The 124,415-nt window shown below is 38.7% G+C and overlaps 10 protein-coding genes, 2 long non-coding RNA genes and 1 other non-coding gene across 18 annotated transcripts; 6 read left to right on the top strand and 7 right to left on the bottom strand.

Annotated features, from left to right (window-relative positions):
* Positions 1–2,488: 2,488 nt before the first annotated feature.
* Positions 2,489–11,845, bottom strand: LOC122985374 (gamma-crystallin M2-like). 3 transcript variants are annotated; one of them, XM_044355973.1, is made up of 3 exons: positions 11,770–11,845; positions 3,509–3,751; positions 2,489–2,813 (listed from the first exon to the last, which is right to left on the bottom strand). In XM_044355973.1, exons 1-3 carry the CDS (start codon positions 11,800–11,802, stop codon positions 2,535–2,537), a joined length of 555 nt encoding a protein of 184 aa, XP_044211908.1. In that variant the 5' UTR covers positions 11,803–11,845; the 3' UTR covers positions 2,489–2,534. The 3 variants fall into 3 exon arrangements, with proteins under 3 accessions (XP_044211908.1, XP_044211909.1, XP_044211910.1); XM_044355974.1 differs by lacking the exon at positions 11,770–11,845 and adding an exon at positions 4,451–4,514; XM_044355975.1 differs by lacking the exons at positions 2,489–2,813; positions 3,509–3,751 and adding exons at positions 9,553–9,874; positions 10,570–10,812 and having other exon boundaries at positions 11,770–11,832.
* Positions 11,846–16,830: 4,985 nt separating this feature from the next.
* LOC122985376 (gamma-crystallin M2-like) lies at positions 16,831–18,955 on the bottom strand. The gene is made up of 3 exons (XM_044355976.1): positions 18,880–18,955; positions 17,856–18,098; positions 16,831–17,155 (listed from the first exon to the last, which is right to left on the bottom strand). Exons 1-3 carry the CDS (start codon positions 18,910–18,912, stop codon positions 16,877–16,879), a joined length of 555 nt encoding a protein of 184 aa, XP_044211911.1. The 5' UTR covers positions 18,913–18,955; the 3' UTR covers positions 16,831–16,876.
* A 3,531-nt stretch (positions 18,956–22,486) lies between these two features.
* LOC122985373 (gamma-crystallin M2-like) lies at positions 22,487–24,840 on the bottom strand. The gene is made up of 3 exons (XM_044355972.1): positions 24,765–24,840; positions 23,514–23,756; positions 22,487–22,787 (listed from the first exon to the last, which is right to left on the bottom strand). The coding sequence occupies exons 1-3, from the start codon at positions 24,795–24,797 to the stop codon at positions 22,509–22,511; spliced, it is 555 nt and encodes a 184-aa protein (XP_044211907.1). The 5' UTR covers positions 24,798–24,840; the 3' UTR covers positions 22,487–22,508.
* Positions 24,841–29,610: 4,770 nt separating this feature from the next.
* Positions 29,611–32,195, bottom strand: LOC122985372 (gamma-crystallin M2-like). Its single transcript, XM_044355971.1, has 3 exons — positions 32,101–32,195; positions 30,864–31,106; positions 29,611–29,932 (listed from the first exon to the last, which is right to left on the bottom strand). Exons 1-3 carry the CDS (start codon positions 32,131–32,133, stop codon positions 29,654–29,656), a joined length of 555 nt encoding a protein of 184 aa, XP_044211906.1. The 5' UTR covers positions 32,134–32,195; the 3' UTR covers positions 29,611–29,653.
* Positions 32,196–36,023: 3,828 nt separating this feature from the next.
* Positions 36,024–38,507, bottom strand: LOC122985371 (gamma-crystallin M2-like). The gene is made up of 3 exons (XM_044355970.1): positions 38,431–38,507; positions 37,450–37,692; positions 36,024–36,345 (listed from the first exon to the last, which is right to left on the bottom strand). Exons 1-3 carry the CDS (start codon positions 38,467–38,469, stop codon positions 36,067–36,069), a joined length of 561 nt encoding a protein of 186 aa, XP_044211905.1. The 5' UTR covers positions 38,470–38,507; the 3' UTR covers positions 36,024–36,066.
* Positions 38,508–42,537: 4,030 nt separating this feature from the next.
* Positions 42,538–44,330, top strand: LOC122985398. The gene is made up of 2 exons (XR_006404103.1): positions 42,538–43,052; positions 43,330–44,330. It is a non-coding gene; the product is annotated as an uncharacterized LOC122985398 (long non-coding RNA).
* Positions 44,331–45,667: 1,337 nt separating this feature from the next.
* On the top strand, positions 45,668–53,661 carry LOC122985343 (protein ALP1-like). Its single transcript, XM_044355922.1, has 3 exons — positions 45,668–46,640; positions 51,353–51,470; positions 52,393–53,661. The coding sequence occupies exons 1-3, from the start codon at positions 45,862–45,864 to the stop codon at positions 52,837–52,839; spliced, it is 1,344 nt and encodes a 447-aa protein (XP_044211857.1). The 5' UTR covers positions 45,668–45,861; the 3' UTR covers positions 52,840–53,661.
* Positions 53,662–55,382: 1,721 nt separating this feature from the next.
* Positions 55,383–81,514, top strand: rbl2 (retinoblastoma-like 2 (p130)). 2 transcript variants are annotated; one of them, XM_044355890.1, is made up of 22 exons: positions 55,383–55,723; positions 58,807–58,937; positions 61,423–61,623; positions 62,064–62,128; positions 63,873–64,001; positions 67,168–67,328; positions 67,894–67,958; positions 68,803–68,974; positions 69,127–69,290; positions 69,392–69,504; positions 69,583–69,686; positions 70,987–71,124; positions 71,490–71,654; positions 71,830–71,938; positions 72,522–72,794; positions 73,942–74,141; positions 75,435–75,611; positions 75,708–75,779; positions 77,808–77,907; positions 78,894–79,120; positions 79,701–79,874; positions 80,886–81,514. In XM_044355890.1, exons 1-22 carry the CDS (start codon positions 55,586–55,588, stop codon positions 81,051–81,053), a joined length of 3,246 nt encoding a protein of 1,081 aa, XP_044211825.1. In that variant the 5' UTR covers positions 55,383–55,585; the 3' UTR covers positions 81,054–81,514. The 2 variants fall into 2 exon arrangements, with proteins under 2 accessions (XP_044211825.1, XP_044211824.1); XM_044355889.1 differs by having other exon boundaries at positions 78,891–79,120.
* Positions 81,515–82,283: 769 nt separating this feature from the next.
* LOC122985400 lies at positions 82,284–96,620 on the bottom strand. Its single transcript, XR_006404105.1, has 3 exons — positions 96,532–96,620; positions 83,793–83,838; positions 82,284–82,429 (listed from the first exon to the last, which is right to left on the bottom strand). It is a non-coding gene; the product is annotated as an uncharacterized LOC122985400 (long non-coding RNA).
* Positions 88,942–97,147, top strand: sall1b (spalt-like transcription factor 1b). Its single transcript, XM_044355880.1, has 3 exons — positions 88,942–89,014; positions 89,839–93,047; positions 96,514–97,147. The coding sequence occupies exons 1-3, from the start codon at positions 88,945–88,947 to the stop codon at positions 96,847–96,849; spliced, it is 3,615 nt and encodes a 1,204-aa protein (XP_044211815.1). The 5' UTR covers positions 88,942–88,944; the 3' UTR covers positions 96,850–97,147.
* trnae-uuc lies at positions 96,272–96,343 on the bottom strand. The gene has a single exon. It is a non-coding gene; the product is annotated as a tRNA-Glu (tRNA).
* Positions 97,148–108,719: 11,572 nt separating the features above from the next.
* On the top strand, positions 108,720–113,272 carry snx20 (sorting nexin 20). Of its 3 annotated transcripts, none has more exons than XM_044355951.1 (4): positions 108,720–108,742; positions 109,475–109,530; positions 110,929–111,071; positions 112,427–113,272. In XM_044355951.1, exons 2-4 carry the CDS (start codon positions 109,488–109,490, stop codon positions 113,096–113,098), a joined length of 858 nt encoding a protein of 285 aa, XP_044211886.1. In that variant the 5' UTR covers positions 108,720–108,742; positions 109,475–109,487; the 3' UTR covers positions 113,099–113,272. The 3 variants fall into 3 exon arrangements, with proteins under 3 accessions (XP_044211886.1, XP_044211885.1, XP_044211884.1); XM_044355950.1 differs by lacking the exon at positions 108,720–108,742 and adding an exon at positions 109,032–109,335; XM_044355949.1 differs by lacking the exon at positions 108,720–108,742 and adding an exon at positions 109,032–109,335 and having other exon boundaries at positions 109,472–109,530.
* Positions 113,273–117,259: 3,987 nt separating this feature from the next.
* Positions 117,260–122,457, top strand: mphosph6 (M-phase phosphoprotein 6). Its single transcript, XM_044356000.1, has 5 exons — positions 117,260–117,455; positions 119,285–119,397; positions 120,389–120,479; positions 121,663–121,766; positions 122,026–122,457. The coding sequence occupies exons 1-5, from the start codon at positions 117,408–117,410 to the stop codon at positions 122,162–122,164; spliced, it is 495 nt and encodes a 164-aa protein (XP_044211935.1). The 5' UTR covers positions 117,260–117,407; the 3' UTR covers positions 122,165–122,457.
* Positions 122,458–124,415: the final 1,958 nt, after the last annotated feature.

Below are 124,415 nucleotides of genomic sequence, written 5' to 3'. Positions count from 1 at the left end.
GACAGTTGTTGTGTTTGTTCTCTTTATTAAATCTACCGCAAATCATACAACAGTATAAGAAGATGTAGAAACAGTAGGAATAATATCCACACATTAAAAATAGGTAGGCTTAAAATACATATAGGAATTATTATATCTGACTTAACTCTAGATTGAGTGTTTTTTGCTATTTAGTTGATGATGAAGAAACCATTCTGAATATGTCACATAAAAAGACTTAAAAGTAATACCAGACTGTCTCTGTTACTGAAACAAAGAGTGGAAAAGTAATTAATGACTGATGAGTAGTATCTGACCCAAATGTTGCATTTATAATCATGGGAGTCAATTAACAGTGAGTGGATTATTTGTCTAATAAAAGACAATCTTTGGTTTTTATTTCCAGTTATCATCACACAGGTGTCTCATGTTATTCTGAGCTGCAGTGATGGAATCAAAGTGTAAAATCATCCACACTGTCAGCTGTCACTACGGGGATAAAATCAACTTTGTACAATTAAAATGCAGTTAAAATCATCGTTATGTGTTTAGTGTCGTAAATGATCTCTCCGTTTGTTAGAAGCTCTGTTTTAAAACCAGAGTGGAAATAGAAAGCCTGGAAGAGTAAAATGTTTCCACTGACCTATAAAGATATTGTTGCTCTTTTTTACTTGTCACTTTATTGTAAACTCAGGACTTTTGTCCATATCGGGATCCTGTAGGAATGATGACTCTTTATTCCCAGTGATCTGATTGGTGATGTACCCTGGTAAGAGCTGAATCATTGTTGTAACCCTGAAAACCCAGAGTTAAACTTGAAGTCACCTCGCTAACCCCAAATCCTGCGTCATATTACAGGCCTCAGGACTCAAAGGAAAAACAATGCCAAGCTCAAGAACTACACAAAGAAACACAAATGGCAAATGCAGTTATCACAAACAATTTGTAACCCAGAGGACATTTAAAACACACACAGAGCAATATCAAAAAATCCCAAAACACAGAAAGTCCAGAAACAGAGTCCATGACAATCATAGGAAACAATATTTTCTAAATGCAGAGGTATTTTGCTGTAAAACATATGAAGAGGTGTTTTAACACAATGTGTGCTGGAAGCTGTATAATGAAGGAAAATTGGAATCAAAATAAATATTAGATCATAAAACGGTGTAAGGACAGTAATGAATTTAGGCACAAATACTCAGACTTCCAGGCTGCTCAACAACTTCTTCCCCCAGGCTGACAGGATCATCAACACTGTGAATCCCCCCACAATCACGCCCACCCCCCTTACTCTCCCTTGATCGATCCCTCAGGGGTGCCAGTGGACGTTTTGCCTGTGAGCGAAAAGCACCAACTTCAGACTGCTCTGAACACTCAGTTTCCAACAGTTTTTTTCTACTTTCAGACCAAGACGACATCGACTCGTGATGGAGTTTTATATTGTCATCTGCTCCACTCACAGTGTGTGAGTTCACTGCTCCGCTCTGCCAACTTTATGGCATTTTTCCATTGTTTTGGGGGTAGTCACGCTGAGCTATGATTCCATTACACATCTCCCTGTTGAAGGTGTGCTGGTCAACTGCAGCTCTTCATCAAACATCATCATTACATTGGCTGTTTCTGCTTGTACTATTCCTCCCTGCATTATTTCAAACTGATCTGCTGAACAAAGAGCTTCAAATATCTCCATATGTTGCATCAGGTTTTTAGTGCTGCTAACAGAGCTCTGCTAATTCAGTGAGGAACACGTTTCATTTCCTTTAAATTCTTCACAATAAAAGTCGCCCGTTATTTAGTCATGTGTAATATGAGGCAGTAAAGCAGAAAATGTTGGGTTTGCATCAGTGGTAACTTAACATGCCTCTGACACATAAAGCTGGCCAATCAGAACAGAGTTGGCTCATCGGGAGGGGGGCCTTAAAGAGACAGGAGTTAAGACTGCCTGTTAGAGACAGAGGCTGAACTAAGAGGCTGCATAAAGGGCCAGTATAAGATAAATAATGAGTTTATTGAACTGTGAATCATGCAAAGCTACTCTAGTGGAGTCCTGGAATAAAGCTGCTGCTTCGTTCACAGATGTGGAATAATACTTTTACATTAAAGATAACGTAGAAAAATCAATAAGTAGATTCAGTTTTAGTTCAGACGTTACTTTTAGTTCTTGGAAACATTTTGATTTCATTTTCTTTTTGTTGTCTTTTATTTTGACACTTTTGTTTTTGTTTTTACTGCTAGTTTCTATTGTCTTCATTATTATATGTCAAATTATTTTCACTTCTTTTGTGATCTATGTTTGTTTTGTCCTTTCTTGTTTTATTGAGATTGTCATTGTTGTTGTCGTGGGCTCAGGAAGTCCAGCAAACACTTTGTGGAAGCTAATGGGGATCCAAATACAAAAGAAAGAATAGGTTTAGCTTTCTTTGGTTAGTATTTACATAGCGTTTTTAATTGGATCATTTCTGTTCTTTACTCTTTGTGTTGTGGTTCATGAAACAGACAGTAAACCTTATTTACACAAACAGCACTTTATTATTTCTCAGTGTTAACAGTGTCTAGTAGCAGGAGTCCAGGATGCGCCTCATGCTCATGAACCTCATGCTGCCCATGCCCAGGTTCATGAAGGTCCTGTGCTCTCCAGGCCTCATGTACACCATCCTGCCTCTGAACTGGGTCTGCTCGAACATCAGCCAGTGTCCCTCCATCACGTTACAGGACATGCAGTTGGACATGCGGAAACGCTCCATGATGTCCTCGCAGTCGTCCATCAGCTCGGACATCTGGCCTCCGAAGTTCTCCCTCTCGTAGATCTTCATCCTGAAAGATCCACGGTGCTGCAACACATGGAGCCACTCATCAGTAATCAATAATCAGTCAGTGTCAGTCGAACGCATGAAGAGTTCTTGGGAGTTAATTTGGATCAGTCCTTATTTGTACCTAAATATATTACATAGCCAGAAGTATGTGGACACCTGATCAAAGTACACGATATAGAGTTGATGTTAAAGGAAAGGTTCAAAATCTGGTTTCTTCATTATTCTATGACAGTAAACTGAATATCTTTCGGTTGTGGACTGTTCATTGGGACAATACAAGATATTTGAGGATGCCATCTTGGGTTTTAGAAACAGACATTTTATAGACCAAACAACTAATCGATTAATCGAGAAAATAATCGACAGATTAATTTATAATGAGAATAGAGTTGCAGCTCTAAACTCTGGTCACTGTGTATGAAAGTCAGACGGGCTACTCGTCCTTCCACCACTCCGACCTCCACGTCCTTACATTGTGAAAGTCTTACTTTAAAAGACATAAATCATGAGCTGCAGAATCGTCCAATGTTGCTGTAATTCCTCTGACACTGAATTAGTCACAGAGGAGTGAGAAACAAGACTGTCAGTCATCAAACAGTGACGTTATAAAAACTACAAGATGAAGGACTGCAGTCCGATTGGTCAGATGGGGTCTGAACTGATTCAGACTGATGAAGATGTTAGGGCTGTAATGTGATTGGCTGTGTGGTTACCATGGGGATCATGCGGCAGGACCTGATGCAGTCGCTCATTCCCATCATGCTCATGTAGTCGGAGTACTCGCCCCTATTCAGGAAGAACTGGTTGCCCATGAAGTTGGTGCGGTCATAGACCATGAAACAGCCTCTCTCCACCCTGCAGGACTGACACCTGCTCAGGAAGGAGGACATGTCGGGGCAGTCACTGTTGCACTCATAGGAACGACCCTGGAAGTTCCTCTCCTCGTAGAAGACGATCTGAGACAGAGACAGAAGAGTTGTTGTCTATACTGTATATATGAAAATAATCACTGGTCACAGCTTTACTCCATTACAAGTACATTACAAGCTAGTTTGAAATAAATATTGGAAATATTGGATCATTTGAACATTTATTGAAATGAAACCATGTGAGAAGTTTAGAGGGTAAAATCACTATTTGGTGGAGCTGTTAACAACTCATAGACATGTGAAATGTGACCCCGACTACACACTGCTTTTTGTAAGACGTCAAAAGCCCAAAAGGTTGGAAACCACTGGTTTCATCTTTAACAATGTGTTGTATTTTAAAAGCTTGTTAGATTATCCATTGTGTCAAATCTTCATCTGAAAAGTAACTAAAGCTGTCAAATAAATGTAGTGGAGTAGAAAGTACAATATCTCCCTCTGAAATGTAGTGGAGTGGAAGTATAAAGTAACATCAAATGGAAATACTGAAGTATTTCATAATTGTACTTAAGTACAGTTCTTGAGTAAATGTACTTAACTACTGTGTAATAATCAATACATTGTCAGCCTGATCAGGTGATCAGTCTCTACTGTTATCTAGCTTCAAAGGTTGGAAAGTCATGTGACTTTCCGACTTACAAGATATGCGTTTTCCAGCTGATCTCACTCCTATGTGTGTGTTTGTTTTTCAAAATAAAATGTAGAGAAGCAATGCATTCTGGGACTTACCTTGCTCCTCATGTTCATGTCGGTGGTGGACATGTTCGTGTATTGTCTACGTGCTGTTGGTGTGCTTCATACCTGTCTGAGCTCACAGCTTTTATACACCTGAACATCAAGCTGCTTTGTGTTTCAGAGCGCTGAGTCCGCAGAGACACACAAAGCACCATAGTACCAGTACAACACTGGGTTGACTTTGACCAGTAAAACGATGTGCATATGACATTCAGAAGATACACAAGTCATTCATCAGTGGTGGAATGTAACTAAGTACATTTACTCAATTAATGTACAATTTTTAGGTGCTTGTACTTTACTTGAATATCTCAGTGCTTTACATAAAACACAAAAGGCATTAAGACAGAATACAAAAGCAACACAAGGCAATGTAAAAAGACATTTAAATACAATCAAAAAGTCTTAAATTGGAAATAAAAATAAGCTAAAATAAAATAAGACAGATAAAACAGTAGAATAAAAGTTACAGTGCAGTGTCAGATATTAACCTTCAAATTTGGTTTAATAATAGGCAGTGGCAAACAGAAGTGGATGGAATAACTGAATTTAGCTGATAATACTTTTGTACTTTTACTTAAGTAAAGGATCTGAGTAATTCTTCCACCACTGTTAACAATCAACAACAAACTGTGACATGTCAATTTGAAAAGAATAGGGTTGATTTCGTTTGGGTAAATAACCCGGCAGTAAAATAAAACTAAAATTGGGTCAATACAACCTCTTAAGTGGATTTCTGGGTAACATTAACCCAGTTTTGTGTTGCTGCTATATGGACCTGATATTGAGTAATTTTTAGTGATTGATTTGAACATGAATCTGTTGTCTAAATGTCATCCAGCATTAGAAAAAAAAGAATATCCTCTGTGGTTTGTATGTGTGATAATATTTTAAATGTAAAAATGTGAACTTTGTAAAGCAGAACCAGAATGGGTTCATGTCACACTTTGTGGCTTTTACAGGAGGATTTCATGCTAATCATTGGACTGAATATCCAGTCATTCTCCTGCGTTCCTTTACCCTCCGTCACCACCTCAATCTGCATATACACACCTTGCCATCTGTTTGGAACACATTATGACACCTCCTACGTTTTTCTGTCTGAATTAAATGAACCTGATTTACACAGTTGCTTGTGTTAAACATATATTTAAAGACATGTTCTACTGTCAGAAATGATGTTATAATGACAACCACATGGGACTGTTGTTGGGCCTCACAATCTATGTGTATGAGACAAAGGCAGGCCTTCATGCAGTCACAAAGCCTGATAACAAGGAAGGGCGCCCAATCAAACAAAGGGAGTCCAAAACAGACTCCATTTCCCAACACGCTTCGTTCAGTTCGCACCTTGGTGTGAAATCGTTTCTCATTGGCAGAGACGCACCAACACCACCAGGAGTCATGGCAATGCAGCCGTGATGTCACCGCCCCTTTACGTACTGGCTGAATGAATTCAACATCGCCTATCCATTGTAACTGTAACCTAGAAATAACGTCATCTATCACTGGAGGCTCAAGCTGTTCCACTAACGCAGCTTAGCCGTATCTAGTCAACGCTAACTCTAGCCAGGTTTGAATAAGCTTGCAGTGTGCGTGTGCACGGAGGACACAAGCAGCTCAGAACAATCAATTGTCAAAAAGATACTGTGTTGGAAAAAGAAAAGAAAACTAGAGCGGTGTTTACCTCAGCAGCGGAACAAACCCTGCTGATGAAAGTATATGAAGAATATAAAGGAGTCATCACCAAAAAGGGCAATACTGCTGCAATTAACAAGGTGAGGGAGATGGCCTTGCACAAAATTTCGGACAGATTAAAATCCTAAATTATACAGTCCTATGTAGGTTGCTAGTGATGGCTTAAAGGTTAGAGGAGTGAGTTTATAATTAGAAGGTTGACAGTATGATCCCCTGGACGGGCAGGATCAATCTAGTCAGAAAAGTGAAGAGCAGCGCTTGTCCATATTTATGGTTTTGTCTTTATTTGTTAACGAATGAACATTCAGATCACAGACTATGGCTATAGTAGTTATTATAGTAGGCTGGATAATATCAGATGCATGTTTAAAAACATGGTATAGACAACTTAAGAGAACCAACTTACCAACTGTATAATCAGCTACTCTTTGACACATTTTCTCTTTCACAGGAGTTTCAATTCAATTCAGTTCAATTAACAACCATCATTGAAAGTTAAAAATTAGGAAGTTGCATTTGGAGATGAAGAAACTGGAGAAGGATATAAGTACAGTGGAAACCACTTATAGTGATCACGTCTGTCCAGGTCAAATATCACTACAAGTGGATGATTACTATAACCAGTTTTTTCATGCAGAATACCATCTAATTGACATTTGTATGCTTATTAGCCTACATGAATATAAAGTAATAAAATGGACAGTTTCACTATTTACTGAATTTTATCGACTGTTTCAAAATACAGTACAGCTGTTTCAAACGCAACGTGCACACATTTCTGAAGCAGTGGGGTTCTGACTTTCTGCCAATGACAAGTTCCTTCTTTTCTTTGGTGGAAGAACAGGTGAAGAAAGCAGTGATCCTTTCCTTAGATTTCTTTTCCCCCTTTTTATTGTCATAAACTTGGAGGAGACTATGTTTTTCCTTTCACTAACCACCTGATTTGCTGCCAAGTCCATTTAACTCTCCTGGTACTGTAGCTATTAGAACACCGATTAGAAAACTGATTAGTCTTTTATCATACTTACCATTGTTTTGATATGTCATTGTAAATTTATAACTGTGCAATGGGTTAGGGATTTTGTTGAATTATATCAAACTGTAAATGAAAAAGAAAATTGATTACTCTATTGGTATTTATCACAGATAATATTCAATCTATAAAATTAATTTCACTTTAATTTGGCCAAAAGCTAAAGTTATTTCCACCTATCCTTCATTATGGGACACAGTCTAATGTTTAAGAGTATAATGTTTAAATCTGCTGCATCAAATTAAAAGTTTAAGAGCTCTGAATATGGGCAGCAAAGAAAGTTGATAACCTCTGTCATGATACCACTTATCTCTCAGTGAGAGGTTAGGGTTTATTGAGCCAGCTCACACAAAGACAGCCTGGATATGTTGAACTTCCTTCGTAGTACACCCCTCTGGACTCAAAGGAAAAACAATACCAAGCTCAAGCACTACACAAAGAAACACAAATGGCAAATGCAACTATCACAAACAATTTGTAACCCAGAGCACATTCAAAACACACACAGCAACACCAAAAAACCCCAAAACACAAAAAGTCCAGAAACAGATTCCATAACATTCATAGGAAACAATATTTTCTAAATGCAGAGGTATTCTGCTGTAAAACATGTGAAGAGGTTTAACATTTTAACACAATGTGCCCTGCAAGTTGTATAATGAAGGAAAATTAGAGTCAAAATAAATATTAGATCATAAAACGGGGTCAGGACAGGAATGAATTTAGGCACAAATACCAAGACTTCTAGACTGCTCAACAGCTTCTTCCCCCAGGCTGATCATCATCAACACTATGGATCCCCCCATGATCACACCCACCCCCCTTACTCTCCCTTTATTGATTCCCCTAGGGCTGCCAGTGGACGTTTCGCCTAGGGCACCAAACAGCCCTTTGTTAACAATTATATGTCTTGTATACATAATCGGTTATATAATAACTAACATATTTCATATTCTTGTATTGTAAATTATGTTATACAACATATATATACATATCTAAAAACACTTTCTCTCCCTGCTTATTACATTATAGTGTTTATGAACTGTTTCTATGCTGCTTATTGATGTTGAATGATGCACAGAATCACATGAATTTCACTCAAATGAGACAGCAGCTACTGAAAACTGCTAAGATAGTTAGCATTAGCATGAGTTTAGCATGACTGGACCTAAAGAGGATCTATTATGTGTTTTCTTATTTTCAGTCATATATATAATGTTACATTGCCAGATGTTCATATTAAATGTGGCCAAAGTGTCAAATAATGTGGTAAAAAGTACCAACTTCAGACTGCTCTGAACACTGGGTTTCCAACAGTTTTTTTCTACTTTCAGCCCAAGCCAATGTCGGCTGGTGACAGATTTCTTTATATAGTCATCTGCTCCACACCGAGCACACCAGTTCGCTGCTCTGCTCCACTAACATTATGGCATTTTTCCATTGTTTTGGGGGTAGTCACGCCGAGGCATGACTCCATTACACATCAGGGCAAAGTAAAATAAGTAGTTTAGTTGTTGGAGGTGGGCTGGTTATCTGTGGCTCTTCATCAAACATCATCATCACTGTGGATGTTTCTGCTTGTACTATTCCTCCCTGCATTATTTCAAACTGATCCGCTCAACAAAGAGCTTCAAATATCTCCATATATTGTGTCAAATGGTTTTTAGTGCCATTAATTGCTAATTCAGTGAGGGACACGTTTCATTTCCTGTAAATTCTTCACAATAAAAGTCGTCTGTTATTTAGTCATGTGTAATATGAAGCAGTAAAGCAGGAAATGTTGGGTTTGCATCAGCGGTAACTTAACATGCCTCTGATACAGAAAGCTGGCCAATCAGAACAGAATAAATAAGGAGTTTTTTGAACTGTGAATCATGCAAAGTTACTCTAGTGGAGTCCCAGAATAAAAATTTAGAGCTGCTGGTTCATTCACAGATGTGGAATAATACTTTTACATTAAAGATAATGTAGAAAAATCAATAAGTAGATTCAGTTTTAGTTCAGATGTTACTTTTAGTTATTGGAAGCATTTTGATTTTATTCTCTTTTCCTTGGCTTTTATATTGACACTTTTGTTTTTGTTTATATTGCTAGTTTCTATTGACTTCATTATTATACATCAAGTTATTTTCACTTCTTTTGTGATCTATGTTTGTTTTGTCCTTTCTTGTTTTATTGAGATTGTTGTTGTTGTCGTGGGCTCAGGAAGCCCAGCAAATACTTTGTGGAAGCTAATGGGGATCCAAATACAAAAGAAAGAATAGGTTTAGCTTTCTTTGGTTATTATTTACATAGCGTTTTTAATTGGATCATTTCTGTTCTTTACTCTTTGTGTTGCGGTTCATGAAACAGACAGTAAACCTTATTTACACAAACAGCACTTTATTATTTGTCAGTGTTAACAGTGTCTAGTAGCAGGAGTCCAGGATGCGCCTCATGCTCATGAACCTCATGCTGCCCATGCCCAGGTTCATGAAGGTCCTGTGCTCTCCAGGCCTCATGTACACCATCCTGCCTCTGAACTGGGGCTGCTCGAACATCAGCCAGTGTCCCTCCATCACGTTACAGGACATGCAGTTGGACATGCGGAAACGCTCCATGATGTCCTCGCAGTCATCCATCAGCTCAGACATCTGGCCTCCGAAGTTCTCCCTCTCATAGATCTTCATCCTGAAAGCTCCACGGTGCTGCAACACATGGAGCCACTCATCAGTAATCAATAATCAGTCAGTGTCAGTAGAACGCATGAGGAGTTCTTGGGAGTTAATTTGGATCGGTCCTTATTTGTACCTAAATACATTACATGGCCAGAAGTATGTGGACACCTGATCAAAGTACACAATATAGGGTTGACGTTAAAGGAAAGGTTCAAAATCTGGTTTCTTCATTATTCTATGACAGTAAACTGAATGTCTTTTGGTTGTGGACTGTTCATTGGGACAATACAAGATATTTGAGGATGCCATCTTGGGTTTTAGAAACAGACATTTTATAGATCAAACAACTAATCAATTAATCGAGAAAATAATCAACAGATTAATTGATAATGAGAATAGAGTTGCAGCTCTAAACTCTGGTCATTGTGTATGAAAGTCAGACGGGCTACTCGTCCTTCCACCACTCCGACCTCCACGTCCTTACATTGTGAAAGTCTTACTTTAAAAGACATAGATCATGAGCTGCAGAATCGTCCAATGTTGCTGTAATTCCTCTGACACTGAATTAGTCACAGAGGAGTGAGAAACAAGACTGTCAGTCATCAAACAGTGACGTTATAAAAACTACAAGATGAAGGACTGTAGTCTGATTGGTCAGATGGGGTCTGAACTGATTCAGACTGATGAGGATGTCATGGCTGTAATGTGATTGGTTGTGTGGTTACCATGGGGATCATGCGGCAGGACCTGATGCAGTCGCTCATTCCCATCATGCTCATGTAGTCAGAGTACTCGCCCCTCCTCAGGAAGTACTGGTTGCCCATGAAGTTGGTGCGGTCATAGACCATGAAGCAGCCTCTCTCCACCCTGCAGGACTGACACCTGCTCAGGAAGACGGACAGGTCGGGGCAGTCACTGTTGCACTCATAGGAACGACCCTGGAAGTTCCTCTCCTCGAAGAAGACGATCTGAGACAGAGACAGAAGAGTTGTTGTCTATACTGTATATATGAAAATAATCACTGGTCACAGCTTTACTCCATTACAAGTAAAAGTCCTGCATGAAAAATCCTACTTAAGTAAAAGAACATAAGTATTATCAGCTTGATGTAGTTAAAGTATTGCAGTAAAAGTATTGGTTTGGTTCCTCTGACTGATATATTATTATATATGACATCATTAGATTATTAATAGTGAAGCATCAGTGTTAGAGCAGCATGTTACTGTTGTAGCTGCTGGAGGTGGAGCTAGTTTACACTACTTTATATACAGTTAGCTGATACAAAGATCTGTTTTCAGTTTTTGGACTTTTTCTCTAATCTTTGATTTTTGCTGAAATATTGGATCATTTGAACATTTATTGAAATGAAAGCATGTGAGAAGTTTAGAGGGAAAAATCACTATTTGGTGGAGCTGTTAACAACTCATAGACATGTGAAATGTGACCCCGACTACACACTGCTTTTTGTAAGACATCAAAAGCCAAAAAGGTTGGAAACCACTGGTTTCATCTTTAACAATGTGTTGTATTTTAAAAGCTTGTTATATTATCTATTGTGTCAAATCTTCATCTGAAAAGTAACTTAAGCTGTCAAATAAATGTAGTGGAGTAGGAAGTACAATATTTCCTTCTGAAATGTAGTGGAGTGGAAGTATAAAGTAACATCAAATGGAAATACTCAAGTACTTCATAATTGTACTTAAGCACAGTACTTGAGTAAATGTACTTAATTACTTTCCTCCACTGTATAATAATCAATTGGGTGAGTATCAATACTGATTAGTCTCTCCTGTTATCTAGCTTCAGAGGTTGGAAAGTCATGTGACTCTCAGACTCAGAGATGTGTTTTCCAGCTGATCTCACTCCTGTGTGTGTGTTTGTTTTTCAAAATAAAATGTAGAAAAGCAATGCATTCTGGGACTTACCTTGCTCCTCATGTTCATGTCGGTGGTGGACATGTTCGTGTACTGCCTGCCTGCTGTTGGTGTGCTTCATACCTGTCTGAGCTCACAGCTTTTATACACCTGAACATGGAGCTGCTTTGTGTTTCAGAGCACTGAGTCAGCAGAGACACACAAAGCACCATAGTACCAGTACAACACTGGGTTGACTTTGACCAGTAAAACGATGTGCATATGACATTCAGAAGATACACAAGTCATTCATCAGTGGTGGAATGTAAATAAGCACATTTACTCAAGTACTGTATTTATGTACAATATGTAGGTACTTGTACTTTATTTGAGTATCTTCATTTATGTTAATTTAAACTTCCACTCCACTACATTTCAGACGGAAATATTGTACTTTCTACTCCACTACCTTAATTTGACAGCTTTAGTTTCTTTTCAGATGAAGATTTTACGTTAAATAATATATGATAAGCTTATAACATTAAACAAATGTTTAAAAAATTAAACCATTTGTTTTTGTTTTGGCTTTGGTAAACCTTTTTGGCTCATAACCCCTGTGTGTACTATTGACTTATTGTCATGTTACAGATGTTTGAGTTGTTAGCAGTTCTACCAAATGAATAATTGTCTGAGTCCCAAAGAGGTAAAACTTTCCAATGTTTGACAAAAACCAAAATTTAGAGAAAAGTGAAAAATGAATCAAACTTTTTGTGGCAGAACTGTGTTTTTTCTTCTGTCCTTTACCCAGCTGATTTAACAGTTATCAGTCACAGCCACTGATTTCCTACAAAATGAGCACTTTTACTTACTTTTAATACTTTAAGTGAATTTAGCTGATAATAATTCTATACTTTTACTTAAGTAAAGGATCTGAGTACTCCTTCCACCACTGTTAACAATCAATAACAAACTGTGACATTTCAGTTTGAAAAGAATATAGTTGATTTAGTTTATTCAACAGTAAAATATAACTAAAACAACCTCTTGTCTTGAATGGATTTCTGGATAACATTAACCCAGTATTTTGTTGCTGCTATATTGACCTGATGTTGAGTGAGCGATTTGAACATAAATTTGTTGTCTAAATGTCATCAAGTGTTAGAAAAAAAAAACAATCAAACATCCTCTGTGGTTTGTATGTGTGATAACACTTTAAATGTAAAAACATCAGTTTTGTAAAGCAGAACCAGCATGGGCTCATGTCACTCTTTGTGGCTTTTAGAGGAGGATTTCATGCTAATCATTGGACTGACTATCCAGTCATTCTCCTGCAAACAATAGCCTGTAATCTCATGTGGAAAAATACAAGTTTACTTTTATTTTGCTTCTTTGTTGCAGAAAATAAATAGTGGATTGACCCTTTGTGACCTTAGTGGCTACACGCTGCATTCCAGTGATGGAACATGCACATAGGTTAAGTTCCTCTCAGACTAACCACAGACCTGGTTTGTTTTTTTCTCTTAGATATAGTGACGTTTGATCTCTGTAAGCTTCTCTTCCACTACTTTAATTTGACAACTTTAGTTACTTTTCAGATGAAGATTTTACATTAAATAATATATGATAAGCTTATAACAATAAAAAAAGATGTTAAAAAAGTAAACCATTTGTTTTTGTTTTGGCTTTGGTAAAGAGGTAAAACTTTCCAATGTTTGACAAAAACTAAAATTTAGAGAAAAGTCTGAAAAATTAACTAAACTTTTTGTGGCAGAAATTTGTTTTTTCTTCTTTCCTTTACCCAGCTGATTTAACATATCAGTCATAGTGGCCAATTTTCTGCAAAATGAGCACTTTTACTTTTAATACTTTAAGGCAAGGCAAATTTATTTGTATAGCACATTTGAACAACAAGGCAATTCAAAGTGCTTTACATAAAACACAACAGGCATCAAGACAGAATACAAAAGCAACACAAGGCAATATAAAGAGACATTTAAATACGATTAAAATGTTTTAAATTGGGAAAAAAATAAACTAAAATTGAATAAGACAGATAAAACAGTAGAATAAAAGTTACAGTGCAATGTAAGATATTAACCCTCAAATTTGGTTTAATAAAAGGCAGTGGCAAATAGAAGTGGATGGAATAAGTGAATTTAGCTGATAATATTTCTATACTTTTACTTAAGTAAAGGATCTGACTAATTCTTCCACCACTGTTAACAATCAACAACAAACTGTGATATGTCAATTTGAAAAGAATAGGGTTGATTTAGTTTGGGTAAATAACCCGACAGTAAAATAAAACTAAAGTTGGGTCAAAACAACCTCTTAAGTGGATTTCTGGGTAACATTAACCCAGTTTTGCATTGCTGCTATATTGACCTGATATTGAGTAATTTTTAGTGATTGATTTTAACATGAATCTGTTGTCTAAATGTCGTCCAGTGTTAGAAAAAAATCAAACATACTATGTGGTTTGTACATGTGATAATACTTTAAGTGTGAAAACATGAACTTTCTAAAGCAGAACCAGCATGAGCTTGTGTCACTCTTTGTGGCTTATAGAGGAGGATTTCATGCTAATCATGGGACTGAATATCCAGTCATTCTCCTGCGTTCCTTTACCCTCTATCACCACCTCAATCTGCATATACACTCACACCTTGCCATCTGTTTGGAACACATTATTACACCTCCTACATTTTTCTGTCTGAATTAAATGAACCTGATTTGCACAGTTGCTTGTGTTAAACTTATATTTAAAGGCCTGTTTTACTGTCAGAAATGATGTTATCATGACAACCACATGAGACTGTGTAGTATCTTTGTGCTGTATGTGTCGGGCTGCTCTGGATTAAACTCCAGAGCTGCTTTTATGTCTCAGTCTGTTACTGACTACAGGTGAGTTTCACCTTAGGGGTATTCCATCAACGCAGCAAAAGAAAGCTCTGCTTACTTGAAAAAGCCTGGCTAGAATTAACATCAACCTTCACTTGAGGCTCAAGCTATTCTTCTAACGCAGCTTAGCTGTGTCTAGTCAACGCTAACTCTAGCCAGGCTTGAATAAGCTTGCAGTGTGCGTGTGCATGGAGGACACATCGGCCCAGAACAATCGATTGTCGAAAAGAAGATACTATGTTGGAAAAAGAAGGGAAAACCAGAGTGGTGTTCTTCTCAGCAGCGGAACAAACCCTACTGATGGAAATATATGAAGAATATAGAGGAGTCATCACCAAAAAGGGCAATAGGGGCGGCTGTGGCTCAGGAGTTAGAGCGGGTTTTCTATTAATCAGAAGATCAGCAGTTCGATTCCCGGATCCCCCAGTCCGCATGTCGAAGTGTCCTTGGGCAAGATACTGAACCCCAAAATTGCTTCTGATGGCTGTGCCATTAGTGTGTGAATGTGTGTGAATGGTTAGTTCCCTCTGATGGGCAGGTTGGGACCTTGCATGGTAGCCCCTCTACCCATTCAGCATATGAATGTGTGTGAATGAGTGAATGTGACTCGTAGTATAAAAGCGCTTTGAGTGGTGAGAAGACTAGAAAGGCGCTATACAAGTACAGTCCATTTGCCATTTACTGCCACAATTAACAAGGCAAGGGAGATGGCCTGGCATAAAATTTTGGACAGGTTAAAATCCTAAATTATACAGTCTTATGTGTGTGGTGACACTATGGATCCCCCCATGATTGCGATCACCCCTCTTAATCTCCCTTAATTGGTTCCCTCAGGGCCACCGACGGACGTTTCACCTAGGGCACCAAACAGTACTTTGCTAACAGTTATATGTCTTGTGTAAAACATCTGTTACATAAATACATATTTCATATTCTTGTGCTGTAAATTATTTTACACAGCATATATACAAACACTTTCTCTCCCTGCTTATTACATTATACTGATTATCAACTGTTTCTATGCTGCTTACTGATCTTGAATGATACACAGAATCACATGAATTTCACTCAAATGAGACAGCAGCTACTGAACATTTGCTAAGATAGTTAGCATTAGCATGAGTTTAGCATGACTGGACTTAAAGAGGACCTATGATGCATTACCTTATTTTCATTCATATATATAATGTTACATTGTCAGATGTTCATATTAAACGTGACCAAAGTGTCACATAATGAGGTAAACATATGTAGCAGTAATCCCTGTGATTAAAAAACACCAACTTCAGACTGCTCTGAACACTCAGTTCCAACAGGTTTTTACTACTTCCAGCCAAAACTGACGCCAACTGATGATGGATTTTTTTATATGGTCATCTGCTCTACGCAAAGCATGCCAGTTTGCTGCTCCACTCCCCTGACATTATGGCATTTTTCCATTGTTTTGGGGGTAGTCATGTCAAGCCATGAGTCCATTACACAGCAGGGCAAAGAAAAATTAGTAGTTTACTTGTTGGAGGTGTGCTGGGCGTCTGCAGCCCTTCATCAAAGATCATCATCACTGTTGCTGTTTCTGCCTGTACTATTCCTCCCTGCATTATTTCTAACTGATCCACTCAGCAAAGAGCTCCAAATATCTCCATATTTTGTAATTCAGTGAGGAACACATTTTATTCCCTGTATATTCTTCACAATAAAATTCTCACAGGATTTAGTCATTTCAAAGCTTTCAATATGAAGGAGTAAAGCAGGAAATGTTTGGTTTGCATCAGCGGTAACTTAACACAACTTTGATACAGAAAACTGGCCATTCAGAACAGAGTGGGCTCATTGGGAGGGGGGCCTTAAAGAAACAGGAGCTAAGACTGCCTGTTAGAGACACAGGCTGAACTGAGGGGCTGCATAAACGGCCAGTATAAGATAAATAAGGAGTGTTTTTGAACTGTGAATCATGAAAATCTACTCTAGTGGAGCCCTGGAATAAAAATTTAGAGCTGGAAATGAGAAGTTATTGTCACTTTTTTCCTGATCTTTGTTATGTCCTTTCTTGTTTTCTTGAGATTGTTGTTGTTGTGTTGAACTCAGTAAGCCCAGCAAACACTTTGTGGAAGTTGATGGGGATCCGAATAAAAAAGAAAGAATAGGTTCAGCTTTCTTTGGTTACATTTACATTTACATGGCATCTGTCATCTTTACTCTTTGTGTTGTGTCTCATGAAACAGACAGTAAACCTTATTTAAACAAAAAGCACTTTATTATTTGTCAGTGTTAACAGTGTCTAGTAGCAGGAGTCCAGGATGCGCCTCATGCTCATGAACCTCATGCTGCCCATGCCCAGGTTCATGAAGGTCCTGTGCTCTCCAGGCCTCATGTACACCATCCTGCCTCTGAACTGGGGCTGCTCAAACATCAGCCAGTGTCCCTCCATCACGTTACAGGACATGCAGTTGGACATGCGGAAACGCTCCATGATGTCCTCGCAGTCGTCCATCAGCTCAGACATCTGGCCTCCGAAGTTCTCCCTCTCGTAGATCTTCATCCTGAAAGATCCACGGTGCTGCAACACATGGAGCCACTCATCAGTAATCAATAATCAGTGAGTGTCAGTCGAATGCATGAAGAGTTCTTGGGAGTTAATTTGGATCAGTCCTTATTTGTACCTAAATACATTACATAGCCAGAAGTATGTGGACACCTGATCAAAGTACACAATATAGGGTTGACATTAAAGGAAAGGTTCAAAATCTGGTTTCTTCATTATTCTATGACAGTAAACTGAATATCTTTCGATTATGGTCTGTTCATTGGGACAATACAAGATATATGAGGATGCCATCTTGGGTTTTGGAAACAGACATTTTATAGACCAAACAACTAATCGATTAATCGAGAAAATAATCGACAGATTAATTGATAATGAAAATAGTTGTTAGTTGCAGCTCTAAACTCTGGTCACCATGTATGAAAGTCAGACGTGCTACTTGTCCATCCACCACTTCGACCTCCACATCCTTACATTGTGAAAGTCTTACTTTAAAAGACATAAATCATGAGCTGCAGAATCGTCCAATGTGGCTGTAATTCCTCTGACACTGATTCAGTCACAGAAGAGTGAGAAACAAGACTGTCAGTCATCAAACAGTGACGTTATAAAAACTACAAGATCAATGGCTGCAGTCTGATTGGTCAGAGGGGGTCTGAACTGATTCAGACTGATGAAGATGTCAGGGCTGTAATGTGATTGGTTGTGTGATTACCATGGGGATCATGCGGCAGGACCTGATGCAGTCGCTCATTCCCATCATGCTCATGTAGTCGGAGTACTCGCCCCTCCTCAGGAAGTACTGGTTGCCCATGAAGTTGGTGCGGTCATAGACCATGAAGCAGCCTCTCTCCACCCTGCAGGACTGACACCTGCTCAGGAAGGTGGACAGGTCGGGGCAGTCACTGTTGCACTCATAGGAACGACCCTGGAAGTTCCTCTCCTCGTAGAAGACGATCTGAGACAGAGACAGAAGAGTTGTTGTCTATACTGTATATATGAAAATAATCACTGGTCACAGCTTTACTCCATTACAAGTAAAAGTCCTGCATTAAAAATCCTATTTCAGTAAAAGTACATAAGTATTGTCAGCTTGATGTAGTTAAAATATTGCAGTAAAAGTATTGGTTTGGTCCGTCTGACTGATATATTATTATATATGACATCATTAGACTATTAGTACTGAAGCATCAGTGTTAGAGCAGCATGTTACTGTTGTAGTTGCTGGAGGTCGAGCTACTTTGAACTACTTTATATGTGCCCGTGACTACACACTGCTTTCTGTAAGACATCAACAGCCAAAAAGGTTGGAAACCACTGGTTTCATCTTTAACAATGTGTTGTATTTTAAAAGCTTGTTATATTATCCATCGTGTCAAATCTTCATCTGAAAAGTAACTAAAGGTGTAAAATAAATGTAGTGGAGTAGAAAGTACAATATTTCCCTCTGAAATGTAGTGGAGTGGAAGTAGCATCACATGGAAATACTCAAGTACTTCATAATTGTACTTTAGTACAGTACTTGAGTAAATGTACTTAATTACTTTCCTCCACTGTGAAACAATCAATACATTGTCAGCCTGATCAGGTGATCAGTTATCTACTGTTATCTAGCTTCAGAGGTTGGTAAGTCATGTGACTTTCAGACTCAGAGATGTGTTTTCCAACTGATCTCACTCCTATTGGAGGGTTTGTTTTTCAAAATAAAATGTAGAAAAGCAATGCATTCTGGGACTTACCTTGCTCCTCATGTTCATGTCGGTGGTGGACATGTTCGTGTACTGCCTGCCTGCTGTTGGTGTGCTTCATACCTGTCTGAGCTCACAGCTTTTATACACCTGAACATGGAGCTGCTTTGTGTTTCAGAGCACTGAGTCAGCAGAGACACACAAAGCACCATAGTACCAGTACAACACTGGGTTGACTTTGACCAGTAAAACGATGTGCATATGACATTCAGAAGATACACAAGTCATTCATCAGTGGTGGAATGTAAATAAGCACATTTACTCAAGTACTGTATTTATGTAAAATATGTAGGTACTTGTACTTTATTTGAGTATCTTCATTTATGTTAATTTTTACTTCCACTCCACTACATTTCAGAGGGAAATATTGTATTTTCTCTTCCACTACTTTAATTTGACAGCTTTAGTTACTTTTCAGAGGAAGATTTTACATTAAATAATATATGATAAGCTTATAAAATTTTTAAAAAATGTTAAAGATGAAACCATTCATTTTTGGTTTGGCTTTGGTAAACCATTTGGCTCGTAACCTCTGTGTGTACTATTGACTCATTGTCATGTTACAGATGTTTGACTTGTTAGCAGTTCTACCAAATAAACAATTGTTTGAGGCCCAAAGAGGTAAAACTTTCCAATGTTTGACAAAAACCAACGTTTAGAGAAAAGTCTGAAAAATTAATTAAACTTTGTGTGGCAGAACTTTGTTTTTTCTTCTTTCCTTTACCCAGCTGATTTAAAAACATAGTGGCCAATTTTCTGCAAAACAAACACTTTTACTCTTAATACTTTAAGGCAAGGCAAATTTATTTGTATAGCACATTTGAACAACAAGGCAATTTAAAGTGCTTTACATAAAACACAAAAGGGATCAAGCAAGAATATGAAAGCAACACAAGGCAATATAAAAAGATGTTTAAAAACAATTGAAAAGTGTTAAATTCGGGGGGCGGGGGGGGGGGGGGGGGTAATATTGAATAAAACAGATAAAACAGTAGAACAAAAGTTACAGTGCAGTGTAAGATATTAACGCTCAAATTTGGTTTAAGAAAAGGCAGTGGCAAATACAAGTGGATGGAATAAATGAATTTAGCTGATAATATTTTTGTACTTTTACTTAAGTAAAGGATCTGACTAATTCTTCCACCACTGTAATTTTTAGTGATTGATTTGAACATGAATCTGTTGTCTAAATGTCGTCCAGTCTTAGAAAAAAAATCAAACATACTATGTGGTTTGTATGTGTGATAATACTTTAAATGTAAAAACATGAACTTTCTAAAGCAGAACCAGCATGAGCTTGTGTAACCTTTTGTTGTTTTTAGAGGAGGATTTCATACTAATCATTGGACTGAATATCCAGTCATTCTCCTGCGTTTCTTTACCCTCCATCAACACCTCAATCTGCATATACACTCACACCTTGCCATCTGTTTGGAACGCATTATTACACCTCCTATATTTTTCTGTCTGAATTAAATGAACCTGATTTACACAGTTGCTTGTGTTAAACTTATATTTAAAGGCATGCTCTACTGTCAGAAATGATGTTATTATGACAATCACATGAGACTGTGCAGTATCTGTGTGCTGTATGTGTTGGGCTGCTATGGGTCAAACCCCAGAGCTGTTTTTGTTTCCCAGTCTGTTACTGATTACAGGTGAGTCTCACCTGAAGGGTATTCCATCAATGCAGCTAGAAAAAGAAAGCTCTGCTTACTTGAAAAAGCCTGGCTAGAATTAACATCAACCTTCACTTGAGGCTCAAGCCATTCCACCAACGCAGCTTAGCTGTGTCTAGTCAATGCTAACTCTAGCCAGGCTTGAATAAGCTTGCGGTGTGCGTGTGCATGGAGGACATAAGCAGCCCAGAACAATCGATTGTCAAAAAGAAGATACTATGTTGGAAAAAAGAAGGGAAAACTAAAGCAGTGTTCTTCTCAGCAGCGAAACAAACCCTGCTGATGGAACTATATGAAGAATATAGAGGAGTCATCATCAAAAAGGGCAATACTGCCGCAATTAAGAAGGCGAAGGAGATGGTCTGGCACTAAATTTTGGACAGATTAAAATCCTAAATTATACAGTCCTATGTAAGATTGTGGTATCCCCCCAAAATCATACCCACACCCCTTACTCTCCCTTGATTGATTCCCTCAGGGGCGCAGTGAATGTTTCGACTAGGGCACCAAACAGCCTTTTGTTAACAGTTATATGTCTTGTGTAAATCATCTTTTACATAAATGCTAATATATTTCATATTCTTATACTGTAAATTATTTTATACAGCATATATACAAACACTTTCTCTCCCTGCTTATTACATTATACTGATTATCAACTGTTTCTATGCTGCTTACTGATCTTAAATGATAAACAGAATCACATGAATCTCACTAAAATGAGACGGCAGCCACTGAACATCTGCTAAGATAGTTAGCATTAGCATAAGTTTAGCATGACTGGACTTAAAGAGGACCTATTATGCTTTTCCTTATTTTCAGTCATATATATAATGCTACATTGTCAGATGTTCATATTAAACGTGGCCAAAGTGTCAAATAATGAGGTAAACATATGTAGCAGTAATCCCTGTGATTAAAAAACACCAACTTCAGACTGCTCTGAAAACTTGGTTCCAACAGGTTTTTTCTACTTTCAGCCCAAACGGACGCCGACTGATAACAGATTGCTTTACATGGTCATCTGCTCCACGCACAGCATGCCAATTTGCTGCTCCGATCTGCTAACATTATGGCATTTTTCCATTGTTTTGAGGGTAGTCACGCCCATTCATGACTCCATTACACAGCAGGGAAAAGCAAAATTAGTAGTTTACTTGTTGGAGGTGTGCTGGGCATCTGCAGCTTTTCATCAAAGATCATTATCACTGTTGCCGTTTCTGCCTGTACCATTCCTCCCTGCATTATTTCTAACTGATCCGCTGAACATAGAGCTCCAAATATTTCCATATGTTAATGCTAATGAAGCTCCACTAATTCAGTGAGGAACACATTTCTTTTCCTGTAAATTCTTCATAATAAAGTTCTCAGATTATTTAGTCATTTCAAAGCTTTTAATATGAAGGAGTAAAGCAGGAAATGTTTGGTTTGCATCGGCGGTAGCTTAACACAACTCTGATGCGGAAAGCTGGCCAATCAGAACAGAGTGGGCTCACCGGGGGGGGGGCCTTAAAGAAACAGGAGCTAAGACTACCTGTTAGAGACAGAGGCTGAACTGAGGGGCTGCATAAAGGGCCAGTATAAGATAAATAAGGAATTTTTTGAACTGTGAATCATGAAAATCTACTCTAGTGGAGCCCTGGAATAAAAATTTAGAGCTGGAAATGAGAAGTTATTTTCACTTTTTTCCTTATCTTTGTTTGTTTTGTCCTTTCTTGTTTTATTGAGATTGTTGTTGTTGTGTTGAACTCAGTAAACCCAGCAAACACTTTGTGAAAGTTGATGGGGATCCAAATAAAAAAGAAAGAACAGGTTTAACTTTCTTTGATTATCATTTACATGGCGTCTAAGTTCTTTACTCTTTGTGTTGTGGTTCAGGAAACAGACAGTAAACCTTATTTACACAAACAGTACTTTATTATTTGTCAGTGTTAACAGTGTCTAGTAGCAGGAGTCCAGGATGCGCCTCATGCTCATGAACCTCATGCTGCCCATGCCCAGGTTCATGAAGGTCCTGTGCTCTCCAGGCCTCATGTACACCATCCTGCCTCTGAACTGGGGCTGCTCAAACATCAGCCAGTGTCCCTCCATCACATTACAGGACATGCAGTTGGACATGCGGAAACGCTCCATGATGTCCTCGCAGTCGTCCATCAGCTCGGACATCTGGCCTGCGAAGTTCTCCCTCTCGTAGATCTTCATCCTGAAAGATCCACGGTGCTGCAACACATGGAGCCACTCATCAGTAATCAATAATCAGTCAGTGTCAGTGGAATGTATGAAGAGTTCTTGGGAGTTAATTTGGATCAGTCCTTATTTGTACCTAAATACAGTATGTGGTGCTCTATATCGAGCTGAGACTGATCCATTTGAATATCTGACACTCAGAAAGAAAGACAGTGTTTCCCAAAATGTTGAGCTCTTTGTGAAGGTCATAGCATAAGTGGACATTAAGTGCAGCTCTGTGACGGGATGTGAACTGCTAAGTTGTCAACTATTTAATCAGTCTCCAAGTATTTTGATTAATGATTAATCATAATTTTTTAAGAAAAATATCAGAATTCTCTGAGTCCAGCTTCTCAAATATGAATATTTTCTGGTTTCTTTATTATTCTATGACAGTAACTGACTATACTTCAGTGGTGGGCTGTTCATCGGGACAATACAAGATATTTGAGGACGCGCCTTGGACTTTGGAAACAGTGACCAACATTTTTCACCATTCTCTGACATTTTATAGACCAAAAAACTAACCGATTAATCGAGAAAATAATCGATAGATTAATTGATTAATTGTTAATGAGAATAGTTGTTAGTTGCAGCTCTAAACTCTGGTCACTAAAAACTACAAGATGAAGGACTGCAGTCTGATTGGTCAGATGGGGTCTGAACTGATTCAGACTGATGAAGATGTCATGGCTGTAATGTGATTGGTTGTGTGGTTACCATGGGGATCATGCGGCAGGACCTGATGCAGTCGCTCATTCCCATCATGCTCATGTAGTCGGAGTACTCGCCCCTCCTCAGGAAGTACTGGTTGCCCATGAAGTTGGTGCGGTCATAGACCATGAAGCAGCCTCTCTCCACCCTGCAGGACTGACACCTGCTCAGGAAGACGGACAGGTCGGGGCAGTCACTGTTGCACTCATAGGAACGACCCTGGAAGTTCCTCTCCTCGTAGAAGACGATCTGAGACAGAGACAGAAGAGTTGTTGTCTATACTATATATATGAAAATAATCACTGGTCACAGCTTTACTCCATTACAAGTAAAAGTCCTGCATTAAAAATCCTACTTAAGTAAAAGTACATAAGTATTATCAGCTTGATGTAGTTAAAATATTGCGGTAAAAGTATTGGTTTTGTCCCTCTGACTGATATATTATTATATATGACATCATTAGACTATTAGTACTGAAGCATCAGTGTTAGAGCAGCATGTTACTGTTGTAGTTGCTGGAGGTCAAGCTAGTTTCAACTACTTTATATACAGTTAGCTAGTTTAGTCCAGTGGTTCCCAAAAGAAAAGAAAGAAGAAAAAACAAAGTTCTGATACACAAATCTGTTTTCAGTTTTAGGACATTTTCTCTGATCTTTGATTTTTGGTGAAATATTGGATCATTTGAACATTTATTGAAATTAAAGTATGTGAGAAGTTTAGAGGGAAAAATCACTATTTGGTGGAGCTGTTAACAACTCATAGACATGTGAAATGTGACCCCGACTACACACTGCTTTTTGTAAGACGTCAAAAGCCAAAAAGGTTGGAAACCACTGGTTTCATCTTTAACAATGTGTTATATTTTAAAAGCTTGTTATATTATTCATTGTGTCAAATCTTCATCTGAAAAGTAAAGCTGTCAAAAAAACGTAGTGGAGTAGAAAGTACAAAATTTCCCTCTGAAATGTAGTGGAGTGAAAGTATAAAGTAGCATCAAATAGAAATACTCAAGTACTTCATAATTGTACTTTAGTACAGTACTTGAGTAAATGTACTTAATTACTTTCCTCCACTGTGAAACAATCAATACATTGTCAGCCTGATCAGGTGATCAGTCTCTACTGTTATCTAGCTTCAGAGGTTGGAAAGTCATGTGACTTTCAGACTCAGAGATGTGTTTTCCAACTGATCTCACTCCTATTGGAGGGTTTGTTTTTCAAAATAAAATGTAGAAAAGCAATGCATTCTGGGACTTACCTTGCTCCTCATGTTCATGTCGGTGGTGGACATGTTCGTGTACTGCCTGCCTGCTGTTGGTGTGCTTCATACCTGTCTGAGCTCACAGCTTTTATACACCTGAACATGGAGCTGCTTTGTGTTTCAGAGCACTGAGTCAGCAGAGACACACAAAGCACCATAGTACCAGTACAACACTGGGTTGACTTTGACCAATAAAACGATGTGCATATGACATTCAGAAGATACACAAGTCATTCATCAGTGGTGGAATGTAAATAAGCACATTTACTCAAGTACTGTATTTATGTACAATATGTAGGTACTTGTACTTTATTTGAGTATCTTCATTTATGTTAATTTTTACTTCCACTCCACTACATTTCAGACGGAAATATTGTATTTTCTCTTCCACTACTTTAATTTGATAGCTTTAGTTACTTTTCAGATGAAGATTTTACATTAAATAATATATGATAAGCTTATAACATTAAACAAATGTTTAAAAAATTAAACCATTTGTTTTTGTTTTGGCTTTGGTAAACCTTTTGGCTCATAACCCCTGTGTGTACTATTGGCTCATTGTCATGTTACAGATGTTTGACTTGTTAGCAGTTCTACCAAATGAATAATTGTCTGAGGCCTAAAGAGGTAAAACTTTCCAATGTTTGACAAAAACCAAAATTTAGAAAAAAGTCTGAAAAATTAATTAAACTTTGTGTGGCAGAACTTTGTTTTTTCTTCTTTCCTTTACCCAGCTGATTTAAGATATCAGTCATTGCGGCCAATTTTCTGTAAAACAAGCACTTTTACTTTTAATACTTTACAGCAAGGCAAATTTAATTGTATCGCAGTGTAGGAATTTGGGCACCCAAATATCTTTATGATTTTATGGGGGAATTATGAATTATTATTGTGCACAATTCCAACATGAAATTATTCGTCCGGTGACATAACTCATATTAGACTAGATATAATAATAGGGAAATAATCCTCCTTGTTGGACACACAAGAGAGGTCAATTGGAATTATGATTGTTATTAATCTTAATTATGATTTTGCAAGGGTCTTATAGGTCTTTTAAGGTTAAGTGACTGAGATGCAAGCACAAGAAAACACAAACAAGTTCACCTTAGTTACATGCACATTTATTACTAATACTACAGCTACAAGTACTAAACACTACAACATTTCACAAACAAGACACAAGAGAGAAAGGGAAATTGGCAAGGCTATGGCAAGTGAAAGTTCGAAATGCATGATGCAGAGTTATGTATTGTGTAGTTGGTATGAGAAACCTGATAAACAGATGAGATAACTGTTACCTGAGAAGCAGTGAGTCAAATCAACGGTACCACAGCTTAGTTCAGAATTGCCAACTGAAATTACAAATCATGAAAGCACCAGGGTTTAACCAAGTTGATGGAGGTTTTGTACGAATACTTGCTTGCTCCCTGGGGTAGCTTCTTGTAGAGAATGGAGTCCGTTGTGCTGGGGTGAGGAGCTGGAGTCTGGTAGTGATGAGTGAGTCGGCTGGTCTGGACTTGAGAAGTTCCCATTGGGAGAGAGCTCCTGGTTCATGCTCTCATGCTCTCCTAGGCTTGATCCTCAACTCATGACTCCAGATTCAGAAGATGCTCTGAGTCACATCTTCAGACGAGCAAACTGCAAGCTTTCCACCGGCATGGCAGAAAGCAAGAAGAACCAGCAAGCAGCATCAAGCAGCCTTAAAGAGCTGCTTAAAAACAGCAAAACAGCAAAACAGAAGACAGCCCAAAAACAGCACAGAGTCTCAGATAAGACACTGTTTTAAAGTTTCAGTCTGCCCGCCCAGAAGGTGCCTCCCGGCCAATCTCAGGGTGTGGAAGAAAGAGCTGGTCTGTTGTTTGAGGCTTGTGCTGTCTGCCTTTGAATCATGCAGGGACTTTATCCTACAGCACATTTCAACAACAAGACAATTCAAAGTGCTTCACATAAAACATGAAAGACATCAAGGGAGAATACAAAAGCAACACAAGGCAATGTAAAGAGACATTTAAATACAATTAAAATGTTTTAAATTGGGAAAAAATAAGCTAACATCGAATAAGAGATAAAACAGGAGAATAAAAGTTACAGTGCAGTGTAAGATATTAACCCTCAAATTTGGTTTAATAATAAGCAGTGGCAAACAGAAGTGGATGGAATAAGTGAATTTAGCTGATAATATTTCTATACTTTTACTTAAATAAAGGATCTGACTAATTCTCCCACCACTGTTAACAATCAAGAACAAACTGTGACATGTCAATTTGAAAAGAATAGGATTGATTTAGTTTGGGTAAATAACCCAACAGTAAAATAAAAATAAAATTGGGTCAAAACAAACTCTTGAGTGGATTTCTGGGTAACATTAACCCAGTTTTGTGTTGCTGCTATATTGACCTGATATTGAGTAATTTTTGGTGATTGATTTGAACATGAATCTGTTGTCTAAATGTCGTCCAGTGTTAGAAAAAAAAATCAAACATACTGTGTGGTTTGTATGTGTGATAATATTTTAAATGTAAAAACATGAACTTTCTAAAGCAGAACCAGCATGAGCTTGTGTCACTCTTTGTTGTTTTTAGAGGGGGATTTCATGCTAATCATTGGACTGAATATCCAGTCATTCTCCTGCGTTCCTTTACCCTCCATCAACACCTCAATCTGCATATACACTCACACCTTGCCATCTGTTTGGAACGCATTATTACACCTCCTATATTTTTCTGTCTGAATTAAATGAACCTGATTTACACAGTTGCTTGTGTTAAACTTATATTTAAAGGCCTGTTTTACTGTCAGAAATGATGTTATCATGACAACCACATGAGACTGTGTAGTATCTGTGTGCTGTATGTGTTGGGCTGCTATGGGTCAAACCCCAGAGCTGTTTTTGTTTCCCAGTCTGTTACTGATTACAGGTGAGTCTCACCTGAAGGGTATTCCATCAATGCGGCTAGAAAAAGCTGCGCTTACTTGAAAAAGCCTGGCTAGAATTAACATCAACCTTCACTTGAGGCTCAAGCCATTCCACCAACGCAGCTTAGCTGTGTCTAGTCAACGCTAACTCTAGCCAGGCTTGAATAAGCTTGCAGTGTGCGTGTGCATGGAGGACATAAGCAGCCCAGAACAATCGATTGTCAAAAAGAAGATACTATGTTGGAAAAAGAAGGGAAAAATGAAGTAGTGTTCTTCTCAGCAGTGGAACAAACCCTGCTGATGGAACTATATGAAGAATATAAAGGAGTCATCACCAAAAAGGAATTAACAAGGCAAAGGAGATGGCCTGGCACAAAACTTTGGACAGATTAAAATCCTAAATTATGCAGTCCTATATAGGTGGTAACACTATGGATCCCACCACCCCCCTTACTCTCCCTTAATTGATTCCCTCAGGGCCACCAGTGGATGTTTCACCTAGGGCACCAAATGGCACATTGCTAATAGTTATATGTCTTGTGTAAATCATCTGTTACATAAATACATATTTCATATTCTTGTACTGTAAATTATATTATACAGCATATATACATACATACAAACACTTTTCTCTCTGCTTATTACATTATAGTGTTTATTAACTGTTTCTGTGCTGCTTATTGATCTTGAATGATAAACAGAATCACATGAATTTCACTCAAATAAGATGGCAGTCATTGAAAACTGCTAAGATAGTTATCATTAGCATGAGTTTAGCATGACTGGACTTAAATAGGACCTATGATGCGTTTCCTTATTTTCAGTCATATATATAATGCTACATTGTCAGATGTTCATATTAAACGTGGCCAAAGTGTCAAATAATGAGGTAAACGTAGGTAGCAGTAATCCCTGTGAGCAAAAAACACCAACTTCAGACTGCTCTGAACGATCGGTTCCAACAGGTTTTTACTACTTTCAGCTCAAGCCGACATTGACTGATGACAGATTTCTTTATACGGTCATCTGCTCCACGCACAGCAGACCAGTTTGATGCTCCAATCCACTAACATTATGCCATTTTTCCATTGTTTTGGGGGTAGTCACGCCAAGCCATGACTCCATTATACAGCAGGGTAAAGCAAAATAAGTAGTTTACTTGTTGGAGGTGTGCTGGGCATCTGCAGCACTTCATCAAACATCATCATCACTGTTGCTGTTTCTGCCTGTACTATTCTTCCCTGCATTATTGCTAAGTGATCCGCTCAACAAGGAGCTCCAAAAATCTCCATATGTTGTTGTGTCGACCATTTTTTAGCACCGCTAACGAAGCACCGCTAATTCAGTGAGGAACACATTTCATTCCCTGTAAATTCTTCACAATAAAATTCTCACATTATTTATCCATTTCAAAGCTTTTAATATGAACGAGTAAAGCAGGAAATGTTGGGTTTGCATCGGCGGTAGCTTAACACAACTCTGATACAGAAAGCTGGCCAATCAGAACAGAGTGCGCTCAATTGGGGGGGGGGGGGGGGCTTAAAGAAAGAGGAGCTAAGACTACCTGTTAGAGACAGAGGCTGAACTGAGGGGCTGCATAAAGGGCCAGTATAAGATAAATAAGGAATTTTTTGAACTGTGAATCATGAAAATCTACTCTAGTGGAGCCCTGGAATAAAAATTTAGAGCTGGAAATGAGAAGTTATTTTCACTTTTTTTCTGATCTTTGTTTGTTATGTCCTTTCTTGTTTTATTGAGTTGTTGTTGTGTTGATGATCAGTAAGCCCAGTGAACTCTTTGTGGAAGCCGCTGGGGATCCAAATAGAAAAAGAAAGAATAGGTTTAGCTTTCTTTGATTATTATTAACATGGTCTGTGTTCTTTACTCTTTGTGTTGTAGCTCAGGAAACAGACAGTAAACCTTATTTACACAAACAACACTTTATTATTTGTCAGTGTTAACAGTGTCTAGTAGCAGGAGTCCACGATGCGCCTCATGCTCATGAACCTCATGCTGCCCATGCCCAGGTTCATGAAGGTCCTGTGCTCTCCAGGCCTCATGTACACCATCCTGCCTCTGAACTGGGGCTGCTCAAACATCAGCCAGTGTCCCTCCATCACGTTACAGGACATGCAGTTGGACATGCGGAAACGCTCCATGATGTCCTCACAGTCGTCCATCAGCTCGGACATCTGGCCTCCGAAGTTCTCCCTCTCGTAGATCTTCATCCTGAAAGATCCACGGTGCTGCAACACATGGAGCCACTCATCAGTAATCAATAATCAGTCAGTGTCAGTAGAATGTATGAAGAGTTCTTGGGAGTTAATTTGGATCAGTCCTTATTTGTACCTAAATACATTACATAGCCAGAAGTATGTGGTGCTCTATATTGAGCTGAGACTGATCCATCTTAATATCTGACACTCAGAAAGGAAGACCGTGTTTCCCAAAATGTTGAGCTCTTTGTGAAGGTCAAAGCATAAGTGGACATTAAGTGCAGCTCTGTGACGGGATGTGAACTGATAAGTTGTCAACTATTTAATTAATCTCCAAGTATTTTGATTATCAATTAATTGCTTGGAGTAATTTTTTAAGAAAAATATCCAATTTCTCTGATTCCACTTTCTCAAATATGAATATTTTCTGGTTTCTTTATTATTCTATGGTAGTAAACTGAATATCTTTCAGTTGTGGGCTGTTCATCGGGACAGTACAAGTAATTTGATGACTCAACCTTGGGCTTTGGAAACAGCAATTGACATTTTTCACCATTCTCTGACATTTTATAGACCAAACAACTAATAGATTAATCGAGAAAATAATCAACAGATTAATTGATAATGAGAATAGTTGTTAGTTGCAGCTCTAAACTCTGGTCACCATGTATGAAAGTCAGACGTGCTACTCGTCCTTCCACCACTCCGACCTCCACATCCTTACATTGTGAAAGTCTTACTTTAAAAGACATAAATCATGAGCTGCAGAATCGTCCAATGTGGCTGTAATTCCTCTGACACTGATTCAGTCACAGAGGAGTGAGAAACAAGACTGCCATTCGTCAGTGACGTTATAAAAACTACAAGATCAAGGACTCCAGTCTGATTGGTCAGAGGGGGTCTGAACTAATTCAGATTCATGAAGATGTCAGGGCTGTAATGTGGTTGGTTGTGTGGTTACCATGGGGATCATGCGGCAGGACCTGATGCAGTCGCTCATTCCCATCATGCTCATGTAGTCGGAGTACTCGCCCCTCCTCAGGAAGAACTGGTTGCCCATGAAGTTGGTGCGGTCATAGACCATGAAGCAACCTCTCTCCACCCTGCAGGACTGACACCTGCTCAGGAAGGCGGACAGGTCGGGGCAGTCACTGTTGCACTCATAGGAACGACCCTGGAAGTTCCTCTCCTCGTAGAAGACGATCTGAGACAGAGACAGAAGAGTTGTTGTCTATACTATATATATGAAAATAATCACTGGTCACAGCTTTACTCCATTACAAGTAAAAGTCCTGCATGAAAAATCCTACTTAAGTAAAAGTACAAAAGTATTATCAGCTTCATGTAGTTAAAATATTGCAGTAAAAGTATTGGTTTGGTCCCTCTGACTGATATATTATATATGACATCATTAGACTATTAGTACTGAAGCATCAGTGTTAGAGCAGCATGTTACTGTTGTAGTTGCTGGAGGTCGAGCTAGTTTCAACTACTTTATATACAGTTAGCTAGTTTAGTCCAGTGGTTCCCAAAAGAAAAGAAAGAAGAAAAAACAAAGTTCTGATACACAAATCTGTTTTCAGTTTTAGGACATTTTCTCTGATCTTTGATTTTTGGTGAAATATCGGATCATTTGAACATTTATTGAAATTAAAGTATGTGAGAAGTTTAGAGGGAAAAATCACTATTTGGTGGAGCTGTTAACAACTCATAGACATGTGAAATGTGACCCCGACTACACACTGCTTTTTGTAAGACGTCAAAAGCCAAAAAGGTTGGAAACCACTGGTTTCATCTTTAACAATGTGTTGTATTTTAAAAGCTTGTTATATTATTCATTGTGTCAAATCTTCATCTGAAAAGTAAAGCTGTCAAAAAAACGTAGTGGAGTAGAAAGTACAAAATTTCCCTCTGAAATGTAGTGGAGTGAAAGTATAAAGTAGCATCAAATAGAAATACTCAAGTACTTCATAATTGTACTTTAGTACAGTACTTGAGTAAATGTACTTAATTACTTTCCTCCACTGTGAAACAATCAATACATTGTCAGCCTGATCAGGTGATCAGTCTCTACTCAGTCATGATCAGTCATGTGACTCTCAGACTCAGAGATGTGTTTTTTCCAGCTGATCTCACTCCTGTGTGAGTGTTTGTTTTTCAAAATAAAATGTAGAAAAGCAATGCATTCTGGGACTTACCTTGCTCCTCATGTTCATGTCGGTGGTGGACATGTTCGTGTACTGCCTGCCTGCTGTTGGTGTGCTTCATACCTGTCTGAGCTCACAGCTTTTATACACCTGAACATCGAGCTGCTTTGTGTTTCAGAGCACTGAGTCAGCAGAGACACACAAAGCACCATAGTACCAGTACAACACTGGGTTGACTTTGACCAGTAAAACGATGTGCATATTACATTCAGAAGATACACAAGTCATTCATCAGTGGTGGAATGTAAATAAGCACATTTACTCAAGTACTGTATTTATGTACAATATGTAGGTACTTGTACTTTACTTGAGTATCTTCATTTATGTTGATTTTTACTTCCACTCCACTACATTTCAGACAGAAATATTGTATTTTCTCTTCCACTACTTTAATTTGACAGCTTTAGTTATTTTTCAGATGAAGATTTTACATTAAATAATATATGATAAGCTTATAACATTAAAAAAGATGTTAAAAAAGTAAACCATTTGTTTTTGTTTTGTCTTTGGTAAACTTTTTGGCTCATAACCCCTGTGTGTACTATTGGCTCATTGTCATGTTACAGATGTTTGACTTGTTAGCAGTTCTACCAAATGAGTAATTGTCTGAGGCCCAAAGAGGTAAAACTTTCCAATGTTTGACAAAAACCAAAATTTAGAGAAAAGTCTGAAAAATTAATTAAACTTTGTGTGGCAGAACTTTGTTTTTTCTTCTTTCCTTTACCCAGCTGATTTAAGATATCAGTCATAGTGGCCAATTTTCTGCAAAATGAGCACTTTTACTTTTAATACTTTAAGGCAAGGCAAATTTATTTGTATAGCACATTTGAACAACAAGGCAATTCAAAGTGCTTTACATAAAACACAAAAGGCACCAATCAAGAATATAAAAGCAACACAAGGCAATGTAAAAAAGACATTTAAATACAATTAAAATGTTTTAAATTGGGAAAAAATAAGCTAAAATCGAATAAGACAGATAAAACAGGAGAATAAAAGTTACAGTGCAGTGTAAGATATTAACCCTCAAATTTGGTTTAATAATAAGCAGTGGCAAACAGAAGTGGATGGAATAAGTGAATTTAGCTGATAATATTTCTATACTTTTACTTAAATAAAATAGTTTGGGTAAATAACTCGACAGTAAAATAAAAATAAAACTGGGTCAAAACAACCTCTTGCGTGGATTTCTGGGTAACATTAACCCAGTTTTGTGTTGCCGCTATATGGACCTGATATTGAGTAATTTTTGGTGATTGATTTGAACATGACTCTGTTGTCTAAATGTCGTCCAGTGTTAGAAAAAAAAATCAAACATACTGTGTGGTTTGTATGTGTGATAATATTTTAAATGTAAAAACATGAACTTTCTAAAGCAGAACCAGCATGAGCTTGTGTCATTCTTTGTTGTTTTTAGAGGGGGATTTCATGCTAATCATTGGACTGAATATCCAGTCATTCTCCTGCGTTCCTTTACCCTCCATCAACACCTCAATCTGCATATACACTCACACCTTGCCATCTGTTTGGAACACATTATTACACCTCCTACATTTTTCTGTCTGAATTAAATGAACCTGATTTGCACAGTTGCTTGTGTTAAAATTATATTTAAAGGCCTGTTTTACTGTCAGAAATGATGTTATCATGACAACCACATGAGACTGTGTAGTATCTGTGTGCTGTATGTGTCAGGCTGCTCTTGATTAAACTCCAGAGCTGCTTTTGTGTCCCAGTCTGTTACTGACTACAGGTGAGTCTCACCTTATGGGTATTTCATCAACACAGCTAAAGGAGGCTGGAGGCTCAAGCCGTTCCATTAACGCAACTTAGCCATGTCTAGTCAACGCTAACTCCAGCCTGGCTTGAATAAGCTTGCACTGTGCGTGTGCACAGAGGATATAAGCAGCTCAGAACAATCGATTGTCGAAAATAAGATACTATGTCGGATAAAGAAGGGAAAACTAGAGTGGTGTTCTTCTCAGCAGCGTAACAAACCCTGCTGATGGAACTATATGAAGAAAATAATGGAGTCATCACCAAAAAGTTCAATACTGCCGCAATTAACAAGGTGAGGGAGATGGCCTGGCTCAAAATTTTGAACAGATTAAAATCTTAAATTATTCAGTCTCATATGTGTGTTGACACTATTGATCCTCCCACCACCACCCCCTTACTCTTCCTTGATTGATTCCCTCAGGGGCACAGTGGACGTTTCGCCTAGGGCACCAAACAGCACTTTGCTAACAGTTATATGTCTTGTGTAAATCATCTTTTACATAAATACTAATATATTTCATATTCTTGTACTATAAATTATTTTATACAGCATATATACAAACACTTTCTCTCCCTGCTTATTACATTATAGTGTTTATAAACTGTTTCTATGCTGCTTATTGATGTTGAATGATAAACAGAATCACATGAATTTCACTCAAACAAGACAGCAGCTACTGAACATCTGCTAAGATAGTTAGCATTAGCATGAGTTTAGCATGACTGGACTTAAAGGGGACCAATTATGCTTTTCCTTATTATTAGTAATATATGTAATGTTAAAATGTCAAATGTTTATGTTAAACATGGCCAAAGTGTCAAATAATGAGGTAAACGTATGTAGAAATAATCCCTGTGAGTAAAAAGCACCAACTTCAGACTGCTCTGAACACTCAGTTCCAACAGTTTTTTCTACTTTCAGCCCAAATGGACACCGACTGATGACAGATTTCTTTACATGGTCATCTGCTCCATGCACAGCTTGCCAGTTCGCTGCTCCACTCCACAAACATCATGGTGTTTTTCCATTGTTTTGGGGGTAGTCACACCGAGGCATGACTCCATTACACATCAGGGCAAAGTAAAATAAGTAATTTACTTGTTGGAGGTGTGCTGGGCATCTGCAGCTCTTCATCAAACATCATCATCACTGCGGCTGTTTCTGCCTGTACTATTCCTCCCTGCATTATTTCTAACTGATCCACTCAACAAAGAGCTTTGAATATCTCCACATGTTGTTGTGTCAACTGGTTTTTAGCTCCACTAACAAAGCTCTGCTAATTCAGTGAGGAACATGTTTAATTTCCTGTAAATTCTTTACAATAAAAGTCTCATATTATTTAGTCATTTAAAAGCTTTTAATATGAGGCAGTACAGCAGGAAACATGGGGTTTGCATCAGCGGTAACTTAACACAACTCTGATACAGAAAGCTGGCCAATCAGAGCAGAGTGGGCTCATTGGAAAGGGGGTCTTAAAGAGACAAGAGCTAAGACTACCTGTTAGAGACAGAGGCTGAACTGAGGGGCTGCATAAAGGGCCAGTATAAGATAAATAAGGAGTATTTTTGATCTGTGAATCATGAAAATCCACAATAGTCGAGTCCCTGAATAAAAATTTAGAGCTGGAAATCAACACATTAGGTACCCTTTAAAGCTGCTGCTTCATTCGGGGATGTGGAATAACACTTTTACATTAAAGATAATGTAGAAAAATCAATAAGTAGATTCAAATTTAGTTCAGATGTTACTTTTACTTCTTGGAAACCTTTTAATTTTATTTTCTTTTTTTTGGCTTTTATATTGACACTTTTGTTTTTGTTTTTATTGTTTGTGTCTATTGTCTTCATTATTATATGTCCAGTTATTTTCATTTCTTTTCTGATCTTTGTTTTGTCGTTTCTTGTTTTATTGAGATTGTTTTTATTCTCAAGTCATTGTTCTTTGTTTGGAACTCAAGAAGCCCAGTGATCACTTTGTGGAAGCTAATGGGGATCCAAATAAAAAAGAAAGAATAGGTTTAGCTTTCTTTGGTTAGTATTTACATAATTTAATTAACTTAAATAACTTTAATTTGATCATTTCTGTTCTTTACTCTTTGTGTTGTGGCTCAAGAAACAGACAGTAAACATTATTATTTACACAAACAGCACTTTATTATTTGTCAGTGTTAACAGTGTCTAGTAGCAGGAGTCCAGGATGCGCCTCATGCTCATGAACCTCATGCTGCCCATGCCCAGGTTCATGAAGGTCCTGTGCTCTCCAGGCCTCATGTACACCATCCTGCCTCTGAACTGGGGCTGCTCAAACATCAGCCAGTGTCCCTCCATCACGTTACAGGACATGCAGTTGGACATGCGGAAACGCTCCATGATGTCCTCGCAGTCGTCCATCAGCTCGGACATCTGGCCTGCGAAGTTCTCCCTCTCGTAGATCTTCATCCTGAAAGATCCACGGTGCTGCAACACATGGAGCCACTCATCAGTAATCAACAAACAGTCAGTGTCAGTTGAACATATGAGGAGTTCTTTGGAGGTTATTTAGATCAGTCCTTATTTGTACCTAAATACATTACATGGCCAGAAGTATGTGGACACCTGATCAATGTACACACTATGGGTTTAGGTTAAAGGACAGGTTCAAAATTAGAAGATCCCTTCATAATGCAATTACAATGTAAGAGATGGGGGACAAAATCCACAGTCCTCCTTCTGTATTTAAAAGTTTATATGAAGCTAATGTGAAGCTTCAGTCATTCAAATGACATATTTATAACATATTTCCTGACAAACTTCAGAACTCACAATCACATAAGCAAAACATGTTTTTCCTCCGAATGCTGAAGAATAAACTTTACTGTTACACCTGGTTGAACTTACCCTGCCAGCCTTTTTAAAATCCTCTCTTTTTACATTATCCGCTCATGGTCACTTAATTACAGGATGATTGGACATTTTTTATTGAGTAAACTTGTCCGCTTTCTTATTTGTTTGTGGTTTTAGGCGCAGAACGATCAGTTTTTACATTTTAGTTTTTGTACGGATTAAACAATTGACATATAACATGTTAATCAGTGAACTTCACAGGTACTGGATTTTGTTACCTTTGGACAGAGCCAGGCTAGCTGTTCCCCCATTTCCAGTCTTTATGCTAAGCTTGGAGTAATTTTATAAGAAAAATATCCATTTTCTGATTCCATCTTCTCAAATATGAATATTTTCTGGTTTCTTTATTATTCTTTGATAGTAAACTGAATATACTTCAGTTGTGGATTGTTCATCAGGACAATACAAGGTATTTGAGGACGCCACCTTGGGCTTTGGAAACAGCGATTGACATTTTTCACCATTCTCTGACATTTTATAGACTAATTGATTAATCAAGAAAATAATTGACAGATTAATTGATAATGAGAATAGTTGTTAGTTGCAGCTCTAAACTCTTGTCACTGTGTATGAAAGTCAGACGTGTTACTTGTCCTTCCACCACTCTGACCTCCACGTCCTTACATTGTGAAAGTCTTACTGTCAGTCAGTCTGTAATGTGATTGGTTGTGTGGTTACCATGGGGATCATGCGGCAGGACCTGATGCAGTCACTCATTCCCATCATGCTCATGTAGTCGGAGTACTCGCCCCTCCTCAGGAAGTACTGGTTGCCCATGAAGTTGGTGCGGTCATAGACCATGAAGCAGCCTCTCTCCACCCTGCAGGACTGACACCTGCTCAGGAAGGTGGACAGGTCGGGGCAGTCACTGTTGCACTCATAGGAACGACCCTGGAAGTTCCTCTCCTCGTAGAAGACGATCTGAGACAGAGACAGAAGAGTTGTTGTCTATACTGTATATATGAAAATAATCACTGGTCACAGCTTTACTCCATTACAAGTAAAAGTCCTGCATGAAAAATCCTACTTAAGTAAAAGTACATAAGTATTATCAGCTTGATGTAGTTAAAGTATTGCAGTAAAAGTATTGGTTTGGTCCCTCTGACTGATATATTATTATATATGACATCATTAGATTATTAACACTGAAGCATCAGTGTGAAAGCAGCATGTTACTGTAGTTGCTGGAGGTCGAGCTAGTTTGAACTACTTTATATGTGACCCCGACTACACACTGCTTTTTGTAAGACATCAACAGCCCAAAAGGTTGGAAACCACTGGTTTCATCTTTAACAATGTGTTGTGTTTTAAAAGCTTGTTATATTATCCATTGTGTCAAATCTTCATCTGAAAAGTAACTAAAGCTGTTAAATAAATGTAGTGGAGTAGAAAGTATAATATTTCCCTCTGAAATGTTGTGGAGTGGAAGTATAAAGTAGCATCACATGGAAATAGTCAAGTACTTCATAATTGTACTGAAGTACACTACTTGAGTAAATGTACTTAATTACTTTCCACCACTGTGTAATAATCAATACATTATCAGTCTGATCAGGACTCTCAGAATCAGAGATGTGTGTTTTCCAGCTGATCTCACTCCTGTGTGTGTGTTTGTTTTTCAAAATAAAATGTAGAGAAACGATGCATTCTGGGACTTACCTTGCTCTTCATGTTCATATCGGTGGTGGACATGTTCATGTGCTGTTGGTGTGTCGTTGGTGTGCTTCATACCTGTTTGAGCTCACAGCTTTTATACACCTGAGCAACGAGCTGCTTTGTGTTTCAGAGCACTGAGTCAGCAGAGACACACAAAGCCTCTTTGAAAGGGTTAACAATGACTGTGTGAGGCCTTCAGCATCAGCAGCATTTTGTTCACCTGTTTAGCCCCCGCTGACATCATCACTGACAAACAGCACACCTGTCTGACCCTTTAAATTACCAGTGATATTCTGTATCATGCTGCTCTTCATTAAAACCCCTCTGACAAAACAATCTCACAATAAAGGTCCATGTAGCTTTCAGTCATATCACAAGGTCTTCCTCAGCAGATGAAAGAGTTTTCCTGGCAATTTGTTGACTAATTTTTTAATGATTGAGTTCTGCTGTCAGGATGATGTATGTTCATAAGTACAGTTCATAAGTTTTTAGTTGACTAATCAAGTAATCAAGTAAACAGGATGGATACGAATACAAAATTCAATACCACTCTCTGATAAGCAGTGTTAGAAAGTAACTAAGTACACTTACTTCATCACTGTACTTAAGAATAATTTTGAGGTATTTGTACTTTAATTCAGTATTTCCATTGATGCTAATTTATACTTCCACTCCACTACATTTCAGAGGGAAATATTGTACTTTCTACTCCACTACATTTATTTGACAGCTTTAGTTACTTTTCAGATGAAGATTTGACACAATGGATAATATAACAAGCTTTTAAAATACAACACATTGTTAAAGATGAAACCAGTGGTTTCCAACCTTTTTGTCTTTTGACGTCTTACAAAAAGCAGTGTGTAGTCGGGGTCACATTTCACATGTCTATGAGTTGTTAACAGCTCCACCAAATAGTGAATTTTCCCTCTAAACTTCTCACATGCTTTCATTTCAATAAATGTTCAAATGATCCAATATTTCACCACCATATTGAACCACTGGACTAAACTAGCTAACTGTATATAAAGTAGTGGAAACTAGCTCCACCTCCAGCAGCTACAACAGTAACACGCTGCTCTAACACTGATGCTTCAGTATTAATAATCTAATTATGTCATATTTATAACTGCAGACTTTAATTATTGTCATTAATGATTTATTAAATATAACTGCAGACCTGATGAGTTTATCAGAAAGTGTGACATATTTAACAATTAATTAATGATTCATAGTCATTTATGATTTATGATAATTTATGATGATTTATGATGGTCTAATTGATCATTTCTTCAGGGACATACACAGCATTTTGCAGCCTGTTCAAAAACCTCTTTGAAAAAATGATTTATAATTGTGGTAATACTAGACCGGTACTATTACAGATGTTTTACTTAATCCTTCTGAAACATCCAATGTGCTATTTTGCTCTTTTGTCTTCTAACTTCACCCAAAAGAAGATTTAGTAATAAGTTCTTGGGTGTTGTAAATTGTAATTAATTGCTTAATAGTCACAGTCACTGATAAGTCATCAAGTCTGCAGTTATAAATGATTATATGTCATTAATAAAGGGTTAAAGTTTCACATTTTCTAAGTCATCAGGTCTGCAGATTTATTTAATGAGTCATTAATGAAAATAATTAAAGTATGCAATCATAAATGTTAATAAATTGTTGGAGGTGTCTTCCTAAAGAATAACATGGTGGTATTGAAAGGAAGCACTTTTCAGAACCTGGCAACCCCAAAATTATGCTTATTAAGGACTTATTAATGAACAAAGCTACAAACCCTTAATTAAGCCATTAATTAATGCTTAATGCATTAATTTTTGCTATACTCATTAAACAGTGTTGTGTTTCCAGCAGGTGGAGCTGTTTCTACTGTCAGTTTACTGTAATGAGAGCAGGTCAGTGATCTGTCAGAGCTTCAATGCTCTCATTCATAAAAATCACAAAGATTAACTTTATAGCTGTCACAGTTAAATAATGATTATTATTTTTTATTTGGAATATATTATATATAGGAATAACATCCAAAGAAGTGTTACCTTTGTGATGTCCCTCTGGCTTTGCCATGGCCCGTAGGTTTGTGTCTTGCCCCGGGCTGCTCTGTGTTTGTGTTTTTCCCTTCAGGTCCAGGTAGGCGGAGAATCAATTAGTGTGATTTGCCAAACCATCCAGAATGCATTTAGGATCAGCCATCCCCATTCCTTCCTCTCTCACTCCATTGTTGGCTCTCCCCCTGACACCACATGTTTTGTTGAACTTTTCTTCAGTTTACACGCTACAACACTATACATTCACACATCCACTCACCAACACTACTGACCTAATGACTGACCACTTCACACGTTAGATTAATATTTTGTTGTAATTTCTTTAAGAATAAATATGATTGATTGATTTTTGAGTACAACCGTTGTATTGTTGTTGTTTTTTTGTCATGGCCTATGAGCCGGGTCATAACACCTTTCATTCATTAATTACACATTTTATTTAATATGATTTCTTAAGACTACACTGTAAAATATAACTTCTTGTTTCAAGTCAACAAATACAAAAAGTTCTTCTAACACCTCCAAAAGTTATCTTGACTAAATGTTGCACGTTGAATAAACACTTGTTGTTGTTTGGTGGATTCTTAATTGATTTGATTTATTGAACAGGTTAGTGTGCAGTATTAAGCATAAATGATGCACTGCACCGGAGTTAGCTTGAAGCTAATTTGCATCCATAGTCCATTATTATTTATTGAACTGGTCAGGTAGTTTGATATTGTGAATCTAATTCAGGCTCATTTTGGTTTTCATTTACATTTCCTTCATTTTAAAGAGTCTATTTTTCATTTGACACTAAGAACTTGGAGCTTTGGTTGCTGCTTTTGCGCTGTAGAGTCAGTACAAAGACAACACGCAAAGCTGCGGAAACGTCTTAACTGTCACAGGAAGAGAGACAGAAGTCAACCAGAGGATTCAACTGTAGCCCAGTACAGAAAACTGTTAGCAGAGGATGACCTTTATAAAGTCAGTTTGGAAAAGTCCAGATTTAGATGAGGTGCCAAAAGGATGCTCAGTTTATTTGGCTCCACATGAGCAAACATTTTCTCTGATGACACTGAACAACAGCAGACTGAGATCCAAGATAAGTGACAGTCACCTCCATGATGTACTTCAAATCTCCACTACTAAGAGTCACACCAGACCTGACGTTCTTCAGTCCAGCATCACTGTTACCATTAGAGGTGATATTTACTGCTGAGTGAAATCCTACAGATTCAAGCGTTCTACACAGTGTGTTTATCAAGATTTAAAACAACTTAACAACCTTAGTAACCAAGACCTTCAGAATGGACGTCAGCAAGGTACAAAAAAGATGTCACAAACAAAGCATTCAGAGCAGGTTGAAGCGACTTTCAGGGAGAAATTTTACATACGTTTACTTCAAGTTTTGGAACTTTGACCATGTTTAACAAAGATATACAACAACATAACAGTACATAATATGAAAAAGCATGATATGTCCCCTTTAACTTGAGTCTAAATTTTGACCAAATATGGTGATGATCTGTTCTGCTTGTTATTCAGTGAACTATTGTCGTGATGTCCTTGTTGTGATGGTCAGGTTATTGCATTGTCAGACTGCCAAGTTAATGTTAGCATGCTTAACACACCTTACATCCAGTAACTAGGCCTTGCATGTAACTAACCTCTTCCTAATCTGGCACCTTTAGCCTACGCCAATTGGCCTTAAACAGAGAACCACACAGTTAAGAGGTTTGAGACCTAGCTTTGCACGCTTTGCTTCAGACAGCACATGTGGTTCAGGACACTACATGGTCTGGCCTTTAGTCTCTTTGGTTCTCTTTGTCGGCCATATTGTCTGCATGCTTTGTACTCAGTCACCAGGTGACTTCAGCCATCTTGCTATTGTCATTAATCATTAATCATTGCTGATAGCCAAACTTGTAGCCAAGGCCCAACAAAATGGTGCCCCGTGTGAGGCATAGTATTGTTGGCCATTATTCATAACTGTGCAACATTAATTTCAGCATAATTTTGGCCAGTACCAAAATTTTGGAATTTCATACTTTTAGACTATTCAAAAGCCCAACAATTATACACACTAAAAATATTTACATGGACATCTGGCATGTGAGTCTTGTATTAGGGTTGGTTAAGATTTCAAGGCTATCCTTTAAGTGAGGTTCAGGTTACACACATTTTTAAAATGTGCTTAAAAAACAGGTCTCATCATGCATGTAAATACTAATTTAAGACATAATCTGCTCCCAAATTTGGAACACAAATTAAAAGTTTATAAAATAACTGAGTATCATAGACTTCCTACTCATCTCTCTTTCAGTTTCTGTCCATGTAGTTTATTTGATAGTCATTATGTATTTTGTTTGTGTTCTTCTAAACTAAGAAAGCTTCTACAATAAGTCCAGATCCTCACAAATATCAAATGGGGTTTGGTATGATCAAGTGGATGATTATGTCCTTAGGCAGTTAAAAAAGAGAAACCTAATCTGTAAACGTATCACTTCAGTTATCTGAGCTAAACATTGGTAACAAGACAGGACAAACTAGAACTCCCTTATCATTATATGGAAGTACAAATTTAGGGTAATAATTTTAATAAATAATCTTGTACTCTTATCTTGGCATAAGATGTTAAAACAGTGAAACATGAAACACCACATTGCTGAACTAATACTAATGTAATAATAATGGAATTATGGCCCAGCGGGTCTTTGCATGTAAAAATCTGCAATGGTATTATGTTTTCTTTTTCATCAGTAGCCTTTTTATAAACTTGATGATTTGTAGAATAACAATCACATATTCCCTTTTTAGGATGAGTTGGAGGCAACCTAGGAGGGAGCAATGGCTCTGGTGGCAGTGGTCAATGAAGAGGAGGTGCCAGCAGGAGTCCCTTCGAAACTCACCACGTGTCAGTCGTCCTTGAGGATCAGGTTATAATGTCTCACAGATCTTGAACAGATTCACTGGTGATTTTGTTGGACTGATCTATGCTCTCCATATGAGAGCTATCCTGAGAAGCTAAGTGGCCTCTTTGAGTTCATCCATGTTGTCCTCCTCTAATCCTCATGATGGGAGAAAGCAGCTCAAACCCAAGTTACAGGCCCCGAGAAATGAGCTTGAGTAAAGTTGTCAGCAGGTTTTGTTGTTGAAAGTCAGCAATGTCTAAAAATTATTGTTTGGCTTGCATTCCAAAAACTGTTTTAGTTCTGATTTTTGTGTGTTTAAACAGGTACTGTGCAAGTCAAGTGATTTAATAGTTTTTACTACAATGCGTGTTTGCATTGTTTCTGTGGTGTCTTCACACTTTCTGCATTACCACATGAAAATAGCATTTATTTGTACATTGTGCATTTGTACATGTACATTAACATTTATACATTTATAAGTATATTTTGTTTTGTTTATTTTTTATGTGTCTTTATTTTCATAGTTTTCACAACATAAAAATGTCGGGAAAACTGAGATTTTATTAATCAGCTTCATGGTATAAAATTATGAACATTGTTACTCCAGTACACAAGGTATCAAAATATTAAATTGAACAAAATTTCAGGTTAAGGAGTGAAAACTGTCTTATGCACAATCATTATTTTATGTCAATTTGATTGACTTACATCAGAAGCTGCAAATACTGTTAATGTGAGGGTGAAGTCTACTGAACTTTTAAGTTTCAACTTTGAAGGGGTGTTTTTTTCTAAAAAAAAAAACTTCATTAATAGGTTAAAGAGAAAAAAAAGTAAGTGGACTACCAAACTCTCTTTCAAGAACTGTGAACATTGAAATGTTTTAAATTGAAATGTTATGTGTTCAGTTATGAGTGTTCAGCACTCAACTAAATAAATTGTTTAAGTAGTGTCAGACGTGTGTTTATATTGTGTTAATCCAACTTAAAAGGTTTAAGGCAATTGGTTACCTCAAATGAACTGAGTAGGTACAAAGTTGTCACAACTAGAATATAATAATTTACTTTAGTGGAAGATAACTGAGTAAAGGAAACTTAAGTGGTAAGTTTTGTGTAAAGAAGATCCGTTTAAGTTAGTCTTACTAAATTCAGATAAATTCTATTAACACATTTTTAATAAGTTTGGAGAAATGCTTTAAAATACTTCTTTGTTTTAGGTTCAATGAACTCAGTGGAATTGGTACCATTACCTTTATTTACCAAAGTTACCTTAACAATAAATACTTTAGTTACTTGTATGCAAATGAGAGAATTTTTCATGCTTAAATTGTTTGAGTTAATAAACTTAAATGGTTCGAAGTAATTGGTTTCCTCAAACAGTTTGAGTTGAACTAACTCACCAGGTTTTACTGTGTAAACACAATCCGATAACAATTGACAACATTGCTTAATTTATGACAAATTTATATCCGTAATATTACTCAAAATTCTTAGTTACTGACCTTTGACTAGACTTCACAGCAAGTTGGAAGATTGCCCCACCTGAGTCTATGGCATCACACGTGTGTTGCTTTCCCAGCCTAGTGACGGATATAGTACCTGTAAAGATGATGTCCTGCCCAGGCACATGCACAGATAGACCCCACGTGGTGCTCGAGCACCTGCCCTTTTGACCTCTGACTAGATAAGTGGCCTTTTACAAGTGATTTTTTTCTACTTCCTCTTCTAATTTTGTATTTTAGTTTTTAAATTTGGCCCATGGCATCAAGTACCAATTAAAAGCCTATTTTAATGCCTGACAACTGCATTTTAGTTCTAATTCAGCAAGACTTCATGAGCCCCTGCCCCTCCCTTTTCAACTTCCACTGTCAGAGCCATCACACGTCTCCCTGACCTGCCTTCATTGGTGACAGCCAGGTAACAACAGTGTTGGCTTTAAGTGTTGTGTGTCACTGTTGTGAAGCTGCCATTAAACCTCAAAGAAGAAGAAGTTGTAAAGTTTGTTTACTTTATCATAAATAATGATATGCGCAAAATTTGGCAGGAATAGTGAGACTTAATTGACACATGAAGACATCTTTACAGTATTCAAAAACATGATTGCGTTAGTGGCAGAGGGGGCAGGAGCCCAAGGGAAGAGATAGTTATTACCCATTTGTGAATAGGACATACAGGTTTAAATCAAACACAATGCAACAGGTATGATGAAGAAAGAAGGGAGCTAATATCAGTACTAAATGGTGAAAAACACAATATTACGTTGGGGAATATGCTAGGAAGTCAGCAATCTTCTAATTAATTACTTAAGAGTGACTGGAATAATAGAGAGAATGTATTTTTTTCTGCCAATATACTGTTTCACACTAAACTCCAGTAAGTGGCGGTAAAGCGCTTATAAGCTGGTTTGTCAACCGCCATTAAAACTCAAAGAAGAAGAAGACGAAGAATACGAAGACGAAGAAGAAGTTTGTTTACCGCCAGTTCAAAATGGAGCCGAACACGGAGGATAATCCATCCCTGACTGCTGCGCTACTTTGCTCCATTTTAAGCCTGAATGTACCTCCGGCGTTTGGTAACCAGATGTTCGAGCTGTATCAGCTCCAGACGGCGCTCCTGAGGCGGAGGAGGGTGCGGGAGATGATGGAGAGGGACCGGCGGCGGCGGCAGTATCTGCGGAGGAGGAGAGCCTTCCTGCTGTCCTCCATCGCCGGTATTCTGAGTCTCATCACCTCCACCAATAGACCCATCTGGGTCCGGAACCGAAGCCCTGGACAGAACTTCTGGTCAACGGCGGAATTGTTTGACGATGAGGAGTGGAAAGCGCAGTTTCGCGTGTCCCGGACGACCTTCGACTACCTGGTCGAACTGATCGGCCCGATTATTAAACGCCGCAGGACGAACTACCGCGTTCCCATCGAGCCGCGCCGCAGACTGGCCATCACCCTGTGGTGGTACGCCCGGGCCGAGGAGTACCGCTCTATCGCCAACATGTTCGGTGTGGGAATAGCGACAGTGTGTATAATTGTGCGTCAGGTCACTTCGGCCATAGTGGACCGTCTGTATCACCGCTTCGTGTCGCTTCCGAGCGGACAGCGACTGGACGACACCATGAGAGCCTTCCAGCAGCGCTGCTACCCGCTGTGTGCCGGGGCCATAGGCGGGACTCACATCCCCATCGCACCTCCGAGGGACAACCCGGACCACTACATCAACAAGAGAGGCTGGCACTCCGTCATCCTGCAGGCTGTGGTCGACCACAACGTCTGGTAAGAAGACTTAAGACTTTTTTGTCAATACATCCGTAAACGAGAGCGCAGGAGCGAGAACATTTAGTTTCTCTGGGGCCCATGGTGGCATATTCCACATTTAAATGATACGTTCACAATTTTTCAAGTGTGTCTTAAAACAACAGTCGGGTTGTAAAGAGGGTTCCCTCGCTGTTATTATTCCTCCTGTTTATACTGGCTATTAAAAGATCCCCTTCAAATGCACTTTCAGTGTAAGTGATGGGGGCCAAAATCCACAGTGTGTCCACACAGTCATTTAGTGCAAAAATGCATTTAAAAGTTGATGTGAAGCTTATATGAGGCTTCAGCGGTCTGAGTTAGTCATATCAAGTGGATATCTGACACATTTACAGTCTTTTTAGCATCAAATTCCCTCTTTGTGTTTCCTCGGACAGTGTTTCCCTGTTGAGCTGTGGTGGAAGTATAGTAACAAAAAGTGGGATTTTGGCACTAAAAAGACTGTAATGTTGAAAGATATCTACTTGATTTGACTCATTTGGACGACTGAAGCTTCATATTAGCTTCAGAAAAACTATTAAATAGATGAATGCACAGAAGGAGGACTGTGGATTTTGTCCCACATCACTTACATTGTAAGTGCATTATGAAGGGATCCTCTAATGGTCAGTATGAACAGAAGGAATGACAACAGCAAGAGAAACGTGTCATTGTTCATTTGGGCACCTGACTGTTGTTTTAAGACAGACATGAAAAAGTGTGAACCCGTCCTTTTAAAGGTGCTGCAGGCAACTTTTATAAAAAAAAATCTCTTTTTGTTAAATCTGCTGAAATTCTCTTCATATCCTGACAGATATCTATGAGCCAAGTATTCTGTGAAAAAAAAATCTCCATTTGCGAAAATCTACCAGTCCGAATGAAAAGAACCAATCACAGCCAGGTGGAGTGGCTAATCAATGTCAATCACTCGCTCCTCATAGCCCCCCCCGCCCCCCCCCCCCCCCCCCCCCCCCCCCCCCGCCATCCAAGCTCAAGATCATCGCTGCAACTCCGGGAGAAAGTTTCAGTAGACAGAGGTGGACAAACAACCAACGGTGACGAAGAAACTTCCCATTCCTCTGTTGCCAACAAATGTGTTTACTGCCAAAAAGGGTAAACAGAAAAGGACAGAGGAGGAAAAGCAAGCACAAATGAAGGAATTTGATCGAGCAATAGTGATAAAACTAGAGTAAACTGAGTACTGGATGGAGAGAGATACTAGACCTAAAAGGACTTAAAACCGATGGGGAGCTAGCCACGTTTTTGTCGGACAGGTAAATTGCCTCTGCTCATTTTTGATTTTACTGAGTTGTTGTGAAAATTCTCAGTGTAACTACGTAGGATGCACAGTACCTTTTATGTTAGTCAGGGAAACGTTGTAGCCTAGCTTGTCTAATCAGTGCTAACGCTACTAGCTATTTAGCATCGTTTATTTAGCATTTAGCAAGATTCAGTTACAAACCTTTATGGCATATTTCATTAATACAAAACGTACATTCGTGTTGGAACAGTACTAAAGACAAAAATATGACAGTAACAAATCAGTAATAGTACCCCTGATTTTTATAATGTGTGTCAGGAACCTGCTGTGACAATATTGTTATGAGATTTGTAATGACGTCTTTATTTATAACTCAATATTTGTAGCTGACGGCCGTACGGACAGTCCAGGGTTCTGTGCTCAATACTGTACTTACAGCGCCAGGGGAAATGAGACAACAGACATCCGATCCGTTGTCACCATCGACAAGAGAGAGATGCAGAGGAGCTCTGTTGTTGTGGAGAAGGAAGGGTTCATGAGGAGTTTTCAGAAGCTCTGCAAGGGGACGACACTGTCTGAAGTGTGCACAGACGCACAGTTACAGATATCAGCTCTCTTCAGTAAGTTCATGTTATTTGGCATTACTCTGTGGCCTTAGTGCTTATTCTGCACAGCGCTCCTACAGTCCTTATTTATGCTTGCATTATTAAATATAGGCATTTACAAGCTTTTGCATTTAATTTGATTATTTAAATTCTGTATGAATATGTTTTTATGTTGTGTTTCTGTGCAGATCCAGACAGCTTGATATGAGACATGGATCCAAAAACCATGGCAAAAAGATACACGCAGCAAGTGTGGTGATTGGAATGAAATTTTAAAAAGTCAAGCAAAGACAACAACTACGTTTACTGAAAACAAGGACTTCTCCTGAATAGTTATGTTCTATGTTTAGGCTGGTCAGTGAAGGGGTTGTGCCTTCCTCCTGAGGTGGAATAAAGACAACTGCAACAATTTCTGGTATTGCTGCAAGATGACGTAAACTACAATGACTTCTTTGTGAGTATTAGAGTTTAATATTGTGTGTTTGTGAAGTATTACAGACCTAACTATATATACTAGGCTTGCTGATTGTATTTCTGGGCCATCATATTTTTTGCAAGAAGGTTTTGCTTGTATTGGGAGGAAGGGGTTTCATTATTTAACAATCTTCATACATGGAATATCTATATATTTTATCGTTATTTAACAATTCTTCCCCATACAAAGTCAGACATGCACAGATAAGTGTCTAGTTGTTGCTTGTACAAAACAGAGACTTCACTCATGGTGTGCTCTAATGTTTATTCCATGACTCGCTTTAGAAATCGAACATTTTTGTATTGAGGAGAACATTAAATCATGTATAGAAAAAATATTATGTGTGGATTTTCTTTATACAGTTTTTAACAAGTTGGAAAAATTCATGTTTGTGATGTTCTGCTTTAAGACATGTGGATTGACCTCCTGTATTATGTTACAGGAGAGCACGAATGGTCCCTTGGAGGAGGATGAAGACAGGAAGTGGATCGAGAAGGGTTCAGTGGCTCATTTAGCTCTGTCAAATGAAATTGACGTCAATGAGCGCTGGCTGAAGGAGGTCCGCAAGTACCTTCACTGTGGTTTGTGTCCACTGTTTATTCTTCCTGCTGTCAGACTTTCTTATTTGCCCTTTCTTTGTATAGAGCTGCTGTACTTAAAATACTGCTTGTTATCCTGAATTTTCAGGTCAACTGCTGAGCTGGAGTCATTCCATAACCACATCCTCATGTATGCCAGCCAACGCATTTCCTTCAGCCCTCCAGTCTGTGAAGACTAGACCACAACCATCATGTCCACAGACCAGCCAAGAGAAGACCTGATGGCTCCGTAGAGTAAGTTTAAGTAAAAAAAATATATATTTTAACATTGCAATTATGTGGTGGATGAATACAGATCAAACTTATCTGATTTCTAATTGTTCTTTTCTTTCCAAAGGTTTGTCAAATGAAGACCATGTGAAGTGTCTACTATCAGCAACAATTCATACTTCTCATTTGCCACCTGTTGGTTATTTATTTGTATTGTTATTTAACATTCTTTGTATGTATTACCTGTTCACAGGAAAAATAAATTCTTTCAACACAGGTAAATTGTCATCATTCATGTAATCTTATGTTCTTAAAGAAAGGATGTTGATATGTTCATACCATTATTCAAAACGATCTTTATACTAGTATAAATTTGTCAAACTGTAAAGGTGTAGTTTTTGTTTTCCCAAATTCAATTAGAAACAATCTACTGTAGTAAACACACTTTTTTTGTCTAATCAATATAAGGAGGAGGAGATAATATAAAGTAAGAAAAATAAATAACATTAGAATAAACAATATAACATAAATAAATAAGGTTTTGGAGGAATATAGTTATAAAAAAACAAACCTATTTACATTACTACAGTATAATACTTGTGCAATAATCAACTATTTACAATTGCAAAGGGATAAGTTACACTCTCCTTGGTATGAAACCCCTTTACTGTCCATGAGGATTTAGATAACGACTACCAGACACAGCAGCTTGGTATGACGACTCTGTGACCAGGACCCAGAGTCCCATACTGTCTGGTGTCCTGCCCTGCATCCAGAAGGTCCGCTACTGTTCGGATGTTATTCCACATCCTCCTGGCAAGGCGTAAGACTCCCACCTGCAAGATGTAGGCCTGCATGTGAGGCAGCGTTGAGATTCAATTGTCAGGCTGTTGGTTGCGGCACTTTCTCACCATGAATGTCGGTATTTCTCGGCATCTTTGGCACACACACACACACGCTGAGAGGGTTGCCTCGAGACAGGAGGTACAGCACCAAGGGGGGTGACACCTGGCTGATGACCTTGAATATCAGGATGGGGTCACGTGTCAGACATTGCTCCCCAACATCTGGCGCACCTGCTGCAAATTCAGATGTTGAATTTGCTCCTAGTAATAAAAAAAATATTACATGAAAATGAATTCTTTGCTGAGACTGATGATATCCACAATTGTAAAAAAAAAAAAACAAAAAAAAAAAAAAACAGTAAATGTGACGTTAGATGCAGTGGGTATTGTTTGGAAATGTACAAATACTGTAAATCAGAATCATCTCTATTGGTATGTTTACATATACAAGGAATTTGACTCCAGTTTAGTGGCTCTCAATGTATCTACACAGAAGAACAACACAAAAATCTTCAGGAATATACACAAGGAACGACTATATACAGGTGGAACTGTAAAAAAAAAGCCTGTATTATGGTTAAAAAGATAATCTAAGGGATCTATATCAATCAGTGCTTCTAGTTTTATTATTAGTATCTTCACAATGTGGTATTTTTACTTTTACATCAATAAAAATCTCAAAACTTCTACTTTTTACAGTTTCACTGATGTGTACGCTGGCTGGCCTGGAAGTACCTGCAGTGCCACAGTGCTGTCCAGCTCTGACTTGTACCTGAAAGCAGAGGACCGCCCAGATGGTTACCTGTTCCCCAGAGAGGTGAGTGTACAGGGCCTTAAAAGTCCCCTCTAAGTCCATCTCCTGGCCTGGATATACATTAAAAATATCTATAGGGGTAGGCAATATCAAGATGGAACATTTTCTGGAAATTCAGTTAAACACTTTATAGATGGTGATGATAATAATAACAATATAAAAACAAAGAATAAAAGTGCTAAACGAACAACATAAAAAGCCAGCCTGACAATTAATTAAAACAGAATAAAACTAGCATCAAGTAAAGGGAAAACAGTGTGATAAAAGTACATTTTAAGCTTTGATTTAAAAGAAGCCACTGACTCGGCCTGCCTTATTTCCTTGGCAGATGTTCTAGAGCCTCAGGGCTCTTATTTCAAAACTTTGTCTCCTTTAGTCTTCGGCCAAGAGTCTGGAACAGATAGAAGGCCCCTGCCGAGGATCTCAAAGTGTGAGCAGGGTCATACAGGAATAAAAAGATTTTTGTGCCTTGAGAGTAATTAAAGGAACTTTGAAATCAGTTCAGTGGAAGCCAGTGTAACACCGGGATGATGTGTTCAAACCTGTTTCCTCTGGTTAAAAGCCTGGCAGCTGAGTTCTGTACTGTCTGTAGCCAGTCTACGGTTTTTCTATTTAGGCACGTAAAAAAGTCTGTTGCAGTAATCCAGAAGTGATGAGATAAAAGTATGTAAAATTTCTGTATTTTTAAAACTTGAAATAGGTCAAATTCTGGCAATGTTCCTATGTTCCTTAGTTGATAAAAGCATGTTTGTACAAGTTCTGTTATGTGCTGCTCAAAGTTAAAGTTAAAAGTTTCTTTGTCTTTTGTTTTTAGTTGAGTTCAATTGAAGGAAATTCAATTGAATTCAGATAAAACAACCAAATGAAAATATTTTTGTCTAATCCACTGAATCAAACAGAATTAAAACTGATGTCTTTTTTTCAGAAGTCAATCCTGTTCGACGGGGTGGAGATCCCCGTCCATCTCATCGGCGACACGTCGTTCCCCTTGAAGCCGTGGCTGATGAAAGGATACAGCCAGGAGCACCAGCTGTCTCTGGAGCAGCGTCGTTTCACCTACACGCTCACCTCCGCTCACTCGGTGGTCGACACGGCTTTCACTCAGCTGAAAGGACGATGGCGGTGCCTGCTGAAAAAGACCGACATCGACATCTCGATGATGCCGAGAGTCGTCGCCGCGTGCTGCGTTTTACACAACATCTGTGAACATCAGGACGACTGTTTCCTTCCTGAGTGGAACGCTGAGATTGCGCCTCCTGCTAATCATTTAATACAGCCTGACACAGAACCGTATGATGGAGACGCGTACTGCACTGCTGAGGTCATCAGAGACACAGTTACTTATAACCTGTTGACTATACTGGACTACTGAACCCAAAGACTACTCAACCAAAGATTAAGTTTTTAAAACTTCGTTAAAGCCTGCAGAGGAGAGGTGACAGCAGCTCAGTAAAGATCCAGATAAATACTCATTATTCCAACAGCGTTGAGGTTTGTCTGTAGAGATGTATAAGTAAAACAGAGTTGTGAGGTGTGAGGAGGTATTTGAGGCGCACTTGGTTCGAGCCATAAAAGTCTCCTACATTTTTTTCAAATGACTCACAGTTCTTGTTCTTTTACAGTTTATATCAACATGAAACTCTCCTGGATGAATTATCAAAGAAAAGATGGACAACTATGTTAGAAAATATCTGGTTCTTTGATAAAAAAAAAAAAAAAGTCAGAGCTACAAGCCTGTGGACGTAAAAACCGAAGGGGAGAAGTCAACTACGACTCCCAAGGTGCATTTCAGCAAGAAACATCCAATCACAGAGCTTAAAATTCAGGATCAATTTTGAATAAATTCAGTGACCATGGTGATGTGTTTTCCTTGCAAATTCAACAATGAAGCGTTTTGAATTCATACCTCCGACTGACCTCTTCTCCATAGCAACAGCAGCTGAGGTTCATGGGTATTGTAGTATTTAGAGCCTTCCACCAAACTGACAGAAGAAGCCTGATTTCTCAGAAAGTAATATTTGTAAATGTAAATAATTAAAACAGATGCTCAGAACAGAAACATGTATGATGGTTACAATACCCAGGAGAGTCCTGAGTTTGTTAAGAAACATTTGAAATGATATAACAGAATGTGTAAAAACACAGCTCCTCACACTTCACCTCTCTAACTCTGGAATAAAGAGCTTTAACTTGAGTGTCATGGAAAACAAGATTTGTCTGTTGTTTGTTTAAATGTTGTTTTTTCTCTAATGGAACTGTACTGTTCGTAGACAGTCACATCACCGATATTTCCATCAACAGTCAATCTGTTGATTTTTTTTTTCTGATTTATCGTTTAACTTTGCAAACGCTCCCGCTTAAGCCACAGAAGACTTTACACAAGTTAACTCAAATTCATGTGTAAAATAGGTGGAGAGGCTGTTTAATATCCCACTAATTGTTTCAGATTTAACATTTAAAGAGTTTTAAAGTCAGGTTAGTAGTTAAAAATCTAAAACATTATGCTTCATTCAATCAAGATGAAAATATGTAGTTGTAAGAATGTTACAAAAATTCATGTGTGAAACAGAAAATTAGTCAATTTAATTGATTTAGTGCTGCAAATGATGATTCTATTAATTATCAGTCTGTTTTCTCGATTAATCGATTAATTGTTTGGTCCATAAAATGGTCTTAAATACCCAGTTAAGATATTCAAATGTCTTGTTTTGTCTGACAAATAATCCGTAACCCAAACATATTCTGTTATTGTTATTTATAGTCACATTTACGAGGCTGGAACAAGAGAATGTTTCTTAATTACTGCTATTTTTACTTCAAAGACAGGTTCACAATTTTTCAAGTGTGTCTTAAAACAACAGTCAGGTGTCCATATGAACAGTGAAAGAGGTTTTCCTTGCTGTAATGATTCCTCTTGTTCATACTGGATATTAAAAGATCCCCTTTAAATGTGCTTTCAATGCAAGTGATGGAGGCTAAAATCCACAATGTGTCCACACAGTCATTTAGTTCAAAAATGCATTTAAAAGTCTCTGTGAAGCTTATATGAAGTTTTAGCGGTCTGAGTTAGTCATATCAAGTGGATATCTGACACATTTAATCTTTTTAGCATCAAATTCCCTCTTTGTGTTTCCCTGTTGAGCTGCGGTGGAAGTATAGTAACAAAAAGAGGAACTCTGGCACTAAAAAGACTGTAACGTTGAAAGATATATACTTGATTTGACTCATTTGGACGCTGAAGTTTCATATTAGGTTCAGATAAACTTTTAAATAAATTTTTGTACAAAAGGAGGACTGTGGATGTCCCCCATCACTTCCATTGTAAGGTCATTATGAAGGGATCTTCTAATGGTCCGTATGAACAGGAGGAATGATTACAGCAAGAAAAACATGTTTCAATGTACATGTTGGCACCTGACGGTTGTTTTGTGACAGACTGGAAAAATTGTGATCCGTCCTTAAAGTTAAAGGTCTCAATACTTCTTCCACTGCTGGACATGTGCGTAGTTTTAAGTAAGTTGGCAGTGTTCCTCGGTTTCATAAAGGTTCAGAAAAGGAAGCTGTAAGTTACGTGTTTACAGGGCTGACTTTACGACGGGGCGCAGCCGAAAACTGGATTTAAAACTTAAAAAGTTTGACAAAGCTGTGTCAACAACGATATTTAAAGAAGGTTTAAAGCTTCTTCGGATGGTTGTCCTGCTAAACTACCGTGATAATTGAAAACAAAAACAACCGGAAGTAGTAGTATTTGGACTGACGGTCGACCCACCCATTCATGCTCAACTACGCAGGTTTAGTGGGCTGGGGTAAGATACGCCGTTTTTGGTATTCTCTAACTAAAACACGCCCATAAATGACGTTAGACGTTATCGCTCGTGTCTCTCCGTACGTCCGCAGCGCAGCGGCCACGCAGCGTAGTAGCTGTCAGTCAAAGGACATTTAAATGGCCACACTGTACAGCGCCGTATACCTTGCAGCGCGATAATAACACAGTTACGATTATATTTTGGGTGCAAGCAGCGTAAATAGCGTCTGTTTGTGTTGTCGGCGTTGCTCTCTTTTATCTGAATCCGCTTTTTATCCGCCAAGTTTGTTCAGAAAGACACCTCCTGAAAAAAATGAGCGACGAGGACGACTTTTTACAAAAAGCCCGAGCCGGGTTTGAAGAGCTCTGTCGAGGTTTGAATATGGACGAAGAGGCGAGCAATGAGGCATGGAAGACCTATGAAAACATCAGCAGGAATTTTACACTAGAGGTAAAAACGACAATTCATCTCTTACATTCAGTTTTTACGTATTTGCCGTTGCTCTAACGTCTCTGCTTCTCGGTGTAGCTTTCAGCCAGTGTCCATGTTTACTGTAACGTTACAGCTAGCTAGATTAATCCATTAACTTCACAAATTTAACCTCAGTCCACTTTCTGTCTTTTTATTTTTATAGTGGGATAAAAATGAGAAATCGAGAATTTATTCGAATGACTTCTTGAACCTATTAAACCTCTTAAGCCATAATATCCCAGCGTAACGGGTATTAATGTGATGCTAGCTTTCAATAAACGGTTACTGCAATGCTAAACACAAACATCCTCCTAATTTAAAGCAAACATTTATAATGTTATGATATTACATGGTAATACATAATACTGTGTGGATAAGCAGGAAGCCACTAGAGGGGAGGATTTCCAGCATGGCTAAGTGTAACACAATACAGCAGACTGACCGATGATTAATGACACAACCTGCTTATTAAATAAACTGAAAGGTTTTGAGATACTTGTACTTCACTTGAGTATTTCCATGTGATGCTACTTTATACTTCCACTCCACTACATTTCAGAGGGATTAATTGTACTTTCTACTCCAATACATTTATTTGACAACTTTTCAGATGAAGATTTGACACAATGGATAATATAACAAGCTTTTAAAATACAACACATTGTTAAAGATGAAACCAGTGGTTTCCAACCTTTTTGGCTTTTGACGTCTTACAAAAAGCAGTGTGTAGTCGGGGTCACATTTCACATGTCTATGAGTTGTTAACAGCTCCACCAAATAGTGATTTTTCCCTCTAAACTTCTCACATGCTTTCATTTCAATAAATGTTCAAATGATCCAATATTTCAGCAAAAAATCAAAGATTAGAGAAAAAGTCAAAAAACTGAAAACAGATTTGTGTATCAGAACTTTGTTTTTTTAGATATCCTTTGAAATACATTTTTGCACAGAAGGAGGACTGTGGATTTTGTGCCCATCACTTACATTGTAAGTGCATAAGGAAGGGATCCTCTAATCACCAGTATGAACAGGACGAATAATTACAGCAAGAAAAATATGTTTCAATGTTCATTTAAGCACCTGACTGTTGTTTTAAGACAGACTTGAAAAAGTGTGACCCGTCCTTTAAGTAAAAGGTCTCAATACTTCTTCCACTGCTGGGCATATACGTAGTTTTAAGTAAGTTGGCAGGTTCCTCGGTTACATTAAGGTTCAGAAAAGGAAGCTGTACATGTTTACAGGGCTGACTATACAACAAGGCACAGCCCAAAACTGAATTAAAACTTAAAGTGTTTTACAAATCTGTGTCAACAACGAAATTTTTAGACGATTTAGAGCTTCTTCAGGTGTCTGACCTGCTAAACTACCATGATAACTGACAACAAAAACAACCGGAAGTTGTAGTATTTGGACTGACAGTCGACCTCTCCCATTAATCATCTCACGACCCCTCAGATTTATCTGCTGACCCTTTGGAGGGGCCCAACCCCTAGGTTGGGAACCACTGGACTAAACTAGCTAACTGTATATAAAGTAGTGTAAACTAGCTCCACCTCCAGCAGCTACAACAGTAACATGCTGCTCTAACACTGATGCTTCACTATTAATAATCTAATGATGTCATATATAATAATATATCAGTCAGAGGGACCAAACCACTACTTTTACTGCAATACTTTAACTACATCAAGCTCATAATACTTATGTACTTTTACTGTAATACTTTAACTACATCAAGCTCATAATACTTATGTACTTTTACTGTAATACTTTAACTACATCAAGCTCATAATACTTATGTACTTTTATTCAAGTAGGATCTTTAATGCAGGACTTTTACTTGTGATGGAGTATTTTTACTTTGCTGTATTGCGACTTTTACTAAAGTAAAGGATCTGAGTACTTCTTCCACCACTGTGCTTAATTTTTTATAAACATGTTACTTCAAGAATGTACAAAGTAGGTTTAATTTTTTTTTGCATATGATAGTATTCATACTTCTAGCATACTTACAATTTTTATATATGACATATACACACAAATAGGACAAACAAAAAACTGTTGGTAGAAGGTACTTACTGTATACTTTACTTGAGTTTTTCCATGTAATGCTACTGAATACTCTGCATACACTGCACTACATTTCAGAGGCAAGTATTGTACTTTTTCTGCACTATATTTATTTGACTGCTGTTACTTTGCAGATTAAAATTTCACATACAAAACATACATCAGTTTATAAAATACACTGCACTACATACAAGCATTTTTCTGCTTAATGAGTACTTTTACTTTTGATACTGTAAGTATATTGTGCTCTGATAATATTTATGTAATTTTACTTGAGTGACATTTTCAATGCAGGACTTTTACTTGTAATGGAGTATTTTTATATTGCAGTATTGCTACTTTTACTCAGTGATGGAAGAAGTCCTAAAAGTCATGCAATCAAACTTTTACTTGAGTAAAAGTTAAAAAAAAATAAAAAATTTAAAAAAGATTAAAGATTAGAATCAATATATACTTTAAGTAACAGAAGTAAAAAGTACTCAGTATGCAGAATGGCCCATTTCAGAAACATATATACTATATTAGCGGAGTATAATTATTAATATATTAATGTTTATGCACTTGAAGGATTAATAAAGTCTTATCTAAACCTGTAATAATACATCATACTCCATTTGTTGGTCATATTTTGTATTATTAACTAGTACCTCTAGCTGTCAAATAAATGGAGTGGAGTAAAAAGTACAATATTTCCCTCTGAAATGAAGTAGAAGTATAAAGCAGCAAAAAACACTCTAATGCAGTACAGGTACTTGAGTAAATGTACTTAGTTACTTCAGTAGTAGAAGATTAACCTCATCTGACCTCCTCACACTCTGCTCTTTTATCCCTTCCTGCTCTGATCTCCTCCTCTGTTCCTCCTTGTCTTTTTCTAATCTCCCTCCACCACTTTCTCCTCTTCCTCCTTCTCCCCTTCCTCTCTTTTTGTGACTCCCATCTCACTTTTCTCTCCCCTTCACTGTGATTCACTCTCTCTCTCGCTCCGTGTGCAGGGCAGCGAGCTGCACTGGCTGGCCTGTGCGCTCTACGTGGCCTGCAGGTCCTCGGTGCCGACGGTGGGGAAAGGCACCGCAGAGGGGAACTACGTCTCTCTGACCAGAATCCTACGCTGCTCAGAAATGAGGTAGGACCATAATGCACCTGTGCACTCAACTGTAAATCTGTCTGCACCACTGTAATCATGTGTGACCTAGAGCTGTGTGATATGACGATATATACGATAGAAAAACATCTATCATTTCATAATATGCTCTATCGTTTATGATGTTGTGACGTAAATCGCACTCTGTATCGCAGTATTTTTCATCATTTGGAGTCCATCTTTTGCACAGATTACATTGATAAATAACTCTTCTTGACTTTTTTACTTGGGAAGCTTTTATTACACTTACAGTAACACAACGATTTTAGTTGTCGTCAACTCTGCAGCTCTCCACCGCCGTCTGTCTCTCCTCTGCAACGCTGCACACACACGGAGGGCTCAGCTCCACCCGCACAGAGAAGGAGAGAAGCAATGAGACAGCAACCATAAATGATAGCAAAACATAGTAGAGACTGTTTTTATGTTATTTTCCAAATTTATGTGCACTCATTTAATTTCAGCTCAGTGTGAGAGTCTCTGCAGCATTTTGCTGTCATTCATGGTCGTGTTTCTCTACTCCACTCGCTGTGGTTCACCGCAGGCGGGGCTGAGCTGAACACACAGGAGAGACAGTGAACCAGTTGAAGTACTCTAGTTGAGCCATGAAGAGTAATTTAATTAAATCTGTGCAAAGGATGGACAGTCACTGGGGGGGGATGTGCTATATCGGGATAGGTATTGTTATCAGGATATGAAATTACTCATATTGGGAAATGAGATTTTGGTCATATCCCCCAGCCCTAGTGTGACCAAAAAATAAATATACATTACTCTGACAAATGAAGAGGAAAGGCCGACCCTGTGTCTGTGTCTGAGCTAAATATAAAGACAGACATTACTGATGAAAATAAGATAGTGAGATGAATAGATTTGACACCATTAAGGTAAATACAAAACTGCAAATACTGATTATTTTCATATCGACTTATCTGCAGATTATTTTCTCATTTTGTCTATAAAATGCTAAAAAATTGAAAAATGTCAGTTATAAGCTCTTAGAGCTCATGGTTTCATCTTCAAATGTTTTGTTTTGTCCAATCAACAGTCCAAAATCCTCACATTTCAGAAGCTGCAAAAAGATAATATTTTGTAATTTTTGCTTAAAAGTAAATAAAACAGTTCTTAGATTAATAAAATAGTTGCAATTAATTATGTGTCGATCAATAATCATTGAATTGATTAATTGTTGCAGCTCTACTGCAAATACCCACTCCTGACATACCGTTAAAACTGTAGAGGATAAAAACACAAAAAGGCTAAAAGCTTATTTTCATTGTGCTCTTCATTGCAAAGAGGAAAGAAGAAGCGATGACAGATCTTAAAGTTCAGCAACACAGATGAAAGACAGATTAAAAAAACATAAAGCAAAACAAAAACTGAGGCTGTTGCTTCACACATCCTGCAGCAGCGCTCCAGAGATCTACAGCAGTATATAAACAGCTATTTATGTCGGGGGTCCACAGTTCTTGAAAGGTCTTAAAAAGCATTGAATTCAGTTCCCTCAATAGAAAAAAGTCCTTAGAATGTATTAAAGTCTTAAATGTCTTGTGCAGAGGTGTTGAATATTGTCTCTTTCCTGCTGTAGACAGTAACATTAGTTTATGTTGCATGTTGTTGCATTTTCCATTTTCTGGCTGTCGGGAGACGTTCTACATTGATAAACTACGAGCGAGCCTGTGCTGCAGGAAGCCGTTCAATCCTTTCTTGTGGAACTTCAGTCAGCACCATCAGACCTGTAGAAACACTACTGCTAGCTGCAGTAACGAGGAAGATCACCCACTCACTATACACAAGAAGAGAGTTTAGAGACAAAACTACAATTATTATTTTTTCATTGCTTAATCCATCCATCTGTTTTTCTGTTGCTTATCTGGGTCCAGGTCGCATTAATTTATTGATTATATCATTAGAAATTATTATGATGCTGCTGCTGGGAAGTACTGAAAACATTTTATATAACAATAAATGATTGTAGGTCATATCATGAAATTACTAAATTACATTCTGTGCTTTTAAAAAATAACATCAAAAACAGTTTTAACACTGCAAAACAACAAAAGTAATTTGTTCAAAGTTGAAGACTGTTGACTGGAAATCACTTTAAATGCAGCTGTGTGTCTCATTCATAAATTTTTCCTGATAAAATTGATCAAAATCGATTGATTTCTGGAAGTACAAGAACTTTGTAGGTAGTGTTATCTGCAAGGTGATAACAGTTTAATTATTTTTTAAATGGCAGCACATAATAACAGTTATACTGGGCTCTAACAGGCCACTTAATGACAGTAATGGAAATGGTTGTTGGTATTAATACCAGAATGTTTCACCGCAGCGTATATAGTGGAAACGGTTTACCGGCACATCTTTATTGTGTATATTACTTCCTCGCTGATTAGTCAGACATACAAACCACTGCCAGTGTTGAGTCATTTTCTCGGTGTAACTCTTCACTGTTCCTCCGTTGTAGCCTGATCGAGTTTTTTAATAAGATGAAGAAGTGGCAGGACATGGCCAACCTGCCTCAGGACTTCCGTCAGGGCACCGAGAAGCTGGAGAGAAACTTCACGGTGTCGGCCGTCATCTTCAAGAAGTACGTTCCCATCTTTAAAGCCATCTTCAAAGCCCCGTCAGAGGAGCCGCCACGTGTCCACCGCAGCCGCAAACAGAGGTACGAGTCCGTCCACGATCGTGACCTTTGATTTGTTCTGTTGCTGAGAACACGCAGGAAATGATTTCTAATTTATCAGCGCTCATCAATCACCTACTTGTGGCCCACAACAGACAGTAGGTTGGCTTTGTGACAGCTGAGAGTCTTAATCTCAGTGTGGAGATGAAATGCAAACACATTCTTAGTTTCCTCAAGCATATAATCATGCTACAAGTTAAGATTTTCTCTTTTGCATCTCACACAGCAACAGCAGCAAGATTTCTGAGCCTCCAAACAAGCATTTCTGGTCTTTTTATATTCTATTTTGACAGGACAGTTGGATACTTATGAATTTGTATCCATGTAATACGTATATGATTAATTAATAGATGCATTGTAATCATTTCAGGGTCGGTAGCTGGCCTTGTTTAATTCATTTCCCTCCTGTCTTTGTTTTCTAGGCGACATCCGTGCACCGTGACCGAGGTCTTCAACTTCTGCTGGGTTTTGTTTGTCCACGCTAAAGGTAAAGACTCACTCAGTAGAGTTACCTGCACCCTCAACTTTGATGCAAAGACAAACAGAGGTTCGTGTCAAATAAGCGGGATCCTATTAGAGAGGCTTTAACATGAAAACACTGATCAAACACAGCTTTAAAGGGAAGGGTGATTCATCCAACGGTCCCAACGAACATAAGAGGCCAGCAAACAGAGCAGGGATCAACATGTGGCTGCTAAAGTAGAGAGAATATAACGAACACACACATCTTCACTTCCGTCGATCTGAGACACGTTTACATAACAAAAACCCAACAAGACTGGATCTGTAACATGACTAACACACAAATCTGAATTGAATCCCGTCAGATTAACGTTTTAAGACCTTTAAAGTTAAGCATTGTACTCCTATAACATCCTATAACTCCTATAACAAATTTTCAATTTGTGCCTAAAAAATCCTGAATGGAAACTGAAGCTGGAAATTTAAAAGAAATATCGAAATATCTTTAAAAAAAAAGTGTTTGTTGTCTGAGGTGTAAAAGTTGATCTGTGGATAAAAAGAAGATGTAAACAGACTCAGTGAATAAATGATGATGTACATGAATCATGTGACTGAAGAGACCAAAACATCAGATGTGTGTGGAGCGATGAGGAGGACTTCCTCAAATTAATACATGAATATTTCCATCACATTTTCCTCATGGTTTTCCATCGTTTGAGCTTTGACTGCCGCTCTTTTAAAGATGTCATCTTGTTGTGTCGTCTTCTTCTGCAACGGTTTAATGGCGCCGACTGGAGAATCAGCGCCACCAGCTGTTTATCTCCTGATATTCACACAACAGTAGTGGATGGAAACAAACATTCACAACATTTTCTTTTGATCGTTTTGTGGATATTTAATTAAAATTTGAGCTGCATTTAGATGGAAACTGACTACTCTTCTTCCCTGTCAAAACCTGGTGTTATCATTACCCACAATGCAACTGGAGATTGGGATGGGTTATGCTAGTAGCGGCTAATGTAGCCTGGAGCTGCTAGCCTCCAGCAGAGACAAGAAGACACCTCCGGGGTTTTTTTTTTTTTTTTTCATTTTACAACTTGTAGTCTTCAGCCCCAGCCGATGCTGATGAGTGACATCATCAGTGATGTCATCAGCTCCCTCTGGAGACACAGAGGGCTTTATGCTACTTTTGACTCATACAACACCAGGAAACACACACTGAGGTGGAAAATCAGCGTTCAGAGTTCACCTCTAAAGCAGAGAGAACGTGACAGACTAATACAATACAGATCTGAGGGCGAGCACGGACTTGTCAGCATCAGCGGGACGTCGCCACGCTGCCGCTCGGCCCTTTATTTCCTCCTCCATGGAGATTATGTTTTCACCGGTGTTACTTGGCGACTTTGTTTGTCTGAACAGGTTTCATGGAAGTTTCTTTGGACAGATTTGGACAGTTTGGCTCCCCAAGTGCCTCACTCTGAGGTATTAACTGAGGGGAAAATTGTAGTACTCATTCACTTTCCCTGCCCTCATCTGACATTCCTTCTAATAAAAAACTGCTGGCTCAATCCTTCTGAAGCCCCTGTAATACACACACTCACTTTAGTGGGTATCAGATGTCTTGACAACTAAAGCGGCCGGTTTGGACCTGCCTCTCTAGATTTGGCAGTAATACCGGTGTGGTTTGCTTTGCCAACTTAGCCTGAAGACATGATTAAACAATCATGTGGTGTCATGTTTTTTCTTTGTTTCTGTATCTTCTTGTTCAGGGAACTTCCCCATGATCAGCGATGACCTGGTGAACTCATATCATCTGCTGCTATGTGCTCTCGACCTCGTCTTCACCAACGCGCTGCTGTGCAACGCCAGGAAAGATCTGCTCAACCCAAACTTTAAAGGTACCGCACCCTATACTGCTGCATCCTCCTGAAATATCCCCTCAGGCTCCCTGGGACGTAGAAAAGACTGTCTGTGTATGTTGAGATTTGCAGCAAGAATAGACGTCTGCACGCTTGCAAAAATGTCTTTCTGCTCTGAAATATTCCTATTCAGATGCATACGTGTAGCTACATTTTTAAGTTTTTGATCACGTGTGTGCTCTTTCAAAATGATGCTCAATCATACACTTTGCTCCTTTCTCGTCTTTAAACCCGCTGCCCTTATTTACACCTGCAGCAAGTGATGATTTGGCCACTTGGGGGCAGCAGAAACATTTATAAAAAAATAAACACTATAGCTGCTTTAAGGTTCTTACAATCAGTGAAAATCTGGAGAAAACACATATTGTAAAAAACAGTGTTTTTCCAAATCTGGAAAAGTAATGATGAGTATTAATGAGGGAAAAACCTTTGATTTATTTAACATGTTTGATTTAGTGCTGTACATGACTGATAGTACATGACAGATGTACAGATCAGATTTTTAACTGTGTGACACTTTTTTTACTCAGTTCAGACCTGAAGTTTTATCTAATTTAAAGCATCTATAATTTATATTTTTATAACTCCAACGTATGAACTGACAGTGTGTATTGTGAGCGACGTGGCTCATAGTGATGAACCTACAGAGAATTATCAGCAACTCTGCAGCTCCCTTCGGCTTTATGGAGCTTTATAGTGATTTTCAGCTCATTATTTTGCCGTCTGGCTGCAACTTTACTGTTTTTGTTCACTCTCAGTGCTCTCATAGCTTCATTATCGGCCGCAGCGGGCAGATTTTTTCAGAGAAAAAGCTCTAAAAAGCCACCGTACACTACCTGCTCAGCACCAAACACAGTTATCAACTAGCTGGTGAGCACAATGGAGCATTTAGCAGCTAAAGAGCCACATATTTCTCACAGGAGTTGGTAGAGAGCAAAAACAGCTAAAAGAGAGTGAATATGAAAAACTGCTAACAAGTTCAACATATCTACTTAAAAGGTGACGATATGTCAGTGTTGTGTTCACTACTTGTTTCTGCTGAAAACATTTGGACAAAACATCAGATCATCATATCTGAGTAACATATTTATGATCTAGTGCTGTCATTTTTGTTCTCAAAGAGCATTTTGTATTTTAATATTTGATCAGAAAGTGCGTTCCATTTTTGCTCATGTCAAATCTTTGATGTTCAAAATCTTGAACCTCATCCCACCTACATGCTGTATAGTTTCAAAGTTCAAAGTTGCGAAACATGACATTAAATAGTCAAAAAAATTAAAACAAGAATAGGCTGGTAGGAAGCCTGCTTATCAGTTATGTACAGCACTAAATCAAACATGTAAAATAAATCAAAAGTTATGCTCTTTACGCTGAACATATTCCAACTTGCCAGCTCCCAGAGAGAGCGTACAGCTGTGTGTATCAGAGCTGCACTCTCTTCCTGTTGACACCTCATGTTTCCTCTGCTCGCCCCTGTAATTGTACTGGAGAACCTAATGAGAAAGGAAACGGCTCTGTACAAAAACCTCCTGTCCTCCGGCCCCCCCCCCCCTCCCCCTGCAGCCCTGACAGCCTCACAATGAAAAATGACACCGCTTCAAATTATATTCAGACAGGAAACTTTTTTTTTTTTTAAATTTTGACTAGAAAAAATCCCAAAATCGCACCCAGGGAATTTAAGATGACATGAAACCTTGTTGATCTCCTGATTTCCTGTGGAGAAAGTGGAGGAGAAAATGTGCTTTCAATGTAAGTGATGGAGGCCAAAAAATCCACAGTGTGTCCACACAGTCATTTAAAAGTTGATGTGAAGCTTATATTCAGCTTCAGCAGTCTGAGTTAGTCATATTAAGTGGATATCTGACACATTTACAGTCTTTTTAGCATCAAATTCCCTCTTTGTGTTTCATTTTATGAATTCGAAGCTTCATATTAGCTTCAGATAAACTTTTAAATACATTTTTTGCACAGAAGGAGGACTGTGGATTTTGTCCCCCATTACTTACATTGTAAGGTCATTATGAAGTGATCTTCTAATGGTCAGTATGAACAGGAGGAATGATTACAGCAAGAAAAACCTGACTGACCCGTCCTATAAGAACATGTGTTATAAATAAAATAAGCATTAAACAGTTCAAATTAAAAACAAAACAAAAAGAAGTGGTGATCCAATCATCTGCAGTGAACATGTAACATTATAACGCAACATAATGTACATTTAACCTACTTTAATTCAAACTGCATAGTCGTCTCAGTGGTGTTTTTTGTACGTATATAGAGAGACTGATGGTATCAGATATCTGAATGAATGTTTTGAAGCTCCCCTGTGGAGTTTAAAACCAACAAATGTTTCTGTTTATGTTCAGTATTTCTCATCGAAACACATTGCATGTATCCTTGAGGTCTAACAAACATGTTGAATGCTGAGTTTTAGAAATATTTCAAATTGTGAATTCTTAACATCCACGTTTGCTTGTTAGTAGTCGTCTTCTTCACTGCTTTTGTCGGTGCGTAGCTGTGTAGGTGTGTAGATGTAGATCACAGCAGACATTTTGACTCGTCGCAGCAATAAAAGCACAAATCTTACTAATAACATGAACAGTGGCTCTGCTCTGTTCAAGTAAACCATGACAGTCAGACAGTGAGCCAGTATGTGCTGTAACTGAATTCAGCCATCATTCACTTTATAAACTACACCTGTGCTTTTCCTACCGTCACATAACAAAATAGCATCTGTAAAAAAAAAAAAAAAAAGGCCTGTAGTGTGAAACCAGCGTCAGAAATATGTATCCTGTTGCCAACAAAACGGCGACCTGCTCATAAAAACATGTCTCCAGAGTGCTACCAGTGATCTAAAACTCCACAGGGTACTCTTAAGTCAAGAAAATGTGAAAGTCATTCAACATCGACAAAGGAGTCCTTTGATTCTAAGAGACTGACACTGACAAATGACATTTATTTATTCTTTTAAGTCATTTTGTAGCTTCAGTCATTTACAGGAAGAAGAACATTTACACCATCAAACAACAAATAAAAGTGTTTCAACTCGTCAGACTGTTTTCTTTAACCAGAGTCCTTCCCGTCATCAGGTTAATTATAGTTTCGGTTACTAAGTGTCCTCCCCGTCTTGTCTCCTGTCCTGCAGGTCTACCAGAGGACTTCAGCAGTAAGGACTACAGGCCGGCCTCAGGCCCGTACTGCTTCATAGAGCAGCTGTGTGAGCTGCATGACGGCCTGGTGCTGGAGGCCAAAGGAGTCAAAGAACACTTCTGGAAACCTTTTATCAAGAAGCTCTTCCACAAGAGGGTAATTAATGCATTTTACGATTCACAAATAGATGTTTATTTTTTTCACTATCAATGTACGACGGAGTATCACGGTCACTGTTTCTACAGTTTTTGTACATTTTTGTACATAATGACTGTGTGGACACACTGTGGATTTTGGCCTCCATCACATTATATTGAAAACACGTTTGAAGGATCTTTTAATATCCGGTATGAACAGGAGGAATGATTACAGCGATGAAAAACCTCTTTCACTGTTCATATGGACACCTGACTGCTGGTTTAAGACACACTTGAAAAATTGTAAACTTTTCCTGTAATAACTATGGTTTCAGTGGTAAATGTTTTTTTTCTAATAAAAGTTTCTACCCCTTGACTTTCCTACATGATGTGGTTTTGCACTTCCTACCAGCACAGTAAGGAAATAAATACCGGGGAAACACACACACACACACACACACACACACACACACACACACACACACACACACACACACACACACACACACACACTCTGGCCTGACCTGATGATGTTTGTGGTTTTATATTGTAAAACTAGACTTCCTTTTCTTCAACTCCCACAGATCCTCAGAGGAAAAGAGGACGGTCTGACCGGCTTTCTGGATCCCATGAACTTCGGAGACAGTTTGTGAGTGTCGGCCATCGCCACGGCAACATGACACTGTGTGTTTTAAACATTACCGAAAATTGAAATAATCTAATTTGTATGAAGACAGAAACATGTGGTGAGGAGAGATGAGGAGTTCACGTCAGACTCTTGTTTTTTGCAGCATCTGTTTTCTCTACTGTAGTAGATTATACCTTACTGTATTCTACTCTACTGCAGTCACTGTACCTGACTCTACTCTAGCCAACGTTTCTTTCCCACAATCCTCTCAGATCTAACATCACTCTACTCTACTCTACTTTATCTGACTCTACTCTACTTTTCCATATCAACCATACTTTTACTCAACTGTACTGTTTAAGTATTCTACCTTACTCTACTTCTTCCAACTGTAATTGACTATCTTACTTTTCTACTTTACTCAACTCTATTCTACTCTACTCTTCTTCACTCTAATGTAACGCTAATTGACTCTACTTTTCTATATCTTGCTGTACTCTTCCCTATTCCAGTCAACTCTTACTTTATCCCAATTTAGTGAACTCTACTCTCAGCCACTCTATTCTGCTCTACTCTAATGTAATTTCTCTGTCTTACTGAGCTCTAACCAACTCTAACCTACTTTACCATAACCTGCTTTACTCTACTTTACTCTGTTTCTACTTAATCCAATTGTAACTGACTGTATCCTACTTTACTCAGCTCTAATACAGGCCACTCTATCCTACTCTACTCTGCTCTATCCAGATTTTTCTGCCGTACCAAGCTCTAGCTGACTCTACCCCACTGCTGTATACTTCTTAAATTTCCGTTATGTTATGCTACTTTTTATTTCTTTCTCTAACCTCCGGTCCTGTACCCACAGTTTGTCTCTGACTCGGGTGTATGAGGAACATGTTCTGGCTACCGGCAGCCTGGATGAGAGGATCTTTACTGGCGAGGGGGCGAGCGACGACATTGGCACCCCGGGGCCGTGCCTGTGTGAAGGGGTGGAGAACCAGGACAGCGCCACCTACAGGCTTCATGCCAACCTCACAGTAAGACATTTATGTACCTTTTATTTGTCTCTTTTAAATCAAGATCAAATAAACAGCCTCTTGTTTTTACTCTCTGCTCCTCTTTCCGCATCCTCCTTTTTGTGGTTTATTCATGTAAATAAACAGGAACCTCCTCTCTCTCCTCTCCACAGGCCTCGGCTCTTAAGGTGGCCACTCCTCTGACGGGCAGGAAGTACGTTCAGGAGAACAGCCTGGCGTCTCCGGTCTCGTCCGCCATGAAGAGCGTCGGACGACTCCACACGCTGCTGTCGGGAACCAAACAGGGGCCGAGTGCTAAGCTAACGGAAACACTTAGGTAGGATTCTCTTTCCTTTCCTGTGGGCTGAACTGATGATGTCTCCAAAGACATGAACCCAGTTTAAACTCAAACTGTATCTCTGTACCTTTATGTCTCAGGACCTGTGCCAGAGACCCCAGTGATGTCATCAACAAGCGCCTGAAGGACATGTTCGAGCTCTTCTCTCAGCATTACGAGGGCAGCGGGGAAGAGAACAGGTCGATGGGGAGAGGTACGTGCAGACGCAGACGTTAGTGTGTTTGATAGATTCGCTTCTGTTTAAGTGTCTGAATAAAAGTTTTTCTCGTAGACATGGCGGTGAAGTATTTTCACCTGGCGGAGGCGTTGTACTACCGGATTCTGGAGTCCATCATCGAGAGAGAAAAGATGATTCTGGGAGATGCTGACCTGTCTGTGAGTGTTAACCGTGCAGCTTTTATCATCTTGTCAGTGCTACAGATGTTAAACTCGGGGCTGAAGTTGAATATAAGTCACAAAAATTAGTAACAGGCAGGTCTTGCATGGCTGTGTAACTGTTTTCATTTCAGCATGGTGCAGCATCTTCGCTGTTAAAATCTAAAATCTACAACAACATGGTGAAAACAGCAATGAAAGGGGGAAAAAAACCCCATCCCTCCTTTCTATCTATGAGAAAACTGTAATCAGACAAGCACACAGAATCACATATTTTATACTCTTGAGTATAAACTGTTACTCTCTGGTAGATGTTATACAGCCAGTAAATGCAAAACCAACTGTCTCCAGCTCTCCTTCGTCCCCACCTCCATTAGACTGCTGAGCAAAGAACCGGCATCATTTTTGATCTATTGCACAGTTGTTTATTTTAACCGACTAGAATATATACACAGTGCAGTAGGGTTTCATGTGTAACACTGACTGATAGTGAGTGGAGTACTACTTGATTTGTTTTATTTAATATCTAATTTATGGACTTTGCCTCCTTCGCACATCTGGTTTTCAGCTTTTCATTGCTTTAATTCTTTTATATAAACTCAACACAAGTCACTGTGTTTTCATCATTTTAGAAACAGTCTGTATACTCTGTGTACAAGGGGAACAATAGTCTATTTGTGTAGGTGTCTGATTGGTGTGATGTACATTACTAGTGCCACTGGAGATAATGAACCTTGTATTTTTCTATATGCAACAGTATTCAACTCTTAAGCCTGAGATACATCCTCCGTCTGGGACAATAAAGTATACCTTCTCTTATTTAGACCTCTTCATTGGGAGGACGTGGTCCCAGCTGTTTAAAATAAGTAACACGGCCTTAAATGAATATGTTTAAGGGGTGCTGGGTGCTTCTAATGATCAGCATTCACAGACCTTTTAGGCTTGTATCTTCATTTGCTCTGAAGTTTTGACTTGACAGTTGCTTCTTGGTAAATTTAAGTTTTTAAGTGTTGACGTCCTCCTATGGCGCCCCTGATCCTTGACGGTGGTTTTGTGGGGGAGGTAATGGATGAAGTAATTTAATAGGACACATTCTTCTTAGCTTGTAAATACATAGACTCTGTTCCTCTGGAAGGAAACAAACATGTCATCAACGGACTCAGTCTGTTGATGAAATAGTATATACTGTTTCAAATAGTTTCTACTTGTTCCTGACCTGTTCCTGGAAGTGAGTAATGAAATTAATGAAGTGTGTGTGTGTGTGTGTGTGTGTGTGTGTGTGTGTGTGTGTGTCTTGCAGTGTATTTTGGAACAGGACATCTTCCATCGCTCTCTGCTGGCCTGCTGTTTAGAGATCGTCATCTTCTCCTACAGACCTCCAGGAGATTTCCCCAACATGATCCGAATCTTCCGGCTCCCGGCTTATCACTTCTATAAGGTATTGATACATCCTATCACCAGCTCCAAGTGTGGCTTGGAACCGATTTGCGAAAACCACATTTTATGTGGTTTTTTTTTTCTGTCCAGACTTTCTAAAATCAATCTGGATACAATCTGGATATGCCAAAAAATGCCCAAATGCCAGAACCCAAAAAGCTGAAATGTCAGATATATGGTGACGTAGCGACAAAATCTGTGAATGACGAGAATAAACACTGTGGAAAAGCATCAAGCATCAAGAAAATGGCTCCGAAGTTCAGATGAAATATAGTAAAAATGCAAAACAATAATGTAGAAAATAACAGTTGTATTTGGAGTTTGGTAAACCTCCTCGTGTCTTGATATTTATGTGTATCTGCGCAGGTGATCGAGGTGTTGGTGCGGTCGGAGCAGGGTCTGTTTCGGGAGGTGGTGAAGCACCTGAACCAAGTGGAGGAGCAGGTGCTGGAGAGCCTGGCCTGGACCAGCGACTCCCCGCTGTGGGAGAGCCTCCGTGGGGCCAAAGACCACGTCCCTGCCTGCCAGGAGGTCCGTCAACACAAAGACTATGAAATATTACATTTATTGTGTACTTTAAATGTACTGCAGTATATACTGTGTAGATTTTGTTGTATTTTAGAGTGTGTTTGTGCATTAAATTTAAATACATTCCCACACAGTCTTTGTTGATGCACTAGCTGACTGTGGTCTGGATGTGTTTCAGGTGATGCCTCCTCAGTATCTGGAACAAAATGATGAAAGCAGCTCAGGCAGCGTTCCCCTCACTCCCATAAACCACGGACCGGACCTCAACACCAACAGCACCGTCAAAGGTGTGTGTGATTTTTTTTTCACTGCTGTTCATTCAAGATATTTTTTAACTTGACAAACTGATAGACAAAAAGAAATACACATTGACTTTTTTCTTTTTTTTATTTCTTTTTTTTTCCTGGAAGAAATGCTGTTATTGTTTTTATGTGTTGTCACAATTAATCTATTTATCAGAAACATTGATGACAGATATGCGTCTTGTTAGCTGTTTGCACTCAGATGAAATATTTGATCATGTAAATTAATAAATATACAGTATCTGATTTGGTGAAAATCATATGAAGGTATTAGCTACAACAGAGTTTGTATTTGAATTAAATACATCTCATATTGTTAATTGTAATGATAGAATTTATTCATTTCAAATGAACCTTTGGATCGAAATGCATCTGAATTTGAATCTGACAATAATGACTTAAGAATGGCTGTGATTTTGACTGAATAATAATTTCTTTTTTACAGCTTTCATTCAATATTTTTCGTTTTTTACTTTTTACTTATTTAATTTGTCATGTATCTAGAAAAGTGTGTAAAAATGTGTACTTCTACTAGTGAATATAAAGCTATCCTCCCCTCCTCCTTCAGGTGTGTCCCCCTCCCCCACCACCCTGCTGGACCGCTACAGCTCCCCGCCCACCGGCGCGGCTCGGCGGCGTCTGTTTGTCGACCTGGTGGACGGCGAGTCTGGAGTCACCTCCGCCGGCTCCACAGGCTCAACCAGTACAGCACCAGCCGCTGTGGCCAAAACCAGCCAGGCCAGTCTGGTCACAGCCATCCCGGCTGGGCAGACTGTAGTCACCATGGCAACCGCCACCGTCACCGCCAACAACGGGCAGACAGTCACCATACCTGTGCAAGGTGAGAGACTGAAAACACTGATGTGAGAATGTTGATTTGTTCTGTTCGTGAACAGCAGTCAGGTCCCCAAATGAACATTTAAATAGGTTTTTCTTGCCATAATCATTCCTCCTTTATTAAATAGTTTATCTGAAGCTAATATAAAGCTTCAGCCGTCCAAATTTGTCAAATTAAGTAGATATCTTTCAATGTTTCAGTCTTTTTAGTGCCAAAGTTCCTCTTTTTGTTACTATACTTCCACCTGCAGCTCAACAGGGAAACACTGTCCGAGGAAACACAAAGAGGGAATTTGATGCTAAAAAGACTGTAAATGTGTCAGATATCCACTTGATATGACTAACTCAGACTGCTGAAGCCTCATATAAGCTTCACAGAGACTTTTGAATACATTTTTGCACAATGACTGTGTGGACACACTGTGGATTTTGTCCCCCCATCGCTTACATTGAGAGCACATTTGAAAGGGATGAATGAACAGGAGGAATGATTACAGCGAGGAAAACCTCTTTCAGTGTTCATATGGGCACTTGACTGTTGTTTTAAGACAAACTTGAAAAATTTTGAACCTGTCAAAATACCCCTATACTTAAATCTCTTCACTGGCTCCCTATTGCGTGTAGGATCCAGTTTAAAAGTCTCATTCTTACTCGTAGAGCGTTGCACGGTCAGGCTCCTGCGTATGTGGCTGATCTTCTTCACCCTTACTCATCAGCTCGCTCTCGTAGGTCAAAGTTTGCTGTCTGTCCCACCCTGTCGCACCCGTGATTGAGCTTTTGAGGTCATAGAACCTAAACTATGAAACGCTCAGCCCGCATCCTTATGCTCTGCTGATTCTGTGGATTCTTTTAAAAAGCAGTTAAAAACACACCTGTTTATACAGGCGTTTGGGTAACCTGTATGTCACCTTTTAATGTTTCTATTGTGTATTTTTATTGTGCATTGTATGTTTTCATTGTGTACTGTGTTTTTTAGTTTTGCACTTTTTAATCACGTGATTTAATCTACTATGATTCTTTTTTGTATGCTGTTTTATGCCTTTATAAAGCACTTTGTGACTAATGTCTATGAAAAGTGCTATCCAAATAAATTTGAATTGCTTATTACTTACTGTCCTTTAATAAGAAAAACTGACCTTTGACCTCTGCAGGTATAGCCAATGAGAGTGGAGGCATCACTTTCATCCCCGTCCAGGTTAGTGTGACCGGACAGGGCGGAGCCACGCTGCAGCCGCTGTCCGCCCAGACTCTGAGCGGCGCCCTCACCATCCAGTCAGCCTCCCCCAAGCCGGCCGCCAAACCGTCAAGCAGCCCGCTGAAGAAAGGCTCGCTGTCCCTGTTCTTCAGGAAGGTACGAGTCCAACACGTCTGCTATTTATCCTTCTACTGTCGTCACAGTTTCGCCTACAGCACCTCACATCTCGTGTTTAACTGTGTGTGAATGCTGGTTGGCTTATACAGGGTTTAAAGGTAGAGTCAGTCATTCTGGAGAAAGATTGTTGATATTTGAACTAAACACCCAAACAAATACACTCCTCCCTCCGTGCTCCTTCAGAAGCTCCGCCCACCGAAATTCATGGCCGTGCATTGCCATGGCAACGACCAAAAGAGAAATATGGCAGAATCCAGAGCAATGCGTCAGCTGTACTGTTACTCTCACATTTTATCATGAGCAGAAAAAAGCGGCCTTCTCACTTCTCATTTGACCTGCGTTTAGCGTCTCTGTCCACAGAAGCAGCCGCCTGTCAGCTGCAGCCAGACAAACTGCCTTCACCAGGCTGACTGACAGCAGAAATTTACTGAACCAAAATAGTTTACATGTCGGCTCCACGGGAAGCAATCGACAGTGTTTGTATTTATTGATATGGTTAATAAGTTGAAAACATATACAGCGGGATATTTGTGTGATTTAAACAGCTGACTGCTCAGATTTCACCTCACTAAATGGAGCACGGAGGGTCTCCATGAGACTGTCTGGGATTCAGTGTGGACTGATACATTTAATATAATGGAAGCATATCGATACTGAGAGAAAACACTTTCTATATGAATTGGCTACAGCTTCTCTCTCTCCAGTTTGCCAGCCCTAACCCAACATTCAATGGGTGCTGGAGACGGGGAGACTGTCATGTCCTCATAGAGACAGCTGCTCTGATGACTTCTCCCTCTCCTGTGTATGAGCAGGAACACCCCCTGCTGATTGGCTGGAATAGTGTTGTGTGGCTCGCTCCGAGCCACTGTGTTTATATGCACAGTTACAGAGCCAGTGCTGTGTATGAACACCAGATTTTTTTTTTCAGCGCACACATGAAGGGACAGCTAGCAGGCCATGAGGAGATATTTGCTGAATTTGACAAAAAGTGTGTTGGGTTAGAATTGCTGACTCTACCTTTAACAGTCAGACTGTTTCAATTAGAAAGTATGGTGACTTTTACATCATTGACATGATTAACAAACCAGTTTCTGGCTGATGGCGAGAGGAGATCCAGATGTGACGGTCCAGTCAGCGACAGAACAGGATCCCACAGCAGAGTGGACCGATCTTTGTGGAGAAACAGCAGAGCTGCTTGCATTGGAGAGATTCTAGACTGAAGGATTAATACAAAACACATACAAAGCTAAAGTCAGTGTGTCTGTCTCTCAGGTGTATCACCTGGCCAGCGTGCGTCTCAGAGATCTGTGTGCCAAACTGGACATCTCATCAGAGCTGAGGAGGAAGATCTGGACCTGTTTTGAATATTCTCTGGTGAACTGTACCGAACTAATGATGGACCGTCACCTGGACCAGCTGCTCATGTGTGCCGTCTACGTCATGGCCAAGGTCTGTGTGTGTTTACATATACATGAACATCCCTCCATACTGCTGTGTGTGTCCTTTCTATTAAAGTACATTGTTTGTGTTCTTTGTTTTTGTCAGGTGACCAAAGAAGACAAATCCTTCCAGAACATTATGAAGTGTTATCGCTCTCAGCCTCAGGCCAGCAGCAATGTAAGAAGCTCTGAATCAGCACCACTGCTTCTTACTGACACACATGCAGAAAATCTCCCAAACTTTTTTTACAGCTTCAGTCAACCAGGGCTGCTTCATGGGCAGAGGAAACAAACAAAGCAAACAAAAATATCGCTGTCTGTCCTCTGATATTTTGCACCTCAAAACAGCAATGCTTCAAAATACCAATACCACTTCTCATCCTCTAGCAAATAAGAAGACACATAATTCAAGCTAAAAAGGGGCCACAACTCAGTAAAAATCCCCCACATATTCAAGTTTAACAGTGACATGATTTGGAATACAGCAGCTGTCACAGGATGAATCTTTTCCATGAAAGCTGTTGTGGCATTGTTATTTTCAGCAAAAGACCAAACTGGATTTCCTCTATCTGTCTACTTATTTCTGTCTGAGGAGATTATTACAGGGAGTTTTCAGCTTTGTGGAAACACGTCCATACTGAACACCTTCTGGTTATTAAAGGACCAGTGTGTAAGATTTAGTGGCATCTAGTGGTGAGGTTGCAGATTGCAACCAACTGAAGACCCCTCCCCTTCCGAGCATGTAGGAGAACATATGGTGGCCATGAAACTCGCGAAAAACACGAAAGGCCCTCTCTAGAGTCAGTGTCTGGTTTGTCTGTTCTGCGCTACTCTAGAAACATGGCGGTGCAACATGGCGGCCTCCGTGGAAGAGGACCCACTCTCTATGTAGATATAAAGGGCTCATTACAAGGTAATAAAAACACAACAACGCTTATTCTCATGGGATTACACAGTAATTAAAACATGCTTATGAATATTATATTCCATTTTTTTCCAAGTCCGTTCCACTAGATGCCACTAAATTCTACACACTGCACCTTTAAATTAGCACAACAAAATAAGGGAGCACATATTTATGTAGATGATGTTGGGAGCTGTAGTTTTGGGACTTGACGGTGCTTCACAGAGGTGAAGTTTAAAGAGGAAATATCAGGCACATTTCCAGGTCTATATTTATATTCTGGGGCTCTACTGGAATATCTCTGCATGATTTTTGTCTCTTTAAGGCCCCGCCTCCCGATGAGCCCTCTCTGTTCTGATTGGTTAGCTCCCAGAAGCCGGCTGACCTCTGGCTACATCAACAAACTATGAAACAAACTGTAGTAGTAGGATTTCACTACTTGTCGTTATTTAATCAAAATGTGCATTTCTCAAATAGATTAGTTACATGTTCAAGCTGAAATCCAGCCTGAAATATTAAGACTGAGAATCTGAGAGGGGACAATGCAAACAACACATGGAAAAACCTCAGCAACAACCATAGCAACAAAACTACATAACGGATGGCCGTTTATGGGCATGTGTGATGGTCTGATGTCAGCTCGTCGGCAAAGTAGAAAAAAACTTTGTAAACAAAGCATTTAGGGCAGGTTAAAGCCCCGACTTTTGACTTGCAGGGAGCATTTTCTACATACGTTAATCTTAATTTTTGGAACTTTTACCATTTTTAGCATAGATATCCGATATAATAATAGAATATAAATAACAGAAAATCACAAAAAGCATAATATGGCCCCTTTAAATTTAAAGGGTTGGTTCACCCAAATGACTAAAGACAAAAATATTCCCTTCCCTTTTCCTCTAGTTTTCCAGGTTTCCAAATATCGGTTTACATTTTTAACAAGGTAATATCAAGCAACACCTCAGTATCTCATTCGCTTCCTCATTAAAGGCCGAATGCACCAGATTTTAGTTTCATGTTTCACCCTGGACAGCCACTGTTTGCATGTAAGCTAACATAACAGCCACTGTTTCCTGAGTGAGCGAGTGACCTGAAATAGTGAATATTTTGTCAGACACTGATTCCAGTTCCACCCCAAAATGAATGCTGATCTCAGCCTGACCACTCCTAGGACTCCTCTGTGTCTGTGATGATATAAATCATGTCAACCTTTACATATATATCTCCCTTTACTCTCAAAAGAATATGAAATTCCTCCCACATCACCTCTATAGTAACTGAGGCTCATTTTGTATGTTTCAGGTCTACAGGAGCGTGTTGATCTCAGGGAGGAAGAGGTGTCACTCTGGCAGCAATGACTCCAACAAACAGAACTCACCTCCTCACAGCAGCCAGGATCCAGGTATGAAAACCGAAAGCACCTTTGTTGCATGTCACCACCCCATCTCTCTCTACCCTTTATTTCCAGCAGACTCTCCCCACTGTCGCTATAATAAAGGCATAAAATGCTCCAGAAAAATATATATACAAAAAGAAACAGTCCTCCCCAGATTTATCTTTGCACTCCTGTTATGTTATCAGACTCATGATGGACAGTTTTTAAGAGAAAAGGATGGAATGCGATACAGCAGAACCAGAGATACCAGACCATCTTTTTTATTCCACACATTCTTCATCCTTGTCAAAAACCTGGTGCCTACATTACCCACAATGCAACAGAGATTTGGGTGTGTTATGCTATTAGCAGCTAAAAGGTACCCTGGAGCTGCTAGCTTGCAGCGGAGATGAAGAGCAGGCTACAGAAGTCTGCTAACAGCACTTCTTTCTCACTGCACACCCCCAGATTTCTTTACATTTTCAAACTTGTAGTCTGCCCCGACAGATGCTGACTCAAGTGATGTCATCAATGACATCATCAGCCCCCCCTGAAGACGCAAAAGGCTTTATATAACTTTTTACACACATAGAACACCCGGAAACACATGCTGAGGTGGTAAATAGCTGCAGTTCATCTTTAAGTTCCAATAATCACAATTTTTAAATCAACACCAAATCAAATGACTCTGTGTAATGTTAAATGTGTCCCTTGTACTGACAAACCCACAAATAATTTGCTTTTCAGCCTCTTTCGGTCTCTAGTTTTGGTTTTGCAGCACATTTCCTGTCTGGTTCAGTCTCAGCTGACAGCAAATAGCAGACAGAAAAACATTAGAGACTAGCTGGTGAAGAAAGTGGAACATCAAGCAGCTAAAGAGCCTGATATGTTTCTCAGGAGTCCAAACCACAACTGAAAGGAGAACACCTGAAAACATAAAAAACAAATAATATGCAGACATCTTATTCACTGTCGTCTTCTTTGCCGTTAACATCATAATCTCCTCCCAGCAGGTGGAGACAACAGCCCAGTTCCTATTCGCTCCAGCAGCACCTTGCCCGCCCCCCAGCCTGGCAGTGCCCCCTCCACCCCCAACAAGAACTCCTCCTCCTCCTCCTCCTCCAACATGTGTGACGGTGAAGAGGAGCGAGGAGACCTAATTCACTTCTACAACAACGTTTACATCAAACAAATGAGACACTTTGCTCTCCGATACTCTCCGAGGTCACCCTCCGCAGGGGTACGTACTCTTATATTAACACTCGTGGTGAGAGCATGAAGCTAATGCTCTCATCTATAATCTCTTAACATCTGTGAACTAGTTTTTTTTATTTATTTACCTGGGCTTTATTTAACAGTAACGATCAATCATAGAAGTTAAGAGTGCTTCATATGAGAATTTCTACAAACACTCAGTGCAATATAAAGAGAGAAATATGACACAAACACCTACAAACAGCTACAATAGAGTAGAATATAATAGGATAAGTAGTAAAATACAACTATGTCTGTATGCTACTATATTACTATGATAATATGGTGTACAATATAACATGATGATATATTAAACCATAGTGTAGTATAGCTTAATATAGAATATAATAAAATATTAAGTGTCCAATATGAAAATACTTTTACAGTAAAGATGATTTCCTCACTGCAAAAGAAAAACTTTCTTACATCGTGTCAGAGGTTTGATTCCTTCTGGGGTCATTATGTGAAAAATAATAACATTCATGGTACTGAAATAAACAGTAAAACACATTAGAAACATTAGAAATGAAACATGAAACACTTATTCTGTGTGTGTTTGTGTGCAGGTGGAGACCCCCCCTCTATGTCCGTACCCCACCCTGAGGACCGGCTCTCCCCGCCGGATGCTTCTGTCCAGCAAACACTCCATTTACATCTCACCGCACAAGACGAGCTCCGCCCCCACGCCGACAACCCCCCGAGACAAGATTTACTACTACATCTGCAGCAGCCCCCCCAACGTGAGACACACACACACACAGTACACTACACATACTGCTCTGCTTTACAGTATTTTCATGGAATAACTGCAATAGTTCTGATCACAGCAATATTTAAAATGGCGAAAAAATCCACGCAAATTTTTCACCATTGACCACTACAGTCGTGAAGTGGGAGGGGCCGCTACTACTTGAAGTGTATTTCCTCATTTCTGTATCACCATTTCAAATTTTTCTTTAAACAATCACCTCAGTGTTACTGAACATAGAAACTCAGGACTCTCCCGGATAATGTAACGATCCTACAGGATTATATTATGACCGTCAGTTTCAATTATTTCAATTTCGTTGTCTGTGATTTTGGTGGACAGCTAAGAATACTACAATACCCATGAGCCTCGGTCGCCGTCGCCACGGAGATGGAGTCAGTGCTGAATTCATCCAGAATTGAACCAAAATTTAAAAGTGAACTAATTTAATCTGCAGATTGTAAAATCCGTTTCCTGAACATTGTAATCTTTAGCTTCCACTCGCTGTTAAGGCACACATCACAGAATTTTAAGCTTGGTAAACTGATCAGATATTTCTTGCTGAAATGCACCTTGGGAGCCGTAGTTGACTTCTAGCCCAAAATGTTTATGTCCACAGGTTTGTAGGTTCAACTTAAGATATTTTCTAATTTAGTTGTTCATCTTTTATTCTGATGATTTAACTGGGAGAGATCCAAGATGTAGAAGAGAGAGAACTGTAAGTCACATAACGTTGTCTGTGAGGAAAATAAATGTCCAACTAGCCTGGGAGTTGTAGTCCACCGAGCATAACGCAGATTAATTTCTCTTTGGGTAGAAAACAATGCCACATACTGGTTTAGCCCTGAACAGAATGGTTTCCAACAAGTTGCTTTATTTCTAAATAATGAAAATGTCCAAATATAAGCTATCATGAAATTATGGCGATGAGTTTTCCAACCCACATTTTGTTGTTTGTAAACATGAGAACCTGCTCTGACCTCTGTGACCTCTGACCCCTCAGCGTCTCCAGGAGATCAACAGCATGATCCGGACCGGAGAGACTCCCACCAGGAAGCGCAGCATGCCTCTGGAGGACGACACGTCACCCAAGAGGGTTTGTCCCGACAACCACTCCGCCCTGCTGCGCCGGCTACAGGACGTCGCCAACGACCGCAGCTCCTCCCACTGAGTCACACACACACACACGCACACACACACACAGAATACCACAATATCACCATAGTTGCACCAACTGCATCATCCTAATATGACATTAACGAACTTCACACACTGTCACAGTCTCATCTTACCTTATCAGACTTTTTAGGAGCGTTTTGGTCACTTTCAATGATATTTTTAATTAACTTTAAATAATAAATCAAGGAGTCAGATTACACATTCATGCTATTCTGACTGACAGAAAACATGGTTTATCCTTTGCTTTGTGTCTGAAAGTTTCCTGCCACATCATTCGTAGCTCTCAGTTCTGGTTGGTTCATTCAAAATGACCTGATAAACACTGTAAATAACAAGTCAGCTAGTTGACAGAAATATTGTTAGGATACAGTCGCAGCCAGTGTTTGATGTTATCATGTTGCAGAGCAAAAAATGCCATTATAAAGTTCAGGAAATTAGAGACAAATTAAAATTGAGGAGGCAAAAAATAAGTCAACATCTGATCCCACTGACAAAGAACCATTTTTAAGTTCTAAATGTACTTTTTCTAATGTAAGAAAATAGAATATAAAGAATTTGGGAGGCATTACAGTTCAAGATGGATCTAATATTTTCTGCACACAATCAGGGGTGGAAAGTAACTAAATACATTTACTGAAGTATTATACTTAAGTTTGTAGCTGACCGGACGGTCGTTTCTTGTGTGTTCTGGCTGATAAAAAGTTCCTTTATTGTGGTTCTTTTGTTTGTTGCTGCAGGACACCGAGACTCAGCTGTTATTTCAATGCCAGCTTTTACATGAGAGTTTACAGTATATACTGTAGTATGAAATTAACCTTGTAAATGACCAAAATGCTCCCAAAAATCAGATCAGGTCCCAAAAATTTTTTCCCATGTTCATACATGTTTCCAAACACTTTAGTTTAACTCAAACAAAGAAAACAACAAACGAGGAGTCTGAACTCCTGCAGCTCTGATATTCTTTTTAAGTTTGAACTCGTCAATGAGAGAGTGGTGATCAATCAGTCATCAAGTCAAGTTAAATTTTATTTATACAGCACCAAATCACAACAGAAGTTATCTCATGACACTTTTCACACAGAGCAGGTGAAGACCGAACTCTTTAATTTACCAACATTCCCCTATGAACTTTAACAGGAAGACACCTTGAGCAGAACCGGGCTCTAGGTGGGCGGCCATCTGCCTTGAGAGAGAAAGAGGGAGGGGGGGGAAGGGGAGAGAGAGACACAGAGAAGCACAGCAACAACAATAATAACAATAGCAACAATAATAATAATAGAAATATGACTAATTATAATAACAGCGATAGCAGTGGGAGTCAAGCAGGACCATAGCAGCAGGCGGTCCCCGACCACGATCCAGGGACACCTGCGAGACGAGAAAGCACAAGAACATCAAGTTAGTAACATGCATTAATGGGACATGAATGTGTACATATGGAGAGAAGGAGAGAGCAGCTCAGTGCATCATGGGAAGTCTCCCAGCAGTCTAGGCCTATATCAGCATAACTAGGGGCTGGTCCAAGGCGAGCCTGGTCGGCCCTTAGTAGAAGCTTTATCAAAAAGGAAAGTTTTAAGCCGACTCTTAGACGTAGAGAGGGTGTCTGCCCCTCGGACCCAAACTGGAAGATGGTTCCACAGGAGAGGAACCTGATAGCTGAAGGCTCTGCCTCCCATTCTGCTTTTAGAGACTCTAGGAACCACAAGTGAGCCTGCATTCTGGGAGTCAAACCAGTTGTATGAACAGTAAACATCATCGACGTCATCGTTAGTGTTTGATTCGCTGCCGTGTTGTTGCTTTCTGCTCTGAGGAGGAACTGAACTCATCTCGGTGTTTCTGTGTGTAAAACTCTTCATTCCATCCACATTTATTCTCTCATACATGAATGTATTTTTATTAATATTATTATTATTATTATTATTTTATACTAGAAGTTTCTGACTGAAGCGTCGGTGTGATGAAGTAGCAGCAGTTTTCTGATCGCTGGATCACAGCAGTGTTTTCGTTCTGCACCAGCTTTTGATGCTGTGTTTTACGTTCGGTTTGTGTGTGTGTATGTGTGTGTGTGTGTGTGTGTGTGTGTGTGTGTGTGCGTGTGTGTTTTTAAACTCTATTCTCTGAAAGTTATTTACTGATATTTTCATTAGACAACTCCCATGTTTTCTATGATACTAATAACTAAAAAAAATATGATTTAATTCTCTCTGTCTTATTTACCCGTTAGCTGACAGGAAACAAGAGAGTTTCATTTAAATCCATCATGAATATTTCTGCCTGATCTTTGTGATTCATCATTAAAAGTGATCAAATTTGTCAGTTAACAGGCTCAGTATTGATTATGGCTTCTGTGATGTTTAATTGTGATTCTTATTGTCACACCAGCAGATACTTTTGCTGTCACATTTTTCAAATCTCTTTATTTAAATGAAACTCTTTTATATCCATGTTATATGTACAGTACATCCTTCTGTTCTCATGCATTTTAACCCAAACAAACTGGTATCACTGATCATCTTTTAACTAACTTTGTCATGATGAGAAAAGTGTAAATATTTGTAAAAAAAAAAAAAAAAAAAGAGAAAAGAAAACTTATTTTATCGAGGGCGGTGTAACTTAAGTGCCTTTATTTTTTACTTCTGAAATCTGTTTGTTTACATCCAGTAAATTTGACTTTATGAGCTTTTCTTGATTGTAAAACAACTCTGATGTAATAAAATGAGTAAAAACTGACCTGGTTGAGTCTGTGTGTCACCACCAGATGGTGCTGCTGGTTACAACTGTGAAAGAATGAATATAAAGGGTTCAGGAAAATGAGACATGCAGATTTCTCCTTATGTTTATTTCACAAAGACAGTATGTCTGCAGTTTATTATTAATACATTTTATAAGGATAATATACTGAAATACACTTCATTAGAGTTCATCATTTCTTCTCTCTTTTCATTAAACATACAGGTTTGCACAATGAAATGCAGTTTTAGCTCCGTCCATGTTACACACAGAATATTAATAAACAAATATTAAAATGTTAAATTAGAATAAAACAAACAATAAAACACTTTCATACACTGTTTATGAGATCAGAGTTAATCAACTGAACTGAATTTTTGTGTTTTTACAAGATTATACATATTTTTGCTTTAAATGAGAAATAAACATGTAGAAAAGTAAAATTTTTGCATACTAACAAATATATATATTTTTAAAAAACACAGAATATACAAAGAATGAGAAATAACCTGTAATATCTTTAATTAATTAATTAAAAAATTATGAATTAAATAAAAAGTTAATAAAATTACCAACCTGACAATTTGATTAATCATCTATAGTAATGGATCATAAATCAATACATATATATATATTAATAAATATGGACATTTCAATATGGAAGATTTAAAATGCCTACATGAAAATAAATCAAGAAATAAAGTGAAATACAATACACATTGTTACTGGAATTTCTTTTCCATGTGTGCATTTACTGTGTCATAATGAAAATGAATGAAACATGTTAAAATTACAATAATTCAGCTCTGTTTTCTTTTATTAGTTCAGTTATTAAAGACAAAAGGCTAAATAATTGTCATTTAACAGACTTCACTTTATTTTCTTATGAAACACAACAACATTTCGGAAATGTGAAATGCCATTGTGTTTTCTGAAATGTTGTGTTTTGCACCTCAGGGCCACCATACAATATTGCCCAAATTCATGACACTGAAAATGAAAGCTATCTAATAACTCATCAAAACATCCTCAAAACATTTTATGAATCTAATTATTCATTCATTTATCCATCATTTACTGACAGCATAATTATATTTAACTAATTATTAACTGGTACACAGGTACAAAACAAGACAGTCTAGTTTTTGTAGTTTATGATACAAGAATGTTTAATTCAATAGCTTTCCGTTTTATTCCCAAAAGGTAAAAAAAATGTCTGTTTTTGTGATCAGTCGTTTATTTAATGAAATGAGAAGTATTGGGCTCTTTTTTGTGTTTATGTTGTCATTCTTCCTATATGCTTAATTTAATTATAAGGTTTATTTTATAATGAACTGTAAGTGAAACAGCTGCAAGATGGATTTTGCTCTCAGCAGAGGCGTCGGTCTGAGGCGTTTCTCAGCTGTTTGGATGAAATCAGCAGCAGTGACTCACATTTTCTGTTAAGCATATAATTGTCCTGCATTACTCATCTGTCTCTGTTAACTTGGACACAATAGACTCGACAGTGTCGACACCTCACCGCTCTTCTCTGTGAGAATCATTATCATTATAAAAACAGAGACTGCTCTCGTTCTGCTGGTTGATCTTTGAGTTTATGTTTATTCTAAACTGCGGACGTTGTTACTCTGAATCATGCAGCTCAGTGCTGTGACTAAAAATGTCAAAGTTTATAGAGAAGCGGCTGAAAGCTGCATCAGTTTAATCTCTATACATCCAGCAAATTAATTTACCTTTGTCTCAAATCGACTGACTCTCACAGTCGCTCATATGATGTCACACTAAACACAACTTCACATCATATAATTTATCATTTATCAGTAAATTACTGTCATTGTACAGTGCATATTTAGTAAATATTAGAGTTAAGTTATGGTCCTATCTTTAGTCCTGTTATGGACAGAACAGGATGCAGGTTTCTTACTTAGTTCTGTAAAAAAAAGCTTTGTTTATATGAAAAAAAGACAAAGCAAAAGTGATTAATAATTAAATTGAGATGTCAACAAAACTCAATACTGCAAAGTAACTGAGTAACTTTAAGTCCAACAAAATTTTGTCTCCTACAGCAACATAGCTGCTCTGTAAATCAGTTGTCCTGTTTTCTCCTTTGAGAAAAAAAATCACAAACCAAAAGGGAAAAATTTATATTTTCAATTCTTTGGTTTCATGATGGCACCCCCTAGTTATACCTTATTTCCATTAAAGAGTCCTTATTTCAATACAGCAAATACAGCAAATCAAATCTTGCATGAAGTGATGACGTGTCGTTCTGTCATCGGCGGAGCAGACGGTCACACTGAGCCTGATTGCATCCTGCTACACAACACAAGAGCCACAAACTCTGAACAACAACCCACATTAGCTTTCCTGCTAAAGTCTCCTTCTTAGCTAACTAACAAACATGAATTAGTGTCTTGTCCTGCAGCTTAGCTTGTCAAATGAGCCATCAAACAAACATTTACTGTGGAAAAATGCACCACTGATGTCAGTTAGCAGGCAAGATAGCCAATAAACTACTCAGCTGCAGTACATTAAACAGCATGTAAACATACCAACAGATGTCACTTTGGACCTGTTAGATACTGGTTTGGTCATAGCTGTCGCCGATTACTGCCAATAGGGGTGCCAGATAAATTATGTCACTAAATGTCCAAAAATGTTAGTAAACTTTTTGCAAAATCAAATTGTGTTGGTTGTTTGAGTATGAAAAGGTCAAATTGAAGTGAAAGTGATGGTGAGTGAAAAGAGTTTCTCTGTCGACACTTTTGTAATGAAATGTAACAAGGAAGTGGACACACTTCTACGTCTATATGTTCTGTTGGATTGTGCCTTGGTACTTATTGCCTTTTTTGCAAAGAGGTGCTAAAAAACGACCTCTACAGTCCCAGAATCCCTACAATTGTCTGTTCAGGGATAAATCTGTCACGCCACCTGTGACTTTCTTTATTCTTTGTTCTCATTGAAACAGGTGAAGAAACTTTGTTCCTCCAGATCATTCACTCATTCTGACTGAAACCTCAGATGTTATATCACACTTCAGAAGACAGGAAGCAGAGTTTAGTTGACTGAACAGACGACCCTCAGTGTTGACATGACTCAGTGTTGTGGTTTCGGCCACTGTAGAGTGTTGCTAAGGGCCCCGAGGGGTCTGAGCTGCTAAGAAGTCTCATATCTAATGACAGTGTGTCCTTTTCTGAAGAGTGCGTGAGAACACCTGGATGACTTCACACACACACCTGAGACAGTTCCCGTCATACAGAGATGTATTTGTGTATTTGAAGAATGAATCAGAGACCATCTGTCAGACTGTTATCGTGCTGTTGATTCACATGACTTTGCATAAGAGGAGTTGAGTGAAGCCCTCACCTGTAAAGTAAAAACTCTCAGGTTAAATACTAAGATATAAACTTTAACCAATTCCTTAGTGGTGTTCAATAAAAATACTGAACTGGGAATGTTGACATTAAAGATGCTTTGGAGGATAAATAATCTTCACTTCTGTAGTATGACAGTAAATAAAGAGTGGAAGATTTTTTGGTGGAATATAAGCATGTTAGATAATCTGGTCTAAAAGAAATTTGGTAACAATTTATCTCACAACTCGGTGATAACAAGGTAATAGTGAGGTAATATTCTTACAATACATAATAAAGTAATATCATGGTAATTACCAGAGTAATAACCAGGTAATAGCCTGGTATTAACAATGGGTATAGCGAGGTAATGTTAGAGAGAAATATATAGAACAGGGTAATAATGGACCAAAAACAAAAACATGTATAAAGATAACAATGTAATATGGTGACATAAATGGGGTAATAACCTCATAATAATGAGGTATTATAGGTTCATGTTTTCAAAATATTATGGAGACTATCAGTGTAATACCCTCAAAATGACATGGAAATTCTGGGAAGTCAAAATTACCAGATTATAATGCTGAAGTTCCTCTTCCCTTATGTTCCAAACATTCCCTTTTGTTTGAAGGTAATACTGTAAAATTCTACTTGTAATGCTGTCATTTGGGGACACATTTCTATTTTAAGTGCTGCATTAGCTTGTTGTGCTACTTATCACAACCTCTTTCACAATCACTTTGTGCTCAGTGATTAAAGAAGTATTCAGATCCTTTACTTAAGTAAAAGTACCAATACAGCAAAGTAAAAATACTCCATTACAAGTAAAAGTCCTGTATGAAAAATTCTACTCAAGTAAAAGTACATAATTACACATAAATCACTATTTGGTGGAGCTGTTAACAACTCATAGACATCTGAAATGTCACCCCGACTACACACTGCTTTTTGTAAGACGTCAAAAGACATTGTGTCAAATCTTCATCTGAAAAGTAACTAAAGTTGTCAAATAAATGTAGTGGAGTAGAAAGGACAATATTTCCCTCTGAAATGTAGTGGAGTGGAAGTATAAAGTAGCATCACATGGAAATACTCAAGTAAAGTACAAGTACCTCAAAATTGTACTTAAATACAGTACTTAATAAGTAAATGTACTTAGTTACTTTCCACCACTGTTTGTGCCACATTGTACATTTTTGTCAAAGAACTTGATATATGGATATGTGGTGATATGGAACTACTCTCCAGAGACTGAAAATGTGATCGCTGTTATTAGTCTTTGGAGCCATTTCTAAACAAACTAGCATGACCAAACTCTTTGTGATGAAGGAACGTGTCACCCAGTGCAGCGGTGTGACTCACTGATGTGTTTTTGATCATTTTTGGATAACAACGAAGGTCTACGGACACAGAAGAATAAGATATATCAGACTTTGGATACAAACATAATACTTGTATAGATCATGTCATTGTTGGTTTGGCTCCAAACATGAGATTAGTTGACAATAAGAAAAGGCTTTAAGGTGAAAAACTTGTGTTCAGTGAGAAACTGAACACAAGTTTTAACACAGAGATAAATAAATGTGTGTATGTGTGTGTGTGTGTGTGTGTGTGTGTGTAGAGGGCATGGTCAGCAGGTAAATACACATTTGTCTATTTATGACAAATACTGCATTATCTGTTGAATCTCTCTCTCTCTCCCCCTCCCCTCTCTGTGAATCCCCCACCCCTTCTCTCTCTCTCTCTCTCTCTCCGTCTCTCCGTCTCTTTTCATTCAGTTGAGTCAGAGTTGGGAACATGTCACGGAGGAAACAACTCAAACCACAGCACGTCCAGTCTGGTGGTTTATCTCTCACTGAACACATCGGTAAGTCACTTTTATATATATAATATTATTCTCCATCTTTGAGGAAAAGTGCTGTGAAGTTTACAGTCATGTGACTCTAAGAGGAATTATGTTTTTATTAACAGAAGTTGAAAAACACTATAGGCGATGTGACATTTCCCTTTCTAAACTTTCTAATGTTTATTTATTTATGAATAGTAGGTCTGTCTTGGGATAATCAGTTCAATAATATCCTTATTATATTGGACCAGTAGTGTGATATCAATAGTTTAGTATACAGTAGTATTACAGTATCCTACTATGTGATAAAAATCTAATGCTTCTATAGAATTTCTGTTAGATTTTTTTGTATCCTTGATTTATTAAATATTTCATATTTCAGCTCATTTTCTAATGAGGGTTACATTTGTTGAATTAAAGTTTGAATTAACGCTGCAACATATTTAAATTATTGTATGTACTGTATGTAGGCTACTTTTATAATTTTTAATATGTTCATTAATTCTTAATTAAAATATTTTGGCCACTTGCAGAGTTCAGTCAAGTGGAAAATTGGTTGTGATGTTTTATGGCTAATCTTAAATTGAAACATTGTATTTGCTACTTATCAAGTAATTTACTTTAAACTTTAATAAGACAGAAATTTGAGATTCTTTTTGAAAAATGATTTGTATTCATGAGTAGCTTGCACTCTTTCAATTGTAATTCAATTTGAAGGAATTCATAGAACTTAACAGTTTGTTTTTGATGATACAGTGACATTTATGAAAGTTTTTAAAATACTCTAGAAACATGCAGTGGCATCATGACAATAATGATTTTCCTCTATTTTGAATCTCTTTCAGATGATGCCACTCTCAGCTCGGCTCATCCTGCAATGGATCCTGCTGCTTGTGTCTGTAGCCGATGTTGCGCTGAGTTTAGCTCGCTATCAGACCTGGAACAGCATCAAAAGGATTGCTTTCCAAATCCTCCTGTTCTCATTGTGAATGAGAACGAGGATCTGCTGTACGGCAGCAACGTTCTCCCTGCAGCCTCATTACCAGCCAGCACAGCAGTGGAGCTGGGTGAAACAGTCCATAACTCTGAGGTTGAACACTGCAACACTCCAACACAGGACAGATCCAATCAAAGTGCAGAAGACATGGATTGTTTTAGCAGCAAAAGTAGCCACAGCAGTGTTCAGAACACCAGCAGTAACCAGGGAAGTACCTCACTTTTCCCAGCAGTATCTTTACCTCAACATGGCTGCTCAGTTGACCAGGGAGGATACTCGTGGATGAAGAGCAACGTCATCATTGAAAACCTTGAGAACACTAAAGTGGCTGTGGCTCAGTTTTCACAGTCGACTCACTCAGATAGTTTCCACAGTAAGACTGCCATCTCGTCTCTGCTGCAGCAGCTACTCGCGCTGCAAATACAGCAAATCCATCAGTTGCAGCTAATTGATCAGATTCGTCACCAGGTTCTGCTGTTTGCTTCTCACAGAGCCGAGATACCAGAGACTCTGGTAATCTGCACCAAAGAGCTGTCATCCTCAAAATCCACAAATCAGCTCAAGGCTCTCAGTGCACATCTGTCTCAACAGCTAGCTGCAGCTGCAGGGATAGCCAAATGTTTGTCCACTCAGTCTGTTAACATGAGTGACTTCAAGCAGTTTGCAGCCACCGAGCAACTGAAGCAAAGTCAACATGACAGCAGAGATGCATCAAAAAGCTCTTCGCAAACTGTCAGTGAGCTCACAACTTCAGCTGTTCACAAGCATGCTCCCAAAAAAGAGCATGTGCACTGTGGTTCTTCTGACTCCAAACTGAACTTCTTGTCCCAAACCGAGATGTCCTCTTTGATGTTTAGCAATAATCAGTTCATCAGCAAAAATTCAGAGAGCACATACTTACCTCACCCTTCATCTAGCAGTGAACAAACAGCATCAAATTCAATACCAAACATCAGTGCAATTGTGGAGGATCTGGATGCCCTGGCAGCCTTGGCTCATCAGAGGAGATTCAAGAATCTGAAGCTTTCTGAACCCAAACTGTGTTCAAAAGACTCTCTCTTTAAACACACATGCAGGTTTTGTTCCAAAGTACTTGGGAGTGACAGTGCCTTGCAAATTCATTTGCGATCACACACTGGAGAAAGGCCATATAAATGCAACATCTGTGGAAACAGGTTCTCCACTCGCGGGAATTTGAAGGTTCATTTCCAGAAGCACAAAGAGAGATATCCACACATCCAAATGAACCCTTGTCCAGTTCCACAGCACCCAAATAGTATCAGAACCAATGCTGGGATTAGTCATAGTATGTCCATGTCACCAGAGAAAGAAAGCTGGCTGGATAAGTTGCCATCCCTGGCTACAACTACCTCTGGTTCCCTGAAACAGTCAGAGTCAACCAACCTGTCATCTCTCAAGGCTCTTAAGCAAGAAGAGCAGCCTATCTCAGTACCAATTCCCTGTGCTCAAGGTGAGCTTTACTTTGATTCATCAGGAAGCTTTGACTCCAACTCAACAGCAAACCCTACAATAACTTCTGAATCATTTGAGAGCAGCCAACAAAGAACAATGAATCTTAAAAGTGAAGATGTAAACCCATCTTTTAACTTTATCTCAAAAGTGATGACCACAAAGTCAGTGGGATCAGCCAATGTTATACCCAAACTATTCACCCACCCAGATTCTACCTCATTTTCAGGATTTCATTCATTCAAACGCTCTGAGAACCCTGAACCCCAGCTGCTATCAGAGAACTCTAACAAAAGTGTGTCGGACCCAAATGAGTGTGTCATCTGCCATCGCATACTCAGTTGTCAGAGTGCCCTGAGGATGCATTATCGGACACATACAGGGGAGCGTCCGTACCAGTGTCAAGTGTGTTGTCGAGCCTTCACCACCAAAGGAAACCTGAAGACACACCAAGCTGTTCACCGTGCAACAATCCCATTGAGAGTCCAGCACTCGTGTCCCATCTGCCAAAAGAAGTTCACCAATGCTGTGGTCCTACAGCAACATGTACACATGCATATGGAAGGTCACATACCCAGTGCAGACCTTACAGATCGGAAATACACAGCAGATTGTAATGAAGGATTCAGAGACAGAACAAAACTGAATCACATAAACAACATTTCGGATGACAATAATGAGGGTTTTTGTGACAACAGATTGTCTAGATTCAAATCTTTGTCTATCCATTTGGTCCCATCATCATTTGATAAAAGCCCTTTTGATGCTCTCAAGAAGACGAGTTACCAGCTCCAATGGATCAAGACAGAGAAACCAGACGAAGGTTGTCAAACAAACAACAAACAGGCTGCTGAAAGCGGTCAATGCAATGGCACATTCTCAATGTCTGACAGTTCCTCTTCCACTCAGTCTATGTCCCCAAGCAGTCAAGCTTCAGTGTATTTAAAACCTGACAAACCGTTCCAGACGTGGCTCAACTCAACCACTTTAACACTTTGCGCATCTGCCACAGCGCCAACTGACCTAAAATTATTTAGCCACGCAGACGATTCTCCAAGCTTGATTCACAACCTGCATGAGAAGGGGATCTTTAAGAACACTTACTGTGACATATGTGGAAAGACTTTTGCCTGTCAAAGTGCCTTGGATATCCACTATAGAAGCCATACCAAGGAGAGACCTTTTATCTGCACAACATGCAACAGGGGCTTTTCCACAAAGGGGAATCTCAAACAACACATGCTGACACATCAAATGAGGGACTTCCCACCACGTCTCTTTGAACCCTCCAATCCTAACTTAACACCAAACCATAATGGCTCCATGTTATCCACTGGCTCACCAACTGTGAAGACAGAGGTGACAGCGTTCCTGAGCCCCTCTGTTATTAATAGTAGGGATCGCTGTGATGACGTATGTGCTGTTGCACCACCTCGACGGACACCCAAACAGCACCACTGCAACACTTGTGGGAAGAGCTTCTCCTCCTCCAGTGCTCTGCAGATCCATGAGAGGACTCACACCGGGGAGAGGCCATTCGCCTGCACCGTCTGTGGACGAGCTTTTACTACCAAAGGAAACCTAAAGGTTTGTTTCATCTATACAGTTTGGCTTTCATGAACATCACAAAGCATTCTCCTGCATTAGAGGTATTATCAGTAAAGTATGACTCTTTGGTAACATGCAGGAAACATCGGCAACACGTTCTCCGATTTATTTTATTTTTTCAAGTTACACATTGGGATTTTATTTACAAATTTTAAGCTAACCCATTAGTTGTAATACTCCAGATGTAGTAATAGTTTTTGTCACTAATTTATTATAATAAATATCAGACTTATTTGTTGGGTTAGGGTTAGGGTTAGGGTTAGGGTTGGGGTTAGACTGCCTGGATGTCATTACAGTGTGTACATCTAGATGACTTAACTCATTTTATTCAGGAAAATATCTCTTCCACTGAGCACAAACAAAGCCTGCCTCACATTTAGTGCTTATTGTGTTTAATGTCGGTATGAAATGACTAATGGCTTGTAAGACAAGGCACAAAAAGAGCTAATATTAGCTAAATCATTGGTTGCTTACCTGTCCTGCCCTGAAATATAATGCCATCTCAGGATTGAAGTTTTTCAGATTCTGAGGCTTCTTCCACCTTTCAAATGTTGCACTAATGTTCACTTGGGTTTTGTAAAAACAAACCATGTGCATTTCAAATTAGGTAGTTCATGATCCCTGAGAAATTAGAGTATTCCTTGCAAGTACACAGGGCCAGATCTGCTTTGCCTGGTATGAAAACTGAAAATCTGAGCAGCCACTGAAGAAAAACTGAACAACAAAATTTGTTGACCCTTCTGATGATAAATCATAGTCAGCTTGTGAAAAGAGCAGGTAATAACTTACTGATTGCACCTTTGAATGAAATATGGTGTTCCTTGTCTTTAAATATGGACCATGTGACTGCCAGGGTTAGGGTTAAACTTTGGAGAAGAGTTACTGTATGCTTTAAAAATGAGGAATTGCAATTCTGGTAGGTCCCACACGGTCTAGCAGTTAGGATTCCTGGTTTGGTTTTCCTGGTTTTCAATTCACTAATTTATCAAAATTAAACCAATTTAGGAGTTTAACAATTCTGCTTGACAAATATTTCTGTCCTACGATGTGCCTGGCCACCTGTTAGAGTATTAATCCCTGTAATATAAAGGACCATATGGTCTAGTGGTTAGGATTCTGGGTTTTTCCCCAGGCTGCCATGGTTCAACTCCCAGTATGGCAAAGAAGATATATATAGAAAAGATACTGATGACTGAGTGTTAATAAATATAACGTAAGAACCTTTAAGTCCCTTAGCAGTTAGGATTCTTGGTTTTCACCAAGGCAGCTAAACCCAGTTCAACTCCTGCTATGGGAATGGATGGATATGAACATTGCATTGTACAGGGATCAGTCCAAGTCACTGTGTTAGTATGTACTATTAACCGTTATCAAGATGTCTTGTGCAGTAGAGCGCAATCTCTACCAGCATCAGATTTTTGTAGGAGAAAAAACAAGCAGCCCAAACTAACCAGTCACACTCCTCTTTGTAAGCACCGTAGCTGTGAACTGTAGTTGCATTTTTGAGGAGGTGAATGTCAGCCACAGCAGACTTATTAACCCATCTTAAAGGCCTGGGCACACAAGAATTTGAAGGTCTAGTGTGTATGATTTAGCGGCATGGTACAATGAGGTTGCAGATTGCAACCAACTGAATACCCCTTCCGAGCATGTAGGAGAACCTATGGTGGCCGTGAAACTTGCAAAAAACATGAAAGTCCCTCTCTAGAGCCAGTGTTTGGTTTGTCCATTCTGGGCTGCTGTAGAAACATGACAGTGCAACATGGCGGCCACCATGGAAGGGGACCCTCTCCCTATGAAGATATAAAGGGCTCAGTCTATGGTAACGAAAACATAATGATTATTACTTTCATAAGATTATACACTGATTAAAACATACTTATGAATATTATATTCCTTTTCTTCCAAGTCCGTTCCACTAGATGCCACTAAATTCTACACATTGCACCTTTAACGATTTTGCAGTGAATTCAGTTCATTCCAATGGAGACACTGCAATCAGTGGATTCACTTGCGGGTTTGAAGTAAATCTGCACAAATTTATCATGTCAACTTCAACTTTGGTGAACTCTGACCTGCAAATTTGCACCGTCGACCAACATCTGTATTGACAGAGCTTACCTTTGCCGGGACAAAGAGTCCAAAATGGTGGAAGCTATCGTAGCTTATTAGAGGTGTTGGACGATTGACTTTTACTGAACCTCTTCTGTCAAAAAAGACACTTCACAGCTCACAAAAGAGCAAAGGTTATGTTATTGTTCCACCAGTGACTGAGCTAAGCTAACGATCTAACGAGTTTGCTGACTGTTAGCAAGTTTATTAGTGTGGTGGGCTTTATGTTCCCTCTTCAGTAACTTTTTATTGAATGAAATTGTGTACAATGGTGAACAAAATGTCAGGGGGAAAGTAAACAGAACATTCGAGAGAAAACAGAGTGAAGCTCTGGGAGCTATTTTGACTGACTAGCAACTTAGCAGTTAGCTGTGCAGCCACAGCAGTTCACTTACCAGCCCTGTAACTATGTCACCAATCTTCTGGACCACAGCCTGTATATAAAAATGGACATAGCCAGGTGTGACACCAGAAGTTGCAGCTTATAGTCAGCATCATTTTTTCCGTTTGGAGCCAGGAGCATCTAAATAAGGTGTGCAGGGTGTTGCCTTTCAAGCTCTGGAAACATGCCCTGCTACCTCGGACAGAAGCGATTTGTGCTAACATGAAGTAACCTGAAACTTGCAGAAATATTGCAACAATAGTCTGACTCAGCGCAACTCCTGGAGCCGGGGAGAGCAGCAGGTGAGCCAACTGTCAATCACAGCTGTCAATCAAAGCCCCCACGGCAGACATCAAAGCTACTATAAGTCTTTAAATCTTATTGACAGATCAATAATTCAGCACACTTATTAGAGGGTCTGAATCTAGCAATGGAGACCAGAATGACACCTTGAGAAAACAATATTGATTTAGTATTTCTAGCAAGAAATTGACATTTTTTGAATGGGAGTCAATTGGAGCCACCATCTAGTGGCCATTTAATGCACTTCATCCTCAAACCGTCTCAGTCGCTGCTTTGTCTGGACACACCAGTTTCCTGTAAACGAACAAATGTATATGGTATGTTAAGAACTATTTATGGTGTGACCATTTGCTGGAGGACTTTTTAAGTTATGATCACAGTAAAGTGACGAACAGTGACACACCACTTCCCATACCGGGAGTCGAACCCGGGCCACCTGGGTGAAAACCAGGAATCCTAACCGCTAGACCATATGGGAGTTGCATGTTGTTGTGTTATAACTTCACCACCAAGAGAAAATGGCTTAATCACAATAATAATAATTGAAATTAATTGATTTCTATAGGACTGTTTTAAAGGCAGGTGGGATCAAGGCATTTAGAGATATCAGCATGTACAAAATGGTAACCACTGATTGCCCTTTTACAGGTTCATATGGGAACTCACATGTGGAACAGCGCCCCGAGCAGGAGAGGCCGCAGACTGTCTGTAGACAGGTCATCAGTGGGATTTGGGACTCGTCCTGTTAAACTTCCCGAGCCACCACAGAAGACTTCAGAGACTGTTTACCACTGGAACCAAAGTCCACAGCTTTTCTCCACAAGTCTGAAGACAAATGATGTTTGTATGATTCAGGGTGGAGGCTCGTCCTTCTTAGTACATAATGGACTGAAGGAAAAGACACCTGTAGAAAGCTCAGGTGTTTGTCACCTTACAGACCAGAGAGACCCTCTTATTGTTAATGTGGTGAATGATAATAATTAAGAGGGTGGTCACTGCTGATTCACTGATTTGATGCAAGATAGGAACAACAGGATGGCTTAATTATTTAAGAACATAAATAGTGTGTAGCTCTGATGTTAAGATGTAGTTAAATGTTAATATATTCAATGCAAAGCACACATTTTGTTTGTAACTTACCAGTTTTATACAGTTTTGCTGTGTGAATTTACAGCTGACATACAGGAAATGTGTAACATCCAAATAAAAAGTGTAATGTTATCATGTGCAACAGATTTTAAAACATGTAGTTTATCTTTGTTTCAAATTATTACATACCTAAAAAAAAGCAAATATATTTATGCCTCTTACACTGTAGGGGTCATATTTGTGTAATGCTTTGAGTTTCTCTGGTTCTGTTTATTCTATTTCATCAATTACAGTTATTGATTTGTTGACAACTAGCCTACATAAGGCCTCTGCTTGTCAGTCATAGGCTCAATTCGATTCCATCCCCTACATCCTCCCCCTACCCACTCTGACTCTGTTTGCATCTTTGCATGGAGCTTCCATCACATTAAGTGCTATTAGTGCTTCCAAAACGCAGGTGACCTACACTCAACACTGCATCTGAACAACCCCAGTGTAGACACAGAGACAGGGCACTCACTGCTGCTGCTGCTCTGCTAACGTGCTGCTCACATTATGCTTTCAGTCTAGACACGGGGTAACTCAGACACACATTTGGTATTGTCATGCACAAATCACAGAATTAGAGGTTACATTGTATTTCGTTCCCAGTAAGGGCTTCCGATAGTTTGCGGGTATATTTATACCCTCCACAGCTGTAAAGGTGGAGACACACTGGATCGGTTGACAGATGTCAAGTCGACGGATCCTATTCATTTTCTATGTAGAGCAGTGGACCCAGCCGCACGGTGCATGATGGATACGGCATGGACAGTTGACGTACCAATCGCTGTATCTGACTTTGCATAATCATAATCATAGTCAATTTTAACTTTATGCAAATGAGTCCATCCAGCACAACACACCCGGCTTACGAAACTCAGATGAAACTGTCAAACTAGACAGTGCTGGTCACAGCGGACAGGATGCAGCTCTGCATTCACACAAAATCTGGCAATGCAACGCCTTCCCGCAGGGTTGTGCGAAGGTGTGGGCGTGTTTATTTGTGTTTTAGAATGTAATCGCCATCTGATTTACGGCTTTGCTCTCACCAGCACCGCTCGCTCTCTTCGTTCACTCTCTAGCTCACTCAACCACCACTGCTCTCTCTCTCTCTCTCTCTCTCTCTCTCTGTCTGGTGTTGTGTGTTGCCGTGTGTTTACAAACACCCACCAACAAATCCTGCATAGTATACCTTTAAAATACCTTGTGGGCTGATTTGGACAGTTGGTTGAACTGGAGTTATGTTTGGGATGTCCTGTTATACAATTTTAATGGACAATACCTCCAGCTAATTAGAAATACATACTACAATATGATACAATACTATTATTCTATAATGTGGCACATTAAAATGTGTAAACACCTCTTAAAGGTGAAGTGCAGGTTTCCAGGTGTCCTATGTGTGAAAAGTAGTAGGTCTATAAAGCCTTTTGTGTCTCCAGAAGGAGTTGTGTGAAATCTGATAAATTGCCTCAAGTGATGTAATTTGAGATAGCGTCAGTCGGGGCTGACGACTACAAGTTTGAAAAATGATAAAAATCTGGGGGTGTGGAGTTAGAAAGAAGCGAGGTTATCAGACTTCTGTAGCCTGTTCCACAATCTCCAGTAGCATTGTGGGTAATGTAGGCACCAGGTTTTGACAGGATATAAAAGACATTGGGCCTCATGCAAGAACATTTTCATATTCTTATCCTAAAACTATCCTAAAAGGAAAAAAAAGACTTCTTTCTGTGAGGTTTGCTTGTATGAGTGTTCCAAGTCGGATTCAACAAACTTTCTTACCGGCCTGAACATCTTGTAAATCACTCATCTCAGCCTGATGAATGGTCATGTAGATGGTGACCCTAGATTTGCGAAACTCTCAAGAGATTCGTAAGGAAGTAGTAACTTTAACCCACACCACGTTTCAAGTGATCATTTTAACCCAAACCATCATATTTTCCCGAACCCGAACCGAGTGGTCTTTGTGCCTAAACCTTAACTTTAACCTTAGCGTTGTCACATCATAAAACAGTGAGACAAGAAGATGTTGTGAGAGTTTCCAAAATCTAGGGTGACCATCTAGACATGATCCTGATGAATATCACCTGTTCATGTGGAGGTGCGCATTCATGAGATGTGATCATTAATATAATCAACGCCCCTTAAATTGCCATATAAGGCGACCTGTTCCGCTCCGTTTCATTCACAGAAATGTTACCAAAGAGTTCACACCGCAGAGCTTCAAGTTCTGTTTTCAGAAACCAGCAGACAAAAGCATAAGAAGTTGAGGAGTGTCAGTAGTTGATGACCTGAAACAATTAGAAAATATTAATACAACGACGTGTCATTAGAGCAGCACTGTAGTGTGACATAAAAAAAAGAGGGAATGCTTTGATGTGAAGTTAGATGCTAAAAAAACATCTTTCTAAAGCAAAGCGGTCTGTGATGGGAGGCAGTCGCTTACTTTAGTCATAAACTTTATTTTAGTTAATTTCGGTATCATATTTAAATTCCAGATTCATTCAGATGAAGACATTATAATTACAAGCCAAATGAGTGTTTTCCCTGAAGAAACGTCTATACGAGAAAATTGATGAACACCACAAAGTTTCTTAAATCACTTGTACGAGTCTCTTAAGAACGAATCTGTTCGTACGAGCGGTTCTTGCATCCTTTTTTTTTTCTTTTATTCTGTCAAACATGTTAAAGGAGTGAAATGATAAATCTGCGCAGCGCTATTTTAATGACTATCCCGCTCACTGTCATGTCCAGTCGATGTTGAAGAGCTCTGTTGTGTTCATATCTGACCTCTGAAAGCTCCTCTCTTCCATCACTGCAGACTGATGAGTGTTCAGCTTCCACACAGAGAACTAAAGCCTGAAACAAAACCTGCACAAAGCCTCTCAAAGATAGATATCTGTAACAGACAGACATGAATCACTGCACACACACACACACAGAGGAATGCATTTGAGCACATCACACACACTGTTTTACTGTACTTTTAAAAGGATACTGATCATGTGCCATAAAGCCATAAAACATATAACATACAAAGGGTTTTATAAATTAGAGGAATCACAGCTCACTGATATGAAAAGTTTCTATGATTTCAGGTACAGAATTGGAAGCAAAAAAAGTAGCAGCAACTCTGACTAAAATGGGAAAAAAAAACTTTATTTAATAATAAAAAGAAATTATTTAATATTAAATCTTTCAAGCCTTAAAAAAATAAATAAATTTACATATAAGTAGGACGAGCATTCATTGATTTTCTTGTGGTATTTTACTATTGCCCAAAACATCTGTGTGTTTATGTGGACAATCCACTGATTTTCAAATATCAAAGTCAGTTTACTAATCACGGTTGTCTCACTCAGTCTGTGGTAACAGTTGTATAACGTCCACTGTGACACTGGAGGGAGATTTCCAGTCGAAAAACACTGATGATATTTTAGTGATAGTGAAGTTTAAATGAACACGTTTGGAACGTGAGCGAAGGTGTCGGAGTCGTACGTCAGACAAGAGAAGTTTGGGAATCACAGAAGTAAAGTTTCTCTTAAATCAACTTCCTGAAAGCTTAATCTCCATATCTTTTACCAACATGTATAGTTTTATCTATTAAAACAGGACTAAACTAGATTATTGTCCTCATCATGATATTATCATTTATCAGCCCCTGATTCTTCACATTGGGCGAAGAGAAAATCCTGGATATCCACAGAGAGTCACTTTGCTTTCTGTGTTATTTTCACATGTGTGGTGTTAACTCCGTCCATGACAGAAACAGCACAAAGCTCCCAGCAGCTTACTTAAAAAACAAAACAAAAAGAAAAACTCATCGCTGGCAAACAAAGGTGCTTTTCTGATCATTGCATATTTCACATCAAAACTGCCGCAGTCAGCATGTTGTTTGCAAGATGGCATTTCCTTTGTAAGCATTTCAGCAGTGATCACGGCACCTTTGTTACTCTGACAATGGAAATATTCAATAACAAGAAGACCTGCCAAATCTGCGACGAGGCTGAAATCTGCCTGCACGTCCCTCCCCAGCTGAGCCCCCGCTGTCCGTTAATAACACGGCGGCGAGTCCGCTGCACACATCATCTCTGATCATAAAGCGGAGGTTGGTTAACGAGGGAGAGGACGACCGCAGCTTCAGCTCTGTTCAGTCAGATGACTTCATGTTTGCTCTCAGGTCTGACGTGTGAGCAGCGGCGTAGAACAAAAACCTGAACATATGCAGCCTCAGTGGGCCCCCTGACCTTTTTAACAAGACTGTCCTCCCAAGAAAAACAACAATAGGTCATACTGTCAGTCACACAAAAACCACATATAGTTACGTTTGAGTGACAGATGCAGTGTAGCAGCTGTAGTAATAATGACCCGAAGCAGCGGTGCAGTTCAGACGACATACAGTATTTATAAGTTGACAGTTTTCCTCCACTTTTCAAAAACCGTAACTATGATCGACCCCTAACCTCAACCAACGATGAAGGTCACCTAACATCAAGGAATTAGTAACTTCACATTTATCTAACCTTAAAGCTCAATTTATGGTCCCTCAGAACTGGTTCGCACAACTCGTTGTCCGAAATGTGTTTATAGTTGTTCTGAACGGCTTCACTAAAAGGCAGAGTGAACAGCCGACCATCATAAAGAGGGGAGGGAGATGGAGGAGATGCGATATTGTTTAAATACAGGAATAACAACACATATTTTCAGACAGTCTCTCCCGGTCATAGTGTTGCACTCGTTTCTTCACGTGAAAAGTGACAGAAGTAGTAGTAAAGCCACCTCCACACAGCTGGCCAATCCCTGCGTGAAGTGTGAATGTTAGCTTGTCTGTTTTGGAAAGTTGCAGAAATGGCAATGCACAGCTCCCTCCCTCATCTGTCATTGGAAAGAAGGTGCAAGAGGAGGTTTAATGGGCATTTCCACCGTCCGAGAAACATGTCTGGAGGAGTATACAGCCATCATTTTTTAACAGTGATAGATAGACAAATGATGTTGTCCTGTTACTGCCGATAGAGGTTCCTATCGAGTAGTTCTGGAGTCACATGGTCAAACCACACATTTAGAAAGAAATATTCTGTCGAACTATTAATTCAGCCAGATAATAAAAAACAGATAAAAACAAACCCGTCCCCCCATGTTTGGTTGTTGGTTCCACTCTTCCCCTCACTGACAGCTCGGTACTTTATATGAGCTTCTTCATGTGAGCAGGTGAAGAGCGGCGCTGTGTTCTGACGTTATCTCCGTTACACTGTCAGACTAATTAGCATCAGTTTACAGCCGTCGGTCCTCTCAGCTCGTCGTCACACTATCAGGGCCGTTCATCACTCCTGATAAATGTTACCTGGTTGCTTCAATTTGCATAAACTCACAAATCACTGAATGAAGACGCTCTGAAAATGACGCTATGAGAGCGCTGAGAATGAACAAAAACACACAGCGAACCAATGAGCTGAAACCTGCTATAAGTTAAGTTGATATTATTTGACATGTACATCACAATATCATTGGAACTGCAACATATAATTATGCACAAGCACCAGATGCATTGTATTCAATGTTGACACGTGTCCACAGGAGGCTTTAAAATAGTTAAAGTAGAAAAAAGAAAAAAAAAGTAAAAGGATAAGAAATGAAAATAAAAATACATCCACTAAAATACAGATGTGTCTATACAGGTGAGTGTTGTTTCTCTTTTAGCCATAATTTAACACCTCTATTGTTGTATTTTCAGACAGTTCCATAGTTTTGCCTATTGTCTAAATGAGGTTTTGCATATTGCAATGCGACAGTTACGCTGCTGGAGTGCTGATGTCTTATAACAAACAAATGACTCCACACAAAAAACATTGAATTCATTGGCAACTGTTGCTTTATCAGAGATATGTTTGTTAATAAAGCTCTGAGTACTTCTATTAACACAACTTTGTAAAAAAAAATACACCTGTGTTGTAGAATCACCATCATTTCACAATATTATTAAAAGAAAGACTTTTGTTATTATGGAATTTAAACAGTAAAATGTAATTTCAGTGTATGTCCTGCTATCATAGCCGTTCTGTAGAATCACCATCATTTGACTTTATGTTTTTAAAGACAGACGTGTCACTTCTGTTGTGCTTTCATGTTGTATGATCACTGACATTGGCCCTCTTTGTAACAGAAAGCTTTGCTTTTATTTTTTTAAATTATGAATTTTTAATGTAAAATTAATTTCTTGGTGTGTTTTTACTAACAAAACCTTGTAAGAAAACACAGTCATGCTGTAGAAAAACAAGTGCTGACCTTATATATATATAGAATTATAGAATTTTATTGTAAATTGATGCAAAAAAATCTAAAAACAGTCATTAACTGTAAATGTTTGGACACTCAACAATTTTCTATAAAAATTTGTAATGCGTGTGAAATGGTGTGAAATATTACCGCACATTGTATATAATTTTTAATTTTTTTTGCAGTGTACTACAGCACTTCAGTGCACGCTGTGCTACGCTGTAGTACACGTCATCAGTGTTTAAATTTAGTTTCCGCCTCTTTCCTGCAACTCTCATGTTTGTCAGGATGTTTTATTCAACTGGGAAGTCTCTTGTAGATTTGATGAGCTGAGTTTGTGTTTACAGCAGGGCTGCAGCTAACGAGTACTTGCGATATCAATTAATCTGTTTGATCATTTAATCAATGAAATGTTAAAAAAGAATGAAAAAAATGACATTCACTGTTTCTCAGAGCCCACGGTGATGTCTTCAATTCCCTTGTTTAGTCTGACTAACAGTCCAAAACCTTAAAATGTTAATTTACTGTCAAATATGACAAAGAAAAGCAGCAAACTGTTAGATTTTAGATGCTGGAACCAAAGAACTTTTAGTATTTTTGCTTGAAGAATGAGTGAAATGATTATTATATCACCAAAATAGTTGCAGATTCCTTTTTTTTTTCCGATCAGCTAATCGACTAATCGTTGCAGCTCGAGCTGCAGAATCCAAATTTGATGAAAATGGCTGCAGATATGTGTAGTGTAGAGGTGCAATGACAAACCCAAAGACTCTCAGCTATCAGCAAATATCATCAGAAACCTGTAATATAAACATGCAAATAAAACAGTCTTCGCTTGAGACGATTAATCTCCTTAAAGTTTCATTTGCATGTGTGGAGAGGATCCATGCATCACCGTGTGTCATTTTGAAACTAAATATTAATCAATGTTTGGGTGTGAACCTGCACAGAGTAGATGAACACTCAGAGAGGCTGCGCATTAACCTCTGCTGTAAAATAAACCTGCCGTCGACATTCATTAAAGGTTCACATTTTCTTTCCTTATCAGCAGTTCACAGTCAGTCTGAGAGATTATCTGCTCTGCTCATCACATACGAGCTGTTTGCCCTTGACTACAGCGTCCCTGAACGCAACCCAAAAATTATACAAGAAAATATAAAAGTTATGAGACACAGGAGGAGAATAAACCGCGAGCAGCCAGAAATCAGAGTTTCTTATTCTCCTCTGGATGAATTTTTCAGCGTCATGGATTTGTTTTGTTTTTTTTTTTATTCTATGTTATATTTATAATTGTCAAACAAAAGTTCACAGTCCGCTGATGTTTTTTTCTGAGAGGAGGCGGTGAAGTGTTATTATGCTACATTACAGTTTTGCAGACGCAATCTGTCATCACAGGAATATTACATCATCCCTACACCAGCTGTCTGTACAAAACACCGACCAACCGTCACCTCATGTCTGACTCATCCAAGCAAAAGCTCACCTCAAACCTCAAACCGCTGTGACACTAAATTCATTTTTATATAACTTTTGGTTTGCGCATAAACCGACAGGACTATCTCACTGCCAAACAACAGATCAGCAGCTCTTGTCCTTGATGAGAAAAATTACATTTCACAATTAGTTTTAACTCTTCGATCCGAGCGACATGTGTGCATTTAAACTAAGCTAGTCTTACCTGTCGAGAACATTTAAAACTACTGATTCTGGCTCAGTAGGAAGCAACACAAAACTCCCACAATGTGACTTTTAAGTGGAGATTTTCTTGAATTAAATGGGGGGAGGGTCTAAAGATAGGGGGTGTCACATGATGTTCTTGTTTGCATTATTTATCTGCACATTAAACCACCAGTTTTATAAAAGATTTAAAGATTTGATACGAACACAAAGACATTTACATAGTAAAACACATTCATACCAACACTGAGCTGAACATGAATGTAACGTGCAGGAGAAGCAGGAAGCTACAGGCTGAAACACAAACATTTTCGACCATAATGGTGACCACTTCCTTTAAATGCAAAAGCAGCAGTTTATTTTCACTCTTAGACCTAAACAGGCTACAATCTGACCTTTTTCTGTAGAAAACAGACTGTATCTGTATGTTTTCCACAACACTCAAAGGAGCCATTTTCCTGCTGAGAGCGACCTTTCTTTACCAGCCATACTGTTGATTGATTATTGATCAGAGATGGCAGAATGCTGCTGTATCCATTAGTGAAAAAGTGTCTCAATAAGTACAGAGATGCTTCATCTGTTTATCAATCAATCTGTTGAATGTTCTGACATTTAATGTGACCTTTTTTACAGGATTATAACTTCGTCTGTTGGATTCATCCAAAGTCCTCTAATGATGCAGCATCTGTATGATTGAATTTAGCGATTGAGTCCATAATTACTTGTTGAAAATGGGAGTCAGTTGGAGTCAGCATCTAGCGGCGGTCCGTGGCATCGCACTTAAGCATTGGCTTCAGCTTCAAGCAGTGGTAGTCGCCACTTGGTTGCTTTTCTCTAATCTTTGCTCTTTCATTGTGAAATACTGTGTTTTTGCCTCATCAGGCCTCTATAAACTATTCCAATGGAAAATCTTAGAGGGAATCATCATTGTTTGGTTGAACTACAACTCTAAGACATAAAATAACCTTCGTTGTCAAGGATCACAAGCCCAAAAAGTTGGGAACAACTGCATCACAGAATAAAATCAGACTAATCAGTGTTACAAAGAACAGAAGCAGCAGTGAGTTTTTTTTTTTTTTCTTTTTTTCCATCTTCAATCAGCTTAAGAGGTCAAGTCCGGTCTGTCAGCTGATTGTGTCTCACTGTAAGAACAAACAGAGACGTGTTCAGTTGGTACAGAGTGACAGAAATGTATCAAAACTGATAAATAAATGCATCGAGCAGCAGCCTGCTCTGTTAAAACAACACGGCCTCAGAGACATGCCTTTGTTTCCATCACAAACACTCATTTATCTGCTTATTTTCTGTATGAAAGAGACACTGACGTCCACAGACGGACGATTGTTTCATGAATGAACGCTGGTGTGAAGAGAGACGTACCAGGCGGCTGCTACTGTCTCATGACTCATTAGGAATTAAAATATATTAAACATTTCTAATATTGGTGTAAATATATCTATAAAGACCTTTTATTGGCCTGTTTTTGTATATTTTAAAAGTCAAAACAGTACATTTAAACACAGTGTTACTAATGATGGAGATTACATTACATTTGACATTATTCTCACATTATTTCTTTAAAATAATGTGTTTTAATTACTGTTTAGTTTCTAAAGTAATAAAACATTTAGAGTGACAAAGACTTAAAGACATTAAACTAATTTAATCTCTAATTTAAAGGCTGCAGGGTTTATTAAAGCTGAAAATGTCTGAGAACAACTAGACCTGTGTTATATATGTTGTTGAGTTGTGTACTTACATTATCCCAAATGTTTCCGACAATTTTCAAACTCAGAGAAATTTGTAATTTAATCAAGGTAACGGTCTGTTTCGTTTGGCCGCCTGTCAACGGTGTCATACCTCATCTACCAAAGAGTAAACGTGCACAAGATGCATACGGCGTTGTCGTGTTTGTCTGCTACAATTGCGTCTCCCAAAGAGTATAGGCATACAAGATAATAGGTTGGTGTTGTGGTTGTCCACCAGAAACAGCCATATATTGACTTTTATTCAATTTTAAGCCACATTTTTATGATGAACTTTAATGATAAAAACGTTTTTAACTATATCTTTTAACCAGATGAAGGATTTTAGTCATCGGACGTCTGGAGCTTAAGTTATCAGAGAAACAAGCTGAGCAAACGTTAGCAGCAGCTCGGCTAACAGCCCCTACCGGACGTCCTGTGCCCACCAAACAGCGTCGGAGAAACGCTGATTTTTACGTTAAACTGCTTTATTCAGTGTTTTTACCGGTTTTAATCATCATCAGATCTGTTTGTTTTGGAGAGGAGGAGACCTCTGCAGATAATTCGGCTCCTGGTAAAAACATCCCGACCGATGAACACTGAAATAATCCTACCTTGAAGAAGCTGGTTGTTTAGCAATGAAGACAACAACTCCCATGATCCCACGTTACTTCACCACATCATCAAACTCTTGGTATTTCAAAACTTATGGTATTTTCCATTGATTTTGTTGCCCTCAGATGTAAAATACGAGGACATTTCAGCAAACACAACATTATAAAATACAAATGTTGTTGTGTTTTGTGAAATGTTGTGTTCTGCATCTCAGGGCCACCGTAAATTAAAGACAAAAAGTGATTTAACAGTTTTAATTGTCAGGTTGAGTAAAACTCAAGGTGCATAGTCAGTCAGGAGTCATTTAATTTAATGTTTTTTCACAATAATAATGTCTTATTAATCCTGTAAATGATGCACCACAGACACATGGGTCTCTTTTAAATCATGACACTATCCTCATATATATATATATATATATATATATATATATATATATATATATATATATAATCATTCATCTTGATTAATGAATGAAATAAGGTCATATTTTGTGTTCTGCTTCATACTGATTATATATACATACTGTTATATATACTTTACATCACCTGTGATATTTTCCAGACATAGTAAAATGTAAATTTTAACTGTGTTACAGTAATTTGCTGCAGGTTTTTTGTGAATGTGTTTGTTTGCAAGTATTTTTTTTTTCTTTCATTGTAACATGTCTATTTCATATGCAGCAGTTCCTTCAGGAAACAATAAAAGCAACCTTGACTTTGACTTAGAGTTTTCTAAGTCTTAGTCTTTCAGCATTTACTGTCGTGAGACGTATATCCTCAGTACTTTCCATCTCTGCAAAACAGCACGTATCGAGGCCAAAATGTCGACCTGGACGATACTTCAACCGTGAAAAGGTTTAAAACTCTTCAGCAGATGAGGAAATAAATTGTGAGATGAAGTTTTCCTGCAGCTCTGAAGGCAGAAAATCCTTTGAAACTGTCTCCATCTAGAGGATCAGAGAGGAACTGCAACATGTCTGACGATCGGGCATTTAAAGGATAAGTCTGGAGATTTTATATGTTTTTCATGTTAAGAGCCAAACATTTTCACTCTCTGGAAAGTATTGACATGTTAGGAAGAGGTCACTGTGCATGCACGAGGACACATTATATTGAAAAGTGTTCTTATATTTTGTTTACTCCATTAAAACACATGAGGAGACAAGTGTTCCTAATAAAGAGCTCACTGTATATATACTGCATATGTAAATTATTAAGATGTGACTTACGAACGTTGTCGATTTGAATAAATGTGTCAGTGTGACGGTCTTCCTCTTTTCAAACAAGATTGTTTTTTTCATTCTCTCTCAACTGTTTGATTTGGTTTGAGTTCATCTCAGGTTTCTCTTTCTCTTTCTCTCTCAATCCAACCGGTCCGGACAGATGGCCGCCCACCTACAAACCGGTTCTGCTTGAGGTTTCTTCTTGTTAAAGGTGAGTTTTTCCTTGCCGCTGTCGTCAAGTGCTGGGGAATGTTAGGTCTCTGTAAAATAAAGAGTACAGTCTAGACCTGCTCTATGTGAGAAGTGCCCTGAGATAACTTCTGCTCTGATTTAGCGCTATATAAATAAAACTGAGAATGGAATTGGAATTGAAATTGAAGTTGGAGACAGACTCAACATATGTATACTGTCATGTTAGATGATTATATTCACTGTCAGATGTATTGTGGTGATAGTCTGAACACCACCCAGCTGGTATGTCCGGAGCCATTAAACCAATATGCTAAGCTTTATTTTAACCAAAGTGAAGCTCTATACATTTATCTGCTCACACTCTTCTGAATTAGACTTTACAGACACACCTCCCAGTCTACAACAGCGCTGGTGTTAGATTTCACTTCCCTCTGCACCCTTTTTGTCTTCCTCTTGCTTTCACTCTTGCACGTTGGTATGAATTTATCCTCTGAGGAACTTCCTCTCTCTGTGTACTTATTTGTTAGCACAAAAACCACACGGTACATGTTTATATTTGTGCTTCTACTTTCCTGGAGTGACGACAGCTTTTAAACACCTCACTGTTAAGAGGTAAGAGAAACATAAAGCAAAGTCTGTGAGGGGAAAGCTTACAAATAACTAACTGGAACAGTAAGTAAAGACATGTTAGGATAATAAGGAAGCTTTAATTTCATCATTTTCTGTTGATCTTCTCCATGTTGTTCAGCAGCTGTGTGGGTGCGATGGCAGAACCAAGGAGACACACTGAAGACCCTTTGTTTCCAGGTACTTCACAGTCTGAGATGTGTTGTTTTATGATGTAGTTTTGTGCTCTTTACATAATCATTAACTCCCTTTCAACCTGCCGCATCTTCCTCTATTTCTCCTTAACTTCCCTCTTTGATTCTGAGAGACTTATACTAAAACCTGCAGTTAAAAGAATATTTACACATTTTGGGAAAATACACTCATTTGCTTTCATACTGATCAATGGAGGTGGAAAGTACATTTACTCAAGTACTGTACTTATGTACAATTTTAAGATACTTGGATTTTACTTGAGTATTTCAGTTTTTTGCTACTTTATGCCTCTAGTTGACTACATTTCAGAAGGAAATATGTACTTTTTATGGAGCTACATTTATCTCACAACGGTAGTTACTTTGCAGATTCAGATTTTACACACAAAAACATACGATGTGCCCACTAAAAAGTCACTGGCTTAAATTTTTACCCAGTTTGGGTCAATTTTTGGCACCATTACAACATTGGGTTAACTTGACCCAGTAGCAATCTGTTATTTTGACCCAGTGTTACACATGACAAGCTTTGGCTAAAAACTGTCACAAATGTATTGTTTCTTGTACAAAACGATGTGCGTATGACATTCAAAAGATAAATTATTAACAATCAATAACAGAGTAAGTGTGACATGTGAGTTTAAAAAGAGTAGAGTAGATTATAACAAGCTTTAGTTTGGGTAAATAACTCAAGAGTAAAATAAAAAGAAACATTAAACTGAGTCAAAACAACCTTTGTACCCTTGTCTTGAGGGGCTTTCTAGGAAACATTAACCCAGTATTGTGTTAGTGTCATATTGACCCAAACTGGTTAAATTTTAACCGAGTGATTTTATACTGTAAAATATGATGTACTCTTACACATTAAATTACTCAACACTATATAAAGTAGTTAAAAAAGAAAAAAATGCTACTAATGCATCAGCAATTATAATTCAATAATCTCAAACAATATAATACTAACATGGGACATTTTTCTGCATGAGTACTTAGAGCTTTAGAGGTGCTGGGAGGTGGATTTTGTTACCTTTGGACAGAACCAGGCTAGCAGTTTCCCTCTGTTTCCAGTCTTTATGCTAAGCTAAGCTAACCAACTGCTGGCTGTGGCTCTAACTGTTTTAGCTTGCTGAACACTTTTCTGCTTTTACACTCTTATTGTTACTGTTGCAAATATCTTGATGTGACTTCACTGTCATCATTTTGGCAACATTATATTATCACTGGGATGAAATAATATCCACCAAACTGAAACACGGAGTATAGAAATGCAAGAAGAATCATCACACAAACGGTTTTTAGAAGTGGATTTTTCCTTTAGAATGAAAAGAAAACTTTATAAATGTATACTCTGTGTGTGTGTGTGTGTGTGTGTGTGTATGTGTAGGTGAATTTCTCACCTCTTCCAGTTTAACCACTAAGGAGCTGCAGCAGAATTTGAGGGCGGAGAAGCAGAGGGAGCGACCCGTCAGGCTGCTGTTTGAAATCCCATCGACTCGTATCATTGAACAGACTCTGTCCAAATACGTGGTGAGACTATAGACTGTGTATAAAAGACAGACGTAGTGAAGTGTGACATCACCCACTGGTTTGCATTGGAGCCAGTTTGCAGCCCAGAGTTGCAGCTCATGGTCGGCGCCATCTGTTCTGTTTGAAGCCAGGACCTTCTAAATAATACTGTTAAGTTAGACAGCTATAATCAGTTTTTTATATTAATAATGGATCACATGACGACTTGTCTGAAGCTCTCCTTGGCTTTACAGAGCTTTATAGTGAGTTTCAGCTCATTGTTCAGCAACTTTACTGTTTTGGTTCACTCTCAGCGCTCTCATAGACCCTGTTTACACTTGGTTTTAAAACGTGTCTCAGATCACAAGTGCACAGGGCTAAATACAAATGTAAACGACCACCAAGACGCATTGTGATCCGATCACTCAGACCACTTGCCCATTTGGTCTGGGACGCATTTGACCATATATCTTTTGTAGTGTAAACATTAAAGCGTCCTGATGCGTCCCCATGGATATATCATAAGAGATGGATACTGGACTAAAAATGGCGCCCATTCAGTCCTACAGGAATTGCTCGGCTGGCACATACCATGGATGTATAAAGAGAATACAGCGTCGGAGGCGGGGCCCCGTTCATTCCTATGAAAGTTGCTCAGTGGCGCATGAAGCAATAAAAAATCGACTTCCCGGTATGAAAGTACTCGGATCTTCCGCATTGTGCGGCCCATAGAGCATGCGCACTGGTGACTGTCGCTGGCCGAGTCGGCTACTTCCAGTTTAGCCCTTCGGCTAACTTGAATGGGGATAAAACAATTCAATTATGCGGCTCTTCTAGGCTTTTGAAATGTGATCAAACCGAACGGATTTAATTCTGATAGTGAGACAAGTCATTTCACAGGGGTTGTGACGCTCAGAAAAAATTCATCCGCTGATTTACAGACGTCTCTTTCACAATGTAAGTCTATGGGAAAAAGTCTTTTTGGGCCAGAGTGCATCACGTGACGTTGTAATTACACGGTTTGGCCGCTATGTCAAATTTGTTTCAATTTTTCTTTGTGTTTCCTCGGACAGTGTTTCCCTGTTGAGCTGCGGTGGAAGTATAGTAACAAAAAGAGGAACTGAACACTAAAAACACTGTAACGTTGAAAGATATCTACTTGATTTGACTCATTTGGACGCTGAAGCTTCATATTAGCTTCAGATAAACTTGACAGACCTGAAAAAATTGTGAACCCGTCCACTAAAGTCACCATGAACATTTGAAAGTGTCTGTCTTTTGCGCCACCTTGTGGTAGTGTAACAAAGACCCAGTGGAAGACAGCAGAGCAGCCTGATAAATCTTTGTTCTAACATGTAACCTCCGTATGTTTCCAGGTGTATGAGGTCGTGGTGATGCGCTCTGGCAGCTTCGACTCTCGCCGCGTGTCCGTGGAGCGCCGCTACAGCGACTTTTCCCGCTTTCACCACGCACTGCTGAGGGAGTTCAACGAGGAGCTGGAGGAGGTGGTGCTTCCCCGCAAACTCCTGACCGGAAACTTCTCCCCTGAAATCATCTCAGAGCGGCGCCTGGGTCTCCAGGACTACCTGGCTAAACTTTACGAAACACGTTGCGTCCGACATTCACCTCTTTTCCCCAAATTCTTCACGGAGCAGGAGCAGAAGAAAGCGCACAGTTTGCTGCGAGCGGGACAGTTCAGGCTGGCTCTGGAGCAGCTGCAGACGATTCTGGGGATTCAGGAGAAGCTGGTGCCGTGGCAGAAACCCACCCTGCTCGTACCGACGCTCGCTGCCCTCGCCGTTTGTTACCGGGACCTGGAGGAACCTGAACAAGCGTTTACGTCTGCTCAGAGGGCTCTGCCTCCGGTGAGACGATACGGACTGAAGAACTACAGAGCCTCGCTGCTGGATCTGCTGGTGGATTTAGGATACCAGCTGGGCCAGCCGGTGGCTCAGTTACAGGAAGAGCTGACTGCGCTGAGAGACGCCGAGAGGGGAGAGGTGTCCTCCCGCTCCCTTAAAGAGTTAGTGGTGAAGGAGTTCATCTGAGGACAAAACTCCAAACTATTCCGGAGCTCAATCATCAGAGTTACTAACTGATTCTGTAGCTTTTTGCACAAGAACTCCTCACTTATAACAGCCATGTTATACAATCAATCAATCAATCAATCAGTTTTTATTTATATAGCGCCAAATCACAACAAAAGTCATCTCAGGGCACTTTTCACATAGACCATACTCTTTAATTTACAGAGACACAACAATTCCCCCATGAGCAGCACTTGGCGACAGCAGGAAGGAAAAACTCCCCTTTAACGGGTAGAAACCTCAAGCAGAACCCGGCTCTTGGTGGGCGGCCATCTGCTTTGACTGGTTGGGTTGAGAGAGAGAAAGAAAGAGGGAAATGGGGAGGGGGGGACAGAATAACAACAATCATAACAATAACAATAAGAAGCAACAGCCAGGGAAGGATGCCAACGGGACTGTGAAGGACCGCGAAGGCTCGGCCCAGAACCCAGGGTTTCCTGTGAGATGAGAAGTCACAAAAAACTCCTGGGAAGAAGCAAAGTTAGTGACATGCATTGATGTTACATGAATGCATACAGATGGAGAGGAGGAGGAGGAGAGAGGAGCTCAGTGCATCATGGGAAGTCCCCCAGCAGTCTAAGCCTATAGCAGCATAACTAAGGGCTGATCCAAGGCGAGCCTGGTCGGCCCTAACTATAAGCTTTATCAAAAAGGAAAGTTTTAAGCCTACTCTTAAACATAGAGAGGGTGTCTGTACCCCGGACTGAATCCGGTAGATGGTTCCATAGAAGAGGAGCCTGATAGCTGAAGGCTCTGCCTCCCATTCTACTTTTAAAGACTGTAGGAACCACCAGTAAACTGCATACTGGGAGTGCAGTGTTCTAGTGGGATAATACGGTATTATGAGCTCTTCAAGATATGATGGTGCCATTAAGGGCTTTGTAAGTTAGGAGAAGGATTTTAAATTCTATTCTAGATTTTACAGGAAGCCAATGTAGTGAAGCTAAAATGTTACATTAATCTCCTGTGAGGGTCTCTATTGACCCCCACTATACATGGTAGAACTCTAGAGCTGAAATGATAAGATGATTGACAGAAAATTAATTGTTTAAGTCATTTTGTAAGCAAAGATGTCAAAAATACTCTGATAGCAGCTTCACAGATGTGAATGTTTGCTAGTTTTCCACAATCGTAAACATCTTTGTGTTTTTTACTGTTGCTCAGACAAAACAAGTCAATATGTTCATTTGTTCTTCAGAGAATGATGATCAGCATTTTTCACTATTTTCTGTCACTTAGTTCACTGAACAATCAATGGATTATTAAAGAAAATGATAATCTTTCCTCTCTTTATTTTGCAGAACTTTTACAGCTTTCATGCAACTTTTAAGCGATCACCAACTTCCAGCACTCACACGCATTTTCTTCAGGAAATATTTTTTCTACTTTGAATATGTTTACTTGAGCTTCAGGGAATAATGATCGTTTTTCACTATTTTCAGACACTTAACAATCAATGGATTAATTATATATACAGTGTAAATATATAGTTGCGTCCTTACGGTCCTCCTGTGATATAATAGTACAACCTGTCCCTCAGTCGTCTGTGTGCTGTTTGATAAAACACAACTAGAGCTGTAACTAACGATTAATCTGTTATTTTCTCAATTAACTGATTCATCGTTTGGTCCATTAAATGTCAGAAAATGGTGAATAATGTCAAACACTGTTTCCCAGAGATTAAGATGCAACCTTAATTGCATTGACTCGACCAACAGTCCACAACCCAAAGATATTCAGTTTACTGTCACAGAAGACTAAAGAAACCAGATAATATTCACATTTGAGAAGCTGCAATCAGAGAATTTTGACTTTTTTTTCTTAAAAAAGGACTCAAAACGATTAATCGATCATTATCAAATTAGTTGCTGATTAATTAAATAGTTGGAAACTAATTGATTAATCGACTATTCGTTGCAGCCTTAAACACAGTTTAACTACAAATGAGCTCAATATAAAGAAACTATTAAAGTCTTCAAACTAGATTTTAATAGAGTCCTTCTTCAAGACCACAAGATGATGTCAGAGATCAGATTGGACTTCACTGCTGCTGATTTATAACTAATTATAGATTAATCAGATTATGTAAACCCAAATGATGTGGAGTAAACCTGGGCAGTTGGTAATCCAGATTTGTTACGTTACTTCCTGGTTTAAATCTTACTTAAAGGCAGGGAAACCCTCCTTCAAAAAAACATATGTGCTGTATAATGTGCTGTAAATGTTGCCTCCCTGCATCGTGGTTTACTGTTTCACAGCCACTGACAGGACATCATCTAATGGACAAATATTAAATCCCTTTCAATTTCATTACTTTTTACCTTCAAGCAGTCGAATATAAAGATATTTGGGTTGGATGGAAAATACTGTGTCCTTCAAACGATTAATTCCATATTAGTGAAAACTGTTCTGAATATTTACTGTACGCAGTTATTAAAGTGAATCTGCGCTGTCTTCGAAGCAGAGGAACTTGTGTGTCATCATGCTTTCAACACAGATTGATCAACAGAGAAACTGTATTTCAACAAAACAAAACAAGGGCGGAACTCCCCCGAAAATTACCCAAACTACTTCACTCTGTGTGTGTGTGTGTTTTCACTTTTTTCTTTTAACAGAAGACACACACACACATAGAAGAACAGCCAAATTAGAAATTGTGTTATATACAGAGACCCCTCCACTCGCTCATGGACTCGCCTCTTCTGTTGAGCCGTGACATTTATGGGAAATGATGTTCATTAAAGGCCACTAAAAAACATAAATACTGAATAAAAAATGATATTAGATTGTTCTTCAGAAAACTTTCATCCTTATGTAAACATATGAAGCATGCCACATGATATACTGTTTAAAGTCTGGATTTTTAGTTAAAGGTGCAGTGTGTAGAATTTAGTGGCATCTAGCAGAACGGACTTGGCAGAAATGGAATATAATATTCATAGGTATGTTTTAATTAGTATATAATCACCTGGAAATAAGAATTGTTGTGTTTTTGTTACCTTAGAATGAGCCCCTTATATCTACAGAGGGAGCGGGTCCCCTTCCACAGAGCCCGCCATGTTGCACCACCATGTTTCTACAGTAGCCCAGATCTTACATGCTTGGAATGGGGGAAGGGTGGGGGATTGTTGCCGCTAAGATGCCACTAAATCCTACATTCTGTACCTTTAATGAGGTTTTCCTACTTACATGTGTTTGGTATTTTACAGCTCCTTTAATTTTATACTAATTTCCTGGAATTTTTTTTAGTAATTTGCAGGTATTTATCAGTTTGTTTTTAAGATATTTTACAGAGAGGTTGGTGCAGTTTGGCATAAATTATAAGAAAAACAGAAAAACATGTTTCATACATGGTTTCTAATCTGAAAACACTCTTTATAAATTAGATTATTGACTACTTTTTAGCAGTCAGAAAATACTTTCTGTTTGTAGTTTAATGTGTCATACGATACATAGCACACATACACAGCAAATTAGGTTTTTTTCTTAAAAATTCTATCAACAATTTCACTAACACTTTATTCTACTGATACCTTACTGTCCTACTATAGTAATTTCCAGGACATATTTTCACTAATCTCCTAATGTAGCTGCTGTGTCTTACTCTAATAATTAGTGTCTAATTCTTAGTACATCTCTGTGGAAGGATTGTATGATTTGTTGTATAAAGAAAAAATCTATTATGCAGTTTGACACACAAGTCTTCACGCTAAAAACTTAGCATTTTATGTCAGTAAAAGAACTAAGAGTGTAATTTATTAAGAATTTTTTTTGCAAATGAACTATTTAAACGCAAATAGAAGAGAAGAAGTGTGGATACTTACCAACTAAATCAACTTAATACTTTTTTCAATACTTTTTTTTCTTATAATTTGCACCAAATTGCACCTTCTCTGTAAAATTAACTATTAAATACCTGCAAATTGCTCTTAAATTTCTGTAAAATAACCAATTGTTTATTTAGCAAGAAAGTTTATAACTTAAGTGTTCATAGATAAGTGGTTTAATGTGAATTCCTTGAAATTATTACTCACAAAGACAAAAAACATAATGTTGATTTTGACAACATTGTACACGAACATCGATGATATCAAAGGTCGATTAGCCGGACTGCTGAATCCTCAAAGCTGCTCGACAGTCGGCTGCTTCGGCCTGAGTTTACCAGCAGCTGCAGCTCGTGGTTTTGGGTTTTAGCAATAAACATTTAATGATCCAACAAACCTTCAGGATCTGCTGTAGTTCAGTTATTTATCTGTAAACAGGTTTATCGATGGCGAGCGACTCTGTGAAACTCTCCAAAAACCTCCTGCGCATGAAGGTAAGTGATGATAAGAGACGATCAGCTAGCAGAGTTCACGTAACATTAGCTCTGAAACGCCACGATGGCTGATTTTCTGCTTTATTAGAAGCTGTACCTCGTGGAAAATGTCAGTTTAAGATATTTTAATGTGAAGTTTGACTCAGTGACTAATTCAGCAAATAACAACAGTTCTTAAACTGATCAAAATCAGCAAATTAGCTGATTTACACGGCGGCCAACTGTGTATGTTGGTGTATGGACACTTTATTTATCATTTATCATCATTTATTCATTATATTATGGTTACAGTTTATTTTTATTTATTTATTTATAACTTTATTTCTTAAAATGTGAGGCACCTTAGTGACATGAAAACAACAACAAAAAAAATTACAAAAATTATTTAAAAAAAAAAAAAGATAAAATACAAATACCGATCAGCCACAACATTAAAACAGCTCAAGTGAATAATATTGATTATCTCGTTATTGATTATCTCGTGATATATCAGGCAGCAAGTGAACAGTCAGCTCTTGAAGTTGGTGTGTTGGAAGCAGGAAAAATTGGGCAAGTTTAAGGATCTGATTGACTCCGACGAGGGTCACACTGTGAGGTCTAGACCAGTAGTTCTCAAACTTTTTCACATCAATGACCCTGAAACTGACACTTAGACCACGGACCCCCTTCTGATAAGATTTTGTCTTAGGGTTCGTCTCATAAGATTTTTTGCTTTTAGATGTTTTATTACAGAAAGTGTATGAAACCCATGACCAAAACAGTCTTGTTCCATCTGATAAAACAGCAGGTCTTGTTGGGTGTTCCCAGTATGCAGTGGTCAGTGCCAACACAGGGTCATGGGCTGTGAAGGCTCATTGCTGCACACGGGGAGCGATGACCAGCCTGTGTGGTTCGATCCCACAGAAGAGTTACTGTAGCACAAAACCGTTAATGCTGGCTATGACAGACAGAACACACAGTGCATCAGCTTGTTGCGTGTGGGGTCCATGCTGACCCCTGTTCACTGCTGCAAGTGGGCACGTGAGCATCAGAACCGGACCGTGGAGCAATGGAAGAAGGTGGCCTGGTCTTATAAACCATGTGGACGGCTGAGTGCGCTGTTACCCGGGGAAGAGATGGCACCAGGATGCATTATGGGAAGAATGCAGACTGTGATGCTCTGAGCAAAGTTCTGCTGGGAAACCTGCTGACGTTCATGTGGATTTAACTTTGACATGTTTTGTAAAATAATGGTGTCTTTTAATCCCATGTGAGCCAAATGTTTGGCATGACACAGAAATAAAAAAAAACAACCTAAAACTTCATTAGATAAAACATCATTAGAGAGTAAGTCATACAGTAAATTTCATGTACCATGAGGGAAAAATGAATGTTAATAAATAAAAAGGATACAAGTTTTATAACCAATCTATATTAATCTCATATATAATAAACATAATACAACTGGAAGCAAATAAATACATGATAATAATGCTGAAAATAATAATAACAATAATAAAATTAATAATAATGCTGCTCACTTTCTATATAATTCTCCCATTTGATCCATAATATGTGTCTCAGTCTGATATTTCCTCTGGTTTTATACATTAACTGCTCCATTTCTGAAACCAGTTCTTTGTCATAAGTTTAAGAGCAGTTCATTATAAGCAGTTTAATAAACCAGATTGCTGCTCAACTGTCTCCTCCTCCAAAGTTGTTGTTGTTGTTTTTTTGATGAAATAAAAAGTGTGACGTGTGTGTGTGTGTGTGTGTGTGTGTGTGTGTGTGTGTGTGTGTGTGTGTGTGTGTGTGTGTGTGTGTGTGTGTGTTTGTGTTTGTTTCCACAGTTCATGCAGAGAGGTCTGGACGCTGAGACGAAGAAGCAGCTGGAAGAAGACGAGAAGAGGATCATTAGTGATGAACACTGGTATCTGGACCTGCCAGAGCTTAAAGCAAAAGAGTAGGTGTCAAATTCTACATATAAACACTCAGTAGCTTCATATATATATATATATATATATACACCCTGCACTCCTTAGTGAACTCCATTCAGAAATATGCCAGTTTAGTTTTGATAAGTTCATAGTCAAACTTACACACATAGTAAAACTTTCCTGATATTCTTGGTGTGAACAGTGAGATCCACAAATAATTTCAGTTTAAATTTAATCCTCCAGCCAGAAATTAATCTGATAATGTGTCAACTTTTAGGGAAACGTGAGTAGCTGCAGGAACTAATTATACATGTTTGAATATTATTTAAAGTGTGTCTCGGTGATTAGTTGTATGCTGATGACTAGATTGGCACAACTGCAAAAAAAAGTCTTGTACGTACATTTTAGTAATGTGGACAATAGAGGCTGTAACTAACGATTATTTCCATTATTGGTTCATCTGTCGATTATCTTCTCAATGAATCGATTAGTTGTTTTGTCTTTGAAATGTCAGAAATTGGTCAAACATGTCGATCAGTGTTTCCAAAGCCCAAGATGACGTCCTCGAATGTCTTGTTTTGTCTCGACCAACAGTTCACAACCCAAAGATATTCAGTTTATTGTCATAAAGGACTAAAGAAAGCAGAAAATATTCACATTTCAGAAGCTGCAACCGGATCATTTAGACTTTCTTCTTTCTTAAAAATGACTCCAAACAATCAATTATCAAAACAGTTTGAGATTAATCAACTAATCATTGAAGCTCTAGTGGACAAAGTGTGTCTGTTAACTGTAAAAACACATATCTTTGAATGAAATCTGGTGTGAAAGTGTTTTCTATAGAGAACAACTTTTAAAACAAAACTTCAACAGCCGTGTGATAAATCCTACTTTCATTAAGTTTTAGAGGCGTCGGTTCAACTTTATGATCATGTTGGAGGCCGTCGCTCACTTGTGATGCTGTTGTATTGTATTATATCATGTTTTCTCTCATTGATATTCATTTTCTTTTTTCAGGAACCTCATTATAGAGGAGAAGAGTTTTGTGCCGTGTGAAGACCTGAATTACGGTCGCATGTCGTTCAAGGGTTTTAATCCAGAAGTCGAGGTTTGTTTTTAATCCGTTTATTAGTTCTGTTGTTTCTCTGCTGCTTCTTCTGAACTCTGCTTTCTGTTTACTGCGTAAATCATTTCATAGACATTTGATTTTCTTTCAGGAACAATGATGTATCTTCAAAATGTCTTTTTCTTTAAAAAAAACAAAAAAAATCCTCCTACGTGACAACTCTGCATTTTAAAAATATTTCATTAACTTGTGTGAATTTTCTCATCCGACGGAGGAATTCATGAGTGCATGAAAGAAAAGTTATTTTGGTTCCAAAGTTTACAGCTAATATGAGAATTTCCTACATTTGTTGTAAAACTATTTGTTTTCTTGTCATATTTGCAGTGTAGCTGATGTGTTTGCAGTTTCTTCCAACAGGATGCAAGATAGTTAAATAAACTTAAAACTCAAAAACCATTTTTCTGAAGTCTCATAATCATGGTGGGACAAGTAAATAAGTATAAAATGTTAAAAATGAGAAATAGTTTCCCGAAACCCGAGACGACGTCATCAAATGTCTTGTTTTGTCCACAACACAAAGATATTCAGTTTACTGTCACAGAGGACTAAAGAAACTAGAAAATATTCACATTTAAGAAGCTGAAATCAGAGAATTTGGACTCAAAACGATTAATCAATTATCCAAATAATTAGAGATTAATTGAATAGTCTGCAACTAATCGATTAATCGCAGCAGCTCTACTTATCTTTTAACTTCGGCTGCAACTAACAATTATTTTGGTTAATGAGTCAATAAAACATCAGAAAAAAGTGATAAATTCCATCACAATTTCCCAAAACCTTAGTTAACATATTCAAAAGTGTCATTTTAGTCGACCAGAAGTGCAAAACCTGAAAATATTCTGTTTATTTTTCACATATAACAAACAAAAGCATCAAATAGTCACATTTGACAGCGAAATTTTGGCATTTTGCTGGAAAAATAGTTAAAAATCGTTCAATTAAAATAGTTGCTGATTGATTTTCTGATGATCAATTAATTGTTTCAGCTTGACTTTTAACTGCTGTTGTCCTTTTGAATAAACGTGATATTGTCAGGATGTGTCAGTAAAATAATCTGAGACAAATTTAAACCTTTTCTACAGATAAAGTTGCGACAAGTGTTTAAAATATAAATGTGACCACATTTCATTTAAATCTTGTCATCGTTCTGCATCGGACACAGAAACTGATGGCTCTGATGAATCCGAAGGACGAAACGGAGAAACGAGAGGAAGAGGAGGTCAGCCGAATGCAAACAGATGTCACAGATGAAGAAATGGCGCTGAGGTGCGAATATCTGACTTGTTGGTTATAACTTGCAGATGAGTAAATGTCTTTATTTGATGTTAAGTCACCGTAAAACAGTAAAAACTATTCATGATATGGAGAAGTAAGTAAACAAAGCCAAACATGTTTCCGACTAGATGAAGATCATAGAGGTTTATATTCTTCTAACAAGCTGACCTGCTGTGCTCCACAGGATCTGAAAGTTTATATTTTTTCTATTTTACGACTGTTTCTAACTGTGTTTTTCGTCTTTTTTCAGGTACGAGAGTTTAGTAGGAAGCATGAAGAAAAAGTTTGCAAAGAAGCGAGAGCGAGCAGCCGTAGAAGAAGAAGACGACATGAACCACAACGTTGTGGAAACAAACACAAAGAGAGTTTTTCTGAAACCGCAGGACTGAGATCATTGTGTGATGGACTGGAGAGATGTGTATTTTTTTATGTAAATGACTCAAAATACTTTTTTTTTTTTTTTTTTAACTGTGTGCATAAACGTGTTTATATATAGAGAGAGAGAGAGCATCAGAGATTGTGACGAGCAGAATGAGTATTTTAAGTCTGAATGGATGTTATACATCCTGTTTTTTTAAAAAAGAAGATGATGTATCTTTGAGATGCTGAGAACATCCAGTGTAACGTGTTTTTACCGTCTGTGCAGCCTGGACGACTTCCATTAAAAGCAGAGCACAGTGTATCTACAGTATGTGTCTGTGTGTCAAGGAGAGTAACTATCAGACTATCATTCAATTTAGGGTTGCAACTAAACTACTATTTTCATTATTTATCTCAATTAATAGATCAGTTGTTTGGTCTATAAAATGTGATAAAATGATCACTGTTTCCAAAGATGATCTCAGATGTCTTGTTTTGTCCCAACCATCAGTCCAAAGATACTCAGTTTACTGTCATCTGATGAAGATCTAAATGGGATTGAAACATTGTCAATTGAAGTGATTTAGAAGAAGAAGAAGAACTTTTGACCCATCCTATACACACACACTAGGAGCAGTGGGCAGCCGCAGTGCAGCTCCTGGGAACCGACTCCAGTTCTTTTGCCAGTGTCACTGACAGGAGTATTAACCCTAACATACATGTCATTGATAGAGGAAGGAAACCCACACAAACACAGGAAGAACCTGGAACAGCTTGGGGTTCAAACCCAGGACCTTCTGGCTATGAGGCAGCAGCGCTGACCACTGAGCCACTGTGCTGTTTAGAGTCAGTGTGCAGCTTTACTCACAGAGACGGTCTCAAAGGGCTTCACGTTACAGGCTGAGACTTTTTAAAGCAAGGAGAGAAAAACCTTTTATCAAAAATGCCGTCCAGCTGTCAGGACTTTGTCTACAAATCAGCAACAAACTACTTTTCATAATGTTCTGTTTGGTTGTCTAACAACATCTCTCAACACATCGAAAACATAAGTTTTAATGACAGTCCTTGTTCTCCAGTGGTGCAAAATGCAGCTGAATCAGTCAAAGTGGACAAAGACATGAGGCAAACAACATATCGTCAACCTAGACCAGGTGTACACTTGTTGTTGGATAATTGGTTGAACAGGGTTTCAAATCTACTGGAAAATAAATCAAATGGTGGGAGCTGTCAAAGTGCCACACCGCTAACACCATGTCAGAAACAAAAGAACACAGACTTCTCTGAAAGTTACACAGACAAAATTATAAAAAGTACAAACATCCGTCATGGGTAACAAATTAGAGGAAACATGACAAATTCAGTTCTTCATTTATGCCAAAGAGCTCCGCTGCGTTCAGAGCGTGAATCCAATCCGCCTCTCTGTGGAGCGGCGAGTTGATGATGTCACCAACTCTAAGAGAAACTGTTGTGGTTAGCCTGTGCATAGTGTTGAGCGATAGCATAATCCATGTTTTATGATGACATAATACATGTCTGATGTTCAGGCATGCGAGTCTTTAAAGCTCTTTTTGTTTGTTGCTGCTGCAGTTAATGAAGGATTTAATGGAGTATATTTTACCAGTGTGTGGATGTGTAAAGTACTTGGTGTCCGATGAGTTAGGACATTGTGCATAGTGGCCACAGTGGAAAAAACCTGTAGGTTGATTAGACCGGTGGGACTCAAAGTGGGGTTCGGGGACCCCCAGGGGTCCTTGAGAGGGTTCCAGGGGTTCCCCAGCAAAATGGGGAATCATTTATTTTCACTATAATTCCATCTATAAGTAACACAATGACAGAACGTGACTGTTTTGATCATGGGTTTCATACACTTACTGTAATAAACCATCTTAACAGCAGAAGTCTTATCAGATGGGGGTTTGTGGTCTAATTTGTGTCACTTAAGGGGTCCTTGATGTGAAAAAGTTTGATAAGCACTGGATTAGACAGCCAGGAGACAGTGTTATGTGGTTTTCTAGTGTCAGAATGAACCAGTCTGTCTCTCAGATTGCAGGGGAGGCTCATAGCTGAAATTATTTAGAGATGGGTCACTTTTGAGGGCATTCCAATGTTTAAGGATAATATTTTTGACCCTGCATGCCAGAGGAGAGTAACCAATAGAGAAAGTGATCCATGAGGAAGTAGCGGTAGTTCTAGTTGTCTTAGCTAACAGGGATTCTCTCTGTGTATATAAGGCCCTCTGATAGGCTGAAGAGATACATGATGTAGGGTAACCACGATGCT

This window comes from Thunnus albacares, chromosome 7 (assembly GCF_914725855.1).
Source record: "Thunnus albacares chromosome 7, fThuAlb1.1, whole genome shotgun sequence".
Classification (NCBI taxonomy): Eukaryota; Metazoa; Chordata; class Actinopteri; order Scombriformes; family Scombridae; genus Thunnus; species Thunnus albacares.
Note: the sequence above shows the minus strand (reverse complement) of the source record. Positions and strands in the feature narration are given on the sequence as shown.

What these genes read in the sequence shown, in the direction of transcription:
- rbl2 (XM_044355889.1), top strand. Translation starts at nt 55,586, where the DNA reads ATGAGCGACGAGGACGACTTTTTACAAAAAGCCCGAGCCGGGTTTGAA. An exon ending in ATGAACTTCGGAGACAGTTT is followed by an intron (nt 67,959 to 68,802) that starts GTGAGTGTCGGC and finishes CTGTACCCACAG; the next exon opens with TTTGTCTCTGACTCGGGTGT. An exon ending in CACCAACAGCACCGTCAAAG is followed by an intron (nt 71,939 to 72,521) that starts GTGTGTGTGATT and finishes CTCCTCCTTCAG; the next exon opens with GTGTGTCCCCCTCCCCCACC.
- LOC122985343 (XM_044355922.1), top strand. Translation starts at nt 45,862, where the DNA reads ATGGAGCCGAACACGGAGGATAATCCATCCCTGACTGCTGCGCTACTT. An exon ending in GTGGTCGACCACAACGTCTG is followed by an intron (nt 46,641 to 51,352) that starts GTAAGAAGACTT and finishes TACTTTTTACAG; the next exon opens with TTTCACTGATGTGTACGCTG. An exon ending in GTTACCTGTTCCCCAGAGAG is followed by an intron (nt 51,471 to 52,392) that starts GTGAGTGTACAG and finishes TCTTTTTTTCAG; the next exon opens with AAGTCAATCCTGTTCGACGG.
- LOC122985376 (XM_044355976.1), bottom strand. Translation starts at nt 18,912, where the DNA reads ATGTCCACCACCGACATGAACATGAGGAGCAAG. An exon ending in ACATGAACATGAGGAGCAAG is followed by an intron (nt 18,099 to 18,879) that starts GTAAGTCCCAGA and finishes TCTCTGTCTCAG; the next exon opens with ATCGTCTTCTACGAGGAGAG. An exon ending in CCTGCCGCATGATCCCCATG is followed by an intron (nt 17,156 to 17,855) that starts GTAATCACACAA and finishes CATGTGTTGCAG; the next exon opens with CACCGTGGATCTTTCAGGAT.
- snx20 (XM_044355951.1), top strand. Translation starts at nt 109,488, where the DNA reads ATGGCAGAACCAAGGAGACACACTGAAGACCCTTTGTTTCCAG. An exon ending in TGAAGACCCTTTGTTTCCAG is followed by an intron (nt 109,531 to 110,928) that starts GTACTTCACAGT and finishes GTGTATGTGTAG; the next exon opens with GTGAATTTCTCACCTCTTCC. An exon ending in AGACTCTGTCCAAATACGTG is followed by an intron (nt 111,072 to 112,426) that starts GTGAGACTATAG and finishes GTATGTTTCCAG; the next exon opens with GTGTATGAGGTCGTGGTGAT.
- LOC122985373 (XM_044355972.1), bottom strand. Translation starts at nt 24,797, where the DNA reads ATGTCCACCACCGACATGAACATGAGGAGCAAG. An exon ending in ACATGAACATGAGGAGCAAG is followed by an intron (nt 23,757 to 24,764) that starts GTAAGTCCCAGA and finishes TCTCTGTCTCAG; the next exon opens with ATCGTCTTCTACGAGGAGAG. An exon ending in CCTGCCGCATGATCCCCATG is followed by an intron (nt 22,788 to 23,513) that starts GTAACCACACAA and finishes CATGTGTTGCAG; the next exon opens with CACCGTGGATCTTTCAGGAT.
- mphosph6 (XM_044356000.1), top strand. Translation starts at nt 117,408, where the DNA reads ATGGCGAGCGACTCTGTGAAACTCTCCAAAAACCTCCTGCGCATGAAG. An exon ending in AAAACCTCCTGCGCATGAAG is followed by an intron (nt 117,456 to 119,284) that starts GTAAGTGATGAT and finishes TTGTTTCCACAG; the next exon opens with TTCATGCAGAGAGGTCTGGA. An exon ending in CCAGAGCTTAAAGCAAAAGA is followed by an intron (nt 119,398 to 120,388) that starts GTAGGTGTCAAA and finishes TTCTTTTTTCAG; the next exon opens with GAACCTCATTATAGAGGAGA.
- LOC122985374 (XM_044355973.1), bottom strand. Translation starts at nt 11,802, where the DNA reads ATGTCCACCACCGACATGAACATGAGGAGCAAG. An exon ending in ACATGAACATGAGGAGCAAG is followed by an intron (nt 3,752 to 11,769) that starts GTAAGTCCCAGA and finishes TCTCTGTCTCAG; the next exon opens with ATCGTCTTCTACGAGGAGAG. An exon ending in CCTGCCGCATGATCCCCATG is followed by an intron (nt 2,814 to 3,508) that starts GTAACCACACAG and finishes CATGTGTTGCAG; the next exon opens with CACCGTGGATCTTTCAGGAT.
- LOC122985371 (XM_044355970.1), bottom strand. Translation starts at nt 38,469, where the DNA reads ATGAACATGTCCACCACCGATATGAACATGAAGAGCAAG. An exon ending in ATATGAACATGAAGAGCAAG is followed by an intron (nt 37,693 to 38,430) that starts GTAAGTCCCAGA and finishes TCTCTGTCTCAG; the next exon opens with ATCGTCTTCTACGAGGAGAG. An exon ending in CCTGCCGCATGATCCCCATG is followed by an intron (nt 36,346 to 37,449) that starts GTAACCACACAA and finishes CATGTGTTGCAG; the next exon opens with CACCGTGGATCTTTCAGGAT.
- sall1b (XM_044355880.1), top strand. Translation starts at nt 88,945, where the DNA reads ATGTCACGGAGGAAACAACTCAAACCACAGCACGTCCAGTCTGGTGGT. An exon ending in ATCTCTCACTGAACACATCG is followed by an intron (nt 89,015 to 89,838) that starts GTAAGTCACTTT and finishes AATCTCTTTCAG; the next exon opens with ATGATGCCACTCTCAGCTCG. An exon ending in CTACCAAAGGAAACCTAAAG is followed by an intron (nt 93,048 to 96,513) that starts GTTTGTTTCATC and finishes GCCCTTTTACAG; the next exon opens with GTTCATATGGGAACTCACAT.
- LOC122985372 (XM_044355971.1), bottom strand. Translation starts at nt 32,133, where the DNA reads ATGTCCACCACCGACATGAACATGAGGAGCAAG. An exon ending in ACATGAACATGAGGAGCAAG is followed by an intron (nt 31,107 to 32,100) that starts GTAAGTCCCAGA and finishes TCTCTGTCTCAG; the next exon opens with ATCGTCTTCTACGAGGAGAG. An exon ending in CCTGCCGCATGATCCCCATG is followed by an intron (nt 29,933 to 30,863) that starts GTAACCACACAA and finishes CATGTGTTGCAG; the next exon opens with CACCGTGGATCTTTCAGGAT.